Below are 121,896 nucleotides of genomic sequence, written 5' to 3'. Positions count from 1 at the left end.
CCAGATTCCTAATTCAATAAGCCTTAAATCATAGAATATCAGAACAAGAATGAACTTCAAAAGTTCACCTAATAGAATCCTTTCCCAGGTGAGGAAACCAAAGCAGAGAAGTCAGCGTGGCTAGAGGGACTACAGCCGAGGCTCTGGACAATTTAGTGTTCTTTCAATCACACTGCACTTTGTGTATTACCAGGCTACCGTTTGCCACCACATGATTACAGTCACCCAAGCCACATCGGATGTTCATGAAAAAATGAAAGTTACCATGTCAAGATATGACAAGCTATTAGAAAACAGATTTAATTTCTGATGTCAGTGACTAAAATCTTAGTCACCTATTTTTTCAATAGCTCTTGGAAGAAAGGTTATAACAAGATATTTTATATTAAATTCTTAACTTGGCTCCCAATTTTAAAGTTGTCTTTCTTGCACTATATTACATAAAAAAATAATATTTTGTGTATATTCCCCAAACTCTAACATTTTATGCCCAGCTTACTTGAGAGGATCAGTTATTATTAATTTAATTAAAAAATTAGGGAACTGCTTTCTTTTATATTTTAGCTATTTCTATATGTTTATAAGAACTAGTAAGATATTTGTATGATTCTTTTACAGTACAATCTGTTCAAAGGCTCACTGTGATAAAAATAGCAGTTTGTCACTAGTCATGGAACCAAATTCAAGCCAGAAGAAAAGTATTTATCCAGAGGCCTAGGGGCAAGATATGCTTAAAAAAAATATTCTGCATCCAATGCATCTGAAAATTGCACAGGCCATATGCTTTTATTTAAGGTGAAGGCACAACTAACATTTTGGCTCTTAAAATACACATTAATTATTTGTGCTGTTCTTTGAAACAGCTCATAAAAAAATACATATGCAAGCATTACAAATTATTTGAGATTCTTTCAAATTTCCCATTCAAAATTCGTATTTTTAAAAAAATCAAACTTCATTGTCTATTTGTAGAAAAACGTGTATAACAGATTATTGCAGGTTCACCTAATGTCACTGTCTGATACTCTGTTGGTCAGTTGTCCCATTTTCTTCACCAGCTCCAGAGTCCAAGTTTTCCATTATCTAGATACAAAAGAAAATGAAAAAATTTCCACATTTTCCAATTTTTCAGTGAGCTGATGTAGAAAGCCCCTACTTCCTAGAAGGACATCACATGAACCCTCAGGAATGGAAGGTGTCCCTTTGGCTAAGAGGTACAGGTAAGGAGAGAACATGTTCTAGACATGAAGGACACCTTCATGTGAGATGGAGTGCAAAGCTTGAAGCACATTTATTGAGTAGCCACCCTTTCTATTTCCTTTTTGACTGATCAGGTGCTCCTTTCAGAATGTGACCCCAACTCCCACCATCTTACCTTCTAAAAGAAAATGAATTTTCAAATGAATTTATAGAAACAAATGTTCTTTTAATGCACTTCCTATCCCTTAACATCTTTCCAACAAAAAGAAAAAAAATTCAGGTTCAAATACAAACGCTAAACTTTTAATAAGCCCTGAATATCTTATAAAATTTACAAAAGGAAACAAAATATTTTTCTTAAGTTATTACATCTTCAAAAAGACATAAAACTAATGACAATGTAGACAGAAGGAATGCAAAAAAAAAATGTGTAAAGAGACTAGCTCAAATTGGGGATTCTTCTCTGAACTTGAAAAGTGTTGATTTGGCCATTTACAGATAGCTATTCTATTTATAAATGGAGTGTTCTCAAAAAATTGGGCCATTAAATATTCAATAAAATGATAAAACTGGAAAGGTGCTGATATCAATATTTAAATGGATGTTCTGAGTGCTTTTACATTATCACTTGTTAGTTTCAGCTTGTGACTTCTAAAAATAATAGAAGTCCTTGTGACATTTAGCAGAGCCAAGATGGATGGATTGTAGGATGCTGGCCAGCTGGAAAGCTATTTCCCATTCAGATAAAAATAATGACAAAAATGGAGGCTTTTAAGCCAATGTTTCATGGACATCTTTACGACAAAAATAAAATGATTCTCTAAAATCCTTTATGGATCTCAATGCATCAACAAACCACTGATTTTTCAAAGGAAAACACACCATTATACATTATGTGAGTCAGAAACAAAGACTGAGTCAAATCAAATAAATGAAACAGAAAAAAATTGTTTTATACTTAGAAACATATTATTCCATGGCAACAAATACGTAATTTGCTTTCTCCAAGTTAAGAATGCTTCGATGAGCCTGAATTCTTGATACAGTAATTTACTACTTCTGTGCAGAAAAGACAAGATACGGTGGAGAATTAAGACTAAAGAATAAATCCCTAGTTTTTTATGCTCTAAGCACCGATGTAAGCAAAGTCTGCCCTGTGAATCACGTAGCTTACTCTCCATTGGAATGTGAGCTCCTTAAGAATAGTGCTTGCTTCATTCTTTGTACTTGTACCCTTACAGACTAGCATGGAGTTTGGCACATAGCAGGTGCTTAATAAATGCTTCTGATCAGTTGTTTGACAAGTAGGAAGCCTACATAATAGAGAAAAGTCATGGAGTATCTATCATGGAATCCTAAAATCTTACCAATGGGAGGGATCTAAATGTCATCTAATAATATAGGTGCTTCCCAAGCAGTAGCTGTCATTCACATTCAGCTCTGTATATCTATCTTTATGAATGCTTAAGAAGTGGTAAAATATTGCTGACTTTCAGCAATTTTTAAATAAGCAATATATCACTGTATTCCTTTGTGTGCTGAAGGGCTTTTGGTCTTAAAGAGTTCTTTATTAAAACAAAGATACCCAACATAGACTCTGCTTTGAGGGTAAATCTCTTCTGTTATTACTGAGTCACAAAAGGCCATTAATTTGTAAGATTCTCTCTAACTAGGAAACCTCTGTGGGTTATGAATGCAGGATAAAGATTTTGGTTAAGGATCTGAAAGACCATGACACACTACTTTACTCCTTTGTGCAACAGAATGATGACGAAAATGGTCCGAGATGAGGGTGAGTGTGATGGGAGAAACATACTGTTGGTTTGTATAAGTAATTAATATGACAGTACTGAATAAATGACTGCCACTGTAGAAGTTGGAGTAGTTAAAAAACAGAATTACAAAGATGAGTTTAAGAATTCAAAAGATAGGAAAAAAGCTGGGAGCTAAATATAGATGTTTCAAGTTGAAATTTTCTTTGTCTTAGCAAACCTGGAACATTTTTCCATTCTCTCTGATGAAGGATGGACTTCACTTGATACCAGCCAACTGTGACCTACTGGCAAATGTGACATCTGTGATGCCAGAACGCTGTCACCCAAATGAGAGTGTACATTCCTTTCATTCAACTACGCCAGAAATGTCTGTGGGGTCATTCAGCTTCTTCACAAATTATGAATTAGCACTTTATCTTTAGCACTCTGATCGCTGTTATACGTAGCAAGTAAAATACCTTTATTCCTCCAACTTCCCTTTCAAATATTTTTATTGCTTAGGTATACAAGACACAATAGTCATTGACTATAGCAATCTACTATTTGATAAATCCAAAGACTCCATCTTCGGGGGTAAGACCTCATTATTTAACAAACTACTGGGAAAACTGGAAAACTAGGCAGAAACTAGGCAAAGACTAACATCTTACACCCTATACCAAGATAAAGTCAAAATGAGTATGTGATTTAGATATGAAGACTGATACTATAAGGAAACTAGGAGAGCAAGGGATAGTTTACCTGTCAGATCTATGGATAAGGGAGGAATTTATGACCAAACAAGAAATAGAACAGGCAGTTTTCAGAGAAAGAAATTAAAACTATCTACAGTCATATGAAAAAATGTTCCAAATTACCAGTGATGAGAAAGACAAATCAAAACACCTCTGAGATACTACATCACACCTATCAGATTAGCTAACATGACAAAACAGGAAAATAATAAATACTGGAGAAGATGTGGGAAAATTGGAACACTAATGCATTGGTGGTGGAGTTGTGAACTGATCCAGCATTCTGGAGAGCCATTTGGAACTATGTCCAAGGCGCTATAAAATGGTGCATACCCTTTGATCCAGCAATACCACTTCTAAGTCTGTATCCCAAAGAGATCATAAAAATGGGAAGAGGACCCACATGTACAAAAATATTTATAGCAACTCTTTGGTGGTGGCCAAGAATTGGAAATTGAGAGGATGTCTATCAAATGAGGAATGGCTGAAGAAGGTGTGGTATATGAATATAATGGAATACTATTGTGCCAGAAGAAATGATGAGCAATCAGACTTCAGAAAAACCTCAAAAGACTTATATGAACTGATGCTGAGTGAAATGAGCAGAACCAGAAGATCATTGTACATAGTAACAGCTACATTGTGCTATGACTGACTTTAATAAACTTAGCTCCTCTCAGCAATGCAAGGACCAAGGACAACTCCAAAAGACTCATGATGGAAAATGCTAACCACACTCAGAGGGAGAATTCTGGAGTCTGAATGCAGATGGAAGCAGACTATTTGCTTTCTTTTTCTTTTGTTGTTTTGCTTTGTTTCTTCTTTCCCATGGTTCCTTCCATTAGTTCCATCTTTTTTTACATCATGATGAATGTAAAAATATATTTAATATGAATGTATAAGTAGAACGTATATCAGAATGCATGCTGCCTTGGTGAGGGAGGAGGAGAAGGGGGAAAAAATTTAAAACCCTAAATCTTATGGAAATAAATGTTGAAAACTAAAACTAAATTATGCTAAAAAAAAAATAAAGGTTGAAAAAATTAAAAAAATAAAATGGGGAAGAAGATGAGGTAAAAAGATTCTGGGTCTCATCCACATTTCCAGGAGAGAATGTTAGGTGACTTAAAGGCATTTATGTTGAGCATTTCCTATTTCTTTTTGAGTTACACTTTTAATTAATCATTTTTAAGGATATTAGAAATCATATTTGATAACTGTAAATGAATCATTAATTCATCAAAGCAGATCCAATAGGATCTCTGTTTTGAGGCAGATTAAGGTATAAATGGTATCTACAATTCTTGAAAGGTATACAGTTTATATTATATTAAGGTATATATTTTATATTAAAAAAGTTTTATAAGTTAATTTAAGTAATTTTCACTAACTCAGACTTGTGTCTCTTTCCTAAACCTCTTAGAAGGGGCTTACTGTAGTGCAGAGTAGTAGGTAGGTGGAAGGTATTTATTTCAGCTTGCGAAAAAGATGATTTACGGGGGACCCTTTCATTTCTCTATAAAGAAAGCCTCTGCACCGGATGCTCAGGCTGCCAATCACACTTCCGACAGAACTTGCCCAGTGTGTGCCAGCGGCAGAAACATGTACAACAGTCACAGTGAGTTACTAATCACACTTCTGGTCACTGTTCCTCTCTCTGTTCCTCCTCATCTCCTTTCCATGGATTTGGTACAATGCTCCTCTTATTTACTTTCTCTATGGATGCTATATTTGTACAGTACTACCACCTGAATTAGATATACTGATAAGTAGAGTAGATCTTAGTTCCAAAATTCATGACTAATTTTCATTAAATTCCTAAAACGCTGGGACTCTGATTCATGGCTTCCACATATATAAATAGAAACGAGGTCCGAATGTGGCTGCTTCCACCCACCTCCTTTTCTACGTCTTATGACACAGCAGATAAAGAAGACACATAATTATGGGACAGTCCATAGGAAATGATCTACAAGGTAAGGGCAAGCCTTACTCTATATAAACGGTTGCTTTTCAACATGACTTAGCAGATGCCTCAGTAATCTCCCTTTCTCACATGACAACCTTCCATGCCTTCTTATTGACTTCAAGTCTTTCCATTAATCTTTCAAATGAATGCATAAATGAAAAAATGTAATAAGTGCTTACTATATACCCAGCACTGTGATTAGCCTTGGGGGATATAAATTCAAAAGAGAGGCAGTCCCTTCCTTTATGGAGCTTACACATTAATACAAGTAGGGAGGAACATACTGCCACATAGTTTAGATTAGTTTTTCCTAACAAGGTACCGAAACTATCCTTGAGACAGGTTGGGCTAGTGGTGTCTCCTGGTAAACACAGCACACAAGACTTCTGTGTAATAAGGAGACAGGGAAGCTGAACCTAAGTAAATCAATAGTTCCTGAGTGTCCTTTCAATGCTGTGGCTAATTAAACTTCCATTTATTAATTGTTAGCTATCTATTAGTTTCTCATTTTGTTCTGAACCTGAAGCACCAGATGTTCTGGCCTATGGGGCCAGGGTGGGATTGGAACGGCTCTGAAGTGGGGAAAGGGTGATGCAGAGAAAGGCAAGCCCAGGGTGGTCTCTTTACTTATTTAAGGTGGGAATGGGTGCATATTGTGAGACAACCTTGTGCCCCAAAGGGATTACAGGGAGAGAGGGAAAGGGAGGAGGCAAGAGAGTAAACTGTGGGTATTCAGCAATTAGAGACAGATGTGAATGTGCTTTGTCTTTAGGAACCATAAATATGATAAACTATCATGTGACGAATTTGTATCATTTTTGTATTTGGGCATCCATCAGCTGTGGTAGGTCTGAGTCTTTCCCAAAGAACGGAACACAAAAACTGTCGAAGAACTGTTCTGAAGGAACACGTTCGGACTTTTACATTGTATTGGGAAATTTTTATGGGTATTCTCTGGTTAAAGGCACTGGGAGAGACACATGAAAGGATAATGCTTGATCTTCTCCAGGAGTCTAGCGATCTTTCTAGAAATCTGGGATATGGACAAATGTGCTGCATGGACAACAGCTGATTTGCTGAGGACAGGAGGCATTCTATTAATTTAAAAAGAGTAAAAGAGACTGCTTCCATTTTTGCTTCTGTGAACCATAATTTTCTTTCTCTCTGGGACTCCTAGTTAGGGATAGGTGAATCGACTCCCTGCAGAGTGGATCTTAGGACATGTTGCAGCATGGGAAGGGAAAGCATGATCACCCTCAAAAGTGTCCGGCCTAGCCCAGGGTAAAACTCAGGCTCTGGTAGTGGCAGCTACCTGGTTCTGCCATATAGAGGTAGCCCTTGGACCGCAGCATTTGTAGCAGCACTTAACCTGGCATAGGACATGGCACTAAATCTTGGCATGGGGGCGGGTACAGCCATGCCTTCCCAGAAGAGAGGAGTGGAGAGTACCAGAAGCTAAGCAGGCAATGGTGTGGGCACCAAGGAATGGGTACTGGTTTGTGCCACAGCAAAGGTAGGACCCATGAAGACCTTTCCTTACTGAATTCTAGAACAGGTTGGGCTCGCCTAGATTGCTGCCAATACCGTAATCATTAGTCACTGGTTTTTTTCTTCTTGGGGGTGACTGAGAGTAGCACTATTGTAGTGCTACTGGGAAATGTAGTGTTAAAATTTTCTCCTCAACTCCTTTGGAAGAGGGAAGCAGAGGCTTTTATAGGGACATTTATTTAGTATTCCCCATATTCTCCTCCTTTCTAATGGAACTCCCAATTCCTGGCCAGTGGATCAAGGAACATGGAATAGGAAGTGGTACAGGATGAATCTCAATCTTGAGCCTAGCACTGGGACAGGCTGCATGCATGACTTCTTAGCTACCTTTGTAGAGATGACCCTGCCCCAAGATGAGGATCAATGACTGTGCCAGAAGTCTCATCATCTGTGCTGTGGCCTTGATGTCCCTGGTGTTGCTCCTGTCCATCATCACCGCTTTCCACTGGGATTCCCACTGTGAACTGCAAAGATTTGGTATCACCCACCACATGCCCCAGATTGTTAAGATCTGGGACTTGGTCCTTCTTAGGGATGGGGGATGATGACACTTGGAATTTCTGGTCTTCATTCACTTACGGAGTCAGTCACTCCTTCATGGGCTCATTATATTATTTCTCTCTCTCTCTCTCTTTTTTTCTGCTTTTCTTTTCTCTTCATTAAGCTCTTCTTCTAATGCTACCTATAGGAGACTTCTAGTATCCCTGAAAGGAGGGCTGCCTAGTAATTAATGGCTCTAAAACCATTTAAGTGGTGGAAGATACTCTAAAAACCTTTGGAACTTTGTCACCAGGTGGTGAGGTGTGGCAGGAATATTATATGCCACTCAGACTAGATTAACTTCTCTTTCCCATACAGAAACTCTCCTTGAGCCTTAACTGACTCAGGAGACTAAGGCTCTTGCCAGTGATATAACTTCCTGGTGGCTGGGCAGAGCGGGGGGTGGGTAGGGTTGGGTGGGGCAGCACAGAGAGGCAAGAAATTTGAATGTGAATCAATGCTGTGTCCTTGCTGAGTGTTTCTACGCCGTGGTTAAAGTCACTCCCTCTTAGTAAAGGTCAGGCAGTGAAGTGTCTATGAGTGTTTTCTGTCATTCCAATTCTGAACCTGAAGCACCAGACTAGTCTGAACCAGGCTGGGCCCACCATAGGGAGACAAGGCCAAAAAATCACAGCCAAGGGTTTGCTCCTGTTGTGAATCTGGTGACTGCAACTACACAGCAAACAACTGACAGACCTCCACAAGTCACGGGATTGATGATTTGATTGCCATTCAAATGAACATCAACCCAAGCCAGAAGCTTTTTAGGTAGAATTTAATGGGGACCAGCACCATGTCTGGCCAGCCACCTGCTACTCATCATTTTCACTTTATAATAGTATGACTTATTTATTTTTTGAAGACATCCAGGAAATGCTAAGACAAGATCTGAGTTAACTCTTTCAATGTTTATTTTTTTAGCCAACAAAATATTAATTATCCTTGTTAAACTGGACTTCTTCAAAGTGATTGTACTTTGAAAAGAATCTGAACTACCAACAACTTGACAGTAATCCTTTGTGATATGACTGGACCAAGTTGTTTCTCCGCTGTGCACTAACTTTTTAAATGGTAAAGAATCTAATAAATGGGCAAAAATTCTGCAGGGTGATTCTGGGATATTAAAGTAAATCAATGCGAGGAGAACATATATTTTAACATTTAAAGAGTATAGAATATTTTATTCAATAATTTAGATTTTCCATTGGGGGATCTTAACCCCCACTTGGGAACAATGGGAACAATGGCCTTATCTGAAGCTCCATGGAGATTTCATAAAGGGATTAAACATCAAGACACGAGCAAGAAGTAATGGGAGGAGTTTTCCTAATTTTATTCATAATGGATATTGCAAATACTGATATCACAGACGTGACATGGCCCAAGGATTCTGTGTAATTAATTCTCCACTTAAGACAAGTGTTTAGCTCAGAACATTTCCAGAGAATTCTCCAACTTTTTCACCACGCCCTCATTTTTCTTTTGTGTTTTGTCTTTCCCTGTTAGTCTAGAAGCTCTTTGAGGGCAGGAGCTGTTTCTGTTTTTCCCTACACTGGTATCTGCAGCACAGCGTATGGCACACAGTAGGTGCTTCATAGATATCTGTTGACTGGCTGGCAATATAGCTAACTGGACTTGGAATATACTCATCATAACATGGACCGAAGCCATGACTTTGACCTTAGTAGCAAAGTGCTTCTATCTACAGTTTCCCAACTATTTTCAGTCATAGCACATTTGTAAACACTGTGTGGGGGAGACAGGAGAGGGAGAAAAGAGAGGACTGAGCTTCAGGGAACTCGAGAGGAATTTCATTTCAATGAAGAGACAGTCCAACACCCAACATGAACAAGTTCTGATAATGAAAATTTCTTCTGCCCCAGGAATTCACAGGCTAGCTAATATAGCACTTAAAATGGCCATCCCTGCTCTGTCTCCCTCTCTCTTTGTAACCAAACTTAGGATTTCCTTACTGTAAAAAATTCCTAGAAAGGAAAGTTGTTCTTGTCAAAGCTGGCCCATACCTGCCTAGGGCAGAGAAATTAAGTCATTTGTCCAAGGTCATTTTCTATGTATCAAAAACAGGACTTAACCCAGGTCTTCCATACTCCAAAGCTGGCTTCTTATTCACTATGCCACACTGTCTCATCCTGAAATGTTTTTATAAGCACCTTTAGGAGCTGAAGAGCAGCTAGTTTAGTTTTATAAAATGAATGCTTTGGCTACGTATGGAGCTTAAAAGTTAATTTTAAGTAAAGTTATATTTTCCATGAATCATGTTTCTGTATGTCTGAAGACATTTTTAGGAACTTGAAGTGGTTTGTTTTCTGAAGTGGTTTCCCTCCTAATCTTTACCTCCTTTCCAAAGGTACGGTTTTTTCAAAGGATCTTCTAAGATTTTGCTTTTGGCTTCAGATACAGAGAGGAAGCTATCGGAAACTGATGATGTGGCAGGCGGGCAGCCACCAGAATATTCAGCCTGTTTCTAGACCGTCTCCATGACACACCAAGTAAGCTAGGAGCCAGTGACCAGTCGATGATGCTAGCTCGTCATAAAGGTAAGTAAGTCAAAGTATCAGCACGCAAACCTAAGTACATACCTGGTAGCTGTTGCCTTTCCAGATCTTCTTCACTTCCTTACGTCTCCACGCAACAACCACAACTGTGATAAGTGTGCAAGGTACTAGGTAGAGAAGAGCTGGCTGGCCCTGCTTCATCAGCATAAGAACTATAAAAGTGAGCACCATGCCCACAGCGTAGGCTGCAGGACCAAGAATGCCACATTAGTCATTTCCAGTTTGAAAATCACTAGACTTTGTATTGAAACATCTTGAAGACCCCGGCAAACTAACTTCTGTTTACAGTTTTAAGACTGTCCTACCCCATGCTTTTCGAAAGCTAATCCCACAATCTCCTACAATTTCAGAAACTGATTAGAGTGTGTAAATAGTAAATAGCTCCATTATTCATCAGTAATGCTTCCGTTATCTGGTATCAGCAGACAAGGAATTGTTCCACAGTCCAAACAATTCAAATGTGATTATTTCATCAAGGGACAATACTTGTTTCAAGTACTTTGGATAGTTAAAAAGTACGACAGATGTGCTGACTCCTCAAATGACAGGAGAAAAATATACTGAGAAACAGTAAGCTTTTTTGGATGATCCAAAGTAACCATTTTGAACACACAATCACAGAATGTTAGAGGTGGAACAAACCTTGGAGATCATTCTAGGACAATCCCATAATTTTACTGAGGAAGAAACTGAGGCCCAGAGGAATTAAACCATTTGCCCAAGGTCGAAGAGCTCCCTAGTCTAGTGCTGCTTTCATTATATCAGAATGCTTTTTGAAATGCTATATGTGATACTCTTAGGGGTTACTGAGAGATACAGAGTTGCTTGACTCTAGACAATATTTTTAAAATTCTTTGGTTTGATGCTTTGCATTTTAATTTCCTTTAAGAAAAAGTTCTTCTTATCCTTCTTACTGTTAAGACTATTAACTATATTTTCCTGGAAGTGTGGTTGACTATAATAAAGCTCCTTCTTTGGCTTGTTTTGATTTTCTATGGGTGAAGAAACCAGATCAGGGAGTTTGTTATAACTGTACCTAAAATGAACCAAAAGGTTGTGAGTAAAGGGTAGAGGGGGCATCCTGGGAATAAAGGGTATGTACTTTATTGTACCTTGGATGGCTGTTCAGAAGCCTTCATGGGTACTTCTTGGTTGTTGCAAGTGTACTAGATAGTTCTGCAGTTCCAGGATAAGTGAATTCCTGATAAATGAGTTACTATATTTTATATTTACATGAATCTTCTTTTGCTTTCAAATCTATTTTGGGTGTGGGTAGTAAACTCAGAGTAACTTATGATTTCTTTGGCAGAAGGAACTCCCAATTAGGAAATTCTTTTTTACCAAAGAAGAGCTTGCATTTGCTCTACCAATTAATAGCTTTAGGAAGTTGCCTGGAGGCACTGAGGAGTAAGTGAAGTGATTTTCCTGGGGTCATTCAACCAGCCTCTTTGTAAGAGGCAAGACTTAAAATCAGATCTCCCTGCCTAAAAGGCTGGCTCTCTGGCCACTACACCAGGCTAGCCTTCTAAAATCTAATTTTTTGCTTTGACTTGCCTATATTCACCCAGCTAGTTATGAGCACAATGAGAACTGTAAACTGTGTGCCTTAGCACCTAGATCCCCAGACTTGCCTATACAATTGTGAGTCAAAAAAGGAAACAAAATAACTTACCAATTACACAGGAAACATAGTAGATAGAAGAACCAACATGGATATCAAATCTTCGACAATAAGCAACCAGGAGACCTAAAAAGCCCAACAAGATTAATTTCTTAAGAAAAAAAAACCCTTTAAGATGAATTAAATTATGTATGCATTTCAATATTATCATGGCAGTAAGGAATCTTGAACTCTATAGACCATAAAAGGCTATCTAAATTTAACAAAACTTGAAAACACTAACCCCTAGATCATGTTAAGCGGGTCCTCTCTCCACTGCCTTTCTAGAACTTTGTCCTCCTCTCTTGAATTGAGAATATTTTAAATTTCTGTTATATTAACTGTGACTATAGGTAATCCTTCCTTAGAGGAGGATTATACCTTATCCTCATAGGTACTAGATTATATGATAAAAAAGGCCTATGGTCATAATAGTATAAGGAAGTTGCAAGTTTTAATTTAAAAACTTAAAAGATCAGTGAAATATTAACTCTAGTTTTATAGTTGTACAGAAATAACCAGTTTCTTTTTACTTTTTTATTACCAAGATCATTTGTAAAATCGAGTCTATGAAGAATTATCAGAACTGACTGTATAATAAATATTTATACACACGAATGCTCAGCTAGCTAACGCACCCATCATGTACATCAGTGGTAGGCTTGAAATATAATTGCAATTTTATTTAGTCAAACGAATTTCCTCCTGTTGCCTGAATTCACAGAAGAAAAGGTTCACTTTTATTATTACTTAACTTATTTAGTTTTGTTCTCTGCTTAGTGAAAGAGGAAGGTTTACTGTAGCTGGCTGCCTTCTATTCTTTCAATTCTTGAATCACAATCCTACACATGCAAAAATAACAGTATTTCATCTCTTTAAAATGGGAAATTAAAATGTAAAATTAAGCCATGAATTTTTAGCCAACTCATTATTTTTGAAATTTTAAGTTGTCTTAAGGTCATACCATAGAAATGGTTCCCTACTTTTCCAGTTCTGTGAAAAGGGAATTGCCAAGTGATCATTCTAAGCAGACCTATATTGTGTTAGCTTCCGTTAAAGGAATGCCACAATCTTCTCTCTTCCACTGGCCATGCTGACAGAAGCGCTAACTAGGACCTTTCTTTTTTAGCTGAAGGGGATCACCATGGAACTAGTACCTTCTAATGGCCTGGGTTGCTTCATAGGCATCTGATGCATAGACTGCCCACGATCACACATGGGCTATACCTCTCAGGAGATGTCATTTGTTGTTCTAATACCGTGTATTCCCTATATGCCTGAGAGCGCTGTCTTTTAAGAGTCAGGCAGAGCAGTCAGAAAAAGAAAGAATAATTAGCTAATATCATCATGCAACTAATTCTTCAAGCATATTTCTCATTATTCTGCCCTGGTTATTCCAACTCTTACTAGATCTTCTAAGCCATCTTACGTTTGAAAACAGAAATCTAAAAATATAACTTGTTTTATAGGCAACCTTCAGAATAGTACCTTCTCTCTAAACCTATAGTTAAAATGTAACTTACTGAAATTCAAGGGTAATATGAAAAACAAGTTATTTAAACATCCATGTTAAAAGCAAAATAAAAAAGTTATTATAGACAACTGCTCACCTGGAACAATAATGTCTCCAAAACCCAGTATTGAAACAGGTGCTAGACATGCACTCATTGCCGAGAAATGGATCAACCTTGGTACTTTGATCACGACTGGCAACTGCAGGAGGAAATGCTGACATTAAGCTGCATCTGAATCTTTAACTATCACATTTAAAAAGCCATGTACTGCCATTAGAACTACTGTTCTACCCATTTTAATTGACATTGAAAAAGAATTTGAAATCAGAGGACACACGTTGAACACGCGCACACACGCATACATATGATTTACAAAGCTTGAAAGAAGCAGATTATGTAGTTTTATAAAATGAAACCCATCACACACATAGGACTAATCCTATGAATCCAATCGTCCCACTGTCTAACTTCAATGACCAACAAGATGACTCAGGTCGTGAAACAAGTTAGACTTTATGCTGGCCATCTGTTTTTCCCCCAAAGAAGAATCTTGGCTCAGAGGGTGTGATTTAGAATCCAGTGAACATATCTGAAATACAATCCTTACTTTCTCATGGGGAGCTGAGGGCTGAGCAGTGGCTTCCACCAAGTTTCCACCATTCTAGGATGAAACCCAAGTCAATATGTATTTAATAATTTTAAATGACTAAAAAGTGGCTATATTTTGTAAGAAAAAAATTATACCTTAATGTGCACTACATGTTCATTGAATTAAATGAGAAGACAAAATCATTAATTGCAGACACTATGGAAATGCAGCAAAATTGATTGTGCACACACACTCACTATGAATACGCATCTCTGTGTAACACATTCCTACCTTTTCACTGCTTCCAAAAGGTCCAGCTGCAACTTCGATCATGATGCTTTCTCCATTCTGTTCAATGGAAAAGAGCAAAGTTGTGCCTTCTAAATGATTTAATGATTTGCCACTGTTCTAGAACAGAGCCTCTATCTGGTTAATATTTGCTGAATGAATAACCAGGACAAAAATAATCAGTTTCAAGATAAGCCGCAAAATGCTTTTTCTCAATTCAACATTCATGGAGAACCAAACAGAATGTAGTCACTGAATACAAACACAAAAGATGCCCAGCACGCTTGTTCTTCGGACGATGGTGTTGATAAAACATCAGGGACTGACAGATTATAAAATGCACACAATTTAACAACGCAAACCTAAGTATTGTCTGTACTAACATATAATTCTGATATTCACAGTCAACTCTTCGTCATTTGCATCAATAATAATGAACAACGATAAATACAAATCTTCCATATTCACCTAGCAGACTTCATGTTTATACTTTTATTTGGGTATGTGGATGTGGTTCTCTGAAAAGTCACAACGCTTATTACATAATAAGGAAACTATATTGTACAACAATTCAATGACTTTCTACACATTTTATGTTGCACATTACGCCTTAATATTTGCTGCATATTAGCCCCAAAAGAACTGGAAAGCTCCGTAAACCTTCTGACCTTGAAAGTGCTCACTTATGCTCCTTCTCTTCCCTTTCCACACTCCAAGCTGGAATTAGCATTCTCTCCCCCCTTTTGGTCAAAGCTTCTGTCAGAGAGCTCAGGACGGAAGGGGGAGAGGAGCAAAATAAACTTGTGTAAATGGTTCCTCGAGATGGAGCTGGGCATGGAGTTGGCAAACACTCCTCAGTCACTGAGCTGAGGATGCTGTGGGATACAGGTCTCAAAGTTCTATCATGTCAAAGCAAAATAGGTTATGAAAGTAAATAGAAATTAAAAACAAAACCTATGGTATTAAAGGAAATGTTATGACAGACCAAGGGTTCTCCCTTAACTTTGCTTCCAGGATGGGAAAAGTAATGAATTGCTTTTTAAAGGCTCTTTTTGCTCCGGAGCTGGGCAGCAGGAGAAATGAAATTGCCAGCTGTAGTGACCATGGTCCTGTTCTTACACAGGAAGAGCACAGCTTAGCTTACTTCTTTAAGAAAGCTAAGGACTTTTTTCCTCTCAAAAAAATACTGACATACGGGATATCTCTCTGGGAGACTGAGGAAGACGAATACATGGGATACTATGGTGATATAAAACAAAATATCGATGAAAACTTACTAAAAAACCAAACTGAGGACATCCAAAACTCTCCATCAAACGTCCCTCTTCTATCCTTGGCACCCACTCTTTCCTCCTTCCCTCATTTTGAATCTTGGCTCAGCTAGTCATTATTTATGATGTAGGAGTTAGACTTTATGATTCCCAAGGTCCAGATCCAAGACCCAATGATTTCCAATTCACACAAGACTTTTCAACCTGCAAGTCTCACTAGTAGCTCAAAATCACTCTCTCAAAATTTTCCTTTTGAAACTTGCTTCTAGTTGCTACTTCCCTATTTTTGTCAGGGGCACCCCAATTTACTGAGTCTCCTACATCTGAAACTTGGTGTAATGGATTCTTTGACCTCCTTTACCTCTCATATCTAATCAGTTAGCACTTCATGTCTATTCTAACTACACATCACTTCTGCAATCTGCCCCCCTCCTCTCTATTCCTGCTGCTACCTAGTGTGAGGGTGCTGGTATGTACTATTTGCCTAGACTAGAGCCTCCTAACAGGCCCTCTGCCCTTCACTCATACCTTACTTCAATCCAGCCAATCCATCTCACCCTATCCAGTTAGGATGACCACCAGATTAATCTGTTATATACACAGTTCTGCTTCAATAACTCCACGGCTAAGTTTTTCAGTAGATCCTATCACTTTGGTTTCTCCATTACACCTCTCCCATATGACTGAAATAGCCTCCCATTCAGCACTCTCTCCACTCCAATTCATCTTCATTCAGCTGTCCAAGTGATTTTTCTAAGCATAAGTCTGACCATACTACTCACCTGTTCTAGTGGTTTCTCCACTGGAAATCTCTTCCAGGATTAAATATAAAGTTCTATGTATGGCATTTAAAGCCCTTGAAAACTTGGCTTCTTCTTCTGCTTTCGGTCTGATCACTTACGCCCCTCCACACACTCTGTATTCTAGTTACAGTGGGCTATTTGCATGTACACATGACATTCCATCTCTCAACTGCCTGCCTTTGCAATGGCTCTCCCTTAAACCTGAAATGTTCTTCACCTCTTCACCTTTGAGTCTGCCTGGCTTTTCCACCAAGAACCAGCTCAAATCTCATCTGCAGGAAATCTTTCCTAAGCTTGCCTTTGAGATGACCTTCTAGATAATTCCTTATATATCTTACATGCACCTAGTTATTTACGTGTTTCCTTATTGAATGGAAGGTGTGTTCCTTGTGGATAGTTGTTTTTGCCTTTCTTTATATCCTTATGAGGACTCAGCTCATCCTCTGCCTTCTGTCTCCCTCTCCCCTTCCTTTGGGGTTTACTGGTTGGATTTCCCTCCCTCTCTCCCTCCCTTCTTCCCTTCCTCCTTTCCTTCCTTTCTTCTCATTCCCAAAACCTTAAACCCAGTGCACTCTGAAGCTCATAGGTTGGACAACAATAGGTCCCTGCCCAAGCTCCACCTAATGGCTGGCTTGGAGTGATTATCAATAGTAACAGTTTCTCTTTCCCTCTCGGTATGATTTAGTTATTATTATTATTTTTTTTGGCTCATTAAAAGGGCCATTCCCTGACTACTTCTTAAAGAGGTCTGTTCACTCAGTGGGCATTAACTCTCTCAAAATGAGTATGCCAAAATGCCTAGCCTAAAAAGGCCAAGGTCTCCCATTGCATCCTGGGCTATCTCCAGTTTTCCTAATGAATATCAGGCCACTGGATCCAGATGGCTCAGCAGGAGAAAGTGAGGCTGGTGACCTTGCACAGTCCTCCCTCACTCAAATCAAAGTCAAGTGCAAGTCATGTCATCATTTCTCTGATGTCATGGTCGTCTTTGAAAACAAAGGAAGACCACAACTACAACATCCCTAGGACTTAGCACGATGCTTGGCAGATAGTAATATTGAATAAGAGCTTGTTAAAGGAGAAGGTGACAAACTAAACAGATGCTAAGGTTATTTCCTAAATCTCATTTCCACATCATAATTGAATTTCCATTTTAATGGATTTCCATTTAATGATTCAATTTGCTAGTGAATTCTGGACACCCCAAAAGGAAGTCTCTAAATACATGCAATCCTATATTCCTTCTTCTATACCTACTTGCCTACCTGCTATTAACCTATCAGGCTCATGGACATGATGTAGCACTTCCAAGGTTCAAACCTTCTACGCATAACAGCAAAAATGGAAAAGTTAAGAATGAAATGATCTGAGATTAAATGAATGGCTATGTGATGAGGTGACTTCAACAGCCTAAGAGTGTAAATTTAATCCCAATATAGAAAATTTTAACAGCATTCACTTTTTTTGTCACCTGTAATTTTATTGAAATGAATGTGTTGCTAGTAAACATTTCTAGTGTCCTGGGGCTAAGAACAGTGGAAAGCAAAAAATTCTTTACAGTTAGTAGAAGGAAGAGGGAATACTTATATATATATATATATCTGTCTTTCCTCCTCAGGGCATATGATTACAGGGTTCTAAAAGTGCCTAAGAAAAGGACCTTAGAGGTTATAAATCTGCAATCTTTCTCTGTGCGCTTTCACGTTGATTTGGTATGTGGTAGGGGGCGTGTAGAGAAATGGTTGATATGACTGAGATAAAGAAAAGTAATGCGACCTGAGGATAACAACTTATTTGGTGAAAAGGACAACACTGTAACTGTAAAAAGCTCAGCTCCGGCTCAGCTCTCCCAATGCATGCTTTGCTACATCTATCTATCCATATATCTTTCTCTCATATTAATAAGTGATGAAACGTAAGATATTCCCTTATAGAGTGAATATCATCTGACAAGACTCGAAAAAATCAACGACTGTATTGTGTTATGATGATTCAATAAAGCCCTACTCCCATAGGCCAGATATTGAAACAGCTTCGTTATTTTCAGTCTGCCACCATAATGGTATTTGCTGTAATGGGTTTGATGCTTCTTATAAATGCATGCAACAGGTTGTAAGCCCTCAGCCTGAGAAGATATGGTGGGGCTCTATTATGTCCTAGAAGATAAGAATTTTAATAAAAACTTGTATTACAAGTCAGAGCACCATGCACATACGCACTAATATTATACTGACCTAGGACAAGTGATCCTTAGCCATTGAGGCTCTAGGAAAGTTCCTTATTTTTAGTCACATTTGCACTGACGCTGTTTAAAGATCAAATGAGAGAATGCATGTTTTTCATGAACCATATAACGTTATCTAAGTGTGTTATTTTTTCCATTCAAAATGTAGCCTCATCACTGTGGTATTTATAAAAGTGAAAGATGCTAGTAAAATATTGTGGGCTGATGACAGCTTCAAAATATAATTTTTCAATTCAAAATTATTTGGAAGAGAACTGTAATTCATCACCACTAGGGCATGTCCCTGATACACATCATATGTAATAAAGACTGTCATTATAAATTAAGAGATCACTGGGAAAGAAAGAAGGAAATAATTGATGGGATAAAATGGGTTTAGAAAATCAGATGGGACGCATACGCAAAAAAATGTGTTGGAAAATTCAGGAAAAACAAACACAAATTAAGAAAGGATGAGTGACAAGGAGACAAAGTAGGAGTGATCAGGCAATGATGATCCAGTGTATTCTTAAGTTGCAGAATGAACTATGAAGAAATAAAGGAGGGAAAGTCAGCATTAGGCCTATGCGCATCTCAAACTACAGATAACGTTTTAGTTAAGAATGCACAAAAAAGCACAATTATACTCTCCATTAAATTGTCTGAACTTCTACAGTAAGACCTCCCAAAATATTTCCCAATGAGGGAGGGGATTCATAGAGGTATACAGATTTCAATTTCATGGCAAAATCCCCAAGCATGAACAATCAAATGGACTGGATAAATGTCTTATTTCTCAGAATGTTATATTCTGAAAAAATATTTCAGAAATATGACCATACCTTTGTGATGAACGGTGTTATGAAAACAAAAAATACATCATAGATGAGAAGGAGCACTAGAAGGATTACACATGCCTGTCAGAGAAAAGAAAATTAGACACTAAACTTCCTGCATCCTAAGAAAGAGCTGATAGTATTTCGAGACAATCACACATCTGTATACTCATTAAAAAAATCCCACAAACCAACCCTCACACAACTGCTATTTCTAATTTTGTCTGATAAGGCAAAAACATTTTGTTTTTCTTTCTACCATTTTCATATCTTTGAATATCATTGATTCATAGCAAAGCCCTTTATTAAATTTCTCTGTTCTCTACAAGGCTATTAGGTATGTTACCAGGTGGGAGGAAGAGCAGTGCACTGGGGCTCAACTCCCTCAGCTTACTAAGGTGGGTGACCTTGGTGAGGTCACTTCACTGTTGTGGGCCTCAGTGTCCACAAATATAAAGTGGGGAAGATCTAAGTACTTTACATTACCTACTTCACATGGTTGTTGCAAGGGTCAAGTAAGATAATACACAGAAAGTACTTTATAACCATAACATGCTTTACAAATATGATTTATTCTTTTTTTATTATTGCACATAACTAGTATATTTGGGACAGGGCAACAATATACTCTACCTTGAAGTTGGGTAATTTCAGTGTTTTAATTAGATTCAGACAGAAGGCCATTCCCAAAAGATCCTGTAAAATCCAGGCCCATCTGAAATCAGAAATTAATTTTTTAAATTAATGGATCTTTACAAAGTAAAGAGGTCACAGTGAATAATATGTCTAACAAAAATCAATGCAAAAACACAAAGCTCTTACTACTGTAGATAAAATAGTTGGGAGAAAAAGACGAACTAAAAACCAGGGAAAAGGAAGACAAATATGGGAAAGGCTTCCTGAAGAAGAATGTATTTGAGTCAGATCTTAAGAGAACGGATGGAGCTCAGTATTCAGGAGATGGCTGAGGGAAGTACATTCTCAGCATGTGAATAAAGTCACAGAGATGGGAGAAGGTAAGAAGTGACCGGGGGAAGATGGATATTCTTATTTGACTGGGATGTAGAGATTGTGAAGGAAAGTAATGTGAGATAAGGTTGGAATAGTAGGTGGGAGTCTAATTGTAGAAAGAGCTACATGCTACTCTAAAGTACTTTAATGGAAAGTTAGTGAAGGTTTTGGGGCTGAGAAGTAGCATAATATGAAAACTATTCTGGCAGCCAATGAAGGTTATATTGGAAACGAGAGAATGGAAGGAAGGCAGGAAGACTATTCCAGAAGGCATGACATCATGCCAAGAGAAGAGGGTAGTAAATTCCTGAATTAGAGGGACTACAGTTGGATTGGAAAGGAACAAGCATGAGATTGTGGAAGTTCAATGAAAAGAACTTTAGAAATGACTGTATATGGATAATAAATGCCTGGAACAGGTCAAGGATGACTCAAAGGTTTCTCAAAGTTGAAGATGGTGGTACCATCAACATCAATGGAGAATTTAAAAGAACAGGAAGGTTTTCTGGTAGAAATGAATTCATTTTCATCAGGTTAAACTTAGGGTACCAGCAATGCCATAGATAAAGTGATATCTAGCAGGTAACGGGAAATGAACTCAGAAGAGTAAGACTATGGGAAAGTCATTATGGCGCTGTTAAACAAAGATGTGGGAATGAGTGAAACCGCCAAGACAGAAAAGGGGAAAAGGTCCAGAACTTAAATCCCTGTGACGTGACTAGTGATGTAGCATCATGTAGTACTGTTGGACTTAGAATATGGAAAACATGGGTTCAAATCCTGCTTGGACATTAACTGGATGATCTTGGGCAAGTCTCTTAAATGCTCTGGACTTCAGTTACCTTCTCTATGAAAAGAGTGGGTTGGATCTGATGATCCCTAAGGTCCCTTCTGGCTCTGAATTTATGATTTTATGATTGTTTACATTACTTTTGTTAAAAAATAAGAAAACAGTATCTTCTATATGTACTATAACAATGATATGCTAGAATATTGGTCATTATGATGAGAAAAAGATGCAATAATGCTAAATTTGCTTTAAAAATGTTGCAAACTCATAGAATAACTTTCCTAAACAATAAGCTATCGAGAGCATTTTATTCTAAAATTATAAAATATTAGGTGCATCAATTTCTTTTTTCTTTTAAAAAATTATTTTCCCCCAAATTTATTAATTTATTTGTTTTCAGTTTTCCACAATCACTTCCATAAGTTTTAATTTTTCTCCCCCCCCTCCATCCCCAAGATGGCATGCAATCTCATATGGACTCTACACATACATTCTCATTAAACACATTTTCACATTAGTCATGTTGCACAGAAGAATTAAAACAGATGAGAGAAGTCATGAGAAAAACAAAGTAAAGCCTTCCTTCTGCCTTCCGACTCCACAGTTCTTTTTCTGGACTCGATGTGGATGGCATTTGGCATCCTGAGTCCTCTGGAAGTGTTTTAGGTCCTTGCATAGAGGCATCGATTTCTATCAGCCTTTAACAATATGCTAATAATTCATTAAATGACCTTTATCTTCTTTACTTTTAAGCCTACATTTAAACATGAAATGAGAGTTTCAAATGTCTTTTGTGCATTTGAATCCAAATCCAAATCCGTCTATCTGACAGGGTTTTTCCTGAAAATTCGTTCTTTAAAGACCACGATATTCTAGGATAAAAGCCATGAATTCCTCAGCCAAGTAGATGATTAACTGACTGAAATGTGTAACAATCTGCCTCTAATCTAAAACAGTGAAAACTGACCTGTCATCATTTCGAAATACAGCCCAAACCACAGCCAGGGATGCGCAAAAGGCTGCAAGAAAGAGAAGTCTCACTTCAAAGCTTTTGCTGCCACACACAATCCTAAAACAAACAAAAACAAATGGAGATACAGTTGAAAACAGGTTGGGGGATGGGGGGGATTAGGTAGGGTCAAACAGAGACAAAAGAAATATAAAAACGTCCCTTCAGGACTAAAGTTGCTGCAATAACCACGAGTTTACTTTCAAATAAAGTGACTTGTAATAAAATGTTTAAATGGGAGATCGTTTGACATTTCCACTACCTTTTTGGCACGTAGCTTAAATAGCCCATAGCAACATTATAGAGCTTCCCGGAGAACAATTCCTACCTGCATCTTCCACATGGTATTTTGCTAATCAGTGGCACAAGGCAGTTATATAAGCTCATTGAAGATGCCAAGCAGAAAATGGAGATCATAACATAGACTGGAAAAAAGGAGAAACACTGAATGAAAACCGAGGAAGATGTCAGTAATAGGCTGTTATGTGGCATAAAATCTCTGTACAAACACCGTATTTCAATTGATTTGTTTTTAAAAGCTATCTTAAATAGATGCTCAAAGAACATTCAATTAGACTGACTAGACTGCAGTGGGATGGTGTTTCCACTGCTTATTTAGGGTTTGGGAAAGGAATGGAAGAGTCACCTGGATGTCAGTAGGAAAACAGCTCATTCTAAAATTTAAGCTAACATGAACGTGTGAGATCTAATAAAATAAGTCCAACAATATTTAAGAAAGGCAAAAATGAATTTCTTCATACTGGTTGTTTGAGATACATAATAATGTATACCTAATAATCTAACAATACTGCATAAATTATTTCTGTAGATTTATATATGTTATAGGCTATAACGTGATCCATTCTATGGACATATCCATGTAATAAAGAACTTTTTTGACTCACATGTACAAAAATATTTATAGCAGCTTTTTTTTTTTTTGTGGTGGCAAAGAACTAGAAATTGCAGAAATGCTCATCAGTTGGGGAGTGGCTGAACAAGCTGTGGTATATGAATATAATGGAATACTATTATGCAACAAGAAATGATGAGTGGGAAGATTTCAGAAAAACCTGGACTCATATGAACTGACGCTGAGTGAAATGAGCAGGAGAACACTGTACCCAGTGACAGAAATAGTGTGCGATGATCTCTCCATCATACAAAGATCCAAGACAATTTTAAAAGACTCATGATGGAAAATGCTATCCACATCCAGAGAAAGAACTCTGGAGCCTGAAGGCTGATTGAAGCAGATGATTTTCACTTTTTTTTTGGTTTTTTTTCTTGTGGTTTTTCCCTTTTGTTCTGATTGTGGAAATAGGATTAATATGACTGTACCTGCATAACCCATACCAGATTGCTTGTTGTCTTAGGGAGTGGGGAGGAAGAGAGAAAGAGCAATTTGGAACTCCAAATCTTATCAAAGTGAATGCTGCAAACTATCTTTACATGTAATTGAAACAAAACACCGTTAAGTGGGGGGTAGGGGAAGAACCTTTTCCTAAGAGGTATAATATAGTTATCAATGTTTAATACTAATGTATTTTTATTTAGAATTATTAATAAAAGTTTTATTATAAAAATTACTAAGCTTAAAATATCAAGTTTTCTTTTTTCATCTCTCAGTAATTCAAAATGATAACTCATTTTAACTGAACCAACGTTTTGGAGTTTCAGCGAAACTGTGAGGCTTGTTTGCTGTTCAAGACAGGAAGACAAGGAAAAAGTCTGCAGCCAGTGAAATGTAAAAAGAGTAGTGGCTACCCTTAGAGGGGAATTGAACAGCAAATATTAAGTGCTTACTGTGTGCATTACATTGTACTAGGCACTGGGAATAAAATCTGAGATGTGGATGAGATGTATACAAATAACTGTAATACAGGCACATGAGAGGTTAGAGTTACGAGAAATTTGAGGAAGGATGGGTAATTTTAGCTCAAGGTGGGTGGAGGGATCAAAGGCTTGACTGAGAAGGTGGTATGTAGTCTGAGACTTTAAAGTGAAAAACTCAAGACAGCTAGAGATGTGGAGAGACTATTTTCCAGGGGTGAATGTATATCTGAGGCAGAGGAATGGACTAGGAAGAGGAGAAGTAGAAAGGATGACGTGTACGAATGAACACAGATAGGAAAAACGAAACCAAGAAACAGTCAGCAGACTAGCTTGTCTGAGATACAGAATATCTGAACAAGAGTGATGTTAAATAAGGAGAGAGGGAGGTTGAAATCATATTGTAGAGGGCTATGAATGCCAAGCTAAGGAGTTTGTATTTTATCTTAATAAGCAATGGTGAGCCACTGGAATGGGAGAGTAAGGTGAATTACTTTGGCAGCATGTAAACGATGGCTTAGGAAGAGAAAAAAAAAGAGACCTGGAGACAAGTACGATAGTTTATGTGAGAGATGAGGGCGAGAACTGTAGCAGTAAGCCAGGAAAAAAAGGAATGGTCAATACAGTGAATATGCTAAAAAAGCTATTGAAGAAAGCTAGGGTACAGTTGTCATAAGTTGAGAGGTTTTTTAAATAAAAACTTTCCAAAGGACAGATTAAATGAAACAGTTGGATCAAGCTGTGAGGCTTCAGGTTCTTCACTTCCACTTGATGCTAACATCCTTTGAACAGTGGCTTGGCAAAAGGTTTTTGGGCGATCTTCATGAATGCTCCCCTTTCCCCACTTCCCTTGTCTTGCCACTTTTGGCCATTGTTGGAAGACGACTACTACTACTACTACTACTAGTACTGCTACCATTAGTACTGCTACCACTGCTACCACTGCTACCACTATTACTACTACTACTACTACTACTACTACTACTACTACTACTACTACTACTACTACTACTACTACTACTGCTACTACTACCACTGGAGAATTTCCAAGAGGCCATACTGGAAAGAGGATCATTCTAGCTTTCACCTTCATCCTCAGAGTACACAAAAGTTCAGGCTACCCATAGGCCACTAGGCATATTCCTGATCCTACTCTAATACGATTGGATCCTGACCTCTAGGATAAAGGATCTAGATTAATGATAAAAGGTTAATATAGAAGGAGAGTTATTTTTAAAATAAATTTTAGATAATACCAACATCGGCATTTTAACTCCAAAATATATGGACTGCACTTTGGGGGCAGGCATTACATTTGTGATAATTCACGCATCAACAACAACAAAAAAAACCAGACTACTGTTTTAAGTACTATACAATTATGTTTTGTCTTCAGAGGAGAAAATCTAGTTATACCATAGCAAGTACTTCTGCCTTGCCAAGAATGAATTCTCTTATTGAGACCATAAGGTATCATCTAAACTAATAAGGGTAGAAGAATTTAAAATTTTGGTTGAGGATTAAAAAGTACATTAGCTAAATCGTCATCCAAGTTTTCATAATAAAAATACCTTAATTTAAAGAAAAGAAGAAATTCATGGAAGTAAGTTAGGGTAATATATACCAAAAGTTAAAAAAAAATAATAAAGCTAATTTCTTACCTAGCCACTTGTAGAAGAAATAAAGCAAGATCATTATAACACAACAGCCAACCACAAATATTATGACTGTAAGTGGAGTGAAAGTTAAAGTCTCTTCTTTCTTTCTTGCTTCTCTTTCTTCGGTGCTGGTCATTGCTTTCATGTCTTCCCTGCACAAATACACACAAGAGCCTTAGTCAACCTTGTTCTGCCAAACATTTACACAGATACATGAAGGATTGATGACTTTCTCAGCATAGGGAATTCCTGGTGTGAGAATCCTTTCGCCAGCAGAGATCACATCCAGCTGAGCAGATGGTAGAGTCTGAACATAAATATCATCTCTTTTATAGTTTTGCCCAGAACAATCCCTGGAGACATCAGGTGAAGTGGGATAGAGCATGAAGGGATGAGACAAAAGAGGAACAGGACTGAAGAAAGTCATGGCAGCAAACGTGATAAAAAAGACAATCTATCAACACATGAATTTATATAGGATAAAAATAAAAATTAATTCAAGTTAAGATTCAGATAAATTTCTAAATAGCCATTTTATCATCACTTATAAAGAGAAATTTAGGGATAACATTCCAAAGGCATCATAAAAGGAAATTAACCCACCTTCTCCAAACAAACCCCTAATGTCACTATTTGAAATACAATATTGGCTGACATACTGTTCTGACTCAATGTCATTTCTTTTAATAACATTTGGGACAAACTTTTGTTTCTGAAAAAGTTGACAATACTTATGACCCAAAGATTAAATGAAATCTATCATATCCTCCTTGCTGCATAAGGTTGTTAGATTTAAAATATGTTTTAACTTGAAACATATTAAAATTGAATTATTATTAATCAATGCAATAACATAAAAATTGTTGCTTTTCCTGTAGAACACTTCCTCTCCTCTCAGTAGTGTCCTCCTTAAGAGCTATTTCAGCAACAATATATAAATTTCGTCTCTTCAGTATCCACTTAAGATTCTAAATTCTTTAATAAAGGACAAGAATTGTTTCATCACATTCCTTGTATGGCTTCTAAATTTCTATTTCAGTTCCCAAACAAGAGGCTGAATGAATACTGCTAAGTTGATGCAGTTTAAAATAAGTTTAATACTTAGGAATCATGATTACCATGCCAAAAGATTAGAAATTTTAAAAAATGATATAGTTATGCCATATTTTGTAATGGCTATGTGTTAAAACTTCAATTACAGATGTGTCATTTTAGTGTCTGCAGTCAGCAAAGTCCAACGTTTAAGATGTAACCATCCTTTCTACCATTCTTGATCCATAATTATAAGGAAAGTTGGGGGAAAACAAAGCCCACCTTCTCATTAAGAATTAGATTTTTCAAAACATGAGCTCTGCTAAACCTATGACTTATTTGTGGGTACCACCCAGCTAATTAACCAGCTAACTTTATATTTTCACACTCAAAACTAAATAGTCTTCATTTTTTGGTCTCTTTCTTCAAAGCCTTCATGTCCTTTCCTGCACAGACACACCTCATTTGTTTATGCTTCACTTTACTGTGTTTCAAAGATAGTGTTTTTTTTTTAAAAAAAACAAATTCCAGGTTTGTGACAACACTGAGTCAAGTAAGTCTATTGGTGCACATCATGTCTCTGGGTCCCATTTTGGTAATTCTCACAGTATTTCAAATGTTTAAATTATTAACACATTTGTTAGGGTGATCTGTGATCAGTGATTTTTGATGTAACCAGTATAATTGTTTGGGATTCCACAAACCATGCCCATATGAGATGGTGAACTTAATAAATGTTGTGTGTGTCTTCTGACTGCTCCACTGACCAGTCTTTCCTATCTCTTTCCCTCTCCTCTGGCTTCCCTGTTCCCTGTTACACAACAATGTTGAATAGTATTACATAGACTTAGTTAATAAAGTAGTGGCAGGGTTCGAGAGGACTGACTCCAATTCTGAAAGAAGTTTATTACTAAAATGCTATGAAAAAGCATTGCATGCTACAGAGAGAAATTTTTTATGGAAGGAAGAGTTAATTAATGTGGCAAACTTGTTTTCTTAAATTGTCACAGCCACCCTAATCTTCAGCCACCAGCACCCTAATCAGTCAGCAACCATCAACACTGAGGCAAGACCTTCACCAGCAAAACAGATAATGACTTGCCAAAGGCTCAGATGATGGCTAGCATTTTTTTTTTTTAGCAATAAAGTATTTTTTAATTCAGGTATGTATACTGTCTTTTTAAAAGACATAATACTATTGTACACTTAATAGTATGCAACTACTACCGTATAGTAAAAACTTAACACACACACACACATTGAGAAACCAAAAAATTAGTGTGACTTGCTTTATAATTTATTTATTGCAACATCTCCTGGGTATGCCTGTCTATAAGAACCTCAGTCATTTTTTTTTTGCCAAACATTCACACAAATACTTGAAGGATCTATGATGATTCTTGATATAAAGACTTCCTCGCCCTTACCTAATAATAAGACAACACAGAATTGCAGGTATAGAAACTAGATCTAGTTGAAAAAAGTCTGGACCTCAGAAAGACATGTACACCATTTCTCCTACTTAATGAACAAACGGAATCTATTGTGAAAATTAGTAAATGAACCAGAGGGTGACGGTGGACAGTTTCTGGACTCAGGAGGCAGAAAGACTGGTTCAAGTCCCACCTCTGAGATTTACTACTCTGTGACCATAGGCAAATCACTTTAACATCTCTGAGTCAAAGCAACTCTAAGAGTATAAGTTAAAAATGAGTGGTCATCTATGTCCACAGATTCCAGCACAGAAAAAAAAATCCAAATCCTTTAATGTATTGATATAAATTAATTTACAATCAAATCTTCTTGCAAAAAATCTCATATGAGCAGATATTTATAAGTCTAAACTTCTGTCACTAACCATATCAACAAAGAAGAATTTTAAAAACATGTCAGAACATGTTATGTTAAATATGCGTTATTTATGTTAAATAAATATGTTAAAACTGATCAATTGGAACATCACCGACCTGAATCTTCAATGAAGGTTTGTGTGTTTATTTTGGAGGATAGAGGAAAGGAATTCGATTTCATAGCAAAACTGCTGAAACAGAGCAAGACACATTCATTTTAAGACTTTAAAACAACACCAACCTAAACCTACTGTCAGGGGATGTCCTGGAATTAATATGCATTCAGTTCAGGCCTTAAGCACAGTGTGCACCAGTGTGCAGAATGAAGACTGCCATGCCACATGCTATCCTGAATGAGTACAAAAAATCAGTGCATCCAGTGTCTTCCTCAGCATCGTGGAGAAAGCTCACTCGTTGTTACCTTTGTCTAATGCCAACTTTATAACAACCTTTACTATCTGTTCAGACATGGCTCCTGCAGTGCAAGGTCTCGGCCCTTAATTGAGAAGGCAGACTTGAGATCTGCTCATGACCCTCTTTCTGGCTCCGCAGGGAACGTACAAAAGAACTGTCACAAGAGGTGACTTTAGGAAAAAAACACATTTTGTTCATCTTTCAGTTCTCCCAAAACTGAAAATATCAAGTTCTACTACTGAGGAGAAAAAGCAAGACAAAAATCTCTCTCTCTCTCTCTCTGTCCCTCCCTCCTTCCCTCCCTCCCTCCTAAAGTCACAGGACACAGAATGATTTTTTTCTGGGATGGGTGAATCCAGGGGACTAGAAGGGGAGATGGCCAGCAAAAAACCCCAAAAACCTGTTCAACAGCAACCTGTGATAAATACGGGATAATGCAAGAGAAGTGAAAATGGAAAACAGTAGGGGGGAAAATCACTAAATTATGCTTATGATACTAAATCCACTGTTTGAATTGTTAGAAGGGATACAAGTTGACTGAATAAAAATGCTTTTTAAAGTCCCACCCTAAAAAGCAGGCAGCAGGCTTGGCCCACTCATGTGGAAAAGTGATGGAAGCTCAGTCTAAGAGAATGAACCTCAAGAAAGGAAAAGAAATATCTGATGGCAAGTATCACTTCTGCAGGAAAGAGTTCAGGAAAACAGCCTCATGAACCAATAAGCTTGGAAATGAAAGGGTCTATATACTTTCAGTCACCTTTAGAGAAGGTCCACTTGGCACTACTGTGCAGTGCATTCTTTAAAAAGCAGCTAAAGATAAAGGAAGATTAATCATACTTTTGTTTTGTTTTGTAGAGAACTCTAATTTCATCAGTGTGGAGAAGTCCTGGTGAGGAAAATCCCTCTACCAGAGTAGATCAGCAACAGTTCTGTGAATTATAGCCTTGGAGAACTGCCTAGAGCACTAGGAAGTTAGGTGACTTGCTCAGGGTCACGTAGCCAGTATATGTCAAAAGTGGGACTTGAGCCCAGATTTGTCCTAATTCTCAGCTATTATGACCATTATTAATGTCAAATTTATACACAAATCATTTCCTCGTGGCGGTCTTTTAAGGTAGGTAAATAATTACATGGGAGAAGTTTGTAACTTGACTCTTCAGGGGGACAACTATTAAAGCTGAGCTAAGTTAGGGTAAGACGGAACTCCTAGGATTCATACTGTGTATTAAGAAGTATTACAAAGATTTTATCAAAGGAAATTATCTCCATTTTCTTAGCCTGAAATCTTGGTTTTCTCTTTCAATATCTGTCCTGTCTGATTCTTCATTTCATTTCACTTCAGATTCCAGCTCTAGCATTATAAAATTCTCCTATGATCTACATTTGCTGTTGTCACTTCAGTTGTGTATGGCTTTGTTTTGCTTTTTTTTTTTTTTTGTGGCAATCAGGGTTAAGTGATTTGCCCAGGGTCACACAGCGAGGGTGATGAGGAAATGTTTGACCAAGATCTTAATCTTCATCATCCAACATATACATCCTTAAAAAAAAAATTAATCTCTTTCCTATAGCAAGGTGGCCAAGGATGGTCCTAATAAGACTGAAGGGAGAAACCTGAATCTTTTGTTCAGCTTTTTTCTAATCATTTGTTTCAGAGTTGTCTTATCCTACATATACATCACAGCCACTAGCGGATAAAGCCCTGGGCCTGGCGTCAGAAAGACTCACTCATCTTCCTGAGTTCAAATAGTGCCTCAGACAAGGACTAGTTGTGTGACTCTGGGCAAGTGATTTAACCCTGCTTGTTGCAGTTCCTCATTGTGAAATGAGCTGAAGAATGAGACGGCAAACCACGTGAGTACCTTTGCCAAGAAAACCCCAAATGGGGTCACAAAAAGTTATACATGGGGCAGCTAGAAAGCAGAGTGGATAGAGTACTGGCCCTGGAGTTAGGAGGACCTGAGTTCAAATCTGGTCTCAGACACTTACTTGCTGTGTGACCCTGGGAAAGTCACTTAACCCTGAATGCCTCAAAAAAGAAAAAAAAGAAAAAAAAAGAAAAAGTCATACATGACTGAAACGACTGAACAAGAAACATAGATCACATCAATTCCAGTCCCTTTAACTTTGATTTCCTAAATTTCATTCATTAATATCCCAACATTGCTGCTCAGATGTCTTAAGAAAAAACCTACAGTTAAATTGTCCTCAATAAAACTATTTAAACACAGATATGCCAGATACTTGACTAAAAAGCAATTCTGCCACTTAAAAACCACTGAGTCGCATGGCTGGTCATCATTTTGATCCGCTCTGCTCCTGCGATTGCTAACTGGGTTCTTGGAAGTCTCATCATAGACACTATTTCCCTCCCAATTCCAGAGCTGCACCAAATGGCAGAAAATAAAGAGAGTTTCAAGATGTTTGAAAATGGTTGTGAGCCTTTTCTGTATTATTGTTCACTGCAAAGAAACATTTTAAAAGTCATTTAAAAAAATGAATACGTGCAAAAAATTACATTTACAGTATTGTCTAGATACAAATGCCTTCAATAAGGTTTTAGGTATTTATTTCCAACATTGTAGTAAACTAAAGAACACTAGGCAGTTTTGTGGAAAGGAAATTCTTTGCCTCAATACTACATTTTAAATTGCAATTCACCTTTAAATAAAAAAATGTCTTAAATCAGCTTTATAGTCACCTGCCCAAAGAAACCAAACAGTTTCTTCCATTTCAACTTGTGTTAAAAGGATCATGCTTGAGGATGAGTGATCGGTTTATAAGGGCATTTCTTCTCTCCATCCTAAAGAAGGGTCCATGTGGAACCTGGGGATCTTTTGCTTTCATTTCCTAAAGTAACTAAAGATCTTCCATTTGACAGAACAATCTGATTTTGATCTGGCTCTGAGACCCCAGTCCATTTTTCTTTTCTCTTCATTTACTTGCTAAGTCACAATCTTTATATAGTTTATGTTTCCATTTTCTAGGAAAATCTTATACCTGGTCAACCAACCAATCAGCAAGCCAGGCACTGGGCATAAAAAGACAAAATGAAACAGTCTCTTTTTATAAGAAGTTTACATCTTAATGGCAGAGACAACACGTATGCACGCAAGCATATGCAAAAAATGTTTTTAAAGTAATTTTGGGGTGGATGTACTAGTGCTTGGGTAGGAGGTGTCGGAAAAGGGCTCATGTAGAAAGGGCTGAACTTTGAGGGAAATTAGGTGTTCAAAGAACTTGCAAAGTGAACGACACTCCAAAAATGGGGGACAGGCTCTGTAAAGGCACACAAGAAATACTTCAAACACTCTTTCAAAATAGTGTAGAAAAAGAAAGATGACTGACATCCAAGGTTTTCTCCATAAACACAATAATAATGCACATGAGTAGACGTGACTAAAAACAGTCATCACTCTTTCCAGATCCATATTCAAGTTCATTTTTCGAGAACCTTTCCTTTGCTCTCTTAAAATTTTCCTCTTATTTTGAATGAATTTTTAGTACTTACAGCCACCTGAACAAATATAAAAAAAGGATCTTGAAGGATGACCCAGACATTGACCTGAATTCAGGTGCAATGCATGGAGTAGACGTCTCAGAAATAATCCCTGACCAAGACTTCAGTATGAAGCCCAAGCTTTTAGGCCAATCTGTCACAAAGCATGGCAGTTTTATACTAATGAGCTGAGGAGAATAAGCTTATTGCTTTGTGACTCCCCTGGATTTCCCTGCACTTTTTTTATTTTCTAATGCTTGAAGTTTTGAAACAACAACTAGCAAACTGAGGGCTGATTTGTTTTGATAAAGAACATATAATTAAGTACTAATTCTCCATTGTGATGTAAGTGAGTAAGGAGGTAAATATTAAAAAGTATTTGTTCTGGAATTAGAGTTCCTACTTCTATAAAAATGATGGTGGGGGGAAGGGATCTGACGTTTTCAAAATTCATGACCCTAAAAAAATGGTGACCATTGTATGACTTAAAAAAGGAAAAAACAAGAAAGCGACTCTGTTTTCCCAAGTTGAATTCCTTTTGACTTTCCATTCCTTGCTGAGCATCCAAGTCCAAGCGGGAAGCAGAGCCATTAAGTCTATTTACAATTTTCTAGGAGAAAGTAAATTAACCAGTTTAGTTTCATCCTTTCTTGTGACTACGCTGAGCTAGGAGAGAGAAGTAAGTTATAGCTTTTGAAGTCTAACCAGGACTTAAATCAATGGAAGCAAAGAATAAAAACGAGAAAACATATCATAGAGGCAGATTTCTTGTATTATATCTTGCATTATGGTGAGATAATTTTCACATTCTTCTGAAAGAACTACGATAACGCAAGTTAATGCTACGCATTCTTTGAGATCAAGCTTTCAGCTTGTGTAGAAATCATGTCCTTTAATATTGTTACCAGTTTTTCTTCTTCTACCAAACTTTCTTCCACGTCAGTATTTTTATATTCCAAACCTGCTATTTTCTCTTTTGTTTCTTTGAAGTTCAACACTGTGGCTTTAAGTTTTTCTAATCTGCTAATTATTTGTTGGCTGGTCACATGACCCAGAAGTTTTCCACAGTCACTGTTGTCAATTTTCAATAATATTTGAGATTCCTTCCTAATTAAAATCCAAATCTACACTGGAGTATGTAACAAAATTAATTGAAATCTAATAGCATTATGCCTCCCTGTTTTGTTCTGGTTTCATAGCACCTCTGCCTAACCATGAGACGTGCCAATTTAGAGCAAGTATAAAAGCGAATCTAAGTGAGGTATTCCAGTACGTTGAGAGAAGCAGAAGGGAGAACATATTTTGCAAAGTGACTAAATGGTAGTGCTTACGTTTGGAACTGCTTTTCTTTTCCAGATTTGGCCCTGAAATTTAAGTGCCTTTTAGATAATGGAAGCCATTTTAACTGTGGTTTTCTGCTTGCAGGACAACAGTAGTTCAAGGAAGGTATAAAATGACAGAGAGAGAAAGTTGGTTGGTTAGAAAAAACAGAGTGTTGGTTTACCGGTCTTCTCCCAGCACTGCCAAGGAGAAATATCCAGGTGCTGTCTCTTCATTCAAGTGTTCTCTACTCTGATCAGAACAAAATAAACCTGGGCAAAAGTCTTCCTTAAAGGGAGAAGGCAGCTAGATGGCACAGTGGACAGAGTGCTGGGCTCAAAGTCATGAAGGCTCATGTTACTGATTTCAGATCTGGCCTCAGACACTTACAAGCTGTGTGACCCTGGGCAAGTCACTTAACTCTGTTTGACAAATGCCAAACCACTTCAGTATCTGCCAAGAAAACCCCAAATGGGGTCATGAAGAATCAGACATGACTGAAATGACTGAACAACAAAAACCAGAAGAGCTGAATATGATTCAAAAGAAGTCAGTGTTAAATGTCATTGGCCTAGTTTCAGTTTTACTTCCTTTCAGAGCTGCTAAGGGACTGTTTAAAGCCCCTAGAAGACTTGGTTACTCTTTTCTTCCCCCAAATTTATTTATTTATTTATTCATAATTTTTAACAATCGCTTCCTTTAGTTTTAAATTTTCTCCCCCTCCTTCCCCAAGATGGCATGTAATCTTCTATGTGCTCTGCACATACATTCTTATTCAACACACTTTCACATTAGTCATGGTGCATAGAAGAATTAAAACAAATGGGAGAAAGCATGAGAGAAAGAAAACAGAAGAATTGGTTACTCTTTCAAAGCAATAAATTAAATTAAAAAGGAGGAACAAGGAGAGGAGAAAAAAAGAGTGTTTATGAAAGTTTATGTTCTCCAAATGGCGCTGAGGCACTCGGTAAGGACAGTCTTGTAAGGACAGTCTTGATTATATATATTCTACTAGAATTATACTAGCCCAGTGGTAGAAAGAAATATGTTTTCATCTTTTTTTTAGCATTGGTTTGTACATACTGGTTCTCCTTATGAAGAGTCATACGCAACAGTATGGCCGAATGCCAGGTGTCTATGAGTTAACCAGTCTAAGCATCAAAGCCACAAGCTTCATTCGATCCTCTCTGGATTCCTTTCCTGGCTCTTTGGATGTCTTTGGCTACTGTTCCAGAGCAGCCTTCCCACCCTGGAAGAGCCCGCTGCCCTTGCAGTCACTTCTCTTTAAGTTCCTCCCGGAACTTCCATTTTAAGGAAGGGTCCAGACCGGCCAGATCCACTCCTCTCCAGACTTCTTTCTCTACAACACAGGCACTTTTCCACTTGCTCCTTTTTTCAGTTTCCTTTTCTGGGTTGTCTTCCTCCATTAGAGCGTAAGCTCCTAAATGGCAAGGATTGTATTTTTTGCTTCTGTTTGTATTCCTGCTACTTAGCACAGTACTTGGCACATAGTAAGAGCTTAGTAAATACTTGTTGGCTTTATTTACAACTTTGGTCTAAACTACATTGTGCTCCAAATAAAGCAAATTAACTCAGTCTATCTTTAAAAATTAGTAAAACAAACAAACAAACAAAAAACCCCCCCACATTTCTTTGTTGCCACTTACTTAAGATATATTAAATTTTAATGCAACTTACAATTCACTGACGCCACTCCAATAACCTCCTAAGGCTACACTGAAGACAGCAATTATAAAGATGACCACCATAGTATAGTCAAATTTAGGCCACGGTGGTGAATACAGGTTCACGGAAATGTTATTTCCAAGAGTCTGAAAGAAAAAAGGAAATTTTAGACATGATAATGAACACTTTCTAAGACACAAATTAATGGAGAAGCATGGAAACAACATTTTATACTTCAATCTCGAATGGACTCTTGTGATTAATACCAGACTTAGGCAACTAGAATGCCAGGGCCTAGGCTATTGGTGGGCATAATGCATTGTCTTAGGGGGAAAGCCATGCATGCCTTCTTCAGTTGAGTGTACTACACTGGTTGAGGGAGGGATCAACATTGGTCTCAAGGGAAAGTGCTAATATTGGTTGACATAAACTTGAAAGTGCATGCTTCGATGACCGCAATAACATGATTTAAAAAAAACCCTTACAGACTAGAGATTGCTGGTAAAGATAATGACCAATTATGGTTTCAGAACCTGTCTTTCCTATCTTTAGGCAGAAAGGTAGCATACTACGGATGAGGAATAAGGAATGCATTTTCAGATGTGAACCTGTTGTTTTGTCTGTTTAATTTACCAATTTATTACAATGGAGGGAATGGGATATCAAGATAATAGTTTTTAAAAGTTCACAATGTACAATACTGCATCTCATTCAGTCATTTAAGGTAAACATAATTTACACAAAATAGGAGGCTGTTAAGTGGAGTCAAAACCAACAACTACAGTCATGATCCATTCCATGCTGATAGGTTCTAACAGAACCCTTCGTCACATCACAGAACACCAGTATTACTCTGAAAACAATGTGGAAGGTGCTGTGGTAGTAGCTGAGTTCTTCATAAATTCAGATTTTCAGGATGATCTCAAATCAGCATTTCATAGGAATCCAGGGGCTTTATCCTGATTCTCACCATTTCACTGCAAAACCCAAAGTTATTGGGATAAAATAGGGAGCTCTTTATTTGAAATCAAGTCAATTTTGTTTACACTATACATGTGCAAACAAGATAAATACAGGATAAATTGGAGATAATTTCAGACGGAAAGCACCAACATTAAGGAGTTTAAGAGAATTCTCAAAGCTCGTGCAGTTCCCTTCAAAGTAGAGATTTTCTGCTCCCATGTCAAAGAGCAGATGAACAAGGTTCAGTAATGTATAATAGAAACAAAATTATAATGATTTTTCTGTGTACTCTTCCCTAAAAGTTCATTCCATGTACTGTCTCACTCCAGTTTATATTCCTACCCCATCTAACACAGTCTCTTGCCATCAGTTTCTTTATCAAGTCTGTATCTAGAGCTGATCTTGGATAACACCATGTCATGGGTCGCATTCTCTAAAAGCCCAAACAATTAATGTGACAGAGCACACCCTGGAGCCTTCTCGAGCCAGATACAGATCACCGATTTGATATTTCTTGATTTTGCCAGCTTTGTCTATCTATTTTCAAAGGATATGGTAACCTCTATGATACTGGTAGCACTGTCATAACTAGATCTGGTCTGAAGGACTCTCCAAATCTTGGAATTGTCAGTTACCTGCACCGCAGTTGTTTCTGGGACACTAAAATCTTTAACCAGGCTGTTTAAAACATCACTGTGTTATAGAGCAATACTTCACTCAGCTGAGAGCTGCAACAGCAGAGGACGTCTGGGAGTTTTTCATTTGATGCCCCACACCAACAACAGCATTAACTCTAGAGCCAAATCTCCTGGCCCCATTTAATAGGACATAATTCAGTCTGGCTCTGTAAATAAAATGCCAATCTGTGGAACAGGTAAAGGATCCCTCCCTCAGAAGTTTGAAGCCGAAACCAGAGAAGTTATGGAATCTACTTTACTCTGGTCAGGTTTGCAAACTGTTTTTTAAAATCATGTATCAATGCTTGATTTAAATTCCTATCTACTCCTAAAGCCAAGGGATGGTCATTTAGCCATAAAGACAAAACATTGTTATTTGATCTTCATTCAGTTGGAATTTTTACAGGCATTCGCTGGGAGGCTACCCATAATTGGGATTGGATATTAGATGCTGCTGTGCCTTTGTTTCCAAACTTCTCCATAGAACCATTAAAAAAATGGCAAGATCGTTGGGCTGAAGGTGTTGTTTCTATCTGACAGAATCTATAAATCTATTCCTTACTGTACTATTGAGGAAACAGTGGGAGAGAGGACCCAGACCAACTGATTTCACCCAATGAACCACCTGTACAATATCTGCTGCTACAACTAAAGGCACCCCTTCCCATTTTATACAGGGGAGCTACGGGGGCTCAATACTGGGTCCTTCGGTGTGGTACAGCTAACTCTTGGTATCATTTTAAACTGTCCTAGCAAAGAGATGGAGGGAGCTGTTGGGGCTCAGACTATTTTTAAGACAGAATGAGACATAGTGTAAGATTGAAGTATTTACTGTGTCTATTTCCTGCTGGGGAGCCCATTTCAACTCATCCACAAGGTCTAACTCTGGTCATGTTAGCTATTATGTCCCTGGAAGAGTTTGTAGAATCCACAGTGATTCTGAAGTAAGGGTAGTCATTTTCTTGGGACATCACTGAAATCTCCTGACTGCACTTGGAATTGAGGGGAGAGTACCTCCTTTTCCCAGCCATCAATTAAGAAGGACACACATTTGGAAACCATTAAAATGTGGTCCTGCTCAAGTGGCCACCTTATTAACGTTGTCCAGCATTTTGCTCAGAGAGCACGGGGTGTCAGCTACTGTGACTAAGTCATCAGCACAGAGAAGGACATTCATTTTCCTGTACTACAATTTGCCATCTTCATTGGGGAATGGATTATTAGTTCCACAGTGAGGTTAAAAATGATGAGGCTAAGAGGAAAACCCTGCCTTACTCCTGCCTGGATGGCAATGCTTAGTATAACATTATCTCTAGTGTGGACAAAAGTCCTACTACCCAAATAATCTTGTAAAACACTAATCACCTCATTGTGCAGGCTGGCCCACCTTAGCTCTGGCCAGATCACCTTCTGTGGCGTAATCATTGATCCAAGTCACCCCACATGATTTCTCTTTGTTTGGCTTGCTCCAAGCTGGATTACAATCAGAAATTATGCTTCTTGCATAATCAACAGGTAGGAAGCCCTTTGGATCTCTGCTAATACATTCATTCCTCATACTCCAATCATGAAGTCTTTCTGACAGGATGGAGGCACAGATCTTACCTAAGGTGTCATCCAGGGATATGGGTCTCCAGTGGGAGAGTAGATTCCTATTACTTATCTTACGGATTAAGACAGTAGTAGATAAGTGCCACTCCTTTGGGACATAACTATTTTTGTGTGATGTATTAAAAATGGCTGTTAAAATATGTCTCTCTGGGTCAATCTTTTTCCAGATCCAGTATCAGATGCCACCCAGTTCAGGGTCTGTGTTCCTACGTTGTTGAATTCATCTGATATTTCAACTGGGAAAATGTGACTCAGAATGGATTGCTTGTATTAGTAGAGTTTGGTATGAAAATACAGGATTTATACAAGACAAACTGGAGATAATCTCAGAGGGAAGGCACCCATATTAAGGAGTTTAAGGAGAGTTCCCAAAACGTGTAGTTCCTTCCAAAGCAGTTAGGGTTCCTGGCCCCCATGCGAATGAGGAGATTAACAAGTTCAGCAAAGCATAATGAAGAATACATTTACGTGGTGCTCTTCTCACAATAACCTTGAGACATAGGTAGGGCAAATATTTTCACTATTTTTAGCTAAAGGGAGGGTGTGAGAGGTTATATGATTGGCTTACGGTCACACAGCTGGTAAGTATGGCAGCCAAGATCCAGCCTTGGCTAAGTTCAATTTTACTACAGTTCATTGTCTCAGGGCAGATACCAGGTCTGACAACGGCCACTAAAAATTAACGAAGCTACGTTAGGTTTTATAGCTTCAGTGTCTAGTCACGTGACATGTTCAGAAAAAGGCACTTCCTTCCACATTCTTCCAATGTACTTACCTTACTGATGCTGTAACTGGATATTTTATTACACCGGATATTTTATTACACTGAATATTTCGGCCAGAGTGTAAGGTTTTGCATATTTTGATAAAATAGCGGCCAAGCAGGAGATAAAAAACAAATGAAGAAGCAGTTCAATGTAAACTGGTTTTTTTTGCCCCAAAGGGCAAAGTCCTTATTTAAAATTTTGAAAAGACAAGCCTTATGATACCCTTAGTATGATGCTCTCAGGTATGGTATCATTCCTATTACCCACAGGAATGGCGAAGGTCCAAACTCCTCCCAAGCTGTAGCATTACTTACAGAGTTCTGCAGTCACTTTAGAAGTAAAGCTTAGCTTCAAAATACAAACACTGAAGGCTTTGCAAAGCTCAGCCTTTTAGACAGAAAATTCATTGACATACAAACACTAAGATGTGGAAAGAGAACATACAGAATAACTGTGGTTGAAATTCCCTCTGTGTGTCTACACAGGTGCAGGTGGACCCACCCACACAGTCACCTATACTCTGCAATGCAAACTTGTAAACTAATTCAAACAGACATGACCAAGAAGCATTGAAATCTGTTTCCTGTTCCACGTTTCACAGACTACTCTAAACATTTTGCGTCTTCTTTAAGAGCTAGGTAGACATCTTACTGCTGATGAACCAGCACAAAGAAACTCAGTAAAAAAGGACTGACTGCATGATTCAATTTAGGATAGTCATTCATAAGAATTGTCACAATTTCCAATACAAGGAACAATTCCTCTGCTCGTCTTACTACAACATTCTTCTATCTAGTCTGGATCATCAGAAGCATTATTGTCATCTTTGGTCAAAAACTTGTACATTGTGCCTTTCATGAATTTTCAAGGCCTGGTGAATGACTGGAATTTCCCTTCCCTCTATCTTAAAGACAACAATCTCTCCTACTCTTACAGAATTTTCAATGTGATTGGTTAAACAGAAGAGGTGAAATGCAGATACTGTGCTACTATTAAGTCCCGTATCACCTGGGATTTCACATCTAGTTACTACTATTAGTCATCTTCAGTTCATTGGATCTGAGTAGACAATCACCCTAATATTTTGGGCTTGTTAATACAGTTATCACTTGTTCAAGGGTCTCACATCATTCAAGAAAGTGCAGGAAGAGCATGGGTGGAATGGAAATGAAGGTCTTAAAACTGTTCTAAGGAAAGTTTTAAGCTACTGGTAAAAAAAAAAGTATTACAGGAGAAAAGTATGGGATAACAGATCTAGAACTGGTATGAATCTTAGAGGTCATCTGTGTCAAGCACCTCATTTTATAAGTAAGAAATTGAGCCCCAGAGAAGTTAAATGACTTGCCCAAAGTCATGCAGAGTAAGGGACAGAGCCAGGATTCAGTCAGTCAAAAAGCAATGAAGGGTTTACCATGGGTCAAGTGCTGTGGATACAAAGTAAGGCAAAAAAGAAAAAATAGCCCTTGCTCTTAAGGAGTGTACATTTTAGCAGGGGAGGAAAAGACGGATGAAGGCAATTGGAAAGGGGACAGAGTTAGAAACTGGAGGGATAGGAATAGGCCTCCCACATAAACTAGGATGTGAACCGAATCTTGAAGGAAATAAGAGAAAGAAGGAGCAGAGGTAAAAGGCCAGAGCACCGCAGGCAGAGGGGACAGCAAATGCAAAGGTATGGAGTCCAGGGAGAGGTGTTGTGTGAGCACCTGCAAGGAGGGCAATGTTAGAATATGGGGAAAGGTCTAAGATGTAAGAAAGCTGGAGAGATGGAAGGAGCCCAGGTTATGAAGACATTTAAATGCCATTTTAATGGCTGAGTGGAAGATGAATTTAAATAGGAAGAGACTTGAACAATTAAAGGCAATTATTGTAGTCTAGGTGGAAAATAACAAGGGCCCAAACCAGGGCTTTGACTGCATTAAAGGAGAGAAGAGGGTGGAGACGGCAGATGTTGTCAACGTATAAATGACAACGTCCGGCAGTCGTTTGGGTATATGGGAAATGAGTAAGGATTATAAATGTCATTAAGGATGTACGCCTAGTGACTGGGAAGATGGGAATACCCTTGAGAGTTCTGAGGGAATTCAGTAAGAAAAAACAAGAACTTCTGTTTTGGTCACGTTGAACTTGAGATATCTTTGAACAATGGATTGGAAATGTCCAAGTGGTCACTGGAGATGCACGACTATAGCTCTGCAGACAGACTGGGGATAGATACAGAGATCTGGGAATCATTTGCATTAGAAATGATAACTGAACTCATAGAAGATGATAAGATTAATGAGTGAGACAATAGTAGAGCGAAAGGAAGATGACTCAGGGCAGAGCCTTGGAGGATACCCACTTAGTGGGCATGGCATGGATGAGGAATCAGCAAAGGAGACTGAGAAGGAGCATATGGATAGGTAAGAGGAGAACCAGGATACAAATGTCACAAAAGTCTATGGAGGAAAGAGTATCCAAGAGGAAAAGGAGGTCAACACCGTCAAATGGCATGGACAGGTCAAGGAGAATAAGAATTAAGAAAAGGCCGTTAGATATGCAATTAAGAGATCAGTGGTGATTTTGGAGAGGGCAGTTTTGGTTGAATGACAAGATCAGAAGTCAAATTGCAAAGGGTATAGAAGGAAGTGAGAAGAAGGGAAATTGGAGGTACAAAGTGCAGATGACTTTCTCAGTGAGTTTAGCCATGAAAGGGAAGAGATATAGGATGATAGCTAGCAGGAATGATTAAATCCAGTGAGGGCTTTTTCAAACACAGCTTGGATGACTCCAAGCTTGGTACTCTCAATTCTGTGTTGTCCCATGAATAATAATATTAATAATGCCTAACATTCATACAGCACTTTAAGGTTTGCAAAGCACTTTGCAAATATTATCTCATTTTATCCTCACAACAAGCCAAAGAGGTAGATCCTAGTATTATCACTATTTTACAGATGAGGAAACTGAGACAGACAGAGGTAAATGACTTGCCTAGGGTCACATATCTAGTAAATGTCTGAACTCAGTTTTCCTGATTCCACATCTAGTGCTTTATCTGTTGACATAAATAACAGTCTTGTTTATATTATATCACATTACCCCAATCATTAAAAATCACAGATTTGGAAAAAATATGGCTATTGAAATTAGATTCCAGTGGCATTGAAATATACATGACAACTCACCTGCTGCATATCTCTCAGGTCTTTGCTACTCATAAACGCAATCAACAGATTCACATCTGGAAACGTGGATTTGTTTCCGGATGGAGCAAACTAAAAGAGAAAATATATTACAAAAATGTAGCTGAAGTAAAGAACTAATAAAAAGCAAGTAATTAAAAATCATTAAGCAAAAATGCTTTAAAATTTGAATTAATGAAATGTTTTGCAAATGATACTTTTCTTTGAAAAAACAAAACATCAAAAAAGTAACTTCAAGTACTCTTATAACAAAAAATTATTTACATCATATGCAATGTTTATTCCAAATTTTGTTAAACTTCATATTCAATGATCTTAGGGAAATGGGCATTAAAATAAAATAGAAATTATAATCTATATTATTCTGGTACAAAAGAATTTTGTAATTATCAAGATTCTTTAGGGTCAAATGATGTATTTTGTAATCATTAAAAGTCTTATGTACCAAAAAATACACAATATAATCTCTACTCTGTGATTACAATGGGGAATGAAAAAGCCTTAGCAAAATCCTTTTTACAAAGTGGAGAACTACTATTATTCTTAGGAAAGGAGGTTGTAGTTGTATGTTAGAAACAGAAGTATTGAAGCTACAAGTGTTTTCCCAATTTTATTACCAATACTATACATGAGTTTTAATAATATAAACACCAAATCACTAAAGAGGAAATAAGTTTATTAATCAAAGTTGATACAAAATTTGATTGATTCCACAAGCACTACAACAGGTGGAAAAAATTAATCAAGGAATTTGTTAAAAATGCTCAGAATGTATACTTAGAAAACCCCAGAGAATCAGAAAAGTACTGGCTGGAAACAATCTAAATACAATCAACATTTCTATACAACTTTAACAAAAATCAACAAGAAATAGCAAATCCTATTCAAAATAAGTACAAGATGCATGAACTATCTGGGAACATACACAACATTCATATAAATAAAAGATATTCAAAACACTCAATAGAAACAAAGGATTTAAATAAATATTTGCTGCTTATGGCTGGGCTGTGTTAATACATTAAAAATAACACTATTTTAAATTAATTCACAGATTAAGGGGTTTACCAAGAAAATTACTGAGGAGATAGTTTTTTCAAACTAGACAAACTAAATTCCTGGAGAAGAAAGAAGTCTAGAATCACAAGGCAAATTCTGTGGGGAAAAATATAGATGAGAGGAGCAGAATATTACTAGACATCAAATTACAGAACAGTAGTCATTACAACTACTTGAAATTGATTAAAACAGACCAATAGGAGAGGCTAGATAAGCAAAAACAAACAAAAAAATGAAAATGGAAGGCCAGTACTTGATAAATACAAGAACATAAATTAGTTTTTTGCAGGGGAGAATGGGGGAGGAAACTTCTGGGAAAAATGGAAAGGGATTTGAGAGAAATTAGGTTTCGTCCATCATAGATCAAAATGCATAAGGCAGAATTATTAAAAAAATTAGAAGACAGTAACAGGAAGTTCCTTTTGCAAGTGAGGCTAGAGGAAGAATTATTAACCAATAAAAAAACAAAATTGGCAATTTTGATTACATAAGATTTAAAAACATTTGCATAAATAAAATGAGGATGGAATAAGAAGAGAAACTAAAGTGAGAAAAAAATCTTTGCATCAAACATCACTGATTAAAACTGAATGTAATATTGAATTGAATTGAATGTAATTGAATTGAAGAATTATACACAAATATATATGACGACTAGCCACTTCCCAATAGATAGGGGAGCAAAGAACAGAGTTGAAAAAATGCAAATGGTAAATGACCATGTGAAAACATACTCCAAATAACTAATAGCAGAATAAATTTAAATGAAAATAACTGCGATATTTCACTTCTCACCCAGAAAACTGGCAGAAATAAAAAAAAAATAAGAATGGTCAATAGTAGTGGGGGTATGGGAAGATAGTCATAACTTTTTTCATGCCACAATCCCATTACTAATCACATGCTTCAAATAAATTAAAGACAGAAAGAAAGGAACAATATATAACAAAATATTCACAGCAGATTCTTTGTAGTAACAAAGAAATATAAAATAAGTAATCACCCATTACCTAGAGAATAGCTTTAAAAACTATGATATATCATAGAATAAATGTAATGGAATTCAGGAAGAAATGATGATACGATGAATTCAGAGAAATATAGGAAGATTTATATGAACTGATACGAAATGAAAAAAGGAAAAACCAAGGGAAGAATATACACAGTTCTTATAACAATGTAAATTAATAGACAGTGAAAGGAAAATGATCTCTGAGTAAATGAAAAATTAATTATTACTTCAAAAAAAAGGCAATGAAATAAATCTCTGTCCTCATAGCAGAGAGATAGAGGACTAGTAGGCTGAATGTTATATACACTGTCTGATGGAGTTACTATGTCAGCTGACACTTTTTTTCACTCGATTATTTTCTGGCTCAATTGCTTTTTATTCCATTTATTGTTCTGAGGGAGGATTTAATCTGATGAGAAAGGGGGTCTCCTAAAAATGAGAATGATGTGAAGTTAAAAGATGTCAATAAAATGTATTTTAAAAAATGAAATGTTAAGTTATGAAATACTCTAAGGCATGAACAATCACGCTTATGTTGGCCTTTGTTTTTATCTCACATTTATTTCCTAATATATATCTTCCTTCCCCACCTAGAAGGCCATTACTTAAAACAAAGAAGAAAAGAAAGCAGTGCAGCAAAACTAATCAATACATCAACTAAGTCTGACAGTATATATAGTATTACACACCAGAGCCCTTCACTTCCCAAAAGAAGGGAGCAAGGTATGTTTTCATATCTCTTTTTTGGGCCAAACTTTGGGGCCAAACTAGTACAGCACTCACTAAATGTCACTTCTGCAAAAAGCCTTCCTTGATTTCCCCATCCCCAGCCACTAGAGCCCTCCCCTTTAAGAATACCTTCCATCTACTCTGTAAGTTTTCGGAGGGCAGGACATGTGTTTGCCCTTACTTGTATCCCTTACCACACTTAGTACAATGTAAGCACGTAGTTAAGTGCTTAATAAGTGAGAACTGATGAACTGATTTTTCTTCTTTCACCTTACATTGGTTTAGTCATCTGTACATATTGTTTGTCAGGTTTTATTTTTTGCTTATTTTTTTAAAAAGTCTATTCATACTTACATGTAAACTGCCATTGGCAACCAATAATGCTTGAGCCCCACCACTCTGGGCAATTCTGGCTTTTTCCAGAAAGTCACAGGGGCCCCATGATACCGCAACGACTTTGTTCATTATTCCAGTGGAAGGAATGTCAGACGTGTTGCAGAGTGGCGTGGTCAGGTTCTCCAAACTAAAGGAAGTCTGCAAATGGAAGAAATAGCTTTACTTTACGTGGTCATTAGTAATAGCACTCCCCCCAAAAGGCCCTACGTGGAAAGAATCAAATACATTATTTGATCTAAATTCATTCTTATAGATAGTTATAAGAAACTTCCCAAATGGTCTTTCTACAGACTACCGTTTATTATAGCCAAGAAAATAAAATAAGTAAAATCATTCACCATTGATCATCATAAATTGCTGTATCCCGTATATCATAAAACTAATCAAAATTCACTCTCAGTACCTTTATCTACTTACTGCGTTTTCTAGTGTAGTGGGAAGTGTTGTCCAGTGGGGATTATAGAGCATGCAGTAGTCCTGGGAGGGTAATGGTTTTCCGTTTCCATATGCATGTATAATGCCTTCCTGGGCAGCTGTCTAAGAACAAAAAATTCTGCATAAATAATTTTGTTTTGCTAATAATTCAAGATTTATTGGAGTTGGTACGTAAGTTTAGCTATTATATTACACAACAATATTTCCCTGAGAAGGGGCTTGCTTCTTGCTTGTGTGATATTTTAAGACAACAAAGTTATCAATCAAAAAACATTTATTAAGTGCCTACTGTATGCCAAGAACTGTGGTAAGTGCTGGGGCACAAAAAGAGGCCAGAGTTCATTGACCTCAAAGAGTTTTCTAATGGGGAGACAATGTGTAAAAAATTATATACAAAGCAACCAATATACAGGATAAATAGGAAAGAATTACAAGAGGGAAAGCACTGGAATTAAGAGGAGTTAGGGCAAGCTTGCTGAAAAGGCGAGGTTTTAGTTGGAAGGTAAGGAAAGTCAGGTAGGTCAGTAGTCATGAGAGAAGAGAGAAAATTCCAGGCACGGGAGACAGAAAATTCTTGGAGTCAAGAGATGGATAATCAGATGGATCCGTGCACAAACTATATGGAGTTTGTTTTTTTTATAATACGTATACAATCTTTTGTGCAAATACATTTGTGGGCCTTGGTAAAATTCTGGGGAAGATGGCCACAATAACATGAGAGATTCCCACTCCCTACACCACGACCACACTTTCAAACCATTTAAAAATGTTTGTGATCTTGTAGGCATTAAACAAAATGCAGTGAGAATATCTAGTCTCCCACACTCCAATGCCAACTACACATACTCTATACACCGCTAATTTCAATCTCAGTCCACAGAGTAGCATCAATGGGAAACAGGGACAAAAACTACTTGATAACTGGTCAACACCCTTGACCTTCTCATCACATATTTACAGATACCCATTCTGCTGACTTAAGTACTGAAAGAAATATAAAAGAAGTGAAGAGCTGGTCCCCACTCTCAAGAAAATGTACACATCTTATCGTTACAGAATTTCAGAGTTGAAAGGGACTATCTAGTTCAACTTGTACCTGACAAAGAATCCACTCTACCATGCTGCCAATGAGTGGTCATTAAACCTTTGCCTGAAGATCCCCAAGTGAGGTGAAGCATGCTACCTACAAGGGCAGGTCACTCCACTTTAGCAGATCTCTAATTATAAGTTCTTCTTTACACAAAGTCAAAATCAGCCTCAAATTTTATCCATTACTCCTCGTTCTGTCCTCAGGAGTCAAGCAGACCAAACCAAATCCCACGACCACACAGCAGCCCTTCACATACTTGAAGATGACCATATATTCTCCCTGAGTCTTTCAATCTCTAGGCTAAACAGTCAATTCCTTTAACTAACCTTTGTATGGTATAATCTAGAGGCCATTCTCTAGCCTAGTAATCTTTCTGTACATAACTTTCTCTCCAGCTTATCAAATGCTTTCTAAAATGTGGCACCTAGTACTTGCTGGAATAATTTTGGATAAGATACCTCTCCCAATATAGACTAAAACAGCATTATTTGACTGTCATTTCATACTGTTGGCACACACTCTGTCTGAAAAAAGATGCCACCCAATGATACCCTTGCCAACTTGCTTTGTTTTCTCTTTTCTCTCCCTTGCCAACATAAGTATAAGATACTGTTATATTTCTTGTTACTATATTTCATTTGGCCACAAATTCTAACCTATCAAAATATTTTCTTTTTTTCATCAAATATGTTGCCTACCATTCCCAGGTTAATATTGTTTGCAAACTTGAGAAGCATGACATTGATGTCCTTAACATTTTTAGCCAAGACCTGAAGGACAACAGCACTGAGACAAGAAGAGAACCCTGGGACGCTGAACTAGACACCTCCTTCCCCAGTGACATCAATATATTAATGATTACCCTTTGGGTCTAGTCATTCAAGCGATCTCGACTTCACCTGACTATAATGTCCAGTATACTTCTCGCCATCTTTTCCACAAGAATGGCATGGCTTTTTTAGATGCTTTGCTAATATCCAAGTAAACTATAATTACAACATTCTCTTCGCTTTTTGCCCTATAAAGAAAGGAAAGTCTAATGTGGCTTGTTCTAGATGAAGCCATGCTGGCTCTTTGTGATCACAGCTTCTTTTTGTAGACATTCCCTCCCTTTAAAGATTTGTTCCAGAATTTTTATCAGGAATCAGAAAAACTCAGTTCTTCTGTAGTTTTGCACCATCTCTTCCATTTTCTGCAAATGTTCAAAGGTTACTGATGGCAGATTATTAGTCACATCCACCAGTTCCTTCAATTGATTTATCTGTGCCTGATAACTCAGACTCACAAAGGGCAGCTTTATCAACTCAGCATTAGCTACTTTTGATTTGTCCTTTCCAGTCCAAAGATCATTTTCCTTGGCACACACAAAAAAAAGCCTGAAACTGTGGAGAAGCTGAAGAGTTCTGTCTTCCTTCTATCATCTACTATCATATCACCCACCATAAAGGACAATCATTTCCCTTTTTTGGATCCTCTTTTGCTCAATATATATTTTTGTTTTCTTTAGCATCCTTCCCCATCCTCATCTCATTCTGAGTTTAAGCTTTGCTGACACAATTCTTCCAGGATTGTGCTACACTTCTGTCTTCATCTCCCATTACCTTCTATTGCATCCCGTTGTTGGTACATCCCATTGTTAAAAATGAAGTCAGTCTATGAGTTGCCTAGACAGACACATTTATGTCTTTTGACAACTCTGTCTTTCTCCTCATCAGAGTTACATGTCTGTTCTCAGAATTTCTTTTATGAGAGCTTCTATCCTTCTTGAGCTTATTTTTCCTCTAGAATCCTAGGCCATTCTCCCTTGCTCCTGACCCTCTGAAATGTGTGTTTGTCCTTCATTGCCGAAGAGGACCATGATGTCAGAGAAATGATGACATGACTAGTACTTGACTTTGTTTTGAGTGAGGGAGGGCTGTGCAGGTCACCAGCCTCACTTCTCCTCCAGAACCATCTGAATCCAGTAAGCAGATATTCATCAGGATGACTGGAGATGACTCAGGATGAGGCAATTGGGGTTAAGTAATTTGCCCAAGGTCACACAGCTCATTAATGTCAAGTGTCTGAGGTGAGAGTTGAACTCAGATCCTCCTGACTCCTGTATTGGTCCTCTATCCACTGCACCACCTAGCTGCCCCTACCCTCTGAAATAGACTTTACCCAGATCTATAGGACATATCAGACTATGCCTGGCTTTTTTTCCTTTTCTGTCACAAATTCAAAAATGAAGGGTTTACTTCCCTCAAAGCAGAAAGATTACTGGAGTTGAAACCAGGAGAACTGGGTTCAAGTTCTGCCTCAGGCACTACCTATTTGTTACATATATTGCCTATCTTAGAGGACTGTTGTAAAGAAAGTCTTTTTTCAAGTTTGTTTTTTTTTAGCATTACTTTTTAAAATTTATTTTTAGTTTTCAACATTCACTTCCACACGATTTTGAGTTCCAAATTTTCTCCCCATCTCTCCCCTCCACCCACCCCAGGAGAGTACACATTCTTATCACCCTTTCTGCAATCTGCCCTACCTTCTATCATACCCCTCCCTTCTCTTATCTCCATCCCCTCGATTTTCTTGTAGGGCAAGACAGGTTTCTATAACCCATTGATCGTATATGTTATTTCCCAGTTGCATATAAAAACAATTTTTAACATTTGTTTTTAAAACTTTGAGCTCCAACTTCTCTCCCTTCCTCCCTCTCCACCCATCCTTACTGAGAAGGCAAGCAATTCAATATAGGTTGCACATGTGTAGTTATGCAAAACACTTCCATAATAGTCATGTTGTGAAAGACTAACTATATCTGCCTCCATCCTATCCTGCCCCCCACTTATTCTATTCTCTTTTTTGACCCTATGCCTCCTCAAAAGTGTTTACTTCTAATTACTTCTCCTCCCATTTGCCCTCCCTTCTATCATCCCCCACATGCCCTGCTTATCCCCTTTCCTCCTCCTTTCCTGTAGTATTAGATTTTCATACCCAATTGATTGTGCATGTTATTCCCTCCTTAAGCCAAATCCAATGAGAGTAAGGTTCACTTTTTCCCTCTTACCTCTCCCCTCTTCCCCTCCCCCCCACCTCACCACTGAAAAAGCCTTCTTATGCCTCTTTTATGGGGGAGATAATTTACCTCATTCTATTTCTCCCTTTCTCCTCCCAATATATTCCTCTCAGTCCTTAATTTTATTTTTTAAAGATATTATCTCTTCATATTCAACTTACCCTTTGCCCTCTGTTTATATGTATATAATCCCTCCAACTATCCTAATACTGAGAAGGTTCAAGAGTTACAAATATTATCTTTCCACATAAGAATGTAAACAGTTCAACTTTAGTAAGTCCCTTATGATTTTTCTTTCCTGTTTACCTTTTCATGCTTCTCTTGATTCTTGTGTTTTAAAGTCAGATTTTCTATTTAGCTCTGGTCTTTTCATCAAGAATGCCTGAAAGTCCTCTATTTCATTGAATGACCATTTCCCCCCTTGAATTACTACATTCAGTTTTGCTGGTAGGTGCTCATGTCCTCCTCCCAGAGCCGAGCTGTGCTGCCAAGGCTGGGCTGGGTTCTGCTCTGCGTCCAGTGCAACAGACGTTTCCCATCAGCCTTTCAGGTCACCCTGGGCAGGAAATCTCCTCCACTCTGTTGTTCTCCACTTCTGCTGCTCTAGAATTTATTGAGAGTCTTTCTTTACAGGTACTTTATGGGCTGTGTGGAAAGAGCTAGTATACATGTGTCTTTCTACTCTGCCATCTTGGCTCTGTCCCCCTCCATTCTAATCTTTAAGGAATTATTTTCTTCAGTGAGCTTTTGGACCTCCTTTTCCATCGGGCTAATTTTCTTTTTAAGGCATTCTTCTCCTCATTGACTTTTTGGCTCTCTGTTGCAATTTGGGTTAGTCTATTTTTTTAAAGTGTTATTTTCTTCAGCATTTTTCTTTAGATCCCTTTTAGCCAAGCAGTTGACTCATTCTTCATGTTTTTCTTTCATCACTCATTTCTCTTCCCAATTTTTGCTCTACTTCTCTTAATTAATTTTTAAAATCCTTTTTGAGCTCTTTCCTGGCCTGAGACTAATTCATATTTTTCTTGGAGGCTTTGGATGAAGGAGATTTGACTTTGTTGTCTTCCTCTGTTTGTATATTTTGGTCCTCCGTGTTGCTAAAGTAAAATTCTATAATCTGATTCTTTTTCTGGTTTTTGCTCATTTCCCCAGCCATTTACTTGACTGAACTCTGTGTCAAGGTAGTTCTCTACTTCCAGTGAGAGTAGAGGGGTATACTGTAAGCTGCTCGATCCTCTCACAATCTGTGGTCCTAGAGCTCCAGAAACAGCTGTTGTTGCAGTGGCCTCCTCCACCCTCTCCACCACCCTGGGACTGGGGCCAGACCACTCTACCCTCTCACATGGGTCCCACGGGTTTTTTTCCACTGATTCCAATTTGTCCTTGGTATTTTGGGGTTGTGAAGTCTGGAAATCACCACAGGTGCCAGAGATTCAGTCCCCTCAGGCCTGCTCAGGTCCTGTCTATGCTGATGTGGCCCCATGCTGGACTGCGCTCTTCTCCCAACGCCATGTGATAGACACTTCCCATTGACCTTCCAATACGGTTTGGGGTGGAGATTTGCTTCACTCTGTCATTCTGCTGGTTCTGCAGCTCCAGAATTTGTTCAGAGTCATTTTTTATAGGTATTTGGCTAGGCTTGGGGGGAGGGCTCTGGTGAGTCTGTGCTTTTACTCTGCCTTCATGGCTCTGCCCCCCATTTTTTCAAGCTTTAATTAACTGTATAAATAATGGCTATTACTCAGCATTGTGGACAGAGAATTGGACTTGGATTCAGAACACCTGAGTGCAAATCTCATTTCAAACACTTACTACCATAGTGATGGTAAGTTCTTCAATTTGAAAAGTTTACAAGCCAAGACCAAAGTGAAGAGAGTGTTGGTGCATGATTTTCTGTTTGCAGATGATTGTGCACTCAGTGCAGCCTCTGAAGTTGAGATGCAACAAAGTATGGATCAATTCTCTGCTGCCTGTGCTAATTTTGGCCTAATAATTAACACCAAAAAATCACAGGTGCTCCATCAGCCACCATCACACCATCCATATGTAGAACCCTCAGTTACAACAAATGGAGAAGTTTTGAATGCTGTGGATAAGTTCACTTACCTTGGTAGTGTACTTTCCAGGGATGTACACATTGACAATGAGGTTGATGTACCCATTGTCAGAGCTAGCTCAGCGTTTGAGAGGCTCCAAAGAAAAGTTTGAGAGAGAAGAGGTATTAGATTGACTACCAAACTGAAGGTCTACAGAGCCGTTGTGCTGACCTCATTGTTGTATGCCTATGAAACATGGATAGTATACCAGTGCCATGCCAGGAAATAGAATCACTTCCATTTGAACTCTATTAGGAAGATTTTGAGGATTATCTGGCAGGATAAGGTACCAGACATTGAAGTCCTCACCTGAGCTGAACTGCCAAGTATTCAAACTCTGCTTCAGAGAGCGCAACTCTGATGGGCTGGCCATGTTGTTTGAATGCAAAATGTATGCTTGCCAAAAAGACTATTTTATGGAGAACTCACATGGGGCAGGTGATCTCATGGTGGCCAGAAGTGATGCAAGGACACTCTTGAGGTCCCTTTCAAGAACTCTGGATTTGACTGTGCAATATGGGAGACACTGGCACAGGACTGCTCAGCATGGCATGCCTACATAAGAAAAGGTGCTGTGCTCTATGAGCAAAGCAGAATTGAGACAGCACAAAGTAAATGTAGGACGTGCAAATTTGGAGTATCCACCCCAAATATTCACACAGACTATCTGTGCCCAACCTATGGTAGAGCATTCTGAGCCAGTATTGGTCTGATCAGCCACAGTAGGACACACGGAAATTTCACTTTATCATAGTGATGTCATTTTGGTCCTCTTTGAAGACAAAGGACAACAACCAACCAACCAACCAAGTAGTTACATGATTCCAGGTAAGGCACTTATCTCCACATTGTTGAGAGGATCAAATGAGAAAATATACGTAAAATGCTTTGTGAACCTTAAAGAGCTGAATAAATGTTAATTGTAATTATCAAAATTAAAATTATTCTTTGAAATCTCTGATCTGATTAATACAAGCCAGGTTTCCTTGGAATGGCAGGGATCCCATTACATGGGCCATCAGGCACTGTCAACTGATCTTGCTTCCTTTTTTAAAAATTATAAATAACAAGAGAAGCTTCACTGATGGATAGTTACATAATGTCATGATACATAAATAAAACAAACCTAAAAAATTATAAAGTAGCAAATGACTTAGTGCTAAATGAATGGCAAATGTCATAGTAGCTTGGCTCACTTTCTTAAAAGGTCTCTGAGAGATTTAGGCATCTATAAGAAAACCCCCTATGACCCCCCTCCTTCTCCCACCTCCAACAATCACTTTGGAAAAGAAGGGAGAGAAGGGAAAACATAAACCAATACAATGGACATCATTCGACGTTCTGCTTGTCATAGAATGAGTTTGGAAAATGTGAATTCCCCGCTCATTACTGTATGAGACTTCTGTGCCATGTCTGTGGTTTATTTACTGGACTCATCAACTTTTCCCTCCTGGCCAGGTAGCCCTGTTATTCCCTACAACAGTATTACTTTCTCCGTTGTTTTTAACCATTAGGCCTTCTCTATCTAATTTATGAATATCTTAAAATGAGTATATATCTTCTTAATATGGAATGCTACTTTCCTGCACTCCTCCTTTTGCCCTTTCTTTCCCTGTTCTCTTCTTACTCAATAATGAATTCCCTTCCAGAGCCATATTCTGGCCATGAGGCCCCATCCCACCAATTCTCTGAGGACTCTGTTTCCTTACATTAAGATCCTCAGTTTACCTTCTGACCTACACTCTGCACATTTGTGTGGTTATCTCTTAGGCCACACCTTAAACTGAGGCCTTTAGACTAAGGCAGACGTTATCTTAGACCAGCTTCTTTCTTAAATTTATCTTTTCTGAATTACTGGGAGCTCTTACTCGTCTTTTTCTTCTCTATAGTGTCCAGTTTGGTGGATGTACATATGTAGTTTTCTCCATCTTTCCCTTCCCCTCTCCCTAGTTCTTTTGTTTAAAGCCCTTGTGAATAAATTTGTAAGATGACAAGCAAATACACTTTTTATCTGCTCATTTTAGGCATACTCTAGCCTTCGGTCACATTTCACTACGTCGATATTTTAAGCCAAAGTTCAGAAATTCATATTCTCTTCTTGGACACCATCTTCAAACTAACTATTCAGTCTCAAGAATCCTCTTTTACTGGGGACCGAGATATCGATGTATGAGATCTACTACAGTAATTCAGAAAAAAAGAGAGATGTAAGCCAGTCTGAACCAGAAATTTATGGAAATCTTCATGGAAGATTTAAAGATAGTTGTAAGGAATTACAAATGGATGGTTCTGAATCAAAGACTTTACACTTTTTAATGAAAATATAAAGGCTTTAGGTACACGAATAAGTGACTGTTTCTGGAAGTGCATGTCCATTAAAGTATAGAAACTGTTACATTAAATCAAAACGATGATCCGTCTAACCTAGCAGTGTGAGTAAACATCTAAGTATCCAGTATTATATGACTAAGGGACATGTGGCGCAAGGGCAAATTGGGTTCACAATTGTCTTCCAAGACATTCAATTTGGTAGATTCTTACTAAACGTTTTCTATATGCAAGGCTGTGTGTTAGGCACTGGGGATACAGAGGTGAATGGAGGAGATCCTGCTTTCAAGCTTCTGATTTAATGAGGGGAAACACATATACACAAATAACTATGATAGAAGGGAGAGTATGATAAGGACAAAGAAGAGGTCTATGGCAAAGTGTTTAGAAAATTTAGGAGGGAGAGATCACTTTCAACCAGTAGGCAGAGGTAGGAAAAGCAGGGTGGGTATCAGGGAAAGACTCGTGGAAGAGATGGTACTTGTGTTGTACCACAAAGGGTAAGATTTCAGTAGGTAAATGGTTGTAAAGAGAGGGGTGTCCACTTGGGACTTGGGGAATGAATGTGAGCAAAGTGAAGGTGATGTAAAGTGTTAAGTCAAGAATTAAAGATGAGGAGTAGTCTAGTTAGGCTGGAATTAAGCAGATACCAAAGGGAGTAGTAAGAGATGAGTCAAGAAAGGTAGACTGGGGCTAGGGTGCAGAGATCTTAAATGTATGGGGTCAGGAGTTTACATTATTCTGCCTAGGCCTTAGGAAGTCAATGAATATTTAAAGAGAGGAATCGTACTGTGATATGCTCAGAGTGAAAGATTATAGGATTTAGAGCTAAAAAGCACCACAGACATCTTCTCAAAGTTCTTCATTTTACATATAAGAAAACTGAAGCCCAGAGGGGTGAAGTGACTTGCTGAAGGTCACAGAGATAGGAAGTAGCAATGGCAGGCAAACCCAGGTGTCCTGACTCCCTACGCAGCACTCTCTCCACTAGACCAAGACCAGATGGAAGAAAGCACAAGACTAGAAGCAAAAACAAAGACAACTAAACCCTATTAGGAAGATAGTATAGCATGCGTGCACACACACACACAAACACACAAAGACAAAAGGGCATGAAGTACGGTGGTTACAGAACAAACAAAAGGAGTGACTAGGAGTTATAGTGAAGGCGGAATGAGTGAAAGAAAAAAAATTTAAGTACTTACTATGTGTAAAGCATTATGCTTTAGGTGTACAAATAGGGCAGTTGGTGGTGCAGTGGATATAGCACCAGGTGCAGGAGTTAGGAGGACCTGAGTTCAAATCTCACCTCAAACACTCGACACTCACTAGCTGTGTGACCTTGGGCAAGTCACTTAACCCCAATTGCCTCATCCTGGCTCATCTCCAGTCATTCTGACGAATATCTGGTCACTGGACCCAGATGGCTCAGGAGGGGAAGTGAGGCTGATGACCTGCACAGCCCTCCCTCACTCAAAACAAAGTCAAGTGCAAGTCATGTCATCATTTCTCTGATGGCATGGTCTTCTCTGGCAATAAAGGATGAACACACACAAGCAGGAAAATAAAAACTTACAGTATCTGGCAAATAATTTGACTCACAAGGTAAAGGCAGAAGGAAAAATTAAAATGACTCCAAAGTTATAAGCTTGGGTGACTAGAAGGATGGTGATGTCACCAACACAAATATAGAAACCAAACAAGAAAGGCGACTTTTGAATGAGGGAGTGGAAATGAATAATTTAGATTTGAATGCAAGAGTGTAACGTGCCAATACCAGCAGAAGGTCCAGATGGTTATATCTAGGAGGCACTTGGAAATAGGAGACTGCAGATCTGAGGGAAAGTTGGTGTGAGGAGTTACAGATCTTGATTTTTCTACATAAAAGTGATTATAAAGCGATGAGATCACCCACAAAGAGTGGGTAGAAGGAAGAGGAACACGGACAGAACTTTAGGGGATATCAAGAGATTAAGAAGAAGAATAGATGGCACCATTAAAGAAGAATAAGTATGAGGATAAAATGTAACAGAATCCAAGAGAAGACTTAACAAGGAAAAGATGACCTATAGCATGAAATGATGAAGAGAGCTTAAGGAAGTCAACACATTATAAAGTGATTTCACTCCCAAACATCCACATATCAATTAGTAAATTCATGACTTACAAGATCACATTAAGTTATATGAATCTTTTTTAAAAATGTTAATAATATTTTCAAACTGTAGAGTCTTGAAAAAAAGTCTTTTTTTTTTGGTAGACTAATTAAATATTAGGGCTTGTGTTTGTCTTTTGTTCTTCAAGATGACCATATCCTCAAGGAGATGATGACATGACTTGCAGTTGACTTTGATTTGGGAGGGAGGGCTGTGCAATGTCACCAACCTCACTTTCTTCTCCTGAGCCATCTGGGTCCAGTGGCCAGATATTCATTCGGATGACTAGAGATGGCCAGATGCAATGGGAGATCCTGGCCCTTTTAGGCTAAAGTCTTTTCAGGTTCTCACTTTGATAAGTGAGTTAAGGCCCATTAAGTGAATACTCTTAAAGTAGTTACTCAAGGGCTGGCCCCTTTAATAAAAAAAAAAAAAAATTAAACTGAGAGGGGGAGACTGTCAGGGATCCTGGCCAAAAGAGAAACAGTTTCCACTTACAGGACCTGAGATCACCTGGTTTAATTCCCTAATTTTTTTCAGATAAAGAAACGGGTAAATTAGTCTAATTTCACATGTCTGGCTAGTGAAAGACCTTCACTGCCGTAAATACATCTCATTTCAGTGTCCTGAGTATATTAGAATGCCTTAGAATTAAAGAAGGACACAGTCCTTTAATTGCATCTTCTCATCTTTTTCTCACTTCGTTACTTCTTAGATTTGGTAGATCATACCCTCTTCACTGTGTACAGACCATTCATAATTTAATAGTCTTGAGGCCTATGATCTTCTCAGCATGGTCTTTTCAGACTTTTCAGAATCCTAATGTTTCTAAGACTGTCATCATGGAGTAACCTCCCATACATTTCATCATATTCGTTACTCTTCTCAAACCGGTTCTATTTTATCTTTGGTTTAGTGGGGCTGCAGAGGAATCAGGATTTTGTATAAAGCTAAGCTTTTTATTGGTTTATTTTCAGTGCCATTCTTGGGAACAGTCAGTATTTTCTTGATCCTTTTGGATACAGTAATGCCTTGAGCTGACCTCTTCAGGGATCAGTCTACAATGATTCTTTGAGTCTCTTAGGGAATAGATTTTAGTCTTATGAATTTGTGTCAATTCCTTAAAGATTTCAGATATCAGATTTTTAAAAATCAGAATTGTTAATCACAAAGAGTTCTTAGATAGCATTTTAAAAATAATTTAAGATGTATTTTTGTTATACAAAATTTTCTTGAACTCAACAAATCCAAAACAATTCATTTTCATACCTTGGAAACCCACCCCTTTTATCTTCTGAGAAATAGAACTTCCTTATTTCTGCTGAGATTGGCATCATCCTTCCAAATGTAGAGTCATCCTATCTTTTCCCTTTCTCTCCATATCTAATCAGTCTTATATCTCCACATCTCTAAAATCTCTCCCTTTATTTCCACTCACAGGGCAATTACTTTAGTTCAAATCAAGACGTCTTGCCTGTACCTCAACAATAGCTTCCGAATTGATCTCACTCCTCCCAGACCCTTCCATCTTCAATCCATTCTTCATACAGCTACTAAAATAATTTTGCTCATGCACAGGTCAAACCAAGCCATATTTCCCTTTCCCAATGTTCCCTACCCTTCTCAAGCTTCATTGGTTCCAACTGCAACTAGAATGAAATAAACTCCCTGGCTTAGCAATTAAAGGTCTGTAAAATCTGGCTCCTGCCTATCTTTCCAAACTTATTTTATATTAGTCCTCCGTATAACCCAAGATTTTAGTCATATTTGCCTACCTCCTGTTTCCTGAACTCCACCCTGTATTTCCATGACTTTGCACAAGCTGACCTCCATGCCACACTTCTCCTCAGGCTTTTTTTTTTTTAACTGGTTCTCAACATAAGACTTTTGAGGGTAGGGACTGTTTCCCTTTTGGAGTTGTATTCTCAGAGTCTAACAATGCTTTATTACATAATGATTTTTTAATGCTTGATTCCCCCCATTTTTTAGTGTCCATCCTGAAACTTGCATGTACTCAACAGTGTCCAAAATGTCGTACTCCACAAGCAGTACATCAACTTCCTGAAGGCCAGGACTGTTTGGCTCTTGTCTTTATATCCTCTCTGCCTTGCAACCCCTAACTACTTAATAAATGCTTGCTGAATTTAACTTGTTGGGTCACAACTGAGAGATCAGAAGGCCACTTGCTCTGTAAGCTGAGTTATGTTTTTCTCTGCATGCATTATCTTGCATTTATGGTTCCTTCCTGACCGTGTCACAGCCTACCCCTCAGTATAATCCAGTACCTCCCCATCACTTCCAGAATCAAAAGGCAAAATCCTCTGTTTGGCATGCCAAAAGCCTTTTATAACCCGCCCGCTTGGCCCAGGCTTCTTCTGCTTTATAACCATCCACCACACACCAGGTCCCTACATACACGGCAATCCAGTGATACAAACCTCCTTGCTGTTCCTCATACGAGACATTCCATCTACAGACTCCAGGCATTTACTGGCAATCCCTCATGCCTGGAATGCTCTCCCTTTTCATCTCTACTTCCTTTAAGTCCTAGCTAAAGTTGAACTTTCTACCGTAAGCCTTTCCTGCACCCTCTTTATTCTGGAGCCTTGTCTTTACTGATCATTTCCAATTTATCCCCTATCGAACTAGTCTACATGTAGTTATCTGCATGTTGTCTCTCCTATTAGACAGACTTCCTCAAGCGCATAGCACAGTGTTTAGCACAATGCCCGACACACAACGGATACTTAGTAAGTATTTACTGACTGACTAACTTCATAGGATCCTAGGTTTAGAGCTCAAGGGAACTGAGTCCTCCAGTCCAACTCACTTATTTTTACAGGCAGGAAAACTGAGGCCCAAGGAGTTAAGTGACTTAGCCAAAGTCACCAAATAGTAAGCATCAGAGGTTAGACTAAAGACTTTTCAATGCCTCTCTGTTGCCTACAGTGAAACTGTTGTTGTTTTGTCATTCAATGTGACTTTAAGTTTTCTTGGCAAAGACACTGAAGTGGTTTGCTATTTCCTTCTCCAGTGTGTCCCATTTCACAGATGAAGAACTAAGGCAAATGGGGATTAAGTGACTTGCCTAGGGACACACAGTAAGTGTCTGAAGCCTTATTTGAACTCAGATCCTCCTGACTCCAGGGCAGGTGCTCTTTCCACTGTACCACTCAGCTGCACCTATAATCAAACTAACACCCCATTTTTCTTCCCACTTGGTCTCAGACATTATGGGCATAAACTTCTTTTTCTATTCAGAAGAATAAAACTTCATTTGCAAACACGAACATTTTCCTATCTAATCCTTCCTCCAAGACTTTTATAACAGTGTAAAGATTAGTTTTAGCCTAGATTTCTGAGACATTCCATTTACCAATCCACAGTAGGGCCTGCTTATCTAGACTTTTTGTTTCCAGTCTCTAAACTACTTCCCTACTCAATAAAACAATCTTCATCTCCAATTCTGAAAGAACTAAAAAGTTTAAAACAGTCTCCAGTATAGAATCTCATCAAGGGATTTTTGAAAGCTTAAATAGATTTTATCCATAATAGCTAGCTTGTGTTCTTTCTCCCACAAACCTTTAAGCCTCGCTGGTACACCTATTTAACTCCAACTGCAGGATCATTCCTGCTCCATGTTAGAAAATCATTACAGAAAGCAGACCTGGAAGAGAGTTGCCATTGAGATATTTTTCCTATACGTCCCACTATGACATTATTGACTCTATCTCACACAATCGCAGGGTCCCTGACCTTGTCATTCAGTCAACAAGCATTTTATTAAGCACTTGCTAAGAGCCAGGTTCTATGCTAAATGTTGAGGATATAAAAAAAGGCAAAAACACAGTCCCTTTCCTCAAGAAACACATTTTATCAGGGAGACAGCAAGCAGATAATCTTATATATGTATGTGTGTATGTATTATATATGTATGTATACCACACACGCACACACACATGCATACGCATACACACACACACACACACACACACATGGCACAGTCAGTATAAATGGAAGAAAATCTCAGCATCATACCCCATTGGTTTACTACTGATTTTCATTCCTTGTGCCCAAGTTCCATCTGTTATCCAGTCTCCTGCCCAATAGGACCTCTGCCACTTGTTCATCCCATCACTTAATTGAATGAGCAACTTGGATCCTGGACCCCTTGTTGACAATACCATGGCACGATACTTTCTGAGTTTTAGTTTAATTTGTTACCTGTCCTATCTATCATTTAGGATTACTTTACAGACCAAATAAATTTCACTGATTCATATCAGAAAGGAAAAAGTGTGGCTATTAGTGAAGTGAAGGTCAAGGGTGGGGCCTAAAGGGTCTGTTACATCAACTCACACAAGGAGCTTAGGAGGTCAGATGGTAGAATACAGTAATAACATTAATAACAGCAACTAACATTTCCACAGTGCTTTAGAGTTTACAAAGCGCCTTATATGCATTGTTTTATTTGATCAATGAGGGATGATATGAAATGGGAAAGATAGTAAATTGAAACTTCAGGAATAAATGAGGGGAAATAAAGAAAGATTTCTAATTATGTTGACAAAAGAAATGAAGAAGGAAAACAAAGTAACTTGGCATAAACAAGAAAGGATGAATAAAGGGAAGCATAGAAAGATTTACTTGATTTGATGTAGGTCAAGAAAACAATACAGACAATGACTGCAACAATGTAAACTGCAAGAACACAAAATATCAAAATGTTACAAATTACAAGTGGTACAAAATGTTACAATGTTACAAAATTACAAAAAGCCCACCACTCCAAAAAGAGGTAGAAGACATCCCCATCACATTCTTTGTAGAGGTGGGAGATCAGTGGGCATGGTACTTAACTTATATTTCTAGGCTTTTTGATATCCTGCTCAGTTTTACCGATATTTCTCTCTTTTTTTACTTAAAACATTTTTTTAAAAATATGAGATGGTTCTGGGAGGGGGATCTGGGGTGATGTAAAAAACTCTCAAAAGACATTAAAATGTATTTTTTCAAGTACAGTAAACATAAAGCAGGGAGAAAATAGTACCTGCTGAGCAAAGACTATAGGATGAGGATACTTCAAAGAACCACCTTATTTGAATTGGATAGAGCCCTGGGCCTGGAGTCAGGAAGACCTAAATTCAAATTCTGTCTCAGACACTTACTGGCTGTGTGAACTTGGGTAAGTTACTTAACCTCTGTTTACCTTAGTTTCCTCAACTAACTAGGGATAATAATAGTACTTACCTCCCAGCATTTTTGTGAGGATCAAAAGAGATAATGTCTGTAAAAAGTTCTTAGTACAGTGCCTGGCACACAGTAGGTGCTACATAAATGCTTATTCCCTTCCCCTCCTTTCCCCTCCTTTCAAAGAGTCAGAACAAAGAAAAGGCAGAAAGTAACCAGGGGATATAAAAGGAAAAAGGTAAAATGAAGGACAAGAAACTTTTTAAAGAAAAATAAGGAAGATTATTATTAAAGAATTATTAATGAATAATAAGAAAAAATCCATAAACAACAGGAATACAGGAAGGAGGCCAAGAAATGGGCAACAGAAAACTTGAGAGGAGAAATAAAGGTGTCAAAGGTGGTGAAGAAAGGAGAAATTGCGAGTAAGTCACAAAGGGCTAATTAAAACCAAGCAAATGGAGTAAAAAAACCCAAAAAACTAGAAATGCATAAGAAGGTGGAAGGTAAGATATACAGTTTATTGGGCTCTGAGGCACAAATAGGAAAATGAAAGAAAATTTGGAATTAAAATGTTTTGTAGAGAATTGTATTGAGGATTTTTGTGGAGAGGGGGCTTGCTGTACTTGGAAAACACTGTAACTATATATTATTTTAAATACACTTTAAATATTTTTTAAAGCCTAACAAAGGTCACATGAAAAGATTTAAAGTAATACTATGAAAAATGTGAATAGCCAGAGAACACAAGGGAATTACATCCTATTTGTACTATATTTTGTAACTATTTAATATACAGGAATGTATACTCTCCCTAACTGGATTGTCAGTTCCTTGGAGAATGTATAGGTGTATATATACATGCACATACATATATTTATAAACAATATACATATATGTGTATATGCACACACATCTCCCAGAAATAAAAGGCCACATTTTCACCAATATTATTCTAGTATTTTTTTAAATGTTTCAAATAATGGAAATTTACATTCTCCAGAAGGGTATTAAGAGAAACATGGTGGATGTGAGTAAGTGGAAATAACATAAGGAACACAGTTCAAAGACTACGGAGAAAGGGATGTGCTGGTGATGGGCTGATGACTTTGTAAGGATGAATATCGATGGATAGCCCTAGTACTTTCTGGTATTCTCTCAATATCAGAAGAAAGAGAGGTCAATAACACTTCCGATGCACCCCAGTTGTGGAACTTACAGCAAGTCAAGAGTTGCAGAGGATGGGCAGTAGTTATGGGTTGTGATCTGCACCATTAAAACATTCATGAAATCAATGAGATCATAAATCCATGTTAGTATTTCAGATATTTCATCTCATTTATATTTCCCATATAGCCCAGAATGCTTATTGGTACACAAGTATGAAATTGTGGAATTTAATTTATCTGTTAATTATGAACCTTTACCACAAGAGATGCTAAAAAGGTAAACCTTTCACCTGTGTTAGTTTTAATTGAGCCAACCTTATCAATGCAGATTTGATGTTTTAAAAATTCGTAAAATAGTATCCAGAAAAAAATGTTTTCTGCTAGGGCTGCAGTATGAATCACTTACTAGTACATTTAAAGGTCAATTTAAAGAGGATTGGATCGGATAACCTTCCTTCTAACTTTTAAATCTACTATGATCACATATCCTATTTAAAGTTACACTGCTGTAAACTTCTGAAGCGTTAAGATAAAAACAAACTGTAAAACAAAAGTGAAATCATCAGACTGCGCTGTGACCATTTCGAGTCTCAACGGCTGCCCCATGCAGTGATTTCATTTCCTTGAAGTTACACAAAAAGAGAAGGGAACCTCAGGACTGTAGTAAAGCTCTCGAGCGGTCTAAGGCTCTACTTGAACGTGGCTGACTTATGGAGAGGAGGGGACAAATGACCAGGTGCCTATCAGCGCAGCTAAAACTCAATATACGTGCAAGTTACCACACTGGGAATGTCTAACTTTCGCGGCAGGGGGGAGGGATATTAAAGTTATTCCTTTAAAGGCAACTAACTCTTCACAGTCCCGGCGCAATAAATCACTGCTCGAAATAACACAGAGAAGAACTGTAGTGGGGAGCAAGAATCAAAGGAAATGAGAGGGGGAAGGGAAGCTCCACCTCCACCCCACCAGAGGGATAAGGCATTCCAGGAGACGGCAAGTAAAGAAGTGGCATAATACAGGAGGAAAGAGGAAGAGAGAGAGAGAGGAGAAAGGGAGATGGAAGGAGGCAGGAGGAATGGAAGGAAAGGGAAACGAGGACAGAAAAGAGGGGGGATTTCAATGACTTCCAAACTGAAAATAAATTAATAAAAAAAGAAAAGAGGGGAGGAGGGAAAGGGGGACGAGGGAGACCGAACAAGGAGGAGGGGAATGCAGGGCAGAATGGGCGGAGGGCGAAGGAGGAAAGAGGGGGAGGAGAGAGGGGAGGGAAACCTGGGGGCATCCTCAGCCCCGCCCTACGGCTCGGCCCGGGAAGGCCAAATGGGAGGGAGCCAGAGCGCCGCGGCTGCCCCGGCCGTTCCGGCCGCCCCGCCCGCCGCCCCGGCGGCCGCTCCCTTACCATCTTCAGCAGAAAGCCCCAGAGCAGGGCGGCTGCGGCCGGGAGCAGCCGCCTCCTCGTCCCCATCCTCCTCGGCCCCTGGAGCGTCTGGTCCAGACGCCCTGGCTGCCGCTCGGACCCGGCTCGGAGGAGGCCGGTCCTGCCCGGTCCACTCCACTTCCTTCCGGCTCGGACCCCGGCGGGTGGCTTCAGCAGGGGCGCCTGCGGTGGAGCGGACCTCGACTTCCGCCCCGACGTGTCCAGCGGGGGCGGGGCGGGGGTGGATGGGGAGGGGTGGGGAGGACTGGAGGAAAGTCCCCACTCTGGCCACGCCCCGTGGGCGGGGCGGGCGCTTCGGCCCACCCGCTCCCCAGCCTTTCCTTTGTCGTGCCCCTTTGGGACACCTTTGCACCCTCACAACCAGCTGCCTCCTCTCTCGTCTGCCCCACGTTCCTTGCCAGGCCTGCCCCAGTCCTCACACTCCTAATCCCTCTGTGGCTCCAGGTCGTCCCTTCTAGATCTGGAAGGCATGACCTCCCCAGGGGCTCCCTGCAGCGGGGGAACCTCCAGAGCCTCCTTCGTACTGGTCCTGGAAAGGTCTCTGTGGTCGCTCGGGGCGGAATGAGGGGCAAGAGAGGACTTGGTTTTGAATGCAGACTGACTTGGGCTCTGGGATTCAATTCCACGGCTGTCAAACGAGAATAATAATGCCCTTACTATTTAATAGCAATAAGTAGCATTCATATAGCGTTTTAAAGCTTGTAAAGAACTTTTATTTGATCCTCAAAAGCCAAGGAGTGATTGCATGAACTAGTCAAAGTCATTACTGTGGAAGGTACTTCCCAGCCACCTGGAGTGGCAAGCTAGGCAATCTTTACCCCTCTCTCACTCCTCGTATCCAATCAACGTCCAAGTCCTCTGACCTATATCTAACTAATGGTCAAGTTATTCCATCCTCATAGCATCTCTACTATATGTCCCTTTCTTTTCTCTGACACTGCAACCACCTTGGCACAAGCCCTCATCCTAAAATGTAGGTCCCATATCACTCCCTATTCAACAAACTCCAGTGGCTTCCGGTTACCTCCAGGATTAACTATAAAACGCCCTTTATAACTTGGCCCCTTCCTACTTTTCCCGTCTTCTTACACCTTACTCTCCTCTCCATGCTAAGATCCAGGGAAGATGGCTTCTTCTCTGTTGCTTAAACAATCTTTGTGCTCTGGGCAATTTCACTGGCTGACACCATGCCTGGAATTCTCTCCTTCCTCCTCTCTGCCTCCTAGCTTTCCTCAAGTCACAGAGAAAATCCCACTTTCTACAAGAAGCCTTTCCCAAGTGCTCCTTAATGCCAGTGCCATACCTCTGAGACTACCTCCACTTAATATATATGCATTGTATAATATATAATATATGTATGTATATATGTGTTACATATGCACACACACACACACATATATGTTTGGGCATTGTTATTTGCTTGTGATCTCTATTACACTGTGATCTTGAAAACAAGGACTTGTTCTTTTCCCTTTTTCTTTGAATCCTCACTGCTCAGCTCATACTATATGCCTGGCATATAATAGACACTTAATAAATGCTAGTTGACGGATATCACTGATGATTAAGGTGGGATCTGAATTTAGCAATTCCCTTCTTTAAGTCCAGAGCTCTGTTCACTGACCCACACAGTTCTCTGGCTTATTGTTAAGTATCAAAGGAGAAGGAATCTAAAGAAGCTTTGAAGTCTTATATATCAATTATTATTGTTACCTGATGTGTGATGTTAAGCAGGTCATGTGTTTTTGAGCCATAGTTTCCTTATTTGAAAAAAAATGGGGACAGTATATGAGACTCACCATACCTTCCAAACCAGTTGGAAGTGGAGTAAGGAGGTGTTAATGGGAGATTATCTGGTTGCTCAGACTGGAACTTAAAGGATAGTGGTACTATGTATATCTGTGTGGGAGGGGTTAACATTCACTTATTCACTCCATACAACTACTAGGAAGTCAAATAAATGGTTGGAGCTAAGTCTGAAGTTAGGGAAGGCCTGAGTTCAAATTTGACCTCAGACACCATGTGACTCTGGGAAAATAATTTAACCTTTATTTGCCTCTGTTTCCTCAACTGAAAAACAGGGATAATAATAGAACCTAGATCACAGGGTTATTGTGAAGATCAAATGAATTAATACTGTAAAGTACTTAGCACAGTGCCTGGCACATAGTAGGCGCTATGTGAATGTTGCGGCTGTTGGGGTTGCAGCTACTCATGAACACGTGTGCTGTGAGGGATTCAAAGTTTAGAAACTTACGTTCTAGTAGTTTGCAAGTATGAGAAATATACCAAGTAGAGAGTGTGAGCATAGGCACCCCTGGGCTGGTACGTGGCATTGTACCAGCACTGCAGCTGGTGGATTTAGCTGACTCTCATTAATCAATTTATTTCAACAAGCATTTGCTATAGCTCATCAACGTACAGTTTGAGACACTGGGAATCCAAAGAAAAACTTTCTGCCCTCAAGGGGTTTGTATCCTATTCTAATCAAACCCCTATTGTTTTCAGTTATATTTGACTTTTATTTTTATTTCAGAGCCACAGACAATTTATCCTTCCAAAATGTTATTAGAAATAGAAATAAAATAGTAAATAGCAGGAGGCAAAAGTGTTTTCTTGGGCCTTTCATTTGATGTGATCGATTTTCAGTTACCATGCATTTCCATTGCTTTGCCATGGTAGTATACATGGCAGAGACTTGGGAACCCACATGCCTCTAGTTAGGTCATTCTTACGTTCCACAAATACGTTCTTCACAGGGCTGCTATTGCTACCGCAGTTATCAGTGCCCTAAATAACGATAGTGCTGGACTGCTCCCACAAAACTTTATCCCCAGTCTTCATCACAAGGAAGGCATTGCTATGTGTTCACAATCAGAGCCTCCAATCTGTAGCTCCTGGACTGGCTGACTACATGCAGCTTTTGTCACTGAAGCTTGAGATGAGACTTGAGATGTAGGGGCTGATTTCAGCCCCAGAGGATCTTGGTGGCAAGTGATGAAAAGACACATAGCTAATTTGTTTGCAACAACAGCATGGTTCTTTCTGGATTTGATCAGATGATAAGGGAACCTGCAGGTCTTGATCTGATGGTTTTTATCATATAAAAAGCTTCCCTGGATCTAAAGAAGCAACATAATTTTCTTCCATGTCCTTTGAAAAGGAAGGAGACCCAAGTGCTCTCTCAAAGCTGTGATTCAGGGAATCAGAAACAGCATCCACCGAAAGGTTCCAACTCAAAGAAACAGAGTCAAACTCAGAGCCTAGCAACACTCTTTTGTCGTTGTTTTTGCTGATTCAGGGAGAAGCTTCGAATCATCCACCTTGCTGTGTAATTCCCCAAATGCAGTCCAGCCTGTTAGCCTGTTTTCTTACTCCTATTCAATTCTGGGCTGTTGGCCATCTTTCTGTCAAGATTGATGGCATAATGAACCATTTCAATGGACTGATCACCTGTCCAACTGCATCATCCTCTTGGATGAAGAATGTTGTACTGTTTGGCCAAACTAACAGTTTGGAGCAGCTGTGAATTTTGGTTCCATAGTCATGAAGTGGGTATTTGTTGCTGTTATTGTGTCATTTCAGTGATGCCTGATTCTCCATGACCCCATTTGGGGCTTTGTTGGCTAAGATACTGAAGTGGATTGCTATTTCCTTTCCTGGTATATCCCCATTTTACAGATGAGGAATTGAGACAATCAGGGTTAAGTGACTTGCCCAGGTTCACATAGCTAGCAAGTGTCTGAGGCTGGATTTGTACTCAGGTCTTCCTGACTCCAGCCCCACTGCTCTACCCACTGTACCACTTATCTGCCCCCCAATCAAACCCCCAAAGAGGCTGATAAACCAGAGTAATGACTGAGGTTGATAAACCTGAGTAACAATCGTTTTCATCCACAATGAAAAATATAGCTGTCCAATAACCTGGATCCTTGTGTCTCCTGATCATAAAGTGGTTTTTTTTCTAAGTACGTATTTTTTTCCCCTGAAAACCAAACCCTAATAATTTTAGAAGTTCTATTTTGTTTGTGGTTTCAGAGCAAAGGGAATTGAGTGATCCTAATGGAGCAGATAGTACCATAAAACCTTATAGTCAAAAGCACTCATCTAACTTTAGGAACAGACTTACTGAATGAATTAGATACTCAAGTTGGTTCCCTTGGGACAATTCTGAGTGAGCACTGGCAAAGTCATAATATTCAGCTCTCCTTTGTCTAATATTTTTTAATAGTCATCCTGATTTTCTGGTACAGCCTCTCTTCATCTCATACCTAGACTACTACAATGAGGCATGTGGTAGTCTGGTTGATCTCTCTGCTGCAAGTCCCTCTGAACACCAATCCATCCTCCATTCAGCTTCCAAAGTGATTTTCCTAAAGTGAAAGTTTGATCATGTTGCCTTCCAATTCAATACTCCAGTAGTTCCTTATTACCTCCAGGATTAAATACAAAATCCTCTGACTTTGAAAGGCCTTCAAAATCTGGCCCTTTCTTCCTTAATAGATTTCTTGTATTTATTCCTCTCCAGGTATTTTGTAATCCACTAATTATGGACTGACATTGTCCTCCTTGTTCCTCATACTTCAACTCTGCATTCCGCCATGCTTGAAATGCTTTCTCTCCTCATCTATGCCTTCTGACTTCCTTGTCTTCCTTAAAGTCTTAAATCTTCAAATTCCTCAAATCCTGCTTCTGAGAGAGATCTTTCCCAGCAACCTCACTTCAATGCCTTCCCTATGAAATTTCTTCCAATGTATCGCACATCCAATTTATATCTACTGGAATTTGTATGTTGTCTCCCCCGCTCCCGCTTTGAGGGGAGGGAGGTTCTATTTTTGCCTTTCTTCGTATCTTCAGCACTTAGCACCCTGCCTGGCATAAAACAAGTATTTAATAAATGCTTGTCGATGACTCATAATACTTCCTTATGAATCTTAAGAGAGCAAAGTCCTGTTACAACATTATTTTACTCTATTTTAGTTCTCTTTTAAATTTGTAGTTTCTTTTTTAGCACTGCTGTCAAGACTCAATAAACTTGCTAACAACTTTACAAAATACCCTTAGGGTAGGTGTGTTACTTTTGTAACTTTCACTTCATCCAACCTGTGGGGTTGATGAGAGGCCCAAAGGTGTCATGGGTAGGGAGTTGGCCTTGGAGTCAGGAAGACTAGTGTTCAAATCCAGCCTCTAACACATGTTGGCTCTCTAGCCAAGGGCAAGTCACTTATCTATTCATACCCGAGGCAACTTCTCTGAGACTATAAATTGCAGAGCAGCTACAAATCTGCTCTGCTAGAATCTTTTCACTTGAATTTCCCATACCAATAAAGTCATAGAGTAGGACCCCCTCTCTCCTCTTCCTCACACCATCCCCCCCACCTTACCCCACCATGTCTTTTTTTTAGATGATGTTTTTTGATTTGTGTGTAAGTTGAATTTGTGAGGCAGAGTTTCATGAAGGCACCAGCCTCACTGTCTTCTCCAGAGTCATTATAATCCAGTGACAGGACAGAGTCAAGACAGATGGCAATGGCTCAGGATGCAGTGGATGACCTTGGCGTCTTCTGTGTCTAACCAAGTTATAAGTGCTCCATGCCACCTGCTTCAGCTGCCTTCATGGCCATTGGAACAAATTGTTCTCATCTGCCCATTCCACCAGATGAAGTCTTCAAATGCATGGGGCAGACATCCTTCTAACTCACCAATGGGTTTGAGATCCCTTGGTCACCCTCATGGAAAATTATGTCAAAATTTGGTTGCTCAGAGTTCATCAGTATTGCACGTCAATTTCATGATGGCATGTTTGCCTGGGTTCTGGATAAGTGGACAATGCTCTCATGTCTTCCTAGTCACCAACAGAGTGAAACAGGGCTGTGTGCTTGTCCCTGTGCTTTTTAGCATGATGTTTTCAGCCATGTGGTCAAATGCTTTCAATGAGGATGAACATGACATCAAGGTCAATTACTGTACTCATGGTAAGTTCTTCACTTTGAAAAGGCTGCAAGCCAAGACCAAAGTGGAGGGAGTGTTGGGGCATGATTTTCTGTTTGCAGATGATTGTGCACTCAATGCAGTCTCTGAAGCTGAAATGCAGCAAAGTATGGATCAATTCTCTGCTGCCTGTGCTAATTTTGGCCTAATAATCAACACCAAGAAAACACAGGTGCTCCATCAGCCACCACTATACCATTCATACATGGAACCATCGGTTACAACAAATGGAGAAGTTTTGAATGCTGTGGATAAGTTCACTTACCTTGGTAGTGTACTTTCCAGGGATGTACACATTGACAATGAGGTTGATGCACACATTGCCAGAGCTAGCTCAGTGTCTGAGAGGCTCCAAAGAAAAGTTTGGGAGAGAAGAGGAATTAGACTGACTACCAAACTGAAGGTCTACAGAACCATTGTGCTGACCTCATTGTTGTATGCCTGTGAAACATGGACAGTTTTCCAGTGCCATGCCAGGAAACTGAATCACTTCCATTTGAACTCTCTTAGGAAGATTCTGAGGATCACCTGGAAGGATAAAGTACCAGACGCTGAAGTCCTTGTTCGAGCTGAAGTAGTCAAGCATTCAAACTCTGCTTCAAAGAGCACAACTCCAATGGGCTGGCCATGTTGTTTGAATGCAAAATGTGTGCTTTCCAAAAAGACTATTTTATGGAGAACTTGCATGGGGCTGGCGATCACATGGTGGCCAGAAGTGATACAAGGACACTCTTGAGGTTTCTCTGAAGAACTTTGAATTTGACTGTGCAACATGGGAGACACTGGCACAGGACTGCTCAGCATAGTGTGCCCACATAAGAAAAAGTGCTGTGCTCTATGAGCAAAGGAGAATTGAAGTAAACATAGGATGTGCAAATTTGGAGTATCCACCCCAAATATTCACATGGACTCTCTGTGCCCAACCTGTGGTAGAACATTCTGAGCTCATATTGGTCTGATCAGCCACAGTTGGACACACTGGAATTTCACTTTATCATGGTGATGTCATTTTGGTCATCTTTGAAGACAGACAACAACCAACCAACCAATACCCTCCTCCCCCATGTTGATTTTGATTCTTATTGGATCCAATTTATCAGGGTTGCCCATAAATGCTAAGGACACAACCTATTTTGAGCCTGAAGTTTCTCTATTCAATGACTACAGTGATGATCAAAGGATAGTGAACATGCTACGTAAAGGAAAGGGCTTATTATTGTTATTTTCCCAGACAATCAGTACTGACAAGAGTCTATCTTTATAATATTTGTTCTCTTTTTCCTCTCTGGATGGCATGCAATTATAAATAAAATGTTTTTCTTTATTGGTTTCAAAATTGTCCTTTAAAATAGTACCTTTTTCTATGAATGCTGTTTTTTTCATTATGTTATAAGCAAACTTCAGTAATTCTCGTTGATGTGGGTACTGGACACTTTCTAGTGCAACCTAGCCATGCCTTTTTATCTCATGCAATTTTTGTATGCATCCTTCTATAAATCCTCAACAGAGACTCTACCCAGCGTCCTGGAAGCCTTTTCTTATTTTCTGATTACCAGCATAGTAATCTAAATGTCCATCACTTATTCCTCATGTGTAAGTGTTTCAGGTTTGTTTTTTTTTTTAACATCATTTCTCAAATTACTGTTCAGGAATAAATGGTCCACTTTGTGATCTAGACAGCAAGAGTTCTCCAAGTGTGGTTTAACACAGGGGGTCCCTGAGATCACAGGAAGTCAAAACTAGTTTAATAATAATAATACCAAGATGTTATTTGCCCATTAAAATTCTCTTCCCTTTTCCAGCTACCTATCTGTGTGAGACCAGATTTTCATTATATAATTCAAACAAAACATATCACAAAAGATCGAATGCCAAAGAAGGTACAAGAATCCAGCTATCTTCTCTTAAGCCATATACTAAAGAAATTTGCAAAAATATGTAAAACAAAAATATGTGAAACTTCTACATTTTTTATTTGGAAAATGTACTCAGTTTTTCATTAAAATATGTCATATTTCCATATAATGGGCTTGTTGTTATATTAAAGTATATTAATATGTTTTTTAAAGAACATTTCATTTTAAATTTCTAATGCAGTAATTATTGATGGAACCCAGAAAAAAACCAAAAGCTTTTTGGGGTCCTCAATAATTTTTTAAAATTTAAAGGGTTAGGGTCTTGAGACCAAAAAAATTTGAGAACTCTCTTAAGTCTGGGATATTTTACTTTTTTTCAATATAAAAGATTAAGTTTGAATGAGAACTAAGTCTCTAACTTCTAGTTGAAGAGACTTTAGAAATCATCTTGTATACCTGGGGGGGGGAGGGAAGCACCCATTTCCTAGGTGAAGAAACTGAGGCTCGGGGGTAAAGTCACTTTAAGAAGGTGGAGCCAGGATTTGAACCCAGGCCTTCTCACTCCAAGTCTAGTTTTCTAGCCAACATACTCTGCAACAAACCTAAAAGTCAAGAAACTCAAGCTGAGGAAGAATCACTTTTTCCTTTTAAGCAAAGGCATAGTTGAAAGAATCTCTGGACTCAGTTTAAACTATTCTCATGTGTTCAGGAGCTTCAGAAATTTACTCTCTTCCCCAATGGTCAAGAACTGCTTATAAATGTGAGGAATGGAATTTGGGGGAGGAGGGGAAGCTTTCTCAACACTTAATTGGTCTTGGAGAAAACTACATTTTGCATTTTCACTTTATGCCAGCACAGTTACAGATTTACCATTTCCTAATTCAGCCTCAGAGTCAGACCTAGAGGTAGGTCTGGGAAGCAGGGTATAAGAGAAAGTCTTTACGATGCCCAAGGTGACTACCATGGAGAGAGGCAATAGTTTCAGAATGCTATAGAGCCTAAGGAGCTGGAGGGTAACTCTATCCTAATTAGTTCTGTTCTTTAGGAAAGGGTCCTAAGCTCCATGATGCATAGAAACTTCAAAACACTAAGTATAGTGCTAGAATCAGTAAGACCTAGGTTTAGACCCTTGTTAGCTATGTGACTCTAGGCAAGTAACTTAGCCTCTTTGTGAATCTGTGCCTTACCTGTAAAAAAAAGTAGGGGGCGGGGGAGGGAAAGGAGTTGGACTCAAGGGTCTTTAAGTTCCCTTCCATCTCTGAACCTAGGGTCTTACATACTACCATGTTTCTTGTTTCTCTGAATATGGCAATTAAAAATATTTTACACGGTATCTAAAGCATGCTCAAGACGTTTTCTGAGATACAACTCACCAAGGACCAAAACTGAAAGACCAGACAGGTTAAAGTATCAGAGCAATTAGCATTTGAAAGTTTCCTTTTCTTTCTCCCCTGTCATATATTATGGAAGGGAAACTGAAAGCCAGAGAGGGTAAATGATGTGCCTAAGAGCACAGAGCTAGTTAGCCAGGCTTAGAGTACAGGCTTCCTACTCTCTAATCCAGTGCTCTCTCTCCCCCACATTGAATTTCCTATAATCGCTTGAGGCAGATGAGTCTTAAGCCAACATCTTTGGATCTGCTTGAGTATTCATTCATTCCATACAGGCAGGGTTGGCTGTAGGTAGAACTGTGAAGTTAGTAGGTACTTTAAAAAGAATCAATTTTATTTTATCTTCAGGTCCCCATTTTCTCCCTGAGAAAGCAAGAAAAACAAAACTCCTGTTACAAACACGTAAAGTCAAACAAAAACAGTTTTTCAAATTGGCTACATTTTTTAAAAGTCTCAATTTATACCATCACCTCTTTATCAGGAAGTAGGTAACATTTTTCATTTTGAGTCTTCTGGAAGTGTTTGGTTATTGCATTGATTAGAGTTCCTAAGTATTTCAAAGTTATTTGTACAATATTGTGATTTAATAAATTGTTCTGTTGGCTCCACTTACTTCATTTTACATCAATTCATACAAGCCTTGCCAGCTTTCTCTGAAAATATCCCCTCATTGTTTCTTATAGCACAATAATATTCCATCACAATCATACACCATAACTTGTTCAGCTTTTACCCAATTGATGGGCACCCCCTCAGATTTCCACTCTTTGACACCACAAAAAGAGCTTCCACAATTATTTTTGTACATGTGGGACCTTTTCCTTGTCCTTTGATCTCTTTGGGTTATATATCCATTTGCAGTATTTCTGGGTAGAGTAGGTACAGTTCAATTAGCTAAGTACTTTTTCAGTATCCTCATCCTTTGCTTTCTCCTTGCCCTCTTTTCCTTTTTCTCTCCCATCCAAACTGTTCTCCTGAAAGGATCTGATAAAATTATTTATGTTCACTTGGAAATGACTGTTAGAACTTCATTTTTAATGTTCTCAAGGGTGTTTATATTTTAACAGAGGAAAAATTTCTGTGCAAAGAATAATGCTTTAATTTCAGAATTAGCAAGTGAAGTGGGAGAGGTATTTTGGAACATAGAGAAGGCCTTTTTGGTACTCTTGAAATCACATTGTGTAGGTGGCTGCCTAATCTGTCTATGGCCTTGACTGTAGAGATGTAGTCAGATGTGCTCTAACTTGCTTGCCATGAACTTTGTTAATGTAATCCTCCCTCCCATTCACCTTCTTCCCTATGCTTTTATAAATTACTTCCAAATTAGAAAGTAAGGACAGACAAGGAGAAAACAATTTTTTAAATGATTGGGAATGGTATATTTTTTTCTCATCTACATTGTTATGCTACGTCATAAAATAATATAACATGGCCGTTACGTAAATATCCTTAAGAAATTTATCTGATTCCAGGTAACAGCATTAGAATGTACCTTTTATATCATAATCCTAATAACGGACATTTAAATAGCTCTTCAAAATTTTCTGAATGCCTTGTGTTTGAATTGCACATGAACATTAGAACTAGGAGGGTCTTCAAAGACCATCCTAGTCCAATTTTACTCTTTTTACCTATGAGAAAATTAAGTCTCAAGGAAATGAAGTGGCTTGTCTGAGGCCACTTAGCTGGTTAGTGGCAGACAATTAAAATCTCTGCCTCCTGGTGTTTCTCCTCAGGACTACCCAATCAGAAAACTTATTTCACCTATAAATAAATATTTTAGTAGTCATGTTTCTTTTGCAAAGCCTTCAATACATTTTATTCAGTCATTTCTACAAACAGGATCTAGAAAAGACTAAAATCTAGAGGACACCCAGGGTGGCTTAGGAGATAGAGCCCTGGGTCTCCAGTCAGGAAGACTCATTTTCCTGAGTTCAAATCTGGCCTCAGACACTTGCTAGCTGTGTACCCCTGGACAAGTCACTCAACCCTGTTTACCTCAGTTTCCTCATCTGCAAAATGAGGAGGAAATGGCAAACTGCTGTAGTATCTTGGCCGAGAAAACCCTAAATGGGCTAATGAAGAGTCAGACATGACTCAAAGATGACTGAACAACAACAAAAAATCTAATGGTTCTTTCTAGAATTTAAAGTTTTAGTGTTGTAGTTTTTTCCCTGGAAGATAGGCTAATGGCTAGTATTTGCCTATGGTGAGCCTTTGGGTCCTCTTCTTATCTAAGATGAACACAGAATCCTGCGTATCTAAAAAATTCATTCTCAGCTGAAATGCAAACCCCAGGGCAATTTTAAACCAGGCCCTGCCAGTTTGTAACACCTGCATGCATACAAATGTGTTTTTAAAAGAGAGAGGAAAACGTAAGTAATAAAGGCATTCTGTTCCTTTAGGGTAAATTCTTAGATAGGATCTAAACAATGTCGTTGAAATTAGGTGCCCACTTTGCACATTATTCTCAATGGACCTATGAACCTTGTTAACCTATGAAAACACTTCTACAAATATTTGGAATTACTTCAGACAGCTTATATTTTACTGAACACTTGTCTTCACTCCTACACCTAACTTACTTAAGTATACAGTCTGACACCATATTTAATTCTGATAAGCATTTGTGTGGGGGGGAAAGGTTGTCTAGACACGTTATCTAAAATGATAAAGTATATAATTGTAAATTCAACCACAACAGGAGCATTTCAAAATCTAGCTTTGATAAGTTTGCTTTGATGTATCAATTATTATGAACTTTTTCTTTCTTCTGGTTGGTTAAAAATTAAAACAATTTAACGGTCTTCATAGCAAAAGGGGTTAAATCCCAGAATTCTCAAGGTTAATCTTAAAAAAAAAAAAACACCAAAACACCCAACCTGCCAACAGTTATGCTCCTGTGTAAACATTCCTTTCCATTTATGGACATCCCTTTTTTTTTTTCCATTCCCAAAGCTAGTTTGAGAACTCGTGAGTTAGCTTTATTTATAGACTCAACACCTTAGCCATTAACTCTTTAATACTAGGAGTTGTTTTTTTAAGTAGAGACATCTTCAGTAGGTTACATTCAGCATTTACCTCCTAGTATGCCAAGATAATTACCACCAGTTACTGGCAAACTGTTAAATAACAACTTGGACTCCTCCAGTGAGGGAAGGACCTGTTTGAAATAAAGAACCAGCAGCTCTGTAGTAATGAAAAGGAAAGTTTGATATATATCATTTTGCACAGTGCTTCTGCATGACTGAGATAGTAAAGAGAGGATGAGGTGATAGTGTGGGGAAATGGAAAAACTGCTGCCTCTGCAGTCAGAGAAGCTGGTTCTAAATCCTGCTTCTGCCAACTGGCTGTGTGAACTTGAATGAGTTACCCTGTATCTCTGGTCATCACTTTGTTCATCTAGAAAAGAAGGGGGTTAGACTATTAAACCGAAAGACCTCTCAAGGCCCCACCTAAGATTCCATAAAATCTATTATTACACTGTACGATGTGTATGTAGGACATACAGTCTCTTTTCCAGACAAATTCTTCATTTCCAAATCTTCTAAAATGACCAAAGGTCTGCCAAAAATAGTTACTCAATCTGGTAATGAAAATTTAAATTCTAAACTCAGTGGCAAAAATGTACGAAAGTCAGTCAGCCAGTTAACTAGCCTTTATTAAACACTTATTATATGTCAGGCACTGGGTGAAGTACTGGAGGTAAGGGAAAAAATAGCAACTAATCCGTGCTCTCAAAGAACTCACAGTCTAGTGGGGAAGACGACATGCAAACAGTTATGCACAAGAAAATATATACAAGATAACCGCAGGAGGAAGGAGAAAAGATCAAGTGCAGGCTGACCTGCATTGGTTGTATTCTTTTCTATCCCCATTCAGTGTTCTCCAGAGATCTATCATATCTACCTTATCCAGAGTTTTATTCACCTCCTTAAATTCTTTCTTGTTTATTTTGAGGTTAGATTTATCAAGTTCAGAAAGGGGGAGCTTGAGGTCCTCCACTAGCATAGTTTTGCTGTCTATTTCTTCAGTAACTCCCTTAACTTCTTCTCTAAGAATCTGGATGCTAAGCCACTTGGAGTGTATATGTTTAGTAGTGATATTGCTTTGTTATCTGTGGTGCCTTTTAGCAGGATGTAGTTTCTTTGCTTATCTCTTTTGATTAGATCTGTTTCTGCTTTTGCTTTGTCTGAGATTAGAATTGCTACCCCTGCTTTTTTTACATCAGTGGAAGCACAATATATTCTGCTCCAACCTTTTACTTTTACCCTGTGTGTATCCCCCGGTTTCAAATGTGTTTCTTGTAAACAATATATTGATGAATTATGGTTTTTAATCCATTCTTCTATCTGCCTCTGTTTTCTGGGAGAGTTCATCTCATTCACATCCACAGTTAGGATTCCTATCTGTGTCTTTCCCTCCATCCTCTTTCCCCCTGTTTATGCTTTTAGTTCTCCCTTCTCCCTTCCCCTCCACAATAGAGTTTTAATTTTTGACCACCGTCTCCCTCAGTCTTCCTTCCCTTCACCTGTATTGGTTTTATCTGGATTATTGGCATGGCCTAATCTCCCTGACTCCACTCCAGCCTGTTCTATTTGCCATCTAGTATCCATATGGTGCCAAAAGTGTCAGTCCAGAAAAAGTGTACCTTGGATGACTAACACCTAAGAATGACTAAGTACTCCAAGGGTTCTTGGGGCAGTGGAGACATGTTATTTAGCCATATTTAATGGACAGAGATCATAGAAGAATCTAGACAAATCTAATTTCATTTCATCAAACTCTATGTTAATGTAGTTTTGTTTACTTAACAAAGTCCTGCATTCCTTGGAATTGAGTTCACAGTGCAAGTTGAACTGGAATAGGACTCGTCTTGAAAAAAATCTCTCAGAGTTTTTCGAGTCCAACATCCCTGACTACTGTCATCATCAGATCTCTGCTTAAAGATTCCTTATGATGAGGAACTCATTGCAACCCAAGGAATTTCAAAAACTGCAGAGTCCCCAGTAATATCTCTTTGACCTTGTAGTTTCCATATATCTTAAGAAGAATAGTTTTATATTGTATTTGAAAGGCATTGTTTGGCACTTATACTGAGAGTATTTACAAGAAGTATATAAAGAAGATTCCTGAAGCCATTATTTTAGCTAGAATTATAGCACTACCTTCCCAAGAACTGACAGCTTGACTTCAATGGTTTTTTTTAATTTTCCTAACTTAGTGATAGTTACCTTGAAGTTTGTTCAGCAAGACAGCAAGAGAAAATACAATAAGCTAAAAGCAAGGTAGTGTAATTCAATTTCATTTATTTCAGCAAGCATGTATTAAGTCTCTAGTGTACCTAAGAAGCTTTCAAGTCCACTGGAGAAGACAATATGTGTATAGATAAGTATAATGTAATTTGAGGATAGAGAAACACTAACATTTACAGAGAACAGAAGATGCTCTTGTTGGAGGAGTCACCTAATCTGAACAGGGAAGGAAACTAAAGAGTCTAAGTAGTAGAAGTGAGAAGATTAAGTTCCAAGCATGTGAGACAGCCTGTGCAAAAGTGTGGAGGTGGGAGATGCAGTGCTAAATTTGGAGAACAGAAATTAGGCTTATTCGGATTAAATACAAAGTGTATAAAGGGAAGGGATGTGAAATAAAACTAGAAATGTAGGTTAGAACCAGATTATAAACAACTTTAAACACCAAGCTAAAAAATTGGGTTTTTAAAAAGATCAATTTTAGTTTTTATCTTAAATGTAATAGAGAGCCATTGAAGTTTCTGGAACAGAGAAGTGACATGGTTAGATCTGTGCTTTTGGAAAATTATTTTAATAGCTGTGTGGAGGAAGGGTTGGAAAGGGGAAAGCCAGTAGAAATGAAGATAAGACAAAAATAAAGAAGAGAAAAAACCCCACAGATTAAAGTTGATTTACACAGTTAGTCTCTGTGCCTTAAATCTTTCCTCACTCCAATCCATGCTCAGGTCATAAGTCGAACTGTTCTTTCTAAAGGGCAGGCCTGACATATCTCTCCTTCCTACCCTGCCCCACATTCAGTAAAGTCTATTGGTTTTCTATTTCTTCAACATCAAATATAAAATCCTCTATTTGGTTTTTAAAGCCTTCATAACCTGGCTTCTTCCTACGTTTCCAGTCTTCTTACACCTGACTTCTTTCCACGTTCTCTAACCATCCTGTGGCAGTGGCCATCACACAAGACTCTCCATCTTCTGAGTCTGTGCATTTTCACTGCCTGTTCTATCATGCCTAGCATTCTCTCTTTCTCCCTCTTCTTCTCCTGACGTCTCTGATTTCCTTCAAGTCCCAGCTAAAATCAGACCTGCCAGAAGCTGTCCTTGAACTCTCTTAAGGCTAATTCCTTTCCTCTGTGATTATTTCTAGGTTTTACTATTTTTATCTTATTTGTTTACACGTTGTCTCCCCCTTGGACTATGAGTTCCTTGAGAAGAGGGACTGTTTTTGCCCGGCTTTATGCTTCCAGTGCTTAGTCCAGTGCCTAGCACGTAGAAAGGACTTAATAAATACTTGTTGACTTGTTTACTTGACATGTTTTCTGAGAAGGTTTCTTAGTGACCAGTGGTTAGTCATTACCAGGCACTTAGTCATCTAATGTGTTAGTGAAAGCATTGATAGAATTCCTTTAATTAAATTTAATTGATAAAAATGGTAAATTTGATACACAGTGATATTTGTATATATTATACCTTCACTAAATGAGACTAACCAATATTTAATAAAAAGCATGTCATAAAAGTATAAAGTGATTCATGAAATGAAATGATTAAAATAATTTGTCACAATAAATAACGTTCCTTAAAGGACTGTGTAGGCAGACAGGCTTTTTGCTAGTCAAAATACAGCATTAAAGCAATAGAGTTTTGCTGCAGACAGATACAGGTAATAAAACGCAAGAATGTGGTCTAGATAGATGGAGAGCAATAATTGCTTTTTTAGTTTACCTTTTATTCTGGATCAAATTCATTTCCACGTTCAGTGTTGGGAATATCTAACTCTATCTGAAGTAGTTGTCTGGAATGGAGGGATTATAATCTTTCTTCACAGATTTAGGGGTGGAAAAGAAAAGACTTAAAGATGTAATTTGAGCTTGCAGGATTTTTATTTGACATTCTTCTGTTAGGGTCCAGTGGCTAGAACACTTTTTTAACAAGGGTATGCTTGTAGCTCTGTAAGTCCTCCAATCAGCTAACCAAAGCCAGGCAAAGTACGTCCAGTCTTAGACTATATCTTTTGTTTTCAACTTCTTTTTGTTAAATGACTCTCTCTCTCAAGCCAGAATAATAATTAAACTAGGGAAGCAGGACTGTGTTCTCAGCTCACCTGCATCTATCTTTATTATGCTTAGCTTTTGCTTTGGTGCTGCATTTTGGTGACAGAAAAGTCTTCTGTCTCTCTACATGTAAACATCATCAAAGGGGAAGATGATTCCATGATAACCTCTGAAAATAACAGACCTGTAATAAAATACGTATTACTTCTGATCTGTAAAATGGTATAAGAAATGCAGCATGGTTAATGAGTCACTCTTTGCTTTACTCTTGATCCCCTAATTCCTCATGGCTGACTTGATTTTAGATCAGTTTGGGGTTATCCCTGATTAACAGTGTTCTTGGGGGGAAAATAAGAAAAAAAGATGTTTCTTTGAAGAGCTAGGATATTCTGTTTTGGGTCTAACTTGGGTCAGTTCCCTGGTGGTTTAGATTCTAGATTGGAATAAAATGAGTTACTTTAAGCCATTCAATGAATGGTGAACAAAAGGAGATTTACTTAGCCATAGCAGGAGAAGGATATGTAAAGAAATGCATTAAGTATATCTCCAAGTTGATTCAGCTGAGCAAAGCTCCCTTGTTTGAATTGCAACATTGTAGTACACCAAGCTTCACAGAGATACAGAACCTCTTCCCAGTTTTGTACTGATGTGGGGACCAGGATGTGATGCTGACAGCCCGAGCCTAAAGTTCCCTGCGCCAATCACTTCTTCAGGATGGTTTGAATACTTTTAAAGGAAAAACTAGCAAATTTGCATAAAGGGAAGGATTAGGATATTGCTCCCACCACATGTGGAGGACAGTCTATGGGTGGGGCACACTGCATGTAACATCAACATTTTTTCATTGTATTGATTGGTTTTGATAACATTTTTCTTTTCTTTCCTCCCTCCCTCCCTTCCTTCCTTCCTTCTTTCCTTCCTTCCTTCCATCGTTCCTTCCTTCATTCCTTCCTTCCTATTATTATAAGCAATAATTCTCTGGGATGGGGGAAAATGAAGGAGGAAATCTAGGTTATGTAAAACCCACAAGATATCAGTGCTCATATTGTCAGCACATATAATAAAAACAAAAGATATCCACAACAATCTATTTTTTAAAAAGTGTTCTTGGGACACTAGGTAAATTCTGATTCAAACTAAAGATCTGAGTCTATCTGAGCTCTGTGTCTATACCTCAAAATTTCATTTTGTCCCGGCATCAACCCAGACTCTCCAGGATGGTTACTACAAGTAACCTGAGCTTGAGACAAACCTCTTGGCGCCACTTGGGTCATATAGATGGATTTAAAGTCCATATGTCATAGTCTTTAAATACCAAGAGCACTTTATATAAGCTTATGGAACTACCAAATGTCAGAGTTGGTAAGAACCACAAAAGCCGTCTTGTCCAGCCAGTATCTGAATTCAATTTAATAAATACTTATTAACATCTTCTATATGTATATTGTTATGAAAAATTTAACTTCATGAAATAAATGACAGAGGTTCATACTTGGAACAAGAAACTGATTTGTTTTTATTGTAATGTGCTTTTAGGTCTTGGAATAGTTCAATGGCTTGTCAGTAAATATCTGGAAAAGTACAGGAAATTCCAGTGTTATATGTTAAACATCTGGTAAAGTGCTGTAGTCTGAGAAGCCAGTCCAGGCTCCAGAACTCTCTTTCTCTCTCTCTGTCTCTCTGTCTCTCTCTCTCTGTGTCTGTCTCTCTCTGTCTCTGTTTCTCTCTCCTTTTATTTGTCTGTCAGTTTCATTCTCTCTCCCTCTCTCTGTCTCTCTCTCTCTGTCTCTCTCTGTCTTTGTCTCTCTATCTCTGTCTCTCTCTCTGTCTCTCTGTCTCTCCTCTTTCTGTTGATAGAGCAGGGAGGAAGAGAAAAGAGGAAAAGAGACCAGTGTGGTAAGCTAAGGACTGCTTTCTGTGGCATTCATATCACTCATCTAGCTAATTCCTTTTAAAAAATTTGCATCCTCAGCCTACATCAATTCTCTTTCAACCTTTTCTTTCCCCTATTTTTCTTCTTCCTTTTTCCGTTCCTGTTATATTGTCCAAAGGATCAAGCAATTGCAGACAACATGTTAAGAGATGTGTGGAGGGAAGGGAGGAGGTGAAGGAAAGATATCTTTTGTGAACTGGTGTAAATTTGAATTCTGGGCCACTAATCAAAATTTTGCAAAGGTACCTCTCCTTACTCTCCTGTTTCCTGTACTTTCTTCCTTGGGCATCTGCCACCAGAATTACCCATACTACATATGCTGAGAAAGTGGACTCTCATCTTTTCAAACCCTCCAAGTACTTTAGGCATTTCTTGGTCACAGCTACATCTGAGAACAAAATCATTACTCATAGCATGAAGTCAGCTGTAGCCTACCATTTTCTTGTTCGATGCATGGTCTCAGAAGTGTTTAACAATAAATCTGTTGCTAGCCCAGATGGTTTTGGGGCATTCACTCTCTCCTTCTAAAGAGGCCCCTAGCTCTGGACCCAGGCTACAAACTAGGTCCAGACCTGGAAGAGCATGACCTCTAAAGAGAAGGGTCAGCTTTTTGTTTTTTAAATCTCTGACTCTTTACATTCATATCTAGAGCCCCAATAAAAATCATTGAAAACTTAGGTTTGCTTCATGTCTAGGGTGTCTACAAAAAGGGGAACTAGAAGGCAATCCCTGAATAATGTAGATGATGCATAAGGCAGTTATTTCTCTGTCACAAAAGAAATGCTAAAAGCACAAAGACATTCACATGCATAGGAGACACCTAGGTGGTGTTATGGGCAGAGTATTGGATTTTGAATCCTGCCTCACTTACTAGAGGTGTGACCCTGGGCAAATCAATTGTTATCTCAGTTTCAGTTTCTCCATCTGCCAAATGGAATTAATAATAGCATCTGTCTCACAGAGTTGTGAGAATCAAATGCACTTTGTACTTTGCAAACAGTAACAGGTCCTATAAATGCTACTTATACTAAGTTCACATTGCCAGAGACTTAAGCATGAAACAATAACATGACTGCTATTATACTCTCCCAGGAAGTTGATACTTAGAACATTAAAATATAAAGCATTTAATGGTACTGTTAAATAAACATTTCACCTTCACCTCGGCTCCATGTAAACAGCTCCCTCCAAGCCCATCTGTCCCAGGTCAGACCAAAGGTTATGCTCAACCTCCAATTGACAGCTATACATTGCCTATTTTTAATTTTTAAAAATAATGCCTCATATCAGCCCTCCCTTCAATTCTGAGATTCTCTCTGTTGGGGTAGTTTAGCTGTTTGCAGACTGAGCGTCTCTGGTGGGCACTGGTAATTCTTTTTGGGAGGCTCCTCATGCATATATCAGAGACGCTGGGGGAATTGGGGCAGGTAGTCAAGGAGAACACCAAGCAGTAGACAAACTTAGACACTGTATTCTCATGCTGGATAATTAATACTGTGTCATGTTTTTCTGTAGGCTTAAGGTAAAGGCAAGCAACATGTGGTACTTTGCACTATTACATTACTTCAGTACTTCAAGTGTAGGTTCCCTTATGGAGCACCATGTTCAGTTTTAAGAACCACAGTTTAGAAGAAACATTCATAAATGGAAAGCATTCAGAAGATGGTGAAGGATGGTGAAGAGTCTTGAGATCATGCAACATGAGAATGGGTTGGTTGGTTAGTCTGGAGAAAAAAAGACTCGAGAGATAGTCATGAAGTATTTGAAGGACGGTTATCTAAATAAGGATTCAATTTCTGCTTAGATCCAGAGAGTAGTGCTAGGAAGAAGATTAAGCTGCAGAGAAGCAAACTTATAGTTCATATAAGAAAGGGAAAAAACCCCAAACCTTTCTAAAAGAGCTATTGAAAAACAGAAGGCTATCTCAAGAAGTAGTGGATTCCCCTTTACTTGATGTCTTAGAGCAAAGGTCAGATGACCACTTGTATATGTTGTAGAAAAGATTCTTCTTTAGATACTACTTGTAGTCAGTGGACTCAGTGGAAGTTTGAGGTACACTCCAACTTCAAGATTCTTTAATTCTGTGAAACCTGTCAGGTCCAATTTAGAGAGCTACCTATCTGAACTATACCAGCTGAGCAAAACCTTGATTTTTTTCTCTCTCAAGAAGAGAATTTTGTTCCAGAACTCTGTAACAGCTTCTGGACCCCAAAGGTGTGTGTTCATCCTTTGTTGCTGAAGAAGACCATGACATCAGAGAAATAATGACATGACTTTCACTTGACTGTGTTATGAGTGAGGGAGGGCTGTGCAGGTCACCATCCTCACTTCTCCTCCAGAGCTATCTGAATCCAGTGACCAGATATTCATCAGGATGACTGGAGATAACCCAGGATCAGGCAACTGGGGCTAAGTGACTTGCCCAAGATCACACAGCTAGTGAGTGTCAAGTGTTCGAGGTGAGATTTGAACTCAGGTCCTCCTGACTCCTGGCACCACCTAGCTGCTCCTGGACCCCAAAGGGAGAGCCTATGAAAAGTACCTTAGTACATATTAACCTGCTTAGCCCAATCTATTTAGTTGGTCCCAGATCTTAGATCTTCTTTTTTGCATTTCATCCAGATATCCACCAAAGTCATTTACTATCTGCCTGCTTCTGTTTCTCCCCCTTTTCCCACGTAGAGTAACACCCTTTGTATCACATCTCTATACTCAGTTTTCAGAATTGATGTCCCCAGGCCCGAGGGAAGTTAATCTACCCATCTTTAGAATTCCTGCCCTAGCACCCAGATATTTTGATTGGCTATGAAAATGTAAAATTAGTATGTTTAGTTCACCATATCTAGTTTTTAGAGAACATTGAAGGATTTGGACTATGCCTTTGACGTAGCTCATTCTCTGTTCTAGTTGGCCTCACCCCCAAACCATACTTACACATTCCATCCATCCAAATTATCTTGCCATTTATCTGCTGGATAAGAATCCAAACAGATCTCAACCCCCTTCCCAACTACTCTCTGGAAACAATAAGAGAGTATGTCAATTGACTGTTCCATGGACCAACTCAACACTTTGCCACTCCCCAGAACAAAATAGCCTTTCCTGGACACCATTCCTCTATATATGTTGGCTCTCCCTATTAAATGTAAGTTCCTTAAGGGCAGAGACTGTCATGAATGTATTTGTATCCCCAGCACTTAATGCAATGCCCAACATATTGTAAATGCTAAATAAATGCTTTTTCACTTATTCATTAATTACCTTCCATTACCATTAATTTTCCAAAAATTGCATTCATTCAAACCCTTAGTGTATGCCTACAATGTGTATAGAGTCATAAGGAAGAAGAGGAGATGTTCAATACTCTCAAGCAGTTCACAGTATGAGTGAGAGAATAAGATGAATATGATGAGGAGACTGGGCCTTCATTGGCCACTCCCCTCCTCCTTATTCTCATGTGTGTAATATTTTGATAACAATGCCATAGACTATACCATTACGTGCCAAGATAATTGGCATATGTAAATAGTGCTATGACTTTCAGGAGGCAACAACACAGAAATAGACTGTAGAGTGGAAATGGACACCAGAGCAGGAGGATCTGGATTCAAATCTCTTCGCTGATGCTTACTGCCTCCCTTTGCATCCTGGGTCATCTCCAGTCATCTGGATGAATATCTGGTCACTGGATTTAGATGGCTCTGGAGGAGAACTGAGACTGGTGACCTGCACAGCCCTCCCTCACTCAAAACAAAGTCAAGTTCAAGTCATATCATTATTTCTCTGATAGCATGGTCTTCTTCAGCAATGAAGGATGAATACAACAACAACAACTGCCTCTGTGACCCTTGCCAAGTTACCCTAACCTCCCTGGACTTCAGTTTCCTTATTTATGAAATGAAGGGATTGGACCAGATGGCCTCTGAGGAACTTTTCAGCTCCAAATCTAAAATGATCCATGGCAATCAATGTCCATCATCCCCAATAAGGTATAACCACGAGAATAAAGAATGGACCAGAAGGCATTATCAAGGGCACAGCAGCAGCATGGTCCAGATGTGAAACTTGCCCAATGACATACAACACAAGAGAACACGGAGCTAGTGAAAGGAACTGACTAACAACAGGATCTCCCACCCCTTCAACTGCATTATGTCACTTGGAATAGATCTTGCCTGGCTCACTATCTTTTTTCTCTCACTTCCTCGGCAAAGAACTCTGTAACAACTACAGAAGGGCCAGTCAAACCAACACTAGCTCCAAAGTTTTGTGTTTCTCCTCTTTTTTCTTTTCTTTCTTTTTTTAATGAACATAACAGTCAACAAATATTCCATTTTACAAAGAAGGAGAAAAAGTGGATTGTACATTAAACTATGAACTTCACTTATAAATAATTTTAAAGGCATATTTAAAATGTATCAAGGTAGCACAAATGTTGCTGTTTGACATCTCTGAAGTACTTTTAAATGGTATTTTGTTTATTGTTTGTTTTACAGATACTCTTTTCCTTCTTTCTTTTTGCATTTTTATCACTTCCCACTAACTCTGCCCTTCCCCCCAAGCTCTCCTTTGGGATAAAGAAGTATAATTAAGCAAAGCACATCATTACATTGGCCTTGTTGGGAAGCATATGACCCATTTTGCACCTTCAATCCATCCCTCTTCTGTCAAGAAACAAGACTCATCATGAGTTTTTTGAAGTCACAATGAATTACTTCATTCATCAGAGTTCTGAAGTCTTTCAAAATTATTTTCTTTTACATTATGGTGTCATTATATAAATTATTTCCCTAGTTCTACTTATTTGACTCTGTATCAGTTCATATAAGTCTTCCCAAATTTCTAATGGCAGAATAATACTGTATGTAGGAAGGGACTGATCAAGGGTTCTCTGATCACTTATGTTCTGTTAATCTGCTTGGTAAAATTATAGGAAGCAAGTAGGAAGTAACAGAGACCATGTTACCGTGGAATTTGGTGGGTAAAGGGCCTAAACCTTGAGTGGCTCATACTCCGATTGACCTATTTACAAGCCATAATTTTATAAAACTGGGAGTGGTCCCTTCCTGTCTTGTAAAGAGTTTATCCCTTTTAGGCTTTGGTGAAACCGCATAAAGAAATGTTTACATGCCACTACTGTAAGGGTAGCTAGGTGGTGCAGTGGATAGAGTGCTGGGCCTGGAGCCAAGCAAGACTCATCTTCCCGAGTTCAAATCTAGCCTCAGATACTTACTAGCTATGGGACCCTAGGCAAGTCACTTCATCCTGTTTGCCTCAGTTTCCTCATCTGGAGGAATGAGCTGAAGAAGGAAATGGTAAGCCATTCTAGTATCTCTGCCAAGAAAACCCCAATGGGGCCATGGAGAGTTGGACACAACTGAACAACAACAAGGAGGTATAAAAAAGTTTCTCAATCAACTTGGTGGAGTAGCAGGTAGTGTGGTGGCTAATGAAACACTCGACTATGCTCCCATTGGCATTTAAAAGGATGAGCAAACTCTGAGAATACAGTGATCTCTGGAGGTTGAGAGGAGACTCAGATGCAGAAGAACTACAGCGACATCTTTTCCCGATTATGTCTTTTAGAGTGCAAGATGACATTTTCCTCTCCTTCTTCTCCTCTATAAACAGTGGTGTCTTACAGTAGGAGACATCACAACCTGCAGAGAGAAGACCCAGAACCCAGTTGACTGGGTATCCTCTGAGGTCTCTTCCAACTCTAGAGCTATGATCTTAAGTAACCGACCTTCAGAAAATCCCTACTACATTTCTCCATTGGTATTCCCCTTGCCTCATTTATAGTTGGCTTCTTTTTGTCCTCAAAAAAATATCAAACTTGACACCCTTTCTAAATAAATTGAAGTCAGTCACCATGTGTCAGTTATACCTAACAGCTACTGTAGCATAATGAAAATGGCACTGGATTTGGAGTCAGATAACTTGGATTCATAGCCCAGCTCAGACACTACTCCCTTAGGGACTTTGGCAAAGTCACTTCTCTGATTTGGACTTCAGTTTCTTCATGTGTATCAAATGAGAATCTATCGATCTTACGTGATATGGACAAGCATTTTACAGTATTTTTTAAAAAATGCCATACTGCTACCACCATCCTTCATATTCTCTTCTCTTGGTGGATTATAATTCTTGGGAAACATGAGCCCCATTTCCTGCTCTGGTTACTTTCTTTTCTTCAGGTTCTTTCTTCTTGGAATTCCAACAACTGAAATGGTGCTTTTCTCCATGCCCTGTAAGTTTCATCAGTGTACTTCTCTTTGCCTCTCACCTATTTACAGAACACAATCCAGTTTTATGAAGGTAGGGAGTTCCTACAATTGCACTGCACCTGATACAATAAACCGAGTAGCCTCCACCCTACAGTAGGTCTAGAACCTACTTTCTTAGCACACAGTGAGGTGATTATGATTTTGACTTACTAGTTTGTTTTTCCTATGATTCTTAAGCTAACAAACATTTTACAGCTCTAAGGAAATAAGACCAGGTGAACTATTTGGACAAATAAATAGCAATAGCTGGAGACAATGACCTTGAAGATTACCTGTCTCTCTCCTTCTCTGAGGTTACTTGAGGGCAACAAAGAAAAGGAGAGATACTGCTACTAGATATATATCCCAAAGAGGTCAATGACAAAAGGGAAAGGACCATATATACATAAATATATATATATAGTAGCACTTTTTTGTGACAGCAAAGAACTGGAACAAAGTAGATGCTTATGAATTAAGGAGAAGCTGAATAAGTTTTTTGAAATGAATATAATAGATTTAGTACTCTCTCTGAACTACACTCCCCGCCCCTGCACTTGCATTTACAGGATTGCTTCTCCAGGTGATGACTAACATAAGTTCAAGGTACTCTGTGTACTCATATAATTATAGCTCATGAACCCCCACCAAGTTGTTCACCTTTCATAGTCAAACAGTTGACACAATTAGCTCAAGGCAAAGGCATTTACTGAAGTGACATAGAATGAATAACAGTTACAAAATACATCCTTCATAAACCTAGGGTACAGTCTCCCACAGATACGCATAGTGTAAGTGATAGAATGGACACATACATAGAATTTACAGGTAGAGAGGCACATACATAGCTCGAGCCCACTAAAATCTCTGGATCTTTTTTTAAAAATAGGAACTTTTTTTTTGTAACTGTATCTTTTCCATACTGTACCTGTGAAGTTGATATTTGAAGCCCACATGTAGGAGTGTATATTATCTGTATTAAGTTGGCCCATCATTTTATCTCACTGAGATAGCTGAGTCTTGATTTGCTATCCAAGATGATAGGCATGTCTCCTAGTTTCATATGGAATGCTCTGTGGTACATCAGAAAGAGCACTAGCTCTGGAATAAGAGGATTTGTGTTCAAATTCCACTTCTGAGGTTTACTATCTGTGTGACTTTCGGCAAGTCACTTAACTTCTATAGGCCTTAGTTTCCTCATATAAAGTAAAGGGACTGGATCAGATGAATTCTGTGTTATATATCTCCTCTGACTGACTTCTTCACCATGCCCTAAGAAGTTTGTTATTGGGTTAACCTTATGAACCTTGGTATTCTACCTCATGGCTACCCTCTGCATCTCTCATTGGATGTCAGAGCCATGAACTTCAAATCTTCACTTAAGGAGAGAACTCAGTTCAGACATAACCTCATTTTCTGACTGCACTACTTTGGAACATTTCTGACATCTCCACCATGTTTCTTCCTCAGTACCTTTTCCTCCTCCTCTTGCTCCCTCCCTTCTCCCACACTCCAACACTTTTCAGGTTTCTTTTGTGTGTTGTCTTTCCCAATTAGACTGCAAATGCCTCAAAAACAGGGACTGTCTGTCTGTCTCTCTTTTTTTTTAAATATTTGTATCCCCAGCACTTAGCACACTGCCTGACACATAGTAATCTTGATTGATTCATTCTTATTAGGTCCCTTCTTGTTCTAGTTTATGAACTATATAAACTACATAAACCCTAGGATGAAGGACATATCTTTGGAGGTGCTACATAGGGGACCATTCTCTATGACTTACTTCCACTGATGCTTTTTGGACCAGGTTATTTAACCAGGAGTTGTGTCAATTCAGAAGTAAATGAGATGAAAAAAATTATTGGCCCCCCCTAATTAGACATTTGGAACATGTAGGAAATAATAGAAAAGTCTAACCAGAATATGGAGAGAACATGAGTGAGTCCTGTCATTCCGTGCCTACAAGATAAGGTGACGGCCACAATTGATTACATTTAGTCTCCGAAACTTGTTGGAAAGTTAACCAAGGGGATACAATGTTGCAAGACACAAAGTGCTAAAGGAAGGCTGTGGATGGGTAGAAACAAAGTTGTGTAACACTATATGTGAGGGACAATTAGAGTGTGAAACAAGCTTACCAACCTGGAAGTCTTATCTGATAAAGAAAGTGCCAGGAGATCTCTGTGGGTACGACTTTCATAGCAACAACAAAATAAGATAAAGCTACAACAGAAAGTGATAGTGACCAGAACAATGAGCAGGCAATGCTTAAAGAAACTGAGGATGTGACATTATTGGATTGTAAGGTAATAACCATGCAACATTGTTAGAATGTTTCATATGGACTTCTGGTTTCCACTCCAATGTAATGGGGAAATAACCCCACTTAATATGAGTCATAGGACCTAAGTTTCATCCTTAACTATGCTACAAATTACATGTATAACTAGGTGGTGCAGTGGATTGAGCACGAGGCCTGGAAGCAGGAAGATTTAGTTCACGTTTGACCTTAGACAGTTACCAAGTGTATGACCTTGGGCAAGTCATTTAATCTCTTGTTTGCCTCAATTTCCTCATTTGTAAAATGAGAATAATAGCACCTCCTTCCCAAGGCTGTTGTGAGATTGGGACACTAATACACTGTAAGTTGAGAACTGATACAACCATTCTAAAGAGCAATTTGGGATTGCGTTCAAAAGGTAACCAAACTGTGCATACCCTTTGATCTAGCTGCTAGGTCTGTATCCTAAAGAGATTATTAAGAAAGGAAAAAGGACCTACATGTGCAAAAATATTTATAGCAGCCCTTTTTTGTGGTGGCAAAATATTGGAAATTGGGGAGATGCCCATCAGTTGGGGAATGGCTGAATAAGCTGTGGTTTATGAATGTAATGGAATACTATTGTGTTACAAGAAATAATGAATAGGCAGATTTCAGAAAAACCTGGAAAGACTTGTACACACTGATGCAAAGTGAAATGAGCAGAGCCAGGAAAACACTGTACAGTATCAGTAACATTGTATGATGATCTACTATGAATGACTCAGCTCTTCTCAGCAGCCCAATGATCCAAGACAAATACAAAGGACTCACAAAAGAAAATGTTATCCATATCCAGATAAAGAACTGATGGATTCTGAATGCAGATGGAAGCATATTTTTTTTTCATTTCCTTTATTCTTTGTCATGATTCCCCCCCCCTTTTAATTTGTTTCTTCTTCCACAACTGTAACGAATATGGAAATATGTTTTACATGACAGCATATGTATAAACTATATCAAACTGCTTACCATTTCCAAAAGAGGGGAGAAGAGAGATGGAGAGAGAAAAACTTGGAACTCAAAATCTTGTAAAAATGAGTGTTAAATGTTTCTTGATATGTAAAAAATAAAATACTGTTTAAATCAAGGTTGTTGTGAGAATCAAATGAGATATTTGCAAAAAGTGCTTAGCGTAGTGCCTGACACATTGTGAGTGCTATATACATGTTTAAAAAATCATTTAACCTCCTTAGGTCACAGTCTCTTCATCTGTAAAATAAGGGGATTGGAAAGGATGATTTAAAAAAAATGTAACCGAATGCTGTGTAATTAAAGGACCAAGTTCAGTCTTGAGAAGTGTTGAGAAAACATATCTCCCTCCATTCATTGAAGAGATAGAGATTACTGGTATGAAATGTTACGTTTATTACCAGAGAGTCAACATATTTTTTAGTTTGGTTGAATTGACTATTTTCAAGTCTTTGCTATGAAAAATGTCTCATTGCATAAGGGAAGGATGTATAAAATGAACATGACGTAGATATAAAAGATAAGATTTTTTAAAAAGTGGTAGATGAGATAATATTTAAATTTCCTTCTAAATCTTAAGTCCTATGATTCTGAGTAATGGATAAAAATTAGGCGAATAAAAATATGATGTCACCAGGTTAATTTCAATATCTCTAGGGTTTTGTCCTAATGCTAAATCTTATGATCCTGATGAGAGATGAAAAGCCTAAAAAATTAATGATTGCTCAATTTCATTACTGAGAACTCTTGAAAAAATGGAGCCATTATTTAGGGAAGGAAAGAGAGGAATATCTATAAAAGTAAATAACCCACAGGAAACCAAGAGAATATTAAATTACTTTATTGGAGAAACAGGAAATGTGTGCTACAGATGAAAAAAATAGAGGTTTTAAAAGTGGTAAAGTGGTAAAGTAAAAGAGACCATTGTGGAGAGAAAAGGGAAGGCATCTTTTTAAACATGGGAAATAAGGATGACAAGGAAGCCCATGATAGGTAGCTTGACTAGTTTAAACTAGAAATCAGGCAAGCCAAAAAATAATTTGAGGAGCAGCTTAGAAAGGTTCCAAGGCCAGTGATAAATGGTTCCTTAAATAAATCATAGAGAGAAAGAGAATCAGTCAGACTGTTTGCTGATCATGGTGCAAAAGTGTCCTTGGATATGAAAAGGTGACAACAGAGATTCAGTGAAATCTGAGAGAGAGAGAGAGAGAGAGAGAGAGAGAGAGAGAGAGAGAGAGAGAGAGAGAGAGAGAGAGAGAGAGAGAGAGAGAGAGGAGTTTGTATTTGCAAAATGCTTTTTCAAGGAGACAGGTCAGATTTATGAGAACAGTTGTAGGACATACTCTCAATCTTCTGGGTCTAAATGTCAGACTGTATGAACCTACTGACAACTCATCCAAAGATTTTGAAGGAACAGAAGGAAAACAATAAGAAACTGTTGACCAAAAGTATGTCATCTGATATTGCCAAGTTAGAGATGGATAAATTGGTGACTGGATTTACATTCATTAGATTGTCTCCAGATCTATAGTTCTAAGGTAACAAAATATAGAAATAAAGACAGTGAAGGGAGTTGGGGTGGGGGTGGGGTAAGACAGAGAAGGCAGTATAGCGTGGTAAAAACATTGAATTTGGAGTCAGACAATCTAGATCCAAGCTTTGCCTGTTACTACCAATGTAGTACAGTGTAAATAATGTTGGTTTTCAGAGTTAGAGGATCCAGGTTGAAATTCTAGCTCTGCTACTTTCTATCTAAATGATCTTCTCAATTCATTTTATCTCTCTGGCCTTTAATTTCCTAATATAAAAGGGTTGAGGATTGAACTAGGTGACCTCTACTGTCCCTTCCAGCTATGACATAGAAATGAAATGCTTTCTAATATACCCGGTTGAAGGATTAAATGAATTTGGCATGTTCTATGTTGCCATTTCAATAAGAAAAAAAGAAAAAAATATACACACAATCTAAATATCAAGTTTTGTTTGTCCTTTTGTTTTTACATCCTAGTAATTTCCATATATTCTCTTCTTATCCAAATACTCAATGAGTCTTTCCTTGTGCAGCAAAAATTATAGGGCTGACCACACTTGCAGGTCACTGCTCAGCCTGCCATTTGATTCATTCCCATATTAATTTTATCATCTTGTGCTCTTGAGTAATCCAGTGGTATGTTTGAATATTTTCTTATTAATTAGTAAAATGTTACCTCTTTTTTAAAAATTATTTTATTTGTTTTCAGTGTTCTGCAATCACTTCCATATAGCTTAGATTTTTTTCCCCTCCCTCCCCCTCCTTCCCCCCCACCTCTCCCTTCTCTCCCTGAGATGGCATACAATTTTATATAGGTTCTACACATACAATCCTATTAAATACATTTTCACCATAGTCAGGTTGTATAGAAGAGTTAAACTGAATGGGAGAAATCATAAAACAAATCAAAATGTAATACAAAAGAAAATGATCTGCTACATTCTGTGATTGAATTCCATAGTTCTTTCTCTGGATGTGGAAAGGCATTTTGCCTTAAGAGACCACAGGGAATTTTTTAAGTCCTTGCATTGCAATGAAATTCTGAGTCTATCAGAAAAAAATCCTCTCACATTGTGGTTGTTGCTGTGTACAAAGTTCTCCTGGTTCTGCTCCTTTCACTCAGCGTCAGTTCATATAAGTCTTTCCAGGCCTGTCTGGAGTCTTCCTCTTCATCATTTCTTATAGCACAATAGTATTCCATTACATTCATATACCACAATTTATTCAGCCATTCCCCAATTGATGGGCATCCCCTTGATTTCCAGTTTTTGGCCACCACAAAGAGTGCTGCTATAAATATTTTTGTGCACGTGGGACCTTTGCCCATTTTTATGATCTCTTGGGGATACAGTCCTAGAAGCAGTGTTGCTGGGTCAAAGGGTATGCACATATTTGTAGCCCTTTGGGCATAGTTCCAAATTGCTCTCCAGAATAACTGGATCAGCTCACAGCTCCACCAACAATGAATTAGTGTTCCAACTCTCCCACATCTTATCCAACATTTATTGTCATCCTATTTTGTCATGTTAGCCAATCTGATAGGTGTGATGTGGTATCTCAGAGTTGTTTAGATTTGCATCTCTCTAATCAATAGTGATTTGGAGCATTTTTTCATATCATTATAGATAGCTTTGATTTCTTCCTCTGAAAACTGCCTGTTCATATCCTTTGACCATTTATCAATTGGGGAATAACTTGAATTCTTGTACATTTGACTCAGTTCTCTATCTATTTCAGAAATGAGGCCTTTATCACAGATACTAGTTGCAAAATTTCTTTCCCAATTTTCTGCTTCCCTCCTAATCTTGGTTGCATTGGGTTTGTTTGTGCAAAAACTTTTCAATTTAATGTAATCAAAATTATGCATTTTGCATTTCATAATGTTTTCTATCTCATTTAGTCGAAAATTCTTCCCTTCTCCATAAATCTGATAAATACATTATTTCTTGTTCCACTAATTTGTTTATAGTCTCAATCTTTATACCTAAATCATGTACCTATTTGGACTTTATTCTTGTGTACAGTGTCAGGCATTGGTCTATGCGTAGTTTCCACCACACTGTTATCCAGTTTTCCCAGCAATTTCTGTTGAACAGTGAATTCTTATCCCAGAAGCTGGGCTCCTTGGGTTTATCAAACAGCAGATTGCTATATTCATTGCCTGCTGTGTCTTGGGTACCTAACCTATTCCACTGGTGTACCCTTCTGTTTCTTAGCCAGTATCAAGTGGTTTTGATAATTGCTGCTTTATAGTACAATTTGAGATCTGGTAGAACTATGTCACCTGTCTTAGTGTTTCTTTTCATTAGTTCCCTTGTTATTCTGGACCTTTTGTTCTTCCAGATGAATTTTAATATTATTTTTCTACCTCTAGAAAATAATTATCTGATAGTTTGATTGGTATGACACTGAATAAGTAAATTAATTTTCATAGAATTGTCATTTTTATTATATTGGCTTGGCCCACCCACAAGCAACTGATATTTTTCTACTTAACTTAGATCTGACTTTCTTTGTATGAAAAGTATTTTGTAATTGTGTTCATATAGTCCCTGGGTTTGTTTTGGCAGGTAGACTCCCAAATATTTTATGGTATCTACTCTAGCTTTAAATGGGATTTCTCTTTCTATCTCTTGTTGTTGGGCTTTGTTAGTAATATATAGAAATGCAGAAGATTTGTGAGGATTTATTTTGCAACCTGCAACTTTGCCAAAGTTGTTTATTATTTCAAGTAGTTTTTTACTTGAATCTCTGGTATTCTCTAAGTATATCATCGTATCATCTGCAAAGAGTGATAACTTAGTTTTTTCTTTGCCTATTCTAATTCCTTCAATTTCTTTTTCTTCTCTTATTGCTACAGTTAACATTTCTAGTACCATATTGAATAATAGTGGTGATAATGGACACCCTTGTCTTACCCCTGATCTTATTGGAAATGCATGTAGCTTATCCCATTGCTAAAATCTGACCTCTTTATCATTAATTTATTGTCCTGAACCACCCCCACCCCAATTCACTAAATATTACTTATTGAATAAGCTAGAGAACATTCCTTGCCCAATAGCAGTTGCACATATCTTTCTGCTAAATGCTTTAATTTTCTATGATTATGTAGATATCAAAGCTGTTGAATACATGATTTATTAAAATAAAATCAATAATAAAACATACATTGATGATTACTTATATTTTGGATATGAGAAAGATAATAGCTAAAGTCACCTCAAACTCTCGCTATAACATCAGGTGATTTTTCTTCATTTCTGAATAGTTCAACTATTCAGTTTGCTCATGAAGCTGACTAAAATTTATCAAGAATCCTTTTCACATTCTAGAGAATGAACTAAAAAAGCTATCTTAAATAATTAACAACTTTTGAAAAGTTGCAGGATATAAGATAAATCCACATAAATCATCAGCATTTCTTTATTTGATCATCAAAGTCCAGCAGCAAGAGATAGAAAGATAAATTTCATTTAAAGTAATTCTAACAACATAAAACATGTAGGAGTCTACCTGCCAAGACAAACTCAGGAACTATATGAACACAATTATAAAATATTTTTCACACATATAAGTCAGAACTAAACGACTGGAAACATGTCAATTGCTCATGGGCAGTCCAAGTCAATATGATAAAAACAACAATTCTGCCTAATCTAGTTTACTCATTCAGTGCCATACCAATCAACCAAAAAAATTATTTGATAGAGATAGAAAAAATAACAACAAAATTCATTTGGAAGAACAAAAGGTCAAGATTATCAAGGGAATTAATAGGAGAAGATGCAAAGGATAGTGGCCTAGCAATACCAGATCTCAAAGTATATTGTAAAAGGAGTAATCATCAAAACTCTCTGGTACTGTCTAAAAGATAGAGTGCTGGATCAGTGGAATAGATTAGGTAAACAGACACAGTAGTCAATGACAATAACAACCTGGTGTTTGATAAACCCACAGACCCCAGCCTTTGGGATAAGAACTCACTATGTGACAAAAAACTGCTGGGAAAACTGGAAAATAATAGGAAGCAAACTAGTTAAAGACTAATAGTTCACAATGTATACCAAGATAAGGTCAAAATGGGTACATGATTGAGACAAAAAGGGTGGTTCTATAAGCAAATTAGAAGAGCAAGAAATAATCTACCTGTCAGATCTATGGGAAAGGGAAGAATTCATGACCAAACAAAAGATACAGAGCATTACAAAATGTAAAATAGATAATTTTGATTATATTGAATTAAATAGCTTTCACACAAACAAAACTGATGCGACCAAGAGTAAAAGGAAAGCAGAAAGCTGGGAAACAAACTTTGTAGCAATTGTCTCTGATAAAGGCCTCGTTTCTCAAATATATAGAGAACTGAGGCAAATTTATGAGAATGCAAGCCATTCCCCAATTGATAAATGATCAAAGGATATGAACAGGCAGTTTTCAGATAATGAAGAAATCAAAGCTCTGTATAGGCATATGAAGAAATGTTCTAAAACACTTGTGATTACAGAAAAGCAAATTAAAACAACACTGAGATACCACTTCCCCTCTATCAGATTGGCTAATATGACAAAAAGAGGAAAATGATAAATTTTGGAGAGGATGTGGGAAAATGGGGACCCTAATGCACTCTAGGTGGATTTGTGAACAGATCCAACCATTTTGGAGAGCAATTTGGAACTATGCCTAGAGGGCAATCAAACTATGCATACCCTTTAATCTAGTGGTATCACTACAAGATCTGTATCCTGAAGAGATCATAAAAAAAGGGAAAAGGACCTACATGTACAAAAATATTTGTAGTAGCCCTTTTCATGGTGGCAAAATATTGGAAATTGAGGGGATACCCATCAATTGGGGAATGGCTGAACAAACTATGGTATATGAATGCCATGGAATACTATTGTGCGATAAGAAATGATGAACAGGCAGATTTCAGAAAAACTTGGAAAGACTTGTACAAATTGATGCAAAGTGAAGTGTGCAGAACCAAGAAAACATTGTACATGGTATCAGCAACATTGTTGCTGTCTCAGCAACACAATGATGCAAGATAAAAAGACTCATGATGGAAAATGCTATCCACATCCAGATAAAGAACTGATAGACTCTGAATGTAGATCAAAGCATATTTTTTCTTTTTCATGGTTTTTTTTCCTTTTGATCTGTTTCTTCTTTTATAACTGTGGCTAGTATGGAAATATGTTTTACATGATAGTACATGTATGACCTATATCAAATTGCCTATCTTTATAGGAAGAGGGAAGGGAAAAGAGGTAGGGAGAAAAAATTTCATACTCAAAATCTTGGAAAAACAATGCTAAAAATTGTCTTGACGTGACTGGAGAAAAAAATTCTATTAAAAAAAGAATCCTCACATTTCTCCTCAAGATGAGTTAAATTCAGTCTCTCAGGAAATAAGTTTTAAAATTTTTTTTTCTTTTACTCTCTTCCGCCGTCCCTGGTAATAGTCTCTCTAGAATGCACTTAAACTTCCAGTTCCTTATAGACTCTTCACAGACTTCTGTTTATAATGTTTCTAATTAGGACTAGGTAGTTCTAACAAGGAAGAAATTTTTCTTTATATTCCTTATCTGTCTTCTCCACAGATTCCTCATTGATCCTAATCAAAATTAATTCCTATACACTCTCTTTGACTCTACAGGAAGAAGCCCCTCATAGAAAATAATTTATAATTCTATACTTCCAGCCCAAAATGCTCTTTCCTCAAGATACCATTTGGCTCTTAAAGATAAAGTAAGGGTGTTTGTAGACTCTATGGGAGAGCCTAGTGAAAGACACACATGTATATGTATGCACATATATTTGTGTGCATACAATATACATATCTATATACACATGTGTGTGCATATGTCACACTTTTAGTTTAACTAATTGTTAAGCACAAAGATCCCAGTTACTGGGCTAAGGACTCACTATCTGATAAAAACTTCTGGGAAAACTGGAAAGCAGTTGGGTCAATATTAGATTTAGAGTACTACCTCATACAACAAATTGCATTAAGTTCCAAATGGACAAATGACATAGATATAAATGATAACATTATAAACAAATTAGAAGAACAAAGAAGAAATTACCTTTCAGATTTATGTATGAAAGAAGAGTTCATGAACAAAGGATAGAGAGGATAACAGATGATAATATGATTCTGTAATATTATTCTGTAATATTAAAAAGTTTTTACACAAATCCAATGAAATGCTATTTGGAAGGGAAAGTTAACTGGGTCCCAATTGAAAAACCTAAAGGATATGAACAGGCAGTTCTTAAGGTAAGAAATCCAAACTATCTATAGACTTATGAAAAAATGCTCCAAATCATTAATAATTAGGGAAATGCAAATGAAAGCAACTTTAAGATTCCATCTCACATTCATCAGATTGGCAAAGTTGACAAATAAGGAAAAGACAAATATTGGAGGGATTCTGGGAAAGTAGCACATTCTTGGTTGGTGGAGCTGCAAGTTGACCTTCCCATTTTGGAAAGTAATTTGAAACTTTGCCCCCAAAGTTACTAAACTGTTCATGCCCTATGACCCAATGGTACCACTACTAGATTTAGACTCCCAAAGAGATCAAAAAAAGATGTACAAAAAAAAATTACAGTAGCTCTTTTTATTATGGCAAACAACTGGAAACTAAGGAAGTGCCAATTAATGAGGGAATGGCTGATCAAATTATAATAGAAGAATGTATGAAATACTATTGTGCTTTAAGAAATGATCAAGGGATTACAAAGAAACCTGTGAATTGTTGCAAGGTGAAGTGAGTAAAACAGAAAGAACAATTCACACTATAACACCAAAGTTATGAGTGAATAATTTTGAAAAAGCTAATATTGATGAATGCACAATTAATATCCCTAGCCACCTCCTGACAAAGGGATGATGGACTAACATGTAGAATAAACACATATTTTAGGTTGTGGCAAATAAGGGAATTTGTTTTGCTTGACTATGACTATTTGTTGCAAGAGTTCTGTCATTCCTTTCTTCTTTTCAGGCCATGAGGATACAGGAAAAGGAAAAAAGTAAAATTTAATTAAGAAAAGAAAAAGAATTAAGCAAAATCAGCTGACATAATAACCACATCTAACAGGACATTTTGCACTTGTTGATCCTTCCTTCCACGTAGAAAGAAAGCCTCCTCCCCTCATCTTTTCTTCAGGGACAAGACCAGTTATTATGCTCACTTAGTATGTAACTTTATTACACTGAAGAGTTAGATTTTAAAAAAATACCCACTTGTAAACAAAATAGAATTATTTTATCATAAAACTGAATATAGTAATTTCTTCTCATTTGTTCTCTTATTGTTTATTATTTCATTAATTCATCTTCCTGCCCCAGACAAATGGATACTTCTCCTCCATCCTCCCCTCCCTGAACTTAGATATCTATTGCTCACTGCTGATGGAACAGTCCTTGGACAACTTAGTTCAATGTTTTGTCCATTGTAAAACTCAGAATTGCATTCATGAAAAATATTCATTGCATTCAGGTAAACTCTTCCCAGTTGATTTGGATACACCTCTCTTACCTTGTTCCCAGAGAATGCCTGAGGCCCATGGCCAAGAAAAGTCCTGCTTCCAATGATAAAGCATTATTTGAACTGTGAGAAGAGACAGAGAATGAGACAGCATGGAGAACTGGAGGTAGGCCTGTGAATGTCCTATGAACTCTATGTCCTGAGGAGCTTGGACTAGGCAGATACAGACAGAGAATAAGCATACTTCTAAGACATAATGGTAGCAGGTTTAAAAAGAATCCAAAGGCTCCTGTGTCAACATACACACTTCACACAGCTTCTAGGCCCCCATGAAAAGATCAGCCTTGAAGAGAGAAAGAGGCAAGACAGATGAGCCCTTAATGAAGAACATTATAGCAAGGATCCTGGAGTGCATGTGTGTGTGGGTGTGTGGATATGTGTTTCTCTATGTGTATGTGTGTATATAGACAGAGAGAGACACATAAAGACAAATGTACTAAGCAGTAATGAAGCACAGATCCAGGATATGAAACCTAAATTCCTAGGGGTGGGGAACGTGTGGGCTAGAGGCTACACGTGGTCTCAAGGCAGCAGGTTCCCCGCCCCTGTGGCTTTTGCTTGTACTGAATCACGTGGATTGTGCAGGTCCCGGGGCGAATGTTAACTCTTAGCCAGTCCTAGTTCTTTACCACCTGCCAAGAAGAGGAGGTGACTGAGAGTGTATTACTGTAAGTCAGAGATAGGGGTTTCAGAGAAGGAAAAGGAACTCTTTATTGTGGTTGGTTTTACAAGTAAAGACCTTCGTGTGAGTTTGTTTGGTTTTGTTTTAACGTTTCAGCACTTGCAAGGAAAGTGAGGGCCCCTCGTACACACACACACACACACACACACACACACACACACACACACACACACGTGTTTCAGAGTCTATTTCCCTCCTCACTTTTAAAGAGATTGTTTATAACAAAGAAAAAAAGGGGAATACAATTCAGCACAACTAATTCACACATTTAAAAAGTCTGACATTCCATGCAGTGTTGCATATCTATAGTTTCCCCTAGGCAAAAAAATGATGTGTGTATGTGTGTGTGTGTGTGTGTGCCTGTGTGTACGCATGCATATTTGTGTGAAGGTCTTTTTTGCAAGAGGAAAATAAGTTAGACACTGATGTTCTCATAGTTCCCTGGGTGACGGCATGAGTCAGAGATGTTTAGTGAGACTTTCCAAAATAGTACCTGGATCTTTTGAAAGGAGCTAGAGCCCATATGACAAATTAAAGTTTTAATACAAGACAAATTGTACTGTAAAATTAAAATAATTCAATATGAATTTTGTGTATATTTTTATTCTCCCCCCAAGATTAAATCACAAAATCTCATTATGGTATGGAGGTGACCCTGTATTCCCAAAAAACCTGTATCAGTTCCACATCATACTTTACTAGGCCCCACCAAACATTAAGTACAGACCCAGTCTGTGTGCCTGATATCTGAGGGCCAGCCTCCCCAAAATTCACATTATCCACCTGTCAACAGCTGAGGGAAGGATGCTGACAAAATATAGGCTTCCAAGAGTTTCAGCAAACTGAAAGTATACATAATATGCCATCGCAGTCATCAAGTTAATGAGAACTTAGGATGTATTAAGAGAGGGAATGGTGTCCCTAATGAGGGAGCAGAAGAGTCATTCCATGCTCTGTCCTGATTAGATCACATATGGAATATGGTTCTAGGTACCACATTTTACGAAGTACGTTGACAAACTAGTGGACATCTTAGTGTTTAGTTGAGGACTGCCAATGTGGCCAGGGGACTAAAGTCCCCTAGGGATATTTGATTTGGATAAGTCTTTTAGGCTCTCTGATCTCAAGAAAAAGGGATCAGTCTTGATTTTGGTTTCTGAGGGAAAAACTAATGGCAATGGTAGAAATGAAAAAGAGGGAGAGAGTGGGGGAGAGATGGAGAGGAGGGGAGGAGAGAGAGACAGAGACAGAGACAGAGAGAACCAGTCTAACAATCAGAGCTGTCCAAAGTGTAACGGACTGGGCTTTTAAGACGGTTAGATTACTTTTTCACTAGAGGTCTTCTAGGGAAGGTTATAAATGACCATTTTAGTGTCTTACACATTATGTAGCACAGAGCAGGTATTTAATAAATGCTTACTGAGTTGCATTGGATAGTGTGAAGGGCATTGTTAGTCAGGAACTGGTTGGATTAGATGACCTTTCAGTGCCCTTCCTATCTTCGAGTTTCTATGTCTGTGATTGATTCTGTTACCCCTTGGACCTCTTTCAGCACTAGGATTTCTGAATCAGTGAATTTAAAGTTCCACATGCTTCTTAGGATCACAGTACTCGTCTCCCTCTCACAAGACCCTTTTACCCAATACTTAAGGTGATTCAATCAGTCAGTTACTTAATCTCCAAGGGTTTAAAATTCTATTACCCTAAGACTATGACTACTGGCTATAATTATATTTTCATGACGCTATTGTAAAGAGTTGCACGAATATCTGCAAACTCCTTTATTTTAACTCATGTGTATACTTCTCTGAAACTGATTTTTTGAAGGAAATTTTCAAAAACCCAAACATCTGTTGTACTGGCTGAAGAGTTGAAAGACCCATGAGCAGCTTGCTCCCAAATGAGCCTATGTTTCTGATGTCGCTATTTACTGCATAGTTAATCTTTTTACATTCTTTGTGAATTATACTGCTGGATAACGGATTTTAAATTGAATGTTTAAATAGGTTAAGAACACTATGGTTAGGGAGTTATATTTAAGTTACCACAGCAGCGATAAGACAGACAATTAAAGGGTAAGCGCCTTCCAAACCCCCTAATTTTTGTTAAAGTATTCATTTAGCACTCTCCACGGGCAAGTTTGACTTTTAATACAATAGCAATGAAGTCAGAGCGAGAAGTCTGCAGACCTTAGAATCTTCTCTACCCAAGTATTACCGAGCCCACATTGAACCAAACTGTTTACGTTTACAAGCAATTTGGGGTTATTGGAATTGAGAGGTGGTTAATCCTTGACTAGACTGAGACAATGGAGGGAGTTTGAAGATAGAAATTCATTAGAGAGTGTCTCAAAGAACCACAAAGAATGTAGGTTGACTTGATATTATTGACTAAAGAAATGTGTGATTCAGAGGCTAAAGGCACCAAGGCAGAACTAAGCAGTATCAGAAAGGTTCTATGCTTAATGAAAAAGGTTCATTAAGACTCTGTGTCAAATGCTCTCTGTGGCCATGCTTTACTTCTACTTGGAATATCATAAAATCATAGATTTAGAGCTGGAGAAACCTTGATGGCCACTTAGTCTAACCTATCCCTCCTTACATATCAGAAAACTGAGGCTCAGAGAGGTTGTAACTCGCTCATTTAATCATAATTAGTCTCTTTTAGACTCAGGATTCGAATCTAGGAATTTTTCACTCCGATCTACTTCATTTCTATCTGTGCTGCCCCTGTACTTTTTATAGAATATCAGTTTCCTTTTTCCTTGGATTCTGTATAATCATCAAAAATTATTCAGTGAACCCCACTTCATGGACACAAGGAATAATACTAGGAGTTATGAGTTTTCGGGAACATGACTTACACTAGTCTCTAAAGGAGCTTTCAAACCAAACATGTATGGAAAACTTTAAGGCTGTGAATTAAATTCAACTAGAAAAAATGAGAAAAAAACTATAAATTTCTTAGAGCCATTTTCTCACACTCTGTTGTATGTACCACTAGAGCTGGATATGAGATTTTAAATGAAAATAATATTAAAGAAGATTCATTACCATCTCTTTTGTTACCATATCCAAGAACAAAGTCCTCAAGTCAGTCTATAATACCAGCAAAATTGGCAGCCTACTCTTTTGACAATTTCTAACATTTACAAACTTCAGAACCCCTGAGGGAACCTTAAGAAATCTTCCTATTCCTTTAGTCTACTGGCAGAAATCTACCCTTTAAGAAATTGGGAAGAAGGAATCATATCTTTAAGTGAGTTAAATGGTAAACTATTGAAATTTCCACCTATAGGACTTTGATGGTCAAGAAAGATAAAAATTAGAAGGGACACAGAACAAAGTGAATATTGTTGCCCTCAAACCTCTGAATTTGGAACAGGTCCTCCAAACACGGTGGCTTAAAGTTGGGTGGTATTGAGCAAACTGGGGCTACGACTGTGGAAGAGGACAGTGTCTCTAGAGTTACGGTGAGGGGCAGACCAAAGCTAGATATGGGGTATAGTGGGGTTGGCAACATCCTTCCCCCTTGGGACTCTAAGGCTAAGTGACAAGGAGGGGTTATAAAGGGTGAGGTTGAGACTTCGGCCTTGGAACAGTAAAAAGGGGCCTCCTGTAGCCAAGCATGGGGGAGGCAGGACTTCTCATCTCTTTCTTCCTGTTTCTCTCCTTTTTTCTCACTTGCTTTCCTTTTCCTCTCCCTGAACATTTTCCTTTGCCAAGTTGTACTGTGTGTGTGGCTGATCTTGGACAGCTGCAAATGTTAAGCTTTGACAGATACTCTCAGAATATCACGGCTTAAATAGCTCTGCCTCTTCTCACACTCTAAATAAACAAACTATTAAAGGATATATAAAAATTGTTGACTTAAATCCATGACACTGAAGTACAAAAGCAGAAAGGTTCAAAGACTGGTGATTTTTGAGAGCTGTGGTTCTGGGATCTTTGAAGTAATTACAAAAAATGAAAATTTATGGACAGGTGAGAAAAAAGATCTTAGCCCTTAATGGGATCTCTGCTATGAAAGTTTAATTTTTGTAACAGATGGAAGCATTTTAAAAAGTGTTTTGTTGATTAGTTTTCTTTTCTCTTCTTTTCTTTTTACATTACCCCAAGTTCCCTGTGGTACCCTATCACCAGCCCTAGATTTCTCTCTTATTTTTTATACTTTATTTATTTTAACATTAATTTTTTTAAAATGTTGAGTTCTGTATACCAAGATAAGGTCAAAACAGGTGCATGATTTAGACATAAAGGGTGATACTATAAGCAAATTAGAAGAGCAGGAGATAGTCTCCCTGTCAGATGTATGGGGAGGGGAAGAATTCATGACCAAACCAACAGAGAGTATTACAAAATGCAGAATAGATAATTTTGATTATATTAAATTAAAAAGCTTTCATATAATCAAAACTGATGCAATCAAGAATAAAAGGAAAACAGAAAGCTGGGAAACAAACTTTGTAGCAATTGTCTCTGATAAAAGCCTCATTTTTCAAATATATAGAGAATTGAGGCAAATTTATAAGAATATAAGCCATTCCCCAATTGATAAATGGTCAAAGGATATGAACAGGTAGATTTCAGAAAAACCTGGAAAAACTTGTGCACATGGATACAAAGTGAAATGAGCAGAACCAGGAAAACATTGTACATAGTATTAGCAATATTGTGTGATAATCAGCTATGAAGACTCAGCTCTTCTCAGCAACATGATGATCCAAGACAAGTACAAAGGACTCATGAAGGAAAATGCTATCGATATCCAGATAAAGAACTGATGGATTCTGAATGCAGGTCAATGTTTTTTTCACTTTATTCTTTCTCATGATTTTTTCTCCTGTTGATCTGTTTCTTCTTTCACAATCTGTGATGAATATGGAAATATTTTTTACATGATAGCAGATGAATAAACTATATGAAACTGCTTATCATTTCTAGAGGGAGGGAGGGAGAAAAATTTGGAACTGAAAATCTTGTAAAAATGAATGCTAAAAGTTTTCTGGACATGTAACTGCAGGAAAAAATAAACGTTGAGTTCTAAATTTTCTCCCTCCCCCCAAACCCTTCTCCACCAACTGAGAAAGCAAACAGCATTGTATCAATTATACCTGTGAAGACATGCAAAACATATTTCCATATCAGCCATGTTGCAAAGAAACAAAAAGAAAACAAAAAGAAAAAAAACAAGTTAAGTGAAAAAGAGTATGTACTTACAAGTAAATCTGTACTTACAAGTACATCAGTTTTCTCTCCGAAGGTAGATAGCATTTTTTATCATGAGACCTTTGAAATTCTCTTAGATCACTGTATGAGAGTAGTGAAGTTTTTCACAGTTTATCACCATTACAATATTTCTGTTCCTTTGTATGGTGTTTCCTGGTTCTGCCCACTACACTTTTAATCAGTTTATCTAAGTCTTCCCGGCTATTTGTGAAACCATTCTTCTCATCATTTCTTGTAGTACAGTAATGTTCCATCACAATCATATATTATGTCTTATTCAGTCATTCCCCAACTGATGATGGGCATCCCCTCAATTTCCAATTCTTTGTAACCGCAAAATGGACTTCTGCAAATATTTTTGGCCATATGGATCCTTTTGAGTTTCCGTGGTATTGCTGAGTTACAGAGTATGCACAGTTTGATAGCCCTTTGGAAATCGTTCCCAATTAGAACCCCCTTCTTGTAACAAAATACCAATCAGCACATTGGCCAAGTCTGGAAGTGTGTGCCGCATTCTACACCAACAATTCCTCATCTCTCTGTTGAGACACATGCTCCTTTAGTCCTCTGCAGCCATGTTTGGATATTTTACTAGTCAGAGTTCTGAAGTTTTTTGGTGTTATTTTCTTTACATTCTTATGGTCATCATACAAGTTGTTCATCTGGCTTTGAATCAATGGAAACTTTCCCAATATGTATCATGGGGTCATAAATTAGAGATGAGAGAGACCTTGGAAGTAAATTAATTCAACCCCCTCATTTTTACAATGAGCAAACTGAGGCCCAGAGGTTATATTTTGCCTAAGGTCACATAAATAGTGGCAGAGCTAATATTCCAACCCAGGTCTCCAGGTGAAAAATCTAGCCCCCTTTTCCCCCTCCAGAAACATCTTGAAGGGATGGGGTAGGGGAGGGGGAGAGAAGAGAGGAGGATTTGACCAAAGATGATTTTTTTTTTGTTTTTTTTTTTTTATTTTGTAATGTTTAACAGTCACTGCCATACAATTGTGATTTTATCCCCCCCACCTACCCCCCACTCCCCCCCCCTCCCCACGACTGCATACAATTCTGTATAGATTCTACATATACTTTCCTATTGAGTATATTTTCACTATAGTCATGCTATGTAGTCAGACTAAGATAAATGAAAGAAATCGTATAACACATCAGAACATGATACACAAACACATACACATACACAAACATGATCTGCTACAATATGTGAGTGACTTCCATATTTCTCTCTCTGAGTGTGGCAGGCATTTTGCCTTGAGATCCTCCATTGGGATTTTTTTTTTTTTTTTGGTAAGAAGTTCTTGTGTTATTACAAAAATCTAAGTCTACCAGAAAAAACTCTCACACACTGTGGTTGTTGCTGCAAAGATGATTTTTTTAATAGTTTTACATTTCTATGGAATACTATTTTGAATCCAATCTTTCCTCTCTCCTGGAGTTTTTTTTTTTTTTTACATCCATGTGTCTCTCCCAGAGAATCTCTGGAACCAACTCAGTAAGTCCCTTACTTATCATGTGTCCTGATCATTATTCCCTCAGTCAGTCAGATGTCAGTATCCCTCCTACACTGTCACGCAATATGCTCCTGACTTGGGTGGAAGCCAGGTTACACAGGAAAAGCATTTCACAGAAGAAAACCATCTCTGCAGGTTTAAGAGCAAAGTTTTTTTAAAAAATGGTTCTTAAAAGGAATATTTTGCTGTTTGTACAGCTGATGGGAGAAAATTCTAAAGCTTTAGAAACTTCAGAGGAGCTATTGTTGATGCTAACAAAGAGTAGAAGGTTCACACCATAGCAGAAAATCTAATCGTTTGCTTTAAAAAATTAATAGCATAATTCTTGGAGGAAAAAAGAGGCCACTTCCTTTACCGAATATGGGTCTTTCAAAGTACCGTTTTTGGACAATTTGCAGGTGAAAAACCACTAATTTAGCGAATGGAATGAACAAGAACACAGGGTAAGAAGGCGGAAGAAAGTTGCATTCTGCAAGGTCAAAGAAAGAGTCCAGTGCCCACATCAAATGAGCTAGTGGGTCCTTTGGAATATTGAAGTTTGAATACAACATGATAAAAAATTTGTTCATTCAAAAAGAATGATAGACATTGTAGACAGTGTCACATAGCTATTAAGGCAGTAAAGGCAAGTTGGTGAAATGGTTAGGACATTACACCATCAGGTAACAACTGAGTTCAAATACTCTCCCAGACACTCACTAGCTCTGTGACCACAGGCAAATCACGAAATCTTGCTGTCCTTAGGTTTTCAGCTGTAAAATGAAGAGTTAGGCTTATGGCCTCTGAAAATCCATTCTAGTTCTAAATCTGTGATCCCCTTAATCTGCATGGTTGAAATCACTGAATACTATTTCCAGAATAACATTACAGATCATTATCTTAAAACCTCTATTGAATTGTGGGAGCCAACTAATTCTACACAGAGAGTGAGAGCAGGAAGAAAGAGGAAGAGTAGGTTATTCACTGGTCAGAGAACTATCTGGTGGCCAAATAATTCCACACCCCCTCAGCTGGTTAATTAGTTAATTATTGGATGAGCTAGCTAACCCTTCAGTTAAGTGACTGATTCAATTGTATCTTTGTATAGGTTGCCTCTCCTTACCTCTGCCTCCTGGAATCCCTCACTGGCTTTAAGGCTTAGGGCAAATACCACCTCCTACAAGAGGCCTTCTCTAATTCGTGCCACCCAACTACTTTGTATTAATTTTGTCTATATTTTATATTTACTTGCTCTTATCCTCCCCCTCTCACACATATACCCCTGAGTATGATACTATTGAAGAAATGGGAGAAGGGCTGGTTTTTGGGTCTCATCTCTCTCTGCCCCTTAGTCACTTTCTAGGCCACAGCCCAAGAGCAGTCCATCAAAAGTCCATTTTTGGATTGTTCTTCTGGGCATCTGTGGAGGAGAGGGTGTCCTGAACTGATACCTGAGCAGCTCAGTGAGGCAGAGGCACAAAGTCAGATCTGAAATTGTTTCTAGAGCACTGTGGGACTTGGAGAAGAGACCTGGGAAGCTGTGAATCTAAGGCAGATGAGAAGAATGGACTGATGCTGACAGGAAGAACATGATATGGCATGAAACACAGCCCAGGTGAGATCAAGCAAAATACAGTTCTGTTGCTTTCTTCTCCCTCTCCTTTTAACATCTGGATGAAGAAATTAGAGTACAGAATAGTTATACCAAGTGGAAATTCAAAAGCCTTACACTTTCTTTGGATTTATTACTTCCTGATGGTTACACTAACTCACAGCCAACAAGAGTGAATTGTTAAATCCTGTGGATCACTGGGGTCTAAATGAAGAGGAGGGAGTACAACCATGGGTCAGCTCATAGAGCAGGGATGAGAGAGATTTTATATTTTTGGTCATTTGGGGAGGCATATTGCGGATCGTATCCTTAGACTTCTATTGAACCCTGGAAGCCAGCTACCACCACACAGGTTTGGGAGACATAGCAAGTGGTAGGAGGAGAGTAGGCTGTTTACTAGTCAGAGAACCATCTGGTGGTCAAATAATTCTGTATCCTCCCAGTTGGTTAATAAGTTAATTGCCCAATAAAGTTCTGCTTTCTGTGAATGGCAGATTGAAAGTGAACAAACCAGGTGTGGGTGAGCATCGCTGCATGCAGTTCTAGCCCACCATACTCTCCACACCACCTGTTAGACTCATCTGTGTAAAAGTGGGTTGGATAGAGCATGTACAGATATTCCTTTTCCTACTTATGACTGATCATGTGGGACTCAGGGGCTTTTTCGAGTCATGGGATGACCTTTTGCTGAAAGGATTTGTTTTGCTATGATGTGAAAAAAACCCTAAAATTTCCTTTGATTCTTCCCACCCGCACCTCCATCCCATCCTGTGACAGCAGCAGGGTGGCAGGGTGTTTCATGTGCTAAAAGAAGAAACAGCTTTAAGCTCTACTCTCTTGGCTATGATAACCCTCAAGGAGGTAAAATGTGGCTCCAGGGAAGAATGGGGAAGGACAGAGTCCTTTACTCTGTTTTCTCGGTAAGCTTGCTCATGTGACTGGTAATACTGTCTCTCTTGTGCTTCCTGTGTTGAATAAATAACCTTGTGGGCTCGAAAGGTTCAGATGTCTCTGTGTACAGTAGTGGAGTAACTGGTTGAGGCTTTGGCAGTGCCAGATTGGACTGGCAGCAAGAGATATTTCTACATAGAAGCCAGGCACCAAAAAAGAAGATGAACCAAAGCTTGGCTATTTGATGAGCTAGTGCTTAGCTAAGGTTAAATATAAATTGCCCAAATAGCAGTATTGGAAAAACTGCTCTATGTTTTAATTAGGTTTAAAGATTAGAGAAGTAGATAACAAGCATGTATTAAATACTTACTCTGAAATGGGCAATGTGCTAGACCTTGAAGTTACAAATAGAAGAAAAAAGGAAGATGCCTTGCCTTCAAGGAGCTTATATTATAAATGGTGGAAGACATAAAAAGAAAGCAGAAAAGGAGGAGGGGCACAACAGAAGCAGTACCCAGGTAGTGGCATGGTACCAAAGTCTTTAGAGGCAGAAATACAGTCAGGAGGGGAATTAAGCATGGATAGTTTGGGTTCATCCACATAAAGGAGGCTCTGAAAAGAATTCGCCAATGGTGATGGCGGGGAGGGATGCAAGCATTTATTAAATACTCCCTATATGCCAGGCATTGTGCTAAGTGCTTTATGAATATCTCATTTGATTCTATTACAATTCTCATTTTACAGTTGAGAAAACAGAGGCAACAGAGATAAATGACTTGGCCAGGGTAGCACAGTGTCTCAAACACAGTATCTGAGATCAGATTTGAATTCAGGTCTTTCTGATTCCAATAAATTAATCCACATTAATCAAGTGCCTACTATATGCCAGTCACTGTGCTAAGCTATGAGAATACAAAGACGTTAAAGATGGTTCCTACCTTCAAGAAGGTTACAGTCTAATGAGGGAGACAATGTACAAGTAATTATGTATAAACAAGATATATATATATACATACATACATATATATACATATACACACACACATATACATATACACATATATATATGTACATATATATATATATATATATATATATATAGGATAAAATGGAGATGATCTCAGAGAAAAGGTGCTAAGATTAGGGAAGAGGGAGAAAAGGCTTCTGGGAGAAGGTGAGATTTTAGGTGAGACCTGAAGGAAGTCAGGAGGTTGAGATGAGGAAGGAGAATTCTGGGCAGGAAGACAGATAGTGAAAATGCATGGAGTTGGGAGATAGGGTGTTTAATGTGAACAATGGCCAGGAGGGTCCTATCACTGCGTCGCAGAGTAATGGCTGCCATGATTCTGTTATGCTTAGGAATAAATTACCTGTCATCCTCAGTTCCTACTGTATATTGCATACCTGTTATGTCCTTCCTTTTGGGAAATCCCTAGATTGTGCATTATAATTTTAATATATATTATATGTATATAATTATAAATATGATTATAATTATTGTCTCCCCAAGTAGGGGCTATTTAATGAGCCAGTGAGTGTCAGAAAAGAGGGTCCCCTCTCAACAGAAGGCAAGCTACCTAGTCCTAAACTCACCTAGTCCCATGACTGGGTATAGGATAAGAAGAGGAGAGTGTCAAAGCAGGTCTGGTCTTCAATGCTAGATGTGTGCATGTTGCAGCCCCTTCTTAACTTTTTGTTGGTGGTGGTGCATATCATGGTCTCTTTTTGTCGTTCTGGTGAAACTTGTGGACCCTTTCTTAGAATTATGTTTTTAAATGCATAAGTTAAAATTCATGGTTGTAATGTTAATGAGAGTTAAAGATTTTCCCCACCCATTAATAGGTCTCAGGTGGAGCCCATTAAGGGAAACTTGATTGGGGAGGCTTGTTTTGTAGGAAGGCCCACACCTTTTGTTAATTTCTAATGAGGTCCTGGGTCCCAGTGATGGGAATCTGTTCACAGAGGATTGTAATTCCCTCTGGCTCTGAAAAGTGTATATGTACTCTGAGGTGAGGTTTTGCTTTGAGGTTCACTCTTTGGAAGAAGGTTTGTGTGCCCGGTGGACTCTGGGAAGCTATTAAGGAGTTGCCTGGCTTTGAAAACCTGGATGTTAGTTTTTTCTTTCTGGCAACTATGTACATATGTAATGGTTAGACAGATCTGTCTGATGATCTGTGATGTATGTATTGCTTATGGTCAAACAGTTAGAAGCCCTGTCTGTTGGTTTTTATTTCTCTCCTTGTATTTTCTCTCTTGGTATATGTGATTAAAGAAGATTGTTGACTCCTCAAAAGTTGCTTTTCCTTTTAGAAAAGCAGATGTAAGAACTTATGCTAGCAGGCCATCCTGGATGTGTCAGGGTGCTTGCTGTTACAAGGATATAATGACAAATAATTCTATTAAAACACATTCGGCAAAATACTTTCCCTATCCAAGTTCGCAGTCCCCTTCAAATCTATTCACCAGCCATGGACCCCAGTTTAAGAACCCCTAATCTCATGGAATATGGACTCCTTGAGGGAAGAAGTTGTTTCATTCTTTTTGTCTTTTACTCCTCTCTAATTAAACCCCTGCTGCACGCCCAGCAGTTACTGTTCCAAACCTATGCTCCTCAAGTGTCCCACACCATTCTCACAGGTACCTAGCCTCCTATCGTACCGAGAAAGATAAAGGTGATTAACCATGAATTTCTTTTCTCCTCTGCATCTCAACCACTTGACATCACCCCCATTCTTTCTTCTTTGCTTCTAGTGTCTGATGATCTCTATGCCAACACCAGCCTCTCTACGTGTACTCTCCATCCCATCCCCTATCTCCCAAACCCCTCTCCTAGCTGATTGTCCCCACAATCATCCTGTCTGTAATGTCTCTAACTATTGATTTCTTTCCTACACAGGCCTCCCTATTCTTAAAAAAATCCTCACTAAGCTCGATTATTTTCTCAAACTGTCATCCTATATCTATTCTTCCTTTCAAAGTCAAATTCCTAGAAGTTATCTGCTCTTATTGTCTCTGCTTTTCCTTCAAAATTCTATAATTTGGCTCCTGATTTCATCATTCAAAAGAAACCAAAGTTTTCCAATAATTCAAATATGATGGCTTTTCTGGGTCCTCAAGATGTTTGATCCTGTTATAGCACCTGACACTGTGGAGCGACTTCTCCTCCACGGAACTCCTCTGTATTTTTGTGATTCTGCTTTCTCTCAGTCCTTCACCTTCCTGATGCTACTCTGGAGTTTTCTTTGCTGAATCATCATCCAGATCTTACCCCTTATGGAGGCAATTAGAAGCACAGTGGACAAGAATAAGGATTCCACACATGGAATCAGGAAGATCCAAGTTCAAATCTTCCTTAGACACCAGCTGGTAAATCCTAGGCAAATTAGTTAACCTATGTTTGCCTCAGTTTCCTCAATTGTAGAATGGGGATTATAATAGCATGTACCTCCCAGGATTGTTGTGAAGATCAAATGAGATAATATTTATAAAAATCACTTAGCATAGTGCCTAGCATTTACTTTTTTCCTTTCTCCTAACTGTGGTACACTCAAAGTCTGAGCCCTGGACTCTCTTCTCTCTTTCTTTACTTTTGATGATCTCACCAGATCCTATGACTTTAATTATTATCTCCATGCCGATGACTCACAGATATATATATCCAACTCAAATCTCTCTCCTGAGCTCTGGTCCCACATTAACAACTGCTTATTAAACCTTAGTCTGAACGTGTCACAGGCATTTCAAATATAGTATGTCTAAAGATGAATTCATTATATTGTCCCCTAAATCCATCCCTTTTCTGAACTTCCCAGTTTCTATAAAGGGTACTACCATGCTCCTAGGGACCCAGCTTCACAACCTCAGTATAGTCATAAATTCTATACTTTCCCTCTTCTCACATCCAATCAATTATTTCCACTATCACATCTCTCACATCTGTTCTCTTCACTCCATTCTTACAGTTATCATCTAATTTTAGGTCTTTAACTCTGGCCTCAGAATTGGTCTCTCAGGCTTAACATGCCCCCTTCTCTAATTCATGCTCTGTGTGTTTGTCCTTCATTGCCAAAGAAGACCATGCCATCGGAGAAATAATGACATGACTTGCCCTTGACTTTATTTTGAGTGAGGGAGGGCTGTGCAGGTCACCAGCCTCACTTCTCCTCCAGAGTCATCTGAATCCAGTGACCAGATATTCATCAGAATGAATGGGGATGACCTTGGATGAGGCAGCTGGGGCTAAGTGACTTGCCGAAGGTCACACAGCTAGTGAGTGTCAAGTGTCTGAGGTGAAATTTGAACTCAGGTCCTCCTGGCTTCTGCACTGGTGCTCTATCCACTGCACCACCTAGCTGCCCTGCAAAGGGATTTTCCTAAAGCACAAGTCTTACTATTATCCCCCTGCTCAATAAACTCAGACGTCTCCCTATTACTTCTAGGATCAATACAAATTTCACCGTTTGACATTTAAAGCTCTTACCAAACCAAGGTCCAACGTATCTTTCCAGTCCTCTTCTATTTTCCTCCACACACTCTATAGTCCAGTCAATTAACTTAGCTGTTCCTCATGCAAAAGATTCCATCTTCCTCTTCTTTACCTTTGCATATAGCCTGCCTACCTTGCCTAGAATGCATTTCCTGGGTAGTCCTCCCCCACCAAAAAAATTACATCATATTTATGCATCTATTATATATATCTATATCTTTGTATATACTTGTACATGTAACATGTCTGATAGACTGTAAACTCCTTCAAGTCAAGATGTTTTGCTATTTATTTCTCCCTTTTAATACAATGTTTGACGTAGAGGGATGGAGACTGCCCTTCTCACTTTCTTGGTATAGAGAATTTCCAGGTGAGGAAATTCCTGCTAGCAGTGTGGGATGGCAGCTTCTTTGCAATCTGTAGATCTTAGAGAATCTGTCAATAGCTAGATCTATCTAATTGATAGAATTTAGAGAATTGCCTAGAGCATTAAGAGCAGACTTGACCAAAACCACCCAACCAGTTTATATCAGATTTGGGATATGAAAGCAGGTCTTCCTAGCTCCAAGGCCAGCTCTCTCTCCACTATATCACTGTGTCTGTTTACCTGACAGCAGTTGCTGAATACGTGTTTATTGATTGGCTAATTGATTAGTATACACCTTCCTGGCACACAACAGGAACTTTATAAATGTTTTCTGCATTTAGTAAAATGTTAGCATTTAACAATATATAAAGGGAAAGAAGTAATTATTAAGCACCCATTATGTACCAGGCACTGCGTTAAACACTTTACAAATATTATCTCATTTGGTTTTCACAACAATCCGGAAATAGGTGCTATTGTAACCTCCTTTCACAGTTGAGGAAACTGAGGCAAGCAGAGGTTAATGGCTTGCCCTGGTCACATAGCCAGTAAATGTCTAAGGCTAGATTTGAACTCAGGTCTTCCTTCTTGGAGGCCCAGCGATCTATCCATATTGCCACCAAGTTGCCTGGGGTTCTGTGTTGGAGAACTAGATTGAGGAAAGACTTGAATGTGAATATAGCAAGGTTAAGATTCAGGAAAGGCCCTCTAAGGGGCAGAAATGAGAACTTGCAGGAACCCCCCGAAGTGGTATGTATTTGCCCAGGTAACTTATGGGCCCTAGACATCAATTTTCTGGCCTACTTTCTCCTATGTCTTTCCCTTTCTGAGCACAGCTGACCTATGACTGGAGTTCGTGAGAGTGGGTTTTCTCAACCTTGGGGGTTACCTGATTAGTAATCCCAAACTCAAGAATAACTAAGTTTGAGAATTATAAGGTTTCCTAACACGAGAATAATTAAAACAAACTGAAATGGAGATCATGTTGTATATGCAATATTTTGCACCTACAGTCCACCACCAGAAAGATGGAGATGTGTTTCATCATTAGTTCTCTGGAACCAAAATGAGATATTATGTATTATTTGAATTCTGGTGTCTTTTAGTTTTGTTTCCATTTATATGGCCGATGTCTTTGTACATATTGTTTTTCTGACTTTCTTCCCTCTGCATTAGTCCGTATGAGTCTTCTTGCACTGGAGTTCTTCATCTTCAGCATTTCTTACATTACAATAATACGTGATATAATATGCAATAATTACATGATATAACATAATTCATTCAGTCATTCTCTAATAGATAGGCATTTCCTTTGTCTCTAGTTTCTCATTAATACTAAAATGTTACTGTGACCTATATACAGTTATTCCTTACACATGTGAGAATTAGGGGCACAGAGCCCCTGAAATCTGGAAAAATCTGCATAAAACTTTTTGGCTTTCCCTTCATACCAGAGAAGAAGTCTGAATTTTTTTCTTTTTTTCTTTTATGGAGTATATTCAGTGCCTTATTGTCAAATTTGGATTAAGAGTTTGGTCATAGGCTCTGTGTTGTCTGCTGGCCTTTCCATGTCATCTGCAGCTTCTGATAAACTCCCAGGAAATTCCCATTTAATTTCTTATGCCATCCTGTGATATATCAAAACCACGATGGGGAAAGTCGAGATGAGGAAGGAGTAATTGTAGTTTGCTTTGTATACATTTGTGTTCATGCGATCTCCGTCATTAGATTGTAAATTACTTGAGGCTTTTACCTCCTTTTTTTCTTTTAATCTCCAGTGATTAACGCAGTGCTTGGCACGTAGCAGATGCTTAATAGACGCTTATTGATCGATTATCCTATTTGATCCTCACGGTAAGTGTGAAGAAGGTGCTATTATTATTACCATTTTACAGGAGAGGAAACTTTCTCGGGAGACTGAGAAAGCTTCAGTGATTTGCCCAGGGTTACAGAGCTAGTTAGTGCCTGGCGCTGGCTTTCAGCTTAGCTGTACTTTGAGTCCAAGTCCAGTATCCACTATGCTACATAGCTGCCTTGCCTCAGTGACATATTATTGTGCCATAAGAGATGATGAATATGAAAAGAGAAAAATGGACAGACTTATGAACTGATACAGTGAAATAAGCAGAATCAAGAGAACAATATTCATTATGATGACAATTATATAAATAAGATGACTCAAAGGAAGTCAAATTCTGGCAGATTCGGGGAGAATTTAGATCATTAGAGAGAGGGGGCTTCTGTGAGGAATTTGGGACAATTTGCTGGAACTATAAAAGGATTTGGAATAGTGTATAAATCTTCTTAGGTGTATGGGACATTTTAAAGAGAGCAGTGCTAAGAATTTCTCAAAAGAAAGGGACAGTCTGCTGGGACTTGTTGGGATGTATCACTGAGTAGTGTTCAAGGAGGAAAGTTTGACGGATCATATTCAGAAGTTCATACGCCCTGGATCCTATATTGCAGCCCTGAAGATGTCTCTTGATGCTATCAGAGCTAAAGATGTGTAGTTCTGAGAAAGTATTCTCAATGCTTGTGGGTCTGAGAACAGACGAAGATCTGCTTATGACAACATAGGCTCAGATATAAGAATGACATACTGAGGCTCGGAACCACACATTACCTCACTGGTTTCTCATCAAAAGGCACTATTCTTTGCATTAATCCTCATGTGCTCTCTCTGTCTCTTTGTCCCTCATTGTCTCTGTCTCTCAGTCTCAGTCTCTATCTCTTTGTCTCTATTTCTCCCTGTATTTTCTTCTCTCTCTCTCTGTTTCTATCTCTTTCCTCCTCTCCCCCAGCCTCTGAAAAGGAATAGATAGATTGGAATAGATGGTCCAGAAAATAATTTCGCCTTGAAATGGTCCTTGGACCAAGAAAGTTTGAGAGTAAGCATTTTGAGTGTGTTTTAGAAAGCTTAAGTACACAGGGAGGTATGGAAAATAAAATCTAGAATCATAGGGTCATAAGTAGAAAGGACCTTACAAGTTATCTGACTCATTCATCCCCTACCTGATGAATGAAGCCTTTCTCTAATAACCTTAAGGGGAAAGCTTTGATAACATATATTAGTACTACAGGTAATTGTTTCCCTATGGCTTCTTTCTACTATGACATAGTTGTGGGGATTGTGCCTTTATCATAACCCTTACATTTCATGTTGTAGAGAGAGAGAGATTGCTTTGGAAGGGAGAAAGCAAAGTTTTGAATATACCTTGCATTTCATTTTGGTAGCTTTTGAGTTCAGAAGAAATTCTTACTGGTGAACCTTTTAGTGATCCTGGTTAAGGGTCTTGGTAACACGTGCATAATGTCCTGGCTCTAGATACAAAAATTCTTGAGTTCAATTCTGGCCCCAGATACCTACCAGTTGTACGACATCGGGCAAACTGCTTTAATAGCTGTTTGCCTTAATTTCCTCCTTTGTAAAATGAGGATAATGACACTAAACTCAGGGTTGTTGTAATGAAAAAATGAGATGTTTGTAAAGTGCTTTACAAATATTGAAGTACTATAAAATGTAATCTATTATTATTTTTATGTTGACCATAAAACAGCAGACAGATAACCACAATGACCATCCAGTTCTGGACCAAAATTCTTACGTTTCTTCCATTTTTCTAGATAAGCTAAAGTCACTTAACCTATTACTGCTTTGATTTTTTCATCTGTAAAATGGGAATGTTAATAATACCTACCTCCTAGGACTGCTGTAAGGATAAAATAGGATAATATTTATAAAGTGCTTTGCAAAAGTGCTTAAGGTGCTATTCTAATGCTAGGTCTTATTATATTGATTATAAAATATTCTTATAATATTGATCATAATGACAGATAACTACCAGAAATGGTCAATCCTAGATTAAAATTCTACTGCTACTTCAACTTTTCTAGGTGAATTAAGAATGTCCTTTTCAAACTTGCCACTAAATGGTCAGAAACACCAGACCCATGTCTACGATTAGGACATAATTCCACATCCTGGGTATTTCAGGAGTAGCCAGTGAAAGAATCAAAAAAGAAAAAAAGGAACAGAATCACTGGGGTTCTCCAATGTTTTGCCTAGGCCTGTCCCTCAGATCTCAAGAACACTCAAAAAGTAAAATTATAACCCTACCTATAATTAGATAGACTTGTAGCTTGGGGCTGGATAAAAAAAAGGAGGGAGCACTTTTAATTTGGACTTTCCATTTTCTCTCCCCTTAAAAGGTGAAAGCCCCAGTATTAAGCTAATGTAAATGCCTTTAAGGTCTAAATGTCCTAAGTTTAAATATCCCAGGGCTGAGGTGAATCTGCCCTCATTTGACCTTGCATAGACTTTCCCATTACCTCCTTAATTAGAGGGCTTATAGATAAAGAAAGCTATAATACATATTATTGCAAACCTGTGTTTCTCAGGACATGATGAACACGCCAGCAATTCGGAGGTTCTTGAGGTCAACTTTTATATCCCCCTGGAGTTTGATATACCTCGCTTCAAATATCTCATTTTCTACCAGCTTCTAGCATTATCCCTTTTTTTGGAAAGAGGTCAAGTAAGCTGTATCTGGCTACACAAAAGGTTTTTTCCAATGGATTTAAGTAGTTCCAGGCACAATCCTAGGCATTCAGTAAATACTTTTGGAATTGACTTAAGGTACTTAGTATCCTACTGGACTGTAGTTTTTACTATGGTTCACTGTCCCTTAGGATATGTCATTAAGTATTTATTGCAAGCCTATAATATGTTGAGGTCTATTCGAGCTAAGTACTTTGGGGAACCACAGAGAGCTTACAAGCTCGTTAGGAGCACATACAGGTGGGGCCAGACTATTGAAGGTCTTGGAAGCTAGGCTGAGGAGATTGAACTCCATTTGATAGGGAAAAGGTAGTCATTGTGATAATGATATGACAAAAATAGCATCTTGAAATATAATTAGCATCTAATAATACAAGAATAACTCTAAATACTCTCTTCTCATCCTAACTATAGTGAGATATCTCTTATGCATATGGGTTGGAGTATTGGAA

The 121,896-nt window shown here is 38.3% G+C and overlaps 1 protein-coding gene and 1 pseudogene across 2 annotated transcripts; both read right to left on the bottom strand.

Moving 5' to 3' along the window:
* Positions 1 to 761: 761 nt before the first annotated feature.
* SPPL2A (signal peptide peptidase like 2A) lies at positions 762 to 65,206 on the bottom strand. 2 transcript variants are annotated; one of them, XM_072623273.1, is made up of 16 exons: positions 64,947 to 65,206; positions 46,443 to 46,562; positions 45,984 to 46,163; positions 42,812 to 42,901; positions 35,639 to 35,772; positions 25,832 to 25,980; positions 22,666 to 22,762; positions 22,296 to 22,397; positions 20,161 to 20,242; positions 19,534 to 19,608; positions 14,397 to 14,453; positions 14,124 to 14,177; positions 13,613 to 13,715; positions 12,015 to 12,089; positions 10,367 to 10,527; positions 762 to 1,083 (listed from the first exon to the last, which is right to left on the bottom strand). In XM_072623273.1, exons 1-16 carry the CDS (start codon positions 65,010 to 65,012, stop codon positions 1,012 to 1,014), a joined length of 1,617 nt encoding a protein of 538 aa, XP_072479374.1. In that variant the 5' UTR covers positions 65,013 to 65,206; the 3' UTR covers positions 762 to 1,011. The 2 variants fall into 2 exon arrangements, with proteins under 2 accessions (XP_072479374.1, XP_072479373.1); XM_072623272.1 differs by lacking the exon at positions 14,124 to 14,177 and having other exon boundaries at positions 64,947 to 65,205.
* Positions 65,207 to 67,548: 2,342 nt separating this feature from the next.
* LOC140513528 (gametocyte-specific factor 1-like) lies at positions 67,549 to 68,135 on the bottom strand (annotated as a pseudogene).
* Between the last annotated feature and the right edge of the window lie 53,761 nt (positions 68,136 to 121,896).

This window comes from Notamacropus eugenii, chromosome 7 (genome assembly GCF_028372415.1).
Source record: "Notamacropus eugenii isolate mMacEug1 chromosome 7, mMacEug1.pri_v2, whole genome shotgun sequence".
Taxonomy (NCBI): domain Eukaryota; kingdom Metazoa; phylum Chordata; class Mammalia; order Diprotodontia; family Macropodidae; genus Notamacropus; species Notamacropus eugenii.
Note: the sequence above shows the minus strand (reverse complement) of the source record. Positions and strands in the feature narration are given on the sequence as shown.

Excerpts from the sequence above, each read along its gene's own strand:
- SPPL2A (XM_072623273.1), bottom strand. The coding sequence starts at position 65,012 with ATGGGGACGAGGAGGCGGCTGCTCCCGGCCGCAGCCGCCCTGCTCTGG. Across the intron at positions 46,164-46,442 it reads CCACTACACTAGAAAACGCA|ACTTCCTTTAGTTTGGAGAA; the intron begins GTAAGTAGATAA and ends TTCCATTTGCAG. Across the intron at positions 14,454-19,533 it reads TAACACCGTTCATCACAAAG|AATGGAGAAAGCATCATGAT; the intron begins GTATGGTCATAT and ends TCCATTGAACAG.